Genomic DNA, 144179 nt, shown 5'->3' with positions numbered 1-144179 from the left:
CAACCTTGAAATCCACAAGGCTGCAGTGTTTTGGGATAGTTGGGGTGGAGGGCTGGCGTTGAAGCATCTAGGATATTTCAAAGCAAGGAAGCGCCAAGCAGATGTCAAACAAAGCCAGGCTGATGGATAGAGGATGGTGACCTTTGTATCCCTAGGACACTTTTCTGCCGTGCGCATGAATGGATGTGGGACAAATTCAGCGCCACATATTAGGTGTGGCCGCAGATTCTGAACGGCTAGACAGGAACAGAATTCTTTCCAAGGCTTCAGCTACTTTGCAAATCAATTAAGATAAACCGGAGCGGACTGATTCATCTTGCATGGCCTAGATTTTGCTTTGTTTTGCTAGACTCCTCGTGGACCGCCAATGTGTTTCCAATTTGCAAACCAAGAATGCGTATTCAGCATCTCTTGACGGTTGAGGCACATCTGATTGAAAACATGATGTGCCTCGTTGAATCTGACGGAGGCTCACCAAATCTAGCAGTCCTTGCAAAAGCACCAACAACCAACAGGTACTGGGGCAGGAGTCCTCCAGATGTTTCTGCACTACAGCTCTCATCATCCTTGAGCACTGGTCATACTGGTTGTGGCTAATGGGAATTGGAGTCCGGCAGCATCTGGAGGCATAAAGGTTGCCCACCTCTGTTCTAGGAGGTGGACCATTAACACAAGCCAATAATCCTCTATTGGCCCATGATCCAATTTCTGTCTGCTCATGAAATAATAATAATAATAATAATTTTTTATTTATACCGCGCCCTTCCCGGTTCAAAAACCGGGCTCAGGGTGGCTAACAACAAATTTAAAACACTTAATTATAAAAGCAGCATAAAATACAGTATAAAAACATGAATAACAGTAAAATTCAAAAATCAATTTAGGGGAAATAGGCATTAGATAATCCCCAGGGCTAGCTGGCTGAATAGGTCCTACTTGGGCCAGTGAGGAGGCCAGGGGAGAATTAGCTGTGGGGTCTCAGAGCGGGTAATCTTCATAAAAGGGGAGGGGGAGGGAAGAGAAGGGAAATAAAATATAAGGCTGAATTCAAATTAAAAGCCAGGCAGAATAGCTCTGTCTTACAGGCCCGACAGAAGGAGGTTAAATCCTGAAGGGCCCTAGTCTCATGGAACAGAGCATTCCACCAGGTCGGAGCCATCACTGAAAAGGCCCTGGCCCTGGTGGAGGATAGTCTGACTTCCTTAGGGCCTGGGACGTCTAAACTATGGTTATTCATGGACCTTAAGGTCCTCTGCAGGGCATACCAGGAGAGGTGGTTCCGTAGATACGAGGGCCCTAAGCCGCAAAGGTCAAGACCAGCACCTTGAACCTGACCCTATACTTCACCGGGAGCCAGTGCAGCTGGTAAAGCACTGGGGGAATATGCTCCCATGGCAGGGACCCCGTGAGGAGTCTCGCTGCAGCATTCTGCACCCGCTGGAGTTTGTGGGACAGTTTCAAGGGCAGCCCTGTGTAGAGCGAATTACAGTAGTCAAGCCTGGAGGTGACCATTGCATGGATCACTGTGGCCAGATCGGGGCGGGAAAGGTAAGGGACCAACTGCTTAATGCGGCGAAGATGGAAAAACGTCGTCTTAGCTGTTGATGCAACCTGCACCTCCATGGAAAGGGAGGCATCAAGGATTACACCCAAACTCTTAGCAGAAGGCACTGGCACTAATTGGGCCCCTGCAAGAGAAGGAAGAAGGAAGCTAGATAGTTCTTATTTAATAGAGCCAGATTGTACTGGTCCCGAGGGTTAACCGTGCGGTGAGGTCCATGTCCAGTCCGAGGTCAAGGAGGCTGTCCGTCAAAGCTGAAGCGGGGTCCGAGGCAGGGAGTCGGGTGAGGTCAGGAACTCTGGCAGAAGAGCAGGACAGGGTGCAGGCAGGAACAGGCCACCAACAATGTTGCTCCCGCAACCTGGGACTGGGGCTGGCCGGCTTTTATCTGCCCCGAGGCATAGGGCAGCCCTGGTCCACAGGTGACTCGCCTTTCCTGGCCTGGAGGCGAGCACTCCTCCTGCGGGAACTTAGTTCCCTCCGCCTCTCTGCCCTGAGCCTCTGCAGCCCAGGAGAGGCTGGAGGGTTACTGGACCCAGAGGCAACCTCAGCTTCCCCTGACAGGGCTGAGAGTGGAGCACCTGCAGGCAATGGGTCCTCCATCACCTCAGGAGCCAGAGCAGACTCAGCTGGTGCCTGCACCTGAGGATCCAGCACAGGTGAAGACCCTTCAGGCTCATGCCCCAGCCCCGGCTCAGCTGGTTCTGGAGGCAGGGAATCCTGTGCAGGCTGGGATTCCTCAGGTTCAGCATCGGACTCCGAATCCCAGGCCATCACACTGGAAGAGGCCCTAGAGAGGAGGGGAGGCACTGGCTGAGGAAGATGGGGGCAGGGGGAGCTCACTGCCCCCGGCAGTGCGATCCCGGTGGGGTGCCATCATGGCTGCCCCCCGCCATCGCTGGGCGCCACGCCCCTGCAGACATCACACCACACCCCCAGGACGCGCGCCACTCCCCTGTGGGCGGCACGCCATGCCCCCAGGATGTGACCACGCCCCCAGGACATGTGCCACACCCCCGGGATGCATGCTAGCCCCGCCCCACCTGATCTCCGCCCCCCGGTGCCGGAACATGAAGCTCCGCCACTGAGGAAAGGCAGGGACTTTCAGTCTTGGCAACTGATTCACGGGGCCAGACCTACTTAGGTCTGACTCTCAACCAAGTCTGTGAAGATCATGCTTTTGCTAATAAAGAGTTAACTCTGACCATGAATGGTGAGATGTACTTCTCGAATGCTAACAACTGCCATCTGTGGCAATGACTGCATGTGCAGCAGTGGCCCTGCCAGTCCAGAAAGCCCAACCAGTCAGTAGCTAGCTTTGGGTTGTTCCCTAAGGTCTTAGCACCAGGCCCAGACTGTTCTCTCTTACAACATAATGTGAAGGCTCTTAGTTTATTTATTTTATTAAACAAAACCCACATACCTGTCGGTTGGTAAAAATAAAGGAACCACCCTCTGAGCATTATAAAACCCCATAGAACAAGACATTAAATCGATTGATAAAAACACGGTTGAAAACAGGTATTGAGCATATCCAGCTGATGATTAAAAATAAGCACCAGCTAAGAACTACTGAAACACATGTAACTTCCACGTGGCATGATATGCTTGCCTAAACAAAACATGTTTTAACCAGGTGCAGAAAATAGCACGGCGTAGGAGCCTGCCTGTTGTCAATAAGCAAGGGGTTTCAAGGTGTAGGGGCTGCCACATTAAAAGACTGGATTCTTACAACTGCAGAACAAGCTGGGAGCCACAGTTTAAGAAGGATTTTTTTTCTATATTTTTTATTAAATTTTCTGTTTTACATTTTAGAATATTCATTTAAACAACCTTAAAAGATCAACGACTTCCCTTCTTCTCTTTCCGTGGTTCATTTTGCACAACATAAATCCCTGCATATTTTACATAAACAAAACCATTCCGTATTCCATTATTACATCCATCAAAACTTGTTTACACTGTTGAATTTATCTTAATGCTGCCAACTTTTCCAATTGCACACAACTTCCCCCATATAATCAATAAATATTTTCGAATTCCCTTTAAATGTATGTTCTTCTTGTTCTGCGCTTAGCACAGTTTCCAAATCAAGCACAAGGGAAGCCCCACTTGGAGTGCATTGCAGTAATCCAACCTTGAATAAATGCTTTTGCATTTAGTTTAGCTCTGATAAGTACCTGTGGGGTGGTTTTTGTGCAAGTGTCCAGCATATGGGACCAACAGCGGGGTGACCTCATGTCCTGTCTTTATCTATTTCCTATTCATCTATTTAAGCCAACACATGGACAGCAACATCTGAAAAGAGCTGTAAGCTAATAGCTTACATTTATTTATCTCTTGTGTTTATATCTCACCTTTTTTTCTAAGGTTGGCATCCATGGTTCTCCCTCACAACAGCCCTGTCAGGTAGGTTGGGCTGAGAGGCAGTGGCTGTCCCAAGTTCACCCAGGGAGCTTCTGGGCCAAGTAAGAATTTGAACCTCGGTCTCCACAGTCCTTGGATGCGGGTGGCGCTGTGGTCTAAACCTAGGGCTTGCCGATCAGAAGGTCGGCGGTTTGAATCCCCGCAACGGGGCGAGCTCCCATTGCTCGGTCCCTGCTCCTGCCAACCTAGCAGTTTGAAAGCACATCAAAGTGCTAGTAGATAAATAGGTACCCCTCCAGCGGGAAGGTAAACAGCGTTTCCATGCGCTGCTCTGGTTCGCCAGAAGCGGCTTAGTCATGCTGGCCACATGACCCGGAAGCTGTATGCCGGCTCCCTTGGCCAATAAAGCGAGATGAGCACCGCAACCCCAGAGTCGTCCACGACTGGACCTAATGGCCAGGGGTCCCTTTACCTTTACCTCCAAAGTCCTAGTCCAGCACTCTAACTATAACACCACACTGGCTCAACAATGGTTGCACGGACTTGCACTGCACCTCAAATATTGGCAAACATTAAAATGAAATCTGGATGTCAAATGCAGACATTCTGTAGATCTTGAGCATCAATATGGCCAATTCTGAAAAGTGCTCTATTTCCAAATAACACTCAACATACTCATTTGCCATAATGGGAAGCTGTTGACCTGGAAGGGGAAATTGGGCAAAAAGCGTGGGATTTTCATCCCCGTGAAAATATTTATGCTTTGGAGATCTGGGTGGTTGAAGGGCTCAGGAATAGGAAATGGAATCTTTCATCTCGGGAGTTATCTGAGGAACTGAGATGCCAGACCACTTGCAATCAAAGAAATTTGGTATTTCAGTATGTTTATAGAGGTTCATCTGCTGTACGTGTGAGAAAGGAAATCCTTTTGTTAACATCTTTCATGTCTGAAATATACCGTTGGCCAGCACTTATCTCTTGATGCTGCTGAACCGAGGGAGATTTCCCCCCTCTAAATCTTTGTCCTAAACTGACTTCCCTGCAGTCTTTGCTTCTTGCCTTGATGTTGGTGGATAACGCGAGCAAATGTTTCCCTTTCGTGTGAGCTTTGTGTGCTTCCAAAATCCGCTCTCATTCAACTTTCGGGGGTTTTAAATTCCAAATTATCCATTTTTATTTACTTGCTATATATTTGTGCGTATGGGGAATCTGCCCTGAGTCCCTTCCGATTCTTGGGGTCCTGTATCTGTGGGGGTAGTAAGTATGGGAGCATGCTTGCCAAACCAGTGCCTTTGTCTAGGCAATGGCTTTGTCTGGCTAGTTAAGAGCCACGATTATTGTAACCAAAGAAGTTACACTTCTTTTCTTCTATGTTTTGATGTTTTCCTTTCTCTTTCTCCCTATGTATTTTTTATTTAGATTAGTTTCTTTTATCTTATTGTATTATGAAAAAGCTTTAATAAAATCTTTTAAAAGAAAGAAAAAAAGAAAGAAAAAAAGAAAGAAAGAAAGAAAGAAAGAAAGAAAGAAAGAAAGAAAGAAAGTGCCTGCTGAAACTCTTCGGGGCCAGTAATACTAAAGGCTTCGTTCTTAGTTGTTGTTGAATGAGCCCGGTGTACAGTCTGTGTACATGATCATTGAGCTGAACGAATCAACAAGTGTACGCTGTTTCACACAAATGTTTGTACATGGGTGAAGGCAGCTGGTACAGTGGTACCTTGGGTTACATACGTTTCAGGTTACATATGCTTCAGGATACAGACTCTGCTAACCCAGAAATAATACCTCGTGTTAAGAACTTTGCTTCAGGATGAGAACAGAAATCGTGCTCCAGCGGCGCAGCAGCAGCAGGAGGCCCCATTAGCTAAAGTGGTGCTTCAGGTTAAGAACAGTTTCAGGTTAAGAACGGACCTCCGGAATGAATTAAGTTCTTAACCTGAGGTATGACTGTACGGACCTGCCGAAACCCAGAAATACCGGAACGGGTTACTTCCGGGTTTCGGGGGTCATGCATGCGCAGAAGCGCTGAATCGCAACCTGCACGTGCGCAAACATGCCGCTGCAGGTTGCAAACGTGCATCCCGCACAGATCACGTTCGCAACCCGAGCATCCACTGTATTCAGTTTAATGTGTGAACCAGCCTATAGTCACATCAAGGTTTGCAATGTAGTGTGTGCCAAGAGAGAGTGATACAAAGGAAACAGAAACACAGACAAACTCGGCCTGCTCCCATTCCAGAATGCATTTCAGAATTCATCCGAGGAATTCAGGAATTGTGGGATGCCGAGCAAAAGAGTAAACCAGAGGAACAGGGGATAGTAGATAACAAAGCAAGTCCCTCACCCCTACCTCTTTCTGATATAACATTACATATACAAGGGACGCGGGTGGCGCTGTGGGTTAAACCACAGAACCTCGGACTTGCCACTCAGAAGGTCGGCAGTTCAAATCCCCATAACAGGGTGAGCTCCCGTTGCTCGGTCCCTGCTCCTCCCAACCAAGCAGTTCAAAAGCATGTCAAAGTGCAAGTAGATAAATAGGTACCGCCCTGGCGGGAAGGTAAACGGTGTTTCCATGCGCTGCTCTGGTTCACCAGAAACGGCTTAGTCATGCTGGCCACATGACCTGGAAGCTGTACACCGGCTCCCTCGGCCAATAAAGCGAGATGAGCGCCGCAACCCCAGAGTCGGTCACGACTGGGCCTAATGGTCAGGGGTCCCTTTACATATACAAAGCCCATTCCTAACTGCAGAGCTCCACCAAAATTTATACCTCTTCCCTGGGCTTTTTCTTCCATTCCAGCATCTCTGAGATGGGTGCCATTGCCATTCTAAGAGAACGAGGGAGGTGTTCATGGTGAGTTCTGGCCCCTCTTTTTCTAGAGAAACAGCACCGCCTCTTCCTATCTGCCTTCTAGATCCTTCACAACCTCTCCAAGATTCATCCAGCCAATGGTAACGGAAAATCGGCTGGGAACTCTGAGTGTGCAGTTTATTTGCAGGCAGTTATTTCATTCTGCTTTTAGCAAAGAGTGGGAATTCTGAGTTCACCAAGTTTTATATATCTATATAATTCATGGTTAAGAATAGTTGAGGGGTTCATATTTGCCAAACGATACTGTAATGCCTTGACGGGTGACTAAAAAAGGAGGAACATTTTTTTTGCCCTGCTTGGTGACTCCCCAAGACAGAATCTGCTTGATCAGATCCTTCCGGGCTCTTCTTGGTGACAGAAACAGCCACCTATTGTTCAAATGACGAAGTATTCTGCCTCATTGAAACCAACAGCCACATTTTTATTTTTAACCAACAGGATTATCCGTTTTGACAGATTTCTCCCTAAATGCACCACGTTCCTTCTGATCGTTAATCAGAACCTTGCCCATTGAACGGGACCCAAAATACACACATTACATTTTCTCTGGAACTTCTCCAACCTTCCACTCTTTTATGATGAGGATTTGATTTCCTTCCTTAAGCACAGGACGCAAATGGTACATCTTGAGCCACACATGAACACACGTCTTGAGGGCCTCTATTTTTTGGGTGGGAGGAGGGAACACTTTCATCCATGAACATAACAATCTGTGCATCACTTGAGAATCTGATGGGAGGCAGTCATCCCTAGGTAATAGAGTGAGTGGGGAGGATTGCCCAGTTAATTCTGAAAAGCTGCCTTTGCTAGGGTAGCCCATGCAGTAGGGGGTCAGCAAGTTGCAACCAGCAGAACAAATGCAACCCAGTGGAGGACCCTCAGGTGATCGGCCAACATCCAACGAGGCAGAATATTGGAACTAGGACTGGGCAATATATCAATATATCGTCCAAAACTGGTTTGAAGTTCATGTTGTGATATTGGTGTCATAATTTTGACCTGGCAATCAGGGCCGGATTTAGGTTTGATGAGGCCCTAAGCTACTGAAGGTAATGGGGCCCTTTATATGTCCAGCTGTCCTTTGTCAACAACAAATTGTTGCTGTCAGAGTTGCTTCCAGATCCTAGCTCACAGAGGATCACGCTAGCCAGCGATCATTAAATAAAAGTCTTTATTGAGTTACAGTTTCCATTCTCAAGCTGCTGCGTGCAACCCTACGTCTAATGGTTAGATCGGCGAAGCCCCATCTGAGTCTCCGCCCCTTGTACACCAACTTAATATCCTAGCCTTGCTCCACCTTTTCCGCCTGACTGTTCTTCTCTGGGTCCCTCTGCCCCCCGGGGTCTCTTCCTTCCGGGATTCCTCTGACGCTGACGCTGACCCCCCTGACTCTTCTCCCTCCTTTCGGCGGGCTTTAGGACCTGGCTCCCTTTCCGGGCTGCCTACTGCGCCACCTTCCTGTGCATTTGAACTTGTCGCGCGCGCCCAACCTTCCACCTTCCGTCTGACCGTTTCTTCGCTCCCCGATGGAGGTGTGGCCACTCCTGACTCGTGCCCTCCCCCCTGTTGTGAGCTGCCAGCGCTTGATCCCTGGCGCCCTTCCTCTTCCCTGCTCTCTGGCGGTGACGCTGGTCCCGATTTCCAACTGCTCCCCTCTGAGTCCCCTCTGGCTCTATCTTCCTGGGGTGTCCCCCTAGGCTCCCCCCTTGCCCTGGCCACTGGTGCTCCTTTCTGTGAATCTTCTGATTCACTGGAAAGACTCGGAGATCTCGGGTCGTCGTCATCACTCATCTTTTCTTCTGCCTCCTCCCCCTCGCTCTCTGTTTCCTCCCTTGCCCTTGCCTCTGCTCCTGAACCCCTGACATCCATCCCCCCCTCGAAGCCCCCTCTTCCCCCCTCCCCTCCTTCCGGTGCGGGATCTGGGTGCTGCTGTGTCAGGGGGACGAATGTCGGATACAGTTCGCTTCCCGTGGCGGGCCGCCATCCGAAGTCTTCCGGTTCTTCCTCCCTGCTCTCGTTGACGACGGTCACTTCCGCTTCCATCTCTGTGCCGCCGTGCTCGAAACCCGGGTCGTCCCCGAAAACGTCCATGTCCGTCTCTCCCTCGTTGCCTTCTGGAGACGTTGCTCGTCCTGGACCCTCCAGCCACCTTCTGCGGAACTGCTCCTCTGGTCGATCATCCCACCAATACGAGGGTTCTGAAGCAGATCCCGAGGGTGACCCCTCCGGGGAACGGGCGTCTCGTGTCGGTTCCTCGTCCGAGTCGAACCCCCGGAACGTGCTGGCTGAAAGCGTGGGCGTGAAAAGCCAGTCGTCGAAAAAGTCTGCTGGCATTGGCCTGTGTGGGAAGAGGGCATGAAACTCTTCTTTGAGCAGAGGTTCGTCCAAAGCGTAGCCCGGCACCCAGCTGTTGGCACTGGCCGGGGTGCCCTCCTTGGCGAGAAGGTATTCTACCCCCTCTTCCCCCCATCTGGAGTCCAAAATCTCCGTGACTTCGTTGATGCGCTCCTCCTGTGCCACTCCCCCTTGCCCGGTTCTCTCTCGGAGCGGACCCGGTGCCGTTCCTGGTTCCTGAAACCTGTGAGGTGCCTTGTAGGGAGTGAGCACCGATCTGTGGAACACCGGATGCATTCTGGAACCCTCCGGAAGAGCCAGCCTGAAAGCCACCGGGTTGACCTGTTCTTCAACTTGGTAGGGCCCCAGTTGTTTATGCCCTAGTTTCTTCTTCGCCAACGACCTGGCCGGCACTGCGTGGGCTGCTAACCAGACCCAGTCTCCCACATGGATCTCTTCGCCAACCCTTCTGTGTTTGTCCGCTTGTACCTTGTATGCGTGTTTAGCCAGCTCCAGGTGCCGCCGCAGCTGATCGTGGACCTCCTGCAACTCCGACGCGAACGCATCTGCTGTCTGCGGCTCCCCCTCCCCCATTCTTTCCAGTCCAGGGAAGGTTCTGGGGTGCCTCCCGTTGTTGGCGAAGAACGGCGTGACCCCCGTGGACACGTGCTTCGTGTTGTTGTAGGCGAACTCGGCGAGAGGCAGGTAATCCACCCACGTCGCAGGCTGTTGATTCGCATAACATCTCAGGTACTGCTGCATGATGGCATTGACCCGCTCCGCTTGCCCGTTGGTCTGCGGGTGTCTAGCCGACGCCAGGTTGATCTTGACGTTCAGGAAGCCCATCAGCCTCTGCCAGAAGTTCGAGATGAACTGTCGCCCTCGGTCGGACAGAATAGACCGCGGCAGACCGTGAACCTTGAACACGTGGTCTATGAACAGTTTGGCGGTTTGTTCCGCCGTGGCCACCTTCGCACACGGAATGAAATGTGCCATCTTGGAGAACAAGTCCACCACCACCAGCACAGCCGTCTTGCCCCTCGAGCTGGGCAGATCCGTGACAAAGTCCAGGGCCACTCTCTCCCATGGTTCGAACGGAGTTTGCAGCGGTTCCAGCAGTCCGGCCGGCGGTCTGTGCACTGGTTTGGCCCTCTGGCAGGTGTCACACCTCGCCACGTAGTCCGCGACTTCCCCTCTCATTCCGGGCCACCAGAAGTCTCTGGCTACTAATTCCACCGTCTTCTCCTTGCCAAAGTGCCCGGCAGTGGGCGCGTCGTGCAGCTGCCGCAGTACCTTGGCGCGAAGTTCGTCTCCCGGCACGTAGATGGCCCCTTTACGGATGAGCAAACCATCTCGCAGCTGGAACTCGTCGGTCGCTGCCGTGCCCCTGTGCACCTCTGCCATCTTTGCTTGCGCGAAGGAGTCATCCTGCAACGCTCGTCGCACCGCATCCAGGTCAACTGTTGCCGCCGCGCACGCCCACACTGTCGGTGCGAAGATGTGCATGGCGGCCGCTGGCGTTGCCTCCTCCAGATACTGTGGCTTACGGGAGAGAGCATCCGCCATGATGTTGGTGTCCCCCGGGACATATTCTATTCGGAAGTCGAAATTCGCAAAGAACTCAGCCCAACGTATCTGCCTCTGGTTCAGGAACTGTGCCGTGCGCCAGTGCTCTAGATTCTTGTGGTCCGTGCAGACCTGCACCGTGTGCTTGGCGCCGATCAGGAAGTGCCTCCACGCTTTGAACGCTGCATGAATGGCCAGCAACTCCCTGTCCCAGATGGTGTAGTTCTGTTCGGACTTGCTGAGCTTCCTTGAGTAAAACGCTCCCGGCCTCCAAACCCCCTGCGGGTCTTTCTGCAGCAGGACTGCTCCCACGGCTCTGTCTGAAGCGTCTGTCTCCACCCTCATCGGCCTGCTGGGGTTGACATGAAGCAGCTGCTCTTCCGACGCGAAGAGACGCTTGAGTGCCTGAAAGGACTGCTCCGCCTGCTCTGTCCAGATGAACTTCTTTTTCTTGGAGCTGAGCGTGTCCGTGATGGCCGCTGTCTGCATCGCAAAGCCTTTGATAAACTTGCGATAGAAGTTCGCGAAGCCGACAAACCGTTGGACCTCCTTCCGGTTGCGTGGGCTTTTCCAATCCAACACTGCTCGGACCTTGGCGCTGTCCATGGCGAGCCCTTTATCAGACAACTTGTAGCCCAGGAAATCCACCTCCGTCACGTCGAATTGGCACTTCTCCAGCTTGGCGTAAAGCCTATGTTGCTGTAGCCTGCTCAGCACTTCCTTGACGTGTCTGTCATGCTCCTGCTGCGATTCCGAAAAGATCAGGATGTCATCCAAGAAACAGACGCACGTCTTGTAGAGGAGCCCCGCCAACACGTGATGCATGAAAGCTTGAAAAACGTGGGAGCCATTTTGCAATCCAAAAGGCATAACTCTATATTCGTAGGTGCCCAGGGGCGTGAACATGGCTGTCTTCCACTCATCTCCCTCCCGCATGCGAATGAGGTTGTATGCCCCTCGCAGGTCCAACTTGGTGAACACTCTGCCCTTCCGTACCTTTGCGAGGAGGTCGTCGATTCGGGGCATGGGGAAGTCCGATGGCTTGGTCACACTGTTCAAGATGCGAAAGTCCACTACAAGTCTTTTTTGGGGCGTGTCCCTCTTCTTAACAAAGAATACCGGACTGCCCCCCGCTGCCTTGGACTCTCGGATGAAACCGCGCTCCAAATTATGATCTATGAACTCTTTGAGTTCCTGCAGTTCGTCCTCAGACATGGAATACAGCTTCCCTTTGGGCAGCGCCGCCCCCGGCAGCAGGTCAATTTTGCAGTCATATGGTCTGTGGGGGGGTAGCCTGTCTGCCTCCTTCTCGCAGAAAACCTCCAAAAATTCTGCGTACTTGTGGGGAACCGCTTGCAGCGTGCCTAGCTGCAGCTGTGACTCCTCTTCCTCTCCTTCCTGCCTGGGCACGATGCAGTGTTCAGCGCAAAAGGAAGAGCCGAAGGTCAGCTGCCTCTGGTACCAAGCCAGCGTCGGGCTGTGCTTGTCCAGCCAACTCATGCCCAATACAATGGGCGTGTCCGATAGTTGAGTGACATTGAAGCTGATGATTTCCCTGTGATTCCCAAGTCGCATCACCATTGGTGGCGTCTGCTTCACCACTTGCCCCCCTAGCAGCTCCCTGCCATCCACCGTGACAACCTGCAGGGGCAGCGTGGCAGGCAGCAACTGTATAGCGTGCCGGTCGACAAAGTCCTGCCCTATAAAGTCCGCATTGCTTCCGGAGTCAATGGTGATTGGCACGTCCATGGTGATTCCATTGGGCAGCTGGAGCGACGCAGTGAGCCTCACTACCGGTTTGGGCGGGAGGGGGTCCATGGGCTGTAAAATCTCTGGGGACTGCTTCACTGACACGTCTGGCTGGGCCCCAGTGCCTCTTCCAACCAGACTCCGTCGTTTCCCTGCTGTGGTTGTCCTTGCTGCGTTGCTGCAGTTACCATTGCTGAGGCTGCAGTGTGCTTGTGGAGCCTCTGGGGACACTCTTTCGCCATATGCTGTGGATCATCGCAGATGTAACACTTCCTGTTCCCTCTAGGAGGCTTCGCTTTCACTGCTGCCGGTGCTAGGGCTCTGGCTGCTGACTGAGCCCTTGCACCTCCAACCTCCATAGGTTCCGCTCCTCCTCCTGGCGGAGGCGTGGATTGCGCACGCGCTGCTTCTCTGGGAAGGAAGGAGGAGCCCCTGGCTGGTTCGCGCCCTCCACGCCCTTCGCCACTGCTCCACGGACGTCCTTCCAGCCGCACCCCCACCGCCAGCGCCCTCTGAACGATCTCCTGCGTGGTCCGGGGTCTCTCCCCCCTCGCAATTTCATCTTTAACCGAGCCGTGCAATCCCTCCCAAAACAGGTCTCTTACAGGAGCCGAATCTCTGTCCCATTCCAGAGCACTGACCAAAGCGAAAAAGCGGGCATGGTACTGCCTTACGCTGGCCCTCCCTTGCTTCAGTCCATGTATCTGCTGCCGAGCAAGATCCACGTCAATGCTTGACAAAAAGCACCCATCCATCGCTTTAATAAAGGCATCCGCATTTTGGAGCGCTGGATCATTATCTCTCCACAAATTGCGCAGCCATGCTTTAGCATCTCCATGCAAATGGGACATGATGAATCCCACCTTCTCTTGCTCATCTCTAAAGTCTTTGTTCAGCAGTTGCAGTGCACACATTACATCTGCTCTAAAGTTGGGGTACTGTTGCAAATTCCCATCGAAGTGAGAGACCAGACCGCCTGTTCGTCTCCCCAACCCAATCCCCTCCGGTTTGGGTGTCAGTTGCCCTTGCTTCGTAAGCACTTCCAACCTGACCTGGAGATCCCTGTAGGCGGCAGCTGCGTCCTCCTCTCTCTTCCTGGATGCAAGAGCCTCGGCATTCAGGCGCGACACTGCTTCTCTGAGTTCTACTATCTGCTGTTCGGCCGTCATGTTGTCTGCCGTTCGTGAGCTCGCTAGTAGGCACCCGCTTTCTCTCCTCTCCGCGAGGCTGTAGATGCCCACAATTTAAGTGATGGGGCTTACTGTCAGAGTTGCTTCCAGATCCTAGCTCACAGAGGATCACGCTAGCCAGCGATCATTAAATAAAAGTCTTTATTGAGTTACAGTTTCCATTCTCAAGCTGCTGCGTGCAACCCTACGTCTAATGGTTAGATCGGCGAAGCCCCATCTGAGTCTCCGCCCCTTGTACACCAACTTAATATCCTAGCCTTGCTCCACCTTTTCCGCCTGACTGTTCTTCTCTGGGTCCCTCTGCCCCCCGGGGTCTCTTCCTTCCGGGATTCCTCTGACGCTGACGCTGACCCCCCTGACTCTTCTCCCTCCTTTCGGCGGGCTTTAGGACCTGGCTCCCTTTCCGGGCTGCCTACTGCGCCACCTTCCTGTGCATTTGAACTTGTCGCGCGCGCCCAACCTTCCACCTTCCGTCTGACCGTTTCTTCGCTCCCCGATGGAGGTGTGGCCACTCCTGACTCGTGCCCTCCCCCCTGTTGTGAGCTGCCAGCGCTTGATCCCTGGCGCCCTTCCTCTTCCCTGCTCTCTGGCGGTGACGCTGGTCCCGATTTCCAACTGCTCCCCTCTGAGTCCCCTCTGGCTCTATCTTCCTGGGGTGTCCCCCTAGGCTCCCCCCTTGCCCTGGCCACTGGTGCTCCTTTCTGTGAATCTTCTGATTCACTGGAAAGACTCGGAGATCTCGGGTCGTCGTCATCACTCATCTTTTCTTCTGCCTCCTCCCCCTCGCTCTCTGTTTCCTCCCTTGCCCTTGCCTCTGCTCCTGAACCCCTGACAGTTGCTGTTTTTTGTGTTGACTATATGCTATATGGTAATTTATGGACCTAATAGGTAGCTAAAGCCATTTGCACGTAACAGTCCATGCAGAATGTAGGCACCCTGCATATAGAAATGAGCAAACCAGTGATATTCTAGGAAGCAGGCTAGCAGGCAGGGCCCATTACTTACTCCATAGGAGCCTACACAACACAAAACACTGTTGCTGTATATAGCTTTTATTTTATTTGTTTTTTATCTTATTTTTGGAAATGTACATCCAGTGTTTTTTCCTTTAAATTATTTTGGGGGCCCCAAGAGAGTGGGGCCCTAAGCTATAGCTTGTTTAGCTTATACGTAAATCCGGTACTGCTGGCAATAGATTGCGAATCATGATGTGCGTGTATGGAAATTCTCAGGTGTCAAAAAAGGTTATTTATGTATGCCACTACTGTGGCCTGTGTTTTGTTAGCCAAAAAATGGAAAAACTATGAGGTCCCAACTAAAGAAGAATGGCAACGTAAGTTGATGGAATATGCACAGCTTGCGGAATTAACATATAGAATAATTGAACAAGAACATATGTTTAGAGAAGATGTTTATAGAATATACGGGGAAAATTGTGTACACTTGAAAATGTTGGCAGCATTAAGATAAATTCAACAGTGTAAATAAGTTTTGATGGATGTAATAATGGAATACTGAATGGTTTAGTTTGTGTAAAATATGCAGGGATTTATATGCAAAATGAACCATGGAAAGAGAAGAACGGAATATTTTAAGGATGTTTAAATGAATATTCTAAACTGTAAAACAGAAATACAAATTATATTTATATATATGACTTCCCTGTTTAGGGAAGCTTTTAATATTTGATGAATTATTGTATTTTAATATTTTGCTGGAAGCCACCAAGAGTGGCTGGGAAAACCCAGCCAGATGGGCGGTGTGTGTGTGTGTGTGTGTGTGTGTGTGTGTGTGTGTGTATATATATATATATCTTGCCTCCTTCCCCTTGATCATTCTGGTTGCTTTTTTCTGAACTTTCCCTAGCTCCACAATATGCTTTTTGAGGCATGCTGATGTCAGGGAAGGCTTAGAGGATTCACACCAATCGGGAAGATAGACAAGAACTTTAAAATTTAAACAAGAACAGGACAGATGTGGATAACTGCTAAATCCCCCGAAATACAACCAAGTGCATTGACACCTAGTGGCTGAAGTGTATACTGATGTTATCCACATGATACAGCAAGCTCACAATTTACATCGGAGTTATGTTCTGGGGATCGTGCCTGAAGCTAAAATCACATATAGTCAAAACACAAAGGGTGCAGTGGTGGTTGGGGTACTTATAATTATTACCTTCATCTATTCATATTTCCTAATACACTCTTACAACATATCGTACCAATTTTCCTTATTTCTTTGTTATTATTTTACACAGGGGTCACTCAAATGCAGCCACTGATGTCACACCACTGTTACATTTTTGTAAATATATTGTAAACATGACCCATTTTTGAATGATTGTTTTGTATTACCTCTCAACCAGTTAGTCAATTGTGCCATTTCTGCGTACAGTGGTGCCTCGGGTTAAGTACTTAATTCGTTCTGGAGGTCCGTTCTTAACCTGAAACTGTTCTTAACCTGAAGCACTATTTAGCTAATGGGGCCTCCTGCTGCCGCCGCGCCGCTGGAGCAATATTTCTGTTCTCATCCTGAAGCAAAGTTCTTAACCAGAGGTACTACTTCTGGGTTAGCGGTGTCTGTAACTTGAAGCGTATGTAACCTGAAGCGTATGTAACCCAAGGTACCACTGTATTCTAGTAATTTATTTTGCCATTCCAATCTTGTTGGAACCCTTTCCAATTACCCACAATATTCACATCTCTCTCAATTGTGCCACGCAGCTCCGGGAACTGTAGCTCTGAAAGGCGTAGGGGTCTCCTAAAAATTCTCTGCACGCTTGACAAACTACAGTTCCCAGGATTCTCCAGAGGAAGTCATGTAGACTAGGAGTGTTGCAGAAACTCTCCCTTTCCACGCCTGATTACTGATGGAAAGCATATGTGCTCCAAACACACTGGATAAACTGTTCAATAACATTTCCTCCTAGTGGAAAAAGAAAAACCCTCTGTGTTTCTGCCAAAGAGACAGGGAACTGAGGCAATTGGCTGGAGAAGTGCTGCCGATGCAAGTTTGACCAAGCTGTGGCTCCTACGGGTGCCTGCAATGATGATGATGATGATGATAATAATAATAATAATAATATAATAATAATATTTTATTGGTATCCTGCCCTCCCCAGCCGAAGCCGGGCTCAGGACGGCTAACAGCAATAAAATAATACAACATTCTAAGATGATGTAGAGGGAGCATGAATGGAACAGCAGAGATTAATGGAAATTATATCACCCTGAGCGTGAATGAGACGTCTTTAAATAGCTGTGGCTCACCACCCCAGGGGATCATGGAAAATGTAGTTTGAGAGTTGTTAGGCAGCCCCTGTTCCTCTCCCAGAGCCACAGTTCTCAGAGTTCACTGCCAAGAGGGATTGACTGTGAAATATCTCTGCAGGGCCTTCTTAGTTGTGGCCCCACTACCCGTTTTAAGGTTTGGCACCCCAGTTAATTGACTGGCCAGCTATTGCTGCTTGACTGTGCTCAAGTCGGACTGTGCTCAAATGTGGCCAAGCGTTCCAAGAGGAATATGAGCTAAAATCATGGAAAGCAACGAAAAGAAAGTTAATATTCCTAGAACCATAGAACTGTAAAATTGGAAGGGACCCCAAGGCACATCTAGTCCAACCCCCCGCAACGCATGATGGTAAGTGAATGCAGCAGACCCGAAATTTGGAGACGCCAAGGTACACCCACCATGACTCTCTGTTAAATCATTCTCCCTGAAGACTGCAGATGTTCTGGCCTGCAATCCTAGCCAGCACAAAACACCTGGGGGGCATCATCTTTGGGAGCGGTTTTGCTGGCCATTTCATATACCAGCATTTAATTTAAAAAGAAGCCCTTCCTGAGATAATATTCCCCTGGGGCGCTCAACCTCTCTCCAGCGCACGTCTCGTCCGTGGTCTCTGATGGAGTTAACGCAAGGCCCCTCAATCCTCTTAAGCGTGTTGCCTTTCAGAAGACAGTGAGATCATTTCATTGCAATTTCCCGCGGACAATCTTCCCATTATATGCAGAGGAACATCAATTATGGAGTTAGAGCGGATTGCTTTGTGTCTTCATAAAAGGCCATTTAACCTCGGGTTGTGTGTGCCTCTCAAGGCTCCGGATCTCAGGAACTGGCAAGACATCAAAGTAGGCTGGGCACACCAGTTAATTGACCACTCTGCTATTGACAATCGACTGCGTATTATTTGACTGTTGTCAGATATGATCAAGCATTCCAAGAAAGCCGCTGGGTAAATGGTACCGAACCTTTCTTCTTTTAACAAAATCATTTTGATGTCCCTTGTTAGCAAGGGAGCAAATCACCTGCCTCTGTCTTTCTCCTATGACAGGGATGTCAGAAAAGTCCAGCAAGGACTGGAGAAATTCTAACGAAAGAACAATGGCAAGAAAAACTGATGAACTATGCAGAGTTGGCAAAGCAGACAGACAGACTTCGGGAAAAGGACAATAGTGATTTTGAAAAAGAGTGGGAACCTTTTATATTATATTTGCAGAAACGAAGAAAGGATATTGACTCGATGGCAGGATTTAAATAAACATTCACAATTTTATGGCTAGGGAACAAATAACGTAACAAAGGGAAAATAGGATATATTGTAAAAACAGCAGAATACAATGGAGAGGATAACAAATCAGAAATGGAAGTTGAGGGAAGTCAAAAGAGAGGGAGGGGAATATGTTATTATATTTGTGATGGGGAAAAAAAGAAAATTAATTTTTTTTTTAAAAGTCCAGCAAGATTGGAAATGGGAGTTGAAATTGCCAATGTTCTGGCCTTGTCCAAAATATAAAATTGATTGCAGTGAATATTATTGGGACAATAGTGTCAACAAACCTAGCCATTTGGATATTCCAGAGGTCAGCCAGGGCTTCAACAGGGAAATAATTCATAATTGATTGGGCCCAACCCCAACAAATTTGCATCCTGTTTCTTTTGCACTGAAATGAATGTGGTAAAATAACAGAATGACTATGTAATTTGCACAATCAGTTACATACTTTACTCGAGTTACTTAAGTTTGCCACCATGTATGGTGAGACAAATGGCATAAGTTTTGGTGGAAGAAAAACTGCAGGGGACCAGCAACAGCGCTGCATGTGAATAATAATAATAATAATAATAATAATAATAATAATAATAATTTTATTTATATCCTGTCCTCCCCAGCCGAAGCCGGGCTCAGAGCGGCTAACAACAGTAAAATAATACAGCATTCTAAAATCAATTCATTATAAAATCAGTTCAAATCAAATTGATGGCAACCATTGGGCTAGAGTTCTGTGAAGAATTACCAAAGGAGGGGGTCAGGCTGTGCCTTGGCCAAAGGCCTGGTGTCAAGTCCCACAGGGCCCTAGTCTCTTGTGACAGAGCGTTCCACCAGATCAGAGACACAGCCGAAAAAGCCCTGGAAGTGACTGTCACGTGGATCACAGTGGCTAGGTCAGGGCGAGAGAGGTAAGGAGCCAACTGCTTAGCTTGGCAGAGATGAAAAAATGCCGCCTTTGTTATAGCTGCAATCTGCTCCTCCATGGAAAGGGAGGTGTCGAAGATTACACCCAAACTCTTAACGGACGGTGCTGGCACTAATTGCGCCCCCGCAAGAGATGGGAGTTGCCCCCCCCAATCCCAACCCAGCCAAAGGACCTCTGTCTTCGAAGGATTTAACTTCAACCGGCTCCCACGTAGCCATCCAGCCACAGCTTCCAAACATCAGATCATCTGAACATCTGATCTAATGCAAGGTTGTTCTTCAACCTTGGATGTTGTTGAATCACAGCTCCTATCATCACAGACCACTGGCTAAGAGTTTTAGTCTGACAACACATGGGGACCCAAGGTTGTAGGACCCTGGTCTAGATGTTTTTCAGCTCCAATTCCTATCAGCCCCAGTCAGTATGACCAACACTTAGGAATGATGGGAGTTGTAATCTAAAAATATCCGGTGAGTCAACATGGAAGATGGAACACTGCTGTGGAGCCCTCCCATTGGCCAATGTTGCTTTTTTTGGCAGGAGTCAGCTACTGTACCAGTCCCATATTTCATGGATTGGTGTTCTGGTTAGAGCCTTTGCTGGTGTCATCAGTTTCTCATTAGTGGAGACAGTGGAAACAATATTGCACAGCCTGTATCTATAACTCCAGGAATGCGTAACTGGATTACAGCAAAGAGGAATCCCAAGAGATGAAGGAGATTAAGGGAAGAAGAGAAAGGTCAGGTCAATGGAGATGGGGAGAAGATTGAAATGCGTAAGGAAGTCTCCACAGCTAATTGGGGTCACCTACACTAGTGGAAAAATGCATGCTGGTTCAGCTGTCAGTCAATGTAAAGCCATCAGGAGTGGCCTGTTCATCATGTCAATGTCTGCTTAAAAACAAGCTGCGCAAAGCAACCACATTACTTGAAAAAAACACCCCACACATGTCTCTGATGTTTTATCTTGGCACCATGTTCTCCCCCCCCCTCGCCTTCATTGTCCTTGCCTTCATTTGCCTACCCAGCCTTGAAATCCAATCAGCTGTGGTGATTTTCTTGGCAAGCATCCATGACATACATGCCCAAGTCCAAAGTAGAACTGTGGCCTTGGGGACCAAATTGCATGGATCAGCACTGCAGGATTGAAGGGCCATGCAAGCAAATGAAGGCCAGGGCAGTGAAGGCAAGGAAGTACAATGGTCTTCCAAGAGGAATAGCTTGCGGGATGTGTCAGTTACAAATGGGAAAAGGTGGAACCCTCTCGCCAAACAAGACATAGGCTTCTGGAAATGATGCTGATGATGAACTGACATCGAAGCATCTCATAGAATCGTAGAATTGGAAGGGACCCCAAAGGCCATCTAATTAAACTCCTTGCAACACAAGCACTTTACAAAGTTCAAGAGGACAGGTGTTTATCCCAAGGAATGTACAGACTAAGGTATGATACAAAATAAACACATGAGACGTAACCGGCTGTGTTCTTAGATAAATAAGATATACTATTCATAGTATCAAACTGTAAATTTCAACAGAAGTAACTCATAAAGTTCAACAAACAAACAAAGCAGAAGACCCGGTGGATCAGATCATTCTATAGTCAGGTCCATCCATGGAATGGTGTCTGTTCCACCTGTCTGTTCATAAAGTCCAAACCATCCACATGAAAGGTTGTTACACTTCCGCAAAATCCTTTCACAAAATCTAAGACAAGGATTTCCAGAATACAGTGGTACCTCGGGTTAAGAACTTAATTCGTTCTGGAGGTCCATTCTTAACCTGAAACTGTTCTTAACCTGAAGCACCACTTTAGCTAATGGGACCTCCTGCTGCCATGGCGCCGCCGCTGCACGATTTCTGTTCTCATCCTGGAGCAAAGTTCTTAACCCGAGGTAATATTTCTGGGTTAGCCAAGTCTGTAACCTGAAGCATATGCAACCTGAAGTGTATGTAACCTGAGGTACCACTGTATTGGCCTTGTTTCGTTGTCCTGGGCTTCATCAGTAGTTGAAGCTCATATGTAATATTACAGGACAGTGGATCTTATGGCATAGTAGTAGAACTGTAACAACCTTTGTTGAACTTTATGAGTTACTTCTGCTGAACTTTACAATTCGATACTATGAGTAGTATATCTTATTTAGCTAAGAACACAGCCTGTTACGTCTCATGTGTTTATTGAGTATGCTTTACGTGACCATAGGTTTGTTTGTTGTTGTTGTTAAGATATGATACAAGCAAGAATATGCATTTATCTGAGTTGCAGCAGTAAGATTTGACAGGATTCAACACTTTCAAAATGGCAGTCTTAGGTGACATTAGTTGACATTATTGCTCTTAGTGATTTTGCAGTAGTAAAGGTAAAAGGTAAAGGACCCCTGGACGGTTAAGTCCGGTCAAAGGCAACTATAGGGTTGTGGCGCTCATCTCACTTTCAGGTTGAAGGAGCTGGCATTTGTCCACAGACAGCTTTCCGGGTCATGTGGCCAGCAGGACTAAACCGCTTCTGGCGCAATGGAACACTGTGACGGAAACCAGAGCACATGGAAACGCTGTTTACCTTCCCGCCACAGTGGTACCTGTTTATCTACTTGCACTGTTGTGCTTTCGAACTGCTAGGCTGGCAGGAACAGGGACCAAGCAACGGGAGCTCACCCCGTTGCGGGGATTCGAACCGCCAACCTTCTGATCAGCAAGCCCAAGAGGTTCAGTGGTTTAGACCTCAGCACCACCCGCTCCCAGGTTTTTGCAGTAATAATTGCTTGTAAATGGACATTGTAAATGTTTTTTTTTTTTTTTAAAAAAGTTATAAAAAGGGGGCCTGACCCTTTTACCTCTGAAGATGACCAAGGACTTTGTGACTGACTTCAACACAAACAAACACCATTCCAAAACTAGCTGTAGGAAATCCAGCATTTGGAATGTGGTTGTGTGTGTGTGAACCGTCCCAAGTGAGACATATAGGAAAGAATTTTCAGGTTTCCGTTCGTGTCGCCTGAACAGCCTTGACTCCTTTTTAGGTCATTCTTAAAGCTGCAGGGCATCAGGAGCCAGGGATGGGCAAATATGCCAATGTTGGATCCTCCCTTTTCTAAGCCTAAATTTTTCTCTCCACATCACTTCGCTTCTTTAAAAGGTCCTCTCGAAAATCCATCAGCATGTTAGTGCAAACTTCTAATACACCTGTTTTATGCAATTTTGCCTAGCATACACCTTGTCACAGAGCATTTTTCATTGAAACCTTGTCAGATGCATTCATGTGTATGTTTAACCCCAATATGTGCAGTTTTGTGTACCTTATTTGATTCAATGACAGCGTTGACAAATTTGGGAAAGCGCCAGTTTTGAAGGTCGGCTGTCTTTCTGGTTCATGCATTGCTTCAGAAAGTGTAAAATCAGGTGGGTTCACCTTTAAATGTGAACTGCATCCAATTTCACTCCCATCCTGCTTAGGAATACAGATCTCTTTGCTCTGAAGGTGGAGAGGAGCTTGAGGAATTTGCAAGAGCAACAGAAATCACCAGAAAACCCATAGAGCATCCACTGCAATCTGAAATTACCAATAATGCAGTGATTTTCATTTTGGGTTAAACTCACTCTCAGTGTTGCCCATCTGAATTCAGGGAAATGCTGTTGTGGTGCGTTTGATTCCTGAGCTGCTACAAGCAGCTTGTGGAAGCCTATTATGGGGCGTGGGTTGTTTTGTTTTCTTAAGTTGTAAGAGCAGAAGAAGGACCCACAACAAAATATCCACTGTTCTTGTTGACCAGAAATGCCCTCATCCATTATTCCATTTCCCCTTTGCCCCATTTCCCTCCCTGTCCCAGCTCTGCAGTGACCAGAGGAGGAATGACTGCTGGGAGGAGCCCACAGAGAAGAAACGCCATGGTGTATCTGCAGCAACATAACTGGACGCCTTCCTCTGCCCCGGCTGCAACAAAACATGTCCCTCCCGTATCGGTCTCTACAGCCACAGCAGGTGCTGCAGCGTTCCAAAAGTTTGACTTCCTCCCCAAAGGCACACTCCTCTTTTTTGGCACCCTAACACCCATCCCAGTGGACGCGGGTGGTGCTGTGGTCTAAACCACAGAGCCTAGGGCTTGCCGATCAGAAGGTTGGTGGTTTGAATCCCCATGATGGGGTGAGCTCCCGTTGCTCGGTCCCTGCTCCTACCCACTTAGCAGTTCAAAAGCACGTCAAAATGCAAGTAGATAAATAGGTAACACTCTGGCGGAAGGTAAACGGCGTTTCCATGCACTGCTCTGGTTTGCCAGAAGCGGCTTAGTCATGCTGCCCACATGACCCGGAAGCTGTCTGTGGACAAATGCCGGCTCCCTCGGCCTATAGAGCAAGATGAGCACGCAACCACAGAGTCGTCCATGACTGGACCTAACGGTCAGGGGGTCCCTTTACCTTTAACACCCATCTCAGCTGCTTTCCATTCCTATTTGTCTTTTATGAAACTGGGACTGTTTAAAATCTTGTTCTCATAAATGCTAAGGACCTTTGCCTTAGCAGACAAAGTACCTGTTGCTTCTTTTAGTTCCTGCATAGTCCAAAGGCAGATTAACTCTGTGTTGAAGTCTCCCCCTGAACAACAACACCCCAGCCTTAAAAGTTTCTTCTGCTGAAGTGGAAAGTGGATCCAGCTGCATCTTATGTGCTTTTTTAAAAAGCAGACATTATGGAAGCTAAACAGGATATGCAACTATTATTTAAAAAACCCAAAGCCAGCTGAATTTGAATAGATTTTGTGTTCCAAGAGCTTGCTTTTGTTTCTGCCTTGATCCACTCTGTTGAGAAAGTAGATGTCAGCATTTCAAAAAGTAGGAAAGGAAAACCCTTTCGAAACGTTTTGCAAAAGTGTTCAAGCGACCCATGAAGAGCCGTGGCAGTCAAATTGCTTGGATCATAGTATGTCAAAAGGGAAACATTTTGCATGCTTTTTGGGGGCGGGTGGGTTGGGGTTGGTGGGGAGTTGTTCTTAAATGAAATCTCAGCTTTGGCATCCTAGGAAACTTATTTTGTAAATTGAGTCAAGTCAGCCCATTTCCCTGCCCAGCTCTCTACTTTTTGGCAATACTAGTCAGTTTGAACACCACTCCAGTCTCTGAGCGATGTGAAATTCCAGGGCTCCAGGCATATACCATGCTTCTTTTTACATATACGATATATGATATCTTTATTGTCATTGTCCCATACAGAACAATGAAATTGAAAATCTACATAAAACATTCAAAAACTCCTAAAAACTCTAAAACCCCATTTTAAAATACACTATACTATAGAGACCCCTTATGCTGCATTTAGAACCAGAATTGCATTTGTGTAGAAACTGTTTCTCAGGTGGCTAGTCCTGGTCTTTGTAACCCTGTACCTTCTTCCAGAAGGCAGAAGCTGAAAGAGATCATTTCCGGGGTGCGTACTATCATGTGCTATCTCTGCAGCTTTCTTATGGCACCTGACAGCATAGATTTGACCTAAGGTGGGAAGAGTGCACCCAATTATTCCCTCCGCAGTCTTTACAACCCTGGACAGCATTGTTTTTCCCCTGGCCGTGCAGCTCCCAAACCACACACAGAGACCATAAGTTAATACACTCGCAACAGTACAATGGTAAAATGCCATCAACAGGTCCTTTGAGAGATTGTTTTTCCAGAGGATTCTCAGAAAATATAACCTCTTCTGTGCTCTCTTCATCAGGTCTTTGCTGTTTTCTCCCCAGGTTAGGTCATCTCTCAACTCCATTCCCAGAAATCGAAACACCGAGACCTGGTCCACGCACTTCCCCTCAATAATAAGTGGCTGAATATTCAATTTACATTTCCTAAAGTCCACAATAATTTTGTTTTCTTTAAGTTAAGGAGTAAGGAAATGAGAGACAGTGGAGATTGTGATGTCCTTATGATACATGGTTTATTTACCCATATATAAAACCTGAGCCTACAGTGGAGGCACTGTTGTTGTTTAGTCGTTTAGTCGTGTCCGACTCTTCGTGACCCCATGGACCAGAGCACGGCCCAAAAGGTCTTGTTTTTCCCATAACTGCAACCTCAAATTCAAGCAGGAATCAAGCAAAAAAATCAAATATCTTTAATACGGTCAGTGACCAGGAAGCAATTTATAAAATATGACATTAAGAGTAGTATTGTGCTACAAGTAACAGTAAAAATATGGCCAATTCACAGAATTGGTGCTTATATTTATGACCAGGTTTCGAGTTTTAAGTTTTTAAAATTCAATTCAGGAGTCGCTACTGTTTATTATCGTTCCTTCGATGTTTACAGTTTGAACTCCTTTGTAGACATCATTGCTCGTCTTATTCTTGTTGCAATGAAACAGTACTTTGCCACGGACCTGTTGATTTCGGGCTCTTTGTCAGCTAAGAGGTGTCTGATATAGGTGTCGTCTGTACTACGAGGTATTTTCCTCAGAATCGGTTCGATCAGCTCTTTTCTTGAGTCTCGATATAATGGGCAGTATAAGATGACATGCCCAATGGTTTCGATTTCATTGCTGTTACAGGGACATAATCTTTGTTGCAGGAATCAAGCATTTTTTCTTCCAGGTCACATTTCAGCCCCAGAACCTTACCTCAGCCTCTGTCTTTTCCTTCCACAGCTGTGTGGTGGTTAGAAGCCAGATCTTTTTCTGAACCATGCCCAACACACTATATGTCCTGTAATCTCTTTCTCCTCCATTTAAAATGCTGACATTTCCTGCACACTGGGGGTTGGGGGTTGCGGTTGGGGTGTGCCGGCAAGGTCAGCTGACCAGCAGCAAGAGGGCAAGGCAAGTCACATGATCACAAGGCCATCAACACTCCAAAGGCCGTGGAAAGCAGCTGCTATGATTTACAAACAGGTGAACAACTTCTTGGGAGAAAAGCAATGACAAACCTAGACAGCATCTTAAAAAGCAGAGACATCACCTTGCCAACAAAGGTCCGTATAGTTAAAGCTATGGTTTTCCCAGTAGTGATGTATGGAAGTGAGAGCTGGACCATAAAGAAGGCTGATTGGCAAAGAATGAATGCTTTTGAATTCTGGTGCTGGAGGAGACTCCCATGGACTGCAAGAAGATCAAACCTCTCCATTCTGAAGGAAATCAGCCCTGAGTGCTCACTGGAGGGACAGATCGTGAAGCTGAGGCTCCAATACTTTGGCCACCTCATGAGAAGAGAAGACTCCCTGGAAAAGACCCTGATGTTGGGAAAGATGGAGGGCACAAGGAGAAGGGGACGACAGAGGACGAGATGGTTGGATAGTGTTCTTGAAGCTACCAGCATGAGTTTGACCAAACTGCGGGAGGCAGTGGAAGACAGGAGTGCCTGGTGTGCTCTGGTCCATAGGGTCACGAAGAGTCGGACACGTCTAAATGACTAAACAACAACAACAGAACAACTCCAGGTGCAAAGCATCCCAAAGGCCAGCCAAACTAGTTTTCTTTTGCACCAGAGGCAACTAGCTGCCTGATGGTAGATCATCCTACCATCTAATTGACATTTGCCCCTTGTGTATACAGTGGTACCTCGGGTTACAGATGCTTCAGGTTACAGACACTTCAGGTTACAGACTCCTCTAACCCAGAAATATTACCTCGGGTGAAGAACTTTGCTTCAGGATGAGAACAGAAATCGTGCTCCGGCGGTGCAGCGGCAGTGGGAGGCCCCATTAGCTAAAGTGGTACCTCAAATTAAGAACAGTTTCAGGTTAAGAAAGGACCTCTGGAACGAATTAAGTTCTTAAGCCGAGGTACCACTGTACATGCCATGGTACAATGTCTGTTGAATGAAATCCAATTTAGGCAGCCAGAAACATAGACTTAAGCAAAGGAGATGAAGCTGTGAGAGTTGATGTCAACATGCAGGGAATCTGGGGATCATTTCTCATGCTTCTCAGTATCCCTGGGCAACAGTGTACTTTGGGAACCACAGGAACTTCCTTTTTCCCGTGGCTCCCAGCATCTCTAGTCTCTGCTGTGTTCACAGGTGTGCTTATGGTCCACCAGAGATGCTGCCACAACGCGGGACCTTCAAGTTGCCACCGTGTCTCGTGAGCTAAAGGGGGATGGAGGAGTCCTTCCCTTGTGGGCCTCTAGGATAGCGGGGGATCGGTCCACTCCAGAACCAGACCCCCAATATTAAAGGGGAAGGCTTGAAAACGGGGGACCGCCGAAATCAGGATGGGAAAGGGTTACGGCGACGGGGTGTGGCAGGGACAGAGAAGAAAGAACAAGGAGTGGGGTGGCAGGGAACAATTTCTACGGAGGAAGGAGCTGGAGAGGAAGAAAAATGGGGAGAACAGCTGTTCTAAGGACTGACAGAGGAAACAGAAAGGTCACCAAATACAAAGAAGGGCTTTGTTTCATCGGGAAGAGGCTCCCTGAAAAACACAAACAGGAGGAGGGGAGAAAAAGCGGACAGGCCTGTGGAGCTGGCCTGCATCCTGAATTGGTGTGGTATAGCCTTTGCCGCTCCACACCGCTCAGGAGAAGGGGTCGTGGCTCAGCGGTACAGCCTCTATCTTGCACGCCAAAGGTTCCAGGTTTGATTCCCAACACCTCCTGGGAGAGGGCTGGGAGAGACTCCATGTCTGAAACTGTGGAGAGCCGCTGTCAGTCAGTGTAGACCAGGGGTTGGCAAGGCTTACTGGGCATGGGCCAGATCACTCCGGCGGAGATCCTCTGTGGGCCAGACCGGCGAAGCACAGTGCCAGAATTCACTTCTGTGCATGCACAGATGCTGAAAATTGTGCCTGCGCAGAAGCCATTTTCGGCATCTGGGCATGTGCAGACGTGATTCCCAGCACCGCCGACATAGGTAAAGGGACCCCTGACCATTAGGTCCAGTTGTGGCTGACTCTGGGGTTGCAGCGCTCATCTCGCTTTACTGGCCAAGGGAGCAGGCGCACAGCTTCCGGGTCATGTGGCCAGCATGACTAAGCCGCTTCTGGAGAACCAGAGCAGCACACAGAAACGCCGTTTACCCTCCCGCCGGAGCGGTACTTATTTATCTACTTGCAGTTTGACGTACTTTCGAACTGCTAGGTTGGCAGGAGAAGGGACCGAGCAACGGGAGCTTACCCTGTCGCGGGGATTCGAACCACCAACCTTCCAATTGGCAAGCCCAAGGCTCCGTGGTTTAACCCACAGCACCACCCGCATCCCTTGACTGCCGACATGTGCAGACACAATTTCCGGCATCTGGGCATGCGCAGAAGAGATTTCCGGAGCCGCAGAAAAGAGTCCCTGTGCCGCTCTGTGCTGGTTTAGCGCAGCATGCGGGGACTCGTTGAGTGGGCGGCTCAGTTCAGGAATGGCTCGTGGGCCGGTTAGACGGCCTCCATAGGCCACTTCCAGCGCATGGGCCTTAGGTTGCTGACCCCTAGTGGGCAGTTGGTCAGGCTCAACCTAAGGCTGTTTCCTATTGTTCACAAAGCCAATGCAATTCTGGGCTGCATCAATAGGAGTATAGCATCTAGATAAAGGGAAGTAATAGTGCCACTGTATTCTGCTCTGGTCAGACCTCACCTGGAGTACTGTGTCCAGTTCTGGGCACCACAGTTCAAGAAGGACATTGACAAACTGGAACGTGTCCAGAGGAGGGCAACCAAAATGGTCAAAGGCCTGGAAACGATGCCTTATGAGGCACGGCTAAGGGAGCTGGGCATGTTTAGCCTGGAGAAGAGGAGGTTAAGGGGTGATATGATAGCCATGTTCAAATATATAAAAGGATGTCACATAGAGGAGGGAGAAAGGTTGTTTTCTGCTGCTCCAGAGAAGCGGACACGGAGCAATGGATCCAAACTACAAGAAAGAAGATTCCACCTAAACATTAGGAAGAACTTCCTGACAGTAAGAGCTGTTTGACAGTGGAATTTGCTGCCAAGGAGTGTGGTGGAGTCTCCTTCTTTGGAGGTCTTTAAGCAGAGGCTTGACAACCATATGTCAGGAGTGCTCTGATTGTGTTTCCTGCATGGCAGGGGGTTGGACTCGATAGCCCTTGTGGTCTCTTCCAACTCTATGATTCTATGATTCTACAGGTGAAGACCCGAATGGAAAGCAGACTGGTTGGATTAAATCTCCATGGCCATTAAGAGTGACTCACTCCAAAGATGAAAGCAGCAATGCCTCCGAATGCCAGTTGATGAAAACCACGGAAGGAGAGAAGGCTCTTGTGCTCATGGTCTCCTTGCTGGTTTCCCACAGGGATCTGGCCGGCCCCTGTGAGAACAGGATGCTGGACCAGGTGGGCCATTGGTCTGACCCAGCAGCTTCTTCTTCTGTTCTTAGGTTCTTGCTCTATCTGGTGTTTTGTTGCCGTTTCTTTTCTTGTATAAGGAAGGACTTGATCCAAATAACTGTATGGCAATATATTCTGAACATCTTCACTGTCCCTGAAGGACCAGGTGTGCAGCCTGGGAGTCATTCTGGACTCACAGCTGTCCATGGAGGCGCAGGTCAATTCTGTGTCCGGGGCAGCTATCTACCAGCTCCATCTGGTACACACGCTGAGACCCTACCTGCCCGCAGACTGTCTTGCCAGAGTGGTGCATGTTCTGGTCATCTCCCGCTTGGACTACTGCAATGCGCTCTACGTGGGGCTACCTTTGAAGGTGACTCAGAAACTGCAATTCATCCAGAATGCGGCAGCTGGACTGGTGACTGGGAGCGGCCGCCGAGACCATATAACACCGGTCCTGAAAGACCTACATTAGGCCACCTAATAACTGCACCACCAGAATGCGGAAGCTAGACTGGTGACTGGGAGCGGTCTTGAAAGATCTTCATTGGCTCCCAGTACGTTTCTGAGCACAATTCAAAGTGTTGGTGCTGACCTTTAAAGCCCTAAACAGCCTCAGCCCAGTATACCTGAAGGATCGTCTCTTACCCCATCGTTCTGCCCGGACACTAAGGTCCAGCTCCGAGGGCCTCCTCAGTGCGAGAAGCCAAGTTACAGGGAACCAGGCAGAGGGCCTTCTCGGTAGTGGCGCCCGCCCTGTGGAACGCCCTCCCACCAGATGTCAAAGAAAAGAACAACTACCGGACTTTTAGAAGACATCTGAAGGCAGCCCTGTTTAGGGAAGCTTTTAATGTTTGATGCATTGCTGCATTTTAATATTTTGTTGGAAGCCGCCCAGAGTGGCTGGCGAAACCCAGCCAGATGGGCGGGGTATAAATAATAAATTGCTGTTGTTGTTGTTGTTGTTGTTGTTGTTGTTGTTGTTGTTGTTGTTGTCTAGTCCAGCATCCTGTTCTCACAGTGGCCAACTACATGCCTGTGGGAAACCAGCAATCAGGATTCGAGCACAAAAGCCCTCTGTCCTTCTGTGGTTTCCAGCAACTGCTTTTCAGAAGCATTTACTGCCTCCTACTGTTGGAGCGGGACGCAGGTGGCACTGTGCGTTAAACCACAGAGCCTAGGACTTGCTGATCAGAAGGTCGGCGGTTCTAATCCCTGTGACAGGGTGAGCTCCCATTGCTCGGTCCTTGCTCCTGCCAACCTAGCAGTTCAAAAGCACAAAATGCAAGTAGATAAATAGGTACCGCTCCGGTGGGAAGGTAAACGGCATTTCCGTGCACTGCTCTGGTTCGCCAGAAGCGGCTTAGTCATGCTGGCCACATGACCCGGAAGCTGTCTGCGGACAAACGCCGGCTCCCTCGGCCAATAAAGCAAGATGAGTGCCGCAACCCCAGAGTCAGTCACGACTGGACCTAATGGACCTTTACCTTTACCTTTACTGTTGTGGCAGAGTATAACCATCATGGCCAAGAGCCATAGATAGCCCTCTGTGATTTTGTCCAATCCTCTTTTAAAGCCCTCTAGGTTGGTGGCCATTGGTGTGTCCTGTGGAAGTGAGTTCCACAGTTCAACTATGTGCTGTGTAAAGAAGTACAGGAGCGTTGTGAGATCTTTCGATCTCAGTGAGGCACTTTTGGCTGGGATCATGCTAGTCCCAGGTTGGTTCCTGCTGTTTCAGATTTTGCTAAGATCTCATCATGCTGTTTCTTGGAGGTTTCCTCCTCACACAAGATGGAATGGGCTAGGGTTTTCCCTTTTTAAAATGCAGCTAGGTCTCTGTAAGGCAGCAGTTCTCAACCTGTGGGTCTCCAGATGTTGTTGGACTACAACTCCCATTATCCCTGGGCTCTGGCCTTCCTAGCTAGGGGTGATGGGAGTTGTAGTCCAACAACATCTGGGGAACCGCAGGTTGAGAAAGGCTGCAGTAAGGTAAAAGATAGAGGTAAAAGACCCTTGGACAGTTAAGTCCAGTCAAAGGCGACTATGGGTTTTTGGCGCTCATCTCACTTTCAGGCCAAGGGAGCCGGCATTTGTCCACAGACAACTTTCCGTGTCATGTGACCAGCAGGACTAAACCACTTCTGGCGCAACAGAACACCGTGACAGAAGCCAGAGCGCACGGAAATGCCGTTTACCTTCCCGCCATAGCGGTACCTATTTATTTACTTGCACTGAAGTGCTTTCGAACTGCTAGGTTGGCAGGAGCTGGGACAGAGCAACAGGAGCTCACTCCATCATGGGGATTTGAACTGCCGACCTTCTGATCAGCAAACCCGAGAGGCTCAGTGGTTTAGACCACAGCGCCACCCGCATCCCTAGGTCTCTGTGTGCATACTATTTAGCATGAGTGTCAAGGGAGATGTTTACATAGCACTTTGTTCATTCCGTTGAGCATGGCTGACCCAACTTCATTCCAGGCCACTTCTCTGGCCATGGTACCAGCTTGGTGAGACTGAGAAAAAGAGAGAAAGTCTTGAAGTGGTGCCAGTAAGTTGATGCTTCCTTATCACCTTGGTCTGAAGCATGCACCATACCTCCTGCCTTGAGTGATGCTGTTCAACATTCCATGTCTCTCTTTTTTCCAAATTCTCTGGAGCAGTTCATATATCATGGCACAGGTAAAGGCAGCCAATGTGTTGGCCCCAGGTTTGGGGATAAAAACATACAGTCGTACTTTGGAAGCTGAATGGAATCCATTCTGGAAGTCCGTTCAACTTCTGAAACGTTTGGAAACCAAAGCACAGCTTCTGATTGGCTTCAGGAAGCTCCCGCAGCCAATCAGAAGCCCCGTCAGACGTTTGGCTTCCAAAAGAATGTTCAAAAACCGGAACACGCACTTCTGGTTTTTGATCAATCGGCAGCCTATTTGTTTGGGAGCCAAGGCGTTCAGAATCCAAGGTACGACTGTATAATCATAGACTTGCAGAGTTGGATCGACTTGTTCAACCCCCTGCAATGCAGGAATCTCAAGGATCCATGACAGAGGACCACCCAACCTCTGCTGGAAAAGCTCCTATGAAAGAGACCCCACCATCTCCCGAGGGAGTCTTTTCCACTGACTGACAGCTCTCCGTGTCAGAAACTTCTTCTTGATCTTTAGCCGGAATCTCCTTTCTTGTAACTCTTTCAAAGCCGTCCAAGTTGCCTCCCCCAGCAGTGAGTTCCATAGTTTGACAAAACACCGCACGGATAAGTACCGTATTTTTTGCTCTATAAGACACACCAGACCATAAGACGCACCTAGTTTTTGGCAGAGGAAAACAAGAAAAAAAAAATATTCTGAATCCCAGAAGCCAGGACAGCCAGCGGGATCGCAGCGCAGCGATCCTGCTGGCTGTCCTGGCTTATGGGATAGCCATGAGCAGCCTCCCCGAGTAGGGGAGGCTGTGCGCGACTAAGCCTTCATCCCCTGCCTGGGAGAGGCTGCACACAGCAACGGCTCGCCCAAGAGCCGCGCTCCCTTTAAAGAGCACGTGGAGCGTGTGGGTGGCTCTTGGGGGCTTTTCCCTGAGGAGGGAGAAGGGCAGCTCTTCTCCCTCCTCGGGGAAAAGCCCCGAAGAGCCGCATATACGCTCCGTGCGCTCTTTAAAGGGAGCGCTGAGCAGAGCCTCCATAAGACGCACACACACTTCCCCTTACTTTTTAGCAGGGGGAAAGTGCGTCTTATAGAGCAAAAAATGTGGTACTTTTTTATTGGGCATCTTGTAGCCAGGGGCGGAGGAAGGGGGTGCGGGGTGTGTGGGCTGCCCTGGATGTTGCCAATGAGGGAGTGACAAACTGCCGGGCGGCACTCAACGCGGGGCCTGCACCACGCCCGAGCCACGCGTCTCTCCTGGGAGTGACGCAGTGGCTTGGGTGCCCTCAGGCTCCGCGCTGCCCCAAACGGTCCGCTCGCTGCCTCCCCCCAGCTGTAGGGTGGCTGAGGGGGAGGAGGCAGGCAGACTCCTCGGAGGCCCCATGGAGCATCCTGCCCCAACTTGCCCCAACCCCACGGGCAGCTGGCCCCGCCCCTGTGGATATCTGGCCCCGCCCCTGGGCGCAGGGCATGGGCTCCGCCCCAGGCGCCCGATCGACTTTCTCCGCCGCTTCTTGTATCAGGGGATCTCCTCCATCAGCTGGTGTTTAAACTGGGGGAAGTCTTCTCCATCTATGAAATAAATAAGCAACCCAATGTTCTCTCATCTCATCCAGCGCAACCTGGATGGTCACTGAACGCTGCCGAAGCTGAAATTTCAATGGAAGTTGGGAGGACACTTTCAGGGAAGAACTTTTAAGATTCACAGGGTGTGTGTGTGGATTCTATACATCTTTGCTAGTGAATGCCCAGAAAACCTCAATGCAGGCCTCTTAATCCTCCCATAAGCAATGGTTTCTTGAAGGTACATGGGGCATCAGTTTTGAGAAGTGGAGTTAGACATGGGTTTGGTAAGTGCCTGGGAGCCTGACGGTGCAAGGCCGTATGTGTCTACTGCAAAGCAAGCTTCATTGAGTTCACTGGGACTTGTTCCCAGGTAGGTATAGGATTGCAAGCCTAAGCCATTCTATAATTAGAAAGGTAAGGAGAAATAACAACAACAACAATTTATTTATTATACCCCGCCCATCTGGCTGGGTTTCCCCAGCCACTCTGGGCGGCTCCCAACAGAATACTAAAAACACGATAAAACATCAAGCATTAAAAACTTCCCTGAACAGGGCTGCCTTCAGATGTCTTCTAAATGTCAGGTAGTTGTTTATCTCTTTGACATCTGATGGGAGGGCGTTCCACAGGGCGGGCGCCACTACCGAGAAGGCCCTGTGCCTGGTTCCCTGTAGCTTTGCTTCTCGCAATGGGGGAACCGCAAGAAGGCCCTCGGCGCTAGACCTCAGCGTCTGGGCAGAACGATGGGGGTGGAGACGCTCCTTCAGGTATACTGGGCCGAGGCCGTTTAGGGCTTTAAAGGTCAGCACCAACACTTTGAATTGTGCTCAGAAACATTCATATACATGTACATATACAAGGTTAGAGTTGTCATCAACTTTTCTCCTTGAGATAATTTTTGAGATGTTCTCAAAGGGTTCTGCTCCAGCTATGTGAGGAATTTGAAGGAATGAGTTTGGCTAAAGCTAGCACAGCTTCATAGAAAGTTTCATACATAGTGAGGCATGAGGAAAAATACAATTCCGTTCTCATCCGAAGGCAATTCTATCCAATTTGTACATTCTAAAACAATGTGAGGAAGAACACCATCCATCGGAATTCATGCTTGACTGAATTTTGCAATGCAGTTCTCTCAGCAAAGAATGGTTGCCAAAAAATAAATAAAAAATTTGACACTTTGTGTATTCTCCAAGCCGTGTTTATTTTATTAAGGGAAAGTGTGCTTGAAAAGCAAACATATTTGGGACAACAATGTACCATAAAAGTCTGATATTAGAGGGAAATGCTGCCAAAAAAATCTGTGTCAATCATTACTGCATGCAAACATGTATGGATTAGGAGAAATGAACACAAGAAATGATGGTGAATTTTCATGAAGATTTTGAAATGTGTGTGTGTGTGTATCTGGGAGACCAGGACTCAACCATAAAACTCATTGGGTGACCTTCGGTCAGTCACTGCCCTTCAGTCTAACCTACCTTAAAGGGTCGTTGTGGGGATTAAATGAGGCAGGAGAGAACCACGAATGCCCCCTCAAGCTCCTTGGAAAAACTGGTGGGATATACATGCGACAAACAACAAGAGCAACAACATATCCAAACTTGGGGCAGAACTGAATTTAAGGCTGGGAAAATGAGAAATGGAGGGGACCAAAATTTGCAGATGCTTCCATCCCTAGTTAGGATCGGAAGCTAATCGTAACAACCTTTTTTGAATAAACGAAGCAGGCACTGCCAAGTCTGTTTGCAGCTCTTTAGCATAAGTAAAACCACTTACCTTGGAAATTGTGTAACCCAAATTTTAGAAAGACCTCAGTCCCCATAGAGTGCAATGGACTCCTATAACCCTTATGGTTGATAACAGGTGGGGGATGTGAAATTGATTTTTCCACTCCCTTTTATTGCAGCAATTAAACTTTTCTTCTTAGTATTCAATTTGCTATCCCTCCTTGTTCACCAAAGGGGAGAATAAATAGCCCCTGAGCATGTAAAGAGACCCAGTTAGTTCAGAGAGAAAGGCAGGGAAAGAGGGATGGAAGGGGAGAGAGATTCAGAAGCCTGGTAAGAGCTTTCGCTCAGGTCTGCCTCCCTCGCTATCTGGAGAGCGCAGCGAAGATCTTAGCAGCTCTGCAGACAAACCCTCCCCACGGCTCTTGCAGTGAGAATGCCTTTAAAAAGCACTTGGGAACAAGAGCGCAGCAGAGTTTGTGAAGGAAGGCAGAGAAGTTGCCTGGGCGGAGGAAGCTGGTGGAGGAAGGAGGGAGGGGGGAAGAAACAAATTGGCAGGCAACTCGTGGTGCCTTGCATCCGTACCAGAGGCAGCATCAATTGTCAGTGTTCCTTTCCTCCCTTTGTACAACACCCCTTTCCCTCCTACAGACCACCCAAAGCCCTATAAATAACCGGAGCGCTCTCTTCCTCCCTCAGACTCCTCTCTCTTCAGCAAGGAAGCCTGCGAGCTAGAAGGCAAGAGGGAACAGGGCAGAGATGGCCAGCGAATTCAAGAAGAAGAAGTTCTGGAGGGCGGTGGTGGCTGAGTTCTTCGCCATGAGCCTCTTCATCTTCATCAGCATCGGCGCGGCGCTGGGCATCAACTTCCCCATCCCCAGCGCCAACGACACCGTGCCGCGGGTCCAAGACAACGTGAAAGTCTCCCTGGCTTTCGGGATCTCTATCGCCACCATGGCCCAAAGCGTGGGGCACATCAGCGGCTGTCACCTGAACCCGGCCGTGACTCTGGGCCTCCTGCTCAGCTGCCAGATCAGCATCTTGAGGGCCGTCATGTACATTATCGCCCAGTGCTTGGGGGCAGTCGTGGCCACAGCCATCCTTTCTGGGATCACGTCCGGGCTGGCGGACAACTCATTGGGGCTCAATGCGGTAAGGCGACCCATCCCAGACTTCCTTCTCTGCTCCTCCTCTGTTCCTGTACCTGTCTGCGGGTTAAGGCTCCAGAAAACCACAAAAGGAGATTTGCTCTACTCAACTGCCTTGGGGGACAGGTTATAAAGACATAGCAGAAATTGATAACTGAACAGGTGATGTGTAGGGAGAAGGGATGGAGTTTTGAAATGAAAGTTGGAGATCTTATTGTACTTAGGAACAGCAAAGGAAGGAGGAAAAATAGAAGGATCAACCGGGGGGGGGGGGGAAGTCAGCTTTTAAAATTGCATAAAATTTGTACTAATTTGGTCACCGTTTGTTAAAAAACGATGAGAAATCAATTTTTAAAACTGGCAAAAAAAAAAACCCTCAAGAAAACCAATAGCCTCAAAAGGCCAGATGTTTGGCCACTGGTTTCCAGAGTCACTTGTTAAAAGGGTGTGGAGGTTGCTGGGTCTCTTTCCAGGGATGTTGGAGTCGTAAGATGGCAAAGGTAGCAGATGTTCCAGAAGGTGGCCAGCTTTTATTTTCATTGGTCCAGCAGGGCCCTTTCACTTCTACCCACTCTGCAACAGGACAGGGTTTGGCAGGTGCCATGAGTTCTGGCTAGATGCAAAGGGAGGCGAATGGGTTTTGCAGAACGAAGGCATCTGGGGAGAAGCAGCTGACAAATTCTCTCTTTTTTAGGAAGGTTCCAAGCTTGGCAGTTCTGCTGGCTGTCTCTGTGGCTGGTCACACTGGGTGGGAATTTCCACACATAGCTGTGAATGGCCAAAGAGCCCTGCCAGAAGAACGTTGACAATCCCATTAAGATTCTTTCTTTCTTTCTTTCTTTCTTTCTTTCTTTCTTTCTTTCTTTCTTTCTTTCTTTCTTTCTCTCTCTCTCTCTCTCTCTCTCTCTCTCTCTCTCTCTCTCTCACACACACACACACACACACACACACACACAAGCTATGGAGACAAATGTAATGGGAGTGTCAGATGGGATGGATGCAAAATGAGAGTTCCCCTTGAAGACCATATTACAGGTGTTCAGGATTTCCACGGTTTTTCTTGGAAATAGCTTCCTGGCAGGTAGAAATTTCAGCTGCTGGTGGTAACCAATTCCCCATCTCAGCATTTCATTCCAGGGTGAAAAAACCACACCTGTTGATTTTCTGCCTGGCAGCTGCTATTCTGAAAAGCACAGGAACTGGGAGACACCTGCTCTTTTCAGTCTGGCTAAAACCCCTTAGGCGTTGCTTCGCGTGGGCTTTGACCGAATGGATTTACTGGTGAAAAGCACTAACTCCTGGAGAGCTAAGGATTCAACCCTAACCTTTGCCGCCACATGCATATCTTGTAATCGTCAGCAACTGTGTATTTCTTATCCTTTTCTCTGGTTGCTTACTACGTTGGAGGTATTCAGTGTCACCAAAGCCATTGTAGGACTGTCCAGTGTTGAGTTCGAGTGGCACCGAAGGGAGAATTCTGCCAGAGGCACCCTTTTCCTTACCCAGAACAGTAACAGCAGTGGCTGGTTCCTCCGGTCCTATGCTGCCAAGTTTCCACAAGTGGGAGCTGCAACAGAAAGTTGCAGTATATCTTTAACCCCTAACAGGACTGCTCCTAACCAGAGTCCCTGTCATGCCTTTCCGTTGTTAGGGGCTAAAGCCAATTCACTCTACCTTCTTGGCTTCCCGTTGCTCTTTTCCAACTCAGCAGTTCTTGACTTTTGGTGATCCCTGAGCGTGTCAAATCTTCATTAGCCTTGCTTTTGTTGTGGGGGGAGAGTTGGCCTCTTTCCATGTTTTCGTTTTATTCTTTAAAAGATCACCTGCCCTTTTGCAAACCTTGAGGCTCCTCTGAGCGTGCTTCTCTCTGGTTTGGCTCCAGTTTTGCTGGCACTCAAAACAGGTGATCAACATTGGAGGAAGCAGTGGGTTTGGTCCTGGGGTACATGGGGTACATGCCTACATAATACCTGTACTCCACACCTGCAGAGGCATTTGAGCACTGAGCCCAGGTATATCCTGCTCTTTGCTGACTGAAGGAGAACCACAGGAATATTGGCATTCGTTGGAGGCAATCTGACTGGTCATGTGCTACCCCTTGCGCGTGGTAAGAAGGGATAACTGCTACAGTTGTCTCTTGAGAGCTGACCCATCTCTCAAAATAGATAGGGCTCGTCTCCTAGAACAGGGAAACTGATGCCCTCTAGATGTTGCCGGACTACAACTCCCATCATCCCTGACCGTTGACCATGTTGGCTGGGACTGCTGGCAGTTACAGTCCAACAATATCTGTAGGGTCACAGGTTCCTATACCCACCCTGGATTCGGGGACAGCCATCTCCAATTTGGCATCCTCTGCTGTTGTTGGAACCTCCCAGCCAACATGGTCAATGGACACACTCAAATCGATATTGGACCACAACTCCCATGGTCAATGGACAAGGACCATGGGAGTTGTAGTCCAATGTCGATCTGAGTGCACCAGGCTGGGGGAGAGACTGTTCTAGGACCGGAAACCCAGTTAAGAGCTGCTTCTTCCATTAATACTTGTGGGAGGTGTGGGGTGGAAGGCAACATTCAACCACCACGGGGGGGGGGCAGCTGAAAGAAGGAGGGGGTCCCACCCATGTCCCGAAGCTGCTTTTTCCAGAGGCCCAGAGTCATAGTAACTGGGACGCGGGTGGCGCTGTGGGTTAAACCACAGAGCGTAGAACTTGCCGATCAGAAGGTCGGCGGTTCGAATCCCCATGACGGGGTGAGCTCCCATTGCTTGGTCCCTGCTCCTGCCAATCTAGCAGTTTGAAAGCACAAAGTGCAAGTAGATAAATAGGTACCACTCCGGTGGGAAGGTAAACAGTATTTCTGTGCGCTGCTCTGGTTTGCCAGAAGCTGCTTAGTCATGCTGGCCACATGACCCGGAAGCTGTACGCCGGCTGCCTGGGCTAATAAAGCGAGATGAGCGCCGCAACCCCAGAGTCAGCCATGACTGGACCTATCAGTCAGCGGTCCCTTTACCTTTACCTTTAGAGTCATAGCATGTTGTCTGCATCTCCACCGTGGGCCAAAAAGCAGCTGGAGGAGGGGGGAACCTTAAGCTGAAAAAGGACAAGGGGGAGGGTTAAAGACCCTCTCCCTAGTCACTCAGCCACCTTTCACTAAGCTGCAACTTGCCTTGGAATGTTGTGCGTTAAGAGAGAGAGAGAGAGAGAGAGAGAGAGAGAGAGAGAGAGACCTACAGAGAGTATCGCCCAACTCCACTTAAACATGCCCTTTGGAGCCTTAGAGAGCTCTCCAGAAAATTGCAGCGTCTGGTCGCCCCAGCCGCCTCCCTCCCACCAGCTGGCTTCCATCCAGCGCACCAGCGGAGCAGTACTTCATTCAACTTGTTTTTATTATTGCTTGTTAGCTGCCCTGAGCCCAGCCTTGGCTGGGGAGGGCGGGGTATAAATAAAAAATATTATTATTATTATTATTACTGCTCCAGACCTTTTAAACATTTACTCTGCCTTAAACAAGCCCCCTCCTTCTCCGCGGCTGCTGCAGACGGGCTCATAGGTTTCGAGGGAGGGCTGTCAGAAATTGTGGTGGGGGCGCGAGGGTGTGTGGAAGGAGCCTGCCCCTCGTAGGAGGCGTACAGCAAGGCTAGGGGATGTCGATGGGCTACAACTAAGTATGGACACCCCCCTGAGGTCCTTAGAGAGAAAGGCAGGATATAAATGCAAATGATAACAATGAGAATCATAATATTAATTTCAATTCCATTCATTGTTCCTAGCCTTGAGTGTGGTTTACCACTTTTCTATATTGCTTTGTCCTTTGTTCAAAACAAAACCGAAGCGCTCATGGAAATTTGCCAGCGTTTTAGTGAGCGTTCCTCCTAATCTACACATTTTTGCACCCCCCCCCAAATTTAATGCATTTTTGTATGTGCTTTTCACCAAATACACGCATCGTCACGAACGTGTCTCTCCAATAAGTGCATTTTCTTGCACGTATTTTTGTTGTTGGGGGAAGTGCATTGCAAAATTCAGAGAAGGGAAAATTTCGGACAGCTGAGTCTCATTTTGGGCATTGCTATTGGAAAGTGCGAATTTAAATACCAAACTGAATTTCTTCCCCATCCTCGTCTACTTTTTTTAAAAAATAAAAAGGCACATTAATTGTTTCCACACAATTAATGTGAAGTGCAGTTTGACCCTGAGACCCTGGAAAACACCCACCTGTCAGTTAGAACAGGCAACACCTAGAATTTTTATCCATCTGCTGCTTTTATTCATTCTTTATTGTCAGTTTTCTAAAAGTAGTTTTCTCTTGCAAGCCAAGTTGGAAAAACAAAGGGCCGGCCAGCAAATTGTATAAGTAAATCAGCAAATAAATTAGCGGAACGACTGCCTGACTCAATAGAAGGTAACCACAAATGTCCATGATGAATCAGAAAGAGTTTCAGCCAACGCCCAGGAACATAGGAAGCTATGTTATAATGAGTCAGCTCAGTAGAGTCTACACTGGCTGGCAGGAGCTCTCTGGGATTTAAGATGGGGAGCCCCCACCCAGCCCTACCTTGAAATACCAGGAACTGAACCCAGAACCTTCTACTTGCAAACCACAGAGCCACAGCCTGCAGTGAGCCATACTGGTGAGATCAGAAAAGCTTCTGGTCTTATCAACAGTTGTTTTGCTTTCCTCAGAATCGCACAGGCTTTTATCCTAAGGAGGAAATTAATCTTCACTGATTCTTTTGCTTTGGGCGCAATGAGGGGTGAGCTCTAAGGCCTTATCAGCTGTGGCTGAGAGATCTTCTTCATCAGGCTCTTTGTGGCTTAGGGCCCTTGTACTTATGGGACCACCTCTTCTGGTATGCCCCGCAGAGAAGTCCATGAATAATCATAGTTTAGAGGTCCTGGGCCCTAAGGAAGTTAGATTATCCTCCAGCAGGGCCAGGGCCTTCTCAGGGATGGCTCCGACCTGGTGGAACGCTCTGTCCCATGAGACCAGGGCCCTGCAGCATTTAACTTCCTTCCCCAGGGCCTGTAAAACAGAGCTATTCCACCTGGCTTTCAATTTGAACCTGGCCTGATCTTTTATTCCCCTTCCTTCCCTCCCCCTCCCTTTTTTCAAAAGATTACCCGCTCTGGGATCCCACAGCTGGTTCTCCCCTGGTCTCCTCACTGGCCCAAGTGGGACTAATTTAGCCAGCTAGCCCTGGTGATCATCTAATGTTTATTGGATGGATTTCCCCCCTAAGTTGATTTTTGATTTTATTGTTATTTATGCTTTATACCGTATTTTATGCTGTTTTTTTTGGGGGGGGGTAGCATCAGTTAAGTGTTTTAAATTTGTTGTTAGCCACCCTGAGCCCGGTTTCCTGAACTGGGAAGGGTGGGGTATAAATAATAATAATAATAATAATTATTATTATTATTAGCCCTAAACTCTCAACAAGACCTCTGGTGCTGGTGAAAGACTTTACAGGGGTGTCAACTTGACTAAAATATGGGGGGGGCAGGTAAACCTCACCCCACATAATCGATCCCATGATGTGATGCACACACACTATTTGAATGGCAATGGCCATCTTTTGGGGGGCGGCGGTGAAGGGACCTCAGCCCCTAGGAGTTGGCTCCTACAAGTCTTTTCAACACCCAAACAACAGCTTGGGACCACAACATAGGTTAAAAAGTTGTAGCGTCATATCCCCGCTGGGCCCCAATCCAGTTTACATCTCACCTTGAGCCCCCTCCTTGCTGAATCCCCACAACACCTTGTGAGGTAGGCTAGGTCCTAGTCCAACGCTCTAACCACTACACTACACTGCTGCCCAAATATGAAAGCCTGCTTACTTTGAAGCAGACCCCGCTGAAATGACAGGCTGAGCTGCCGTGTAGGGCGGGGTGAATCTGTCAACTGGACTTCAACTCCCATCACCCTTGACCATTGACCATGCTGGCAGGGGCTGATGGGAACTGTAGTTAGGGACGGGCAAATCTTTGGTTTCTCCTTTCCCCTGTCTTCAGTTCTCCATAGCCCCACATCAATTTACAACATTCCGTTTTAAGTCCCTGTGAAAATTCACAAACATTTTAGTCCAGATCTTTCCTGATTATCTACTGCGTGCAATTCATTTTTTGCAAAGCAATTTCCCCTGACATTTCCCCTGTTCTGTGCATTTGTTATGCCTGCTCTCCCCCAGCACATTCACCTTTGTACATATTACTTGCCGGGGGTGGGGGTTGCATTGAAAAATTCGGTGAAGCCTGAATTGATTCCCTCCCCCTCTTTCTTTTTTTCCTTTCTCCTTCTGTGATGGAACTCCTATTTGGGGACTTCCCTGGCTTTTTCTAGTCCACGTAGGACCAGTCTGGTGAAGGCTTGACATTTTCATCCCCCAAGAAGTTTTTGATTTGAGTTTCTACTGAAATGAGGCTGCATTTTAATGTTGTATTTGTTTTTTTAAGTTGTATTTCAATCAATTGTTTTTATACCTGGTGTTAGCCGCCCTGAGCCCAGTCTTGGCTGGGAAGGGCGGGGTATAAATAAAATGATGATGATGATGATGATGATGATGATGATGATGATGATTTTATTAGTGAAGGATGGCTGTGTTTTGGCTTGTGTATTCCCCCCAAAAAAGTGACAATTTAGGTAGATTTGCCTTTAAATGTGATTCAAATCAATTTCCCTCCCCTCCCCTTCCCTCCTGCCACCCCCATTAACCTGAAACAGCTCAGAGTCAGTCTCTAAAACAGAGGCTTGCTCATTCTCTCCGAAACCACCGCTGTAGAACTGGCCCACGCAGCAAAAAAGAAGGTAAAGACCGTGCTGGTCGCGATGCCAAGGGATGCTGTGTCCTCCAGAAAACAGTTGGAGGAGCTGACAAGAGCTATTAAAGATGTGTGGTCTGGTTTCCAAGGGAGCACGGCTTCCCCAGAGTCATCATAAAAAAACCCTCTGGTGTTCTGGGATTCCTCAGCTTGGAGACAGCTTTTCCCTTTCAGAAGAATCTTTATTTGCACCAGCCACTAGCCACAGCAATAAAATAAAATACAACGTACTGAAGACAGAGGTGAAAACTTAGCAATACAAAATACATTCTAGAGCAGGCATAGGCAAACTCGGCCCTCCAGATGTTTTGAGACTACAATTCCCATCATTCCTAACCACTGGTCCTGTTAGCTAGGGATGATAGGAGTTGTAGTCCCAAAACATCTGGGGGGCCGAGTTTGCCTATGCCTGTTCTAGAGGTTTACATCAATAATCAAATAATAGATATTATTCTAATTGCACCTGCTAAAAAATTTGCAGTTTTTGCTGTCACCCGATTATCTTGATCTGCCAGAAGTAAGTAGCAATGGTTGAGTGACCAGATATGGGTATTAATGGAGGGGTAATAACTCCACTCCTCAAATCTTTATAAAGAATGCAAGCTAGAAGCCCATGAGCTACTGATTCAATACTGCTATCTCCACATGGTCATAACCGGGTTTTTTCCAGCAGGATTTTTTGAAATAGACCCTCAGGTACACCTAAGGGCAGTATATTTAATCTCGCATAAGTGAGAGCACGTCTGTATTTTGGAATGGTCAAATTTTGCAAATAGGGTGCCAACGTGTCAAAATGACTTTGTTGTTGTTTAGTCGTGTCCGACTCTTCGTGACCCCCTGGACCAGAGCACGCCAGGCACTTCTGTCTTCCACTGCCTCCCGCACTTTGGTCAAACTCAGGCTGGTAGCTTCAAGAACACTGTCCAACCACCTCGTCCTCTGTCGTCCCCTTCTCCTTGTGCCCTCCATCTTTCCCAACATCAGGGTCTTTTCCAGGGAGTCTTCTCTTCTCATGAGGTGGCCAAAGTATTGGAGCCTCAGCTTCAGGATCTGTCCTTCCAGTGAGCACTCAGGGCTGATTTCCTTCCGAATGGATAGGTCTGATCTTCTTGCAGTCCATGGGACTCTCAAGAGTCTCCTCCAGCACCATAACTCAAAAGCATCAATTCTTCGGCGATCAGCCTTGGACAAAATGTCCTTATCGTGGCCAAATTATTCTGTCACTCAGTATCATATAGGCGCTGTCTAATTAAATTATTTGCTTTACTGAAGGCCAGTGCTTAATAATGGTTGTGGTGATAAACCAGAAAAGTAAAGCTTTTGGTTGACAGTTTTAGTCCAAGCACTCTCAGGACAATCTTGTGATACTAAGGGTCATAGACCGGTGGGGTTTAAAATTTAGCCGACGCCAATAATTAAATGTCCTACACCAAATCTGTAATTCAACAGAGGGGACATCAGCCTCCAAGAGCAATGAAGAATTTGGAACATAGGATGGAACAGGAAAATCTTTTCCTTAGGAATTTGATTGAACAGCTTCTGTAGATCCAGCATGGAGAAAGCTCCGAAAACCAAGCGGTTGTGTGAAGAGGGTTCGTTTCTCCTGAATTTTCTGCTCCTTTATCATTTTGGTTTGATCTTCTTCTTGAGCGATGCAAACTGGGAGTCACGGCCGCCCATGGGAGACAGGGCTGAAGCCAACTCAGGGAGCGAGAAAGGAGCCAGAGTGAGGCAAATTCACACCAGGCACTTAAACCACTCATGGCTCCTGATGAATAATTCTGTGAGCTGTAGTTTGTTACGGGTGCTGGAGCTGTTAAGAGGCTGCTTATTCCCCTCAGAAAACTTCATTTCCCAGAGTTCCCCGTGAAGAGCGATTTATTGTTAGGTCGCTCTGGGAATTGTAGCCTTGTGAGGGGAATGGGAGGTCTCCTAACAGCAGCGGTGTAGCGTGGGTTGTCAGCACCCGGGGCAAGGCAAGTAATTTGCGCCCCCTAACCTGCCGCCGCTGCCAGCTTCTTCTTGCTGCTGCCTGGTCTGGTCTGGTGTGGTTCTCTCCCGCGCTCAGCGCTGCGCTGGGTGGCCGCTGCACTGTCCCTCCCCCAGATAGTCCCTCGCTCTCTCTCCGCACCGCACGCCTGGCACCCACCCCCTCCACAGTGGGCGGCGACCCAGCGGCTCGGCTCGGATTCGCACAGCCAGCACTGCAGTGAGAGAGAGTGAGTGAGCCAGGTAGGGGCAGAGAGCTGTGAGTGCGAGCGCCCCCCCCAGATGTTGCGCCCGGTGAGGCCGGCCCCCCCTGCACCCCCCACGCTACGCCACTGCCAAACAGTTCTCAGCACCCTTAAACCACAGCTATCAGAATTCTTTGGGGGAAGCCATGACTGTTTAAAGTGGGGTCATAGTGCTTTAAATGTAACATGTGAACATGGCCCATGTGGACGAGGCCGTCCCTGGATAACTTTGTCGAGACTCATCATTTCCCAGATGTTTTCCCTCCAAATGTCACATGAGGTGAAAACCTAGGGGGCTGTAGGATAAATCCCTCCCTTTCCAGGTCCCATCGGCACCAAATATTTAAGACAGTCTCACACCACGTTAAGCAGGTCTGGCTCCCCCACAAAGTCTTCTGGGAACTGTAGTTTATTAAGGGCGCTGAGATCTGTCAGGAGACCCCAAAGTCTCCTCAGGGAGCTACAGTTCCCAGAACGGTTCGAAAACCAACCGCTCTTCCCAGGGACCTTGGGGAATGGTAGCTATGGCTACGGCTTCAAATGGTTTAGAAAGAACATCATAAAAATTGCAAATGTGACATGTTAAAACGACTGTAGGAGCTGAAACTCTGCTGGGTCTCAACAAAAATTACCCTGCGCATTTGCATTAGGGGAAGGGCAAAGGAATCTCTCCAACTGCATTATCCCCGCATGAAGGGACGGACAGAAGTGCTAAAAGTGGTTCTCCGGGGAGAGAAAATACCTGCCCAATTATCTCGTGGCATCAAGCTGTCAGCTCCTTACCTGAATATGAAAGGTCCAGCTTCCCCCATCCCCCAGTCGCCCAGCTCAGTTCCCCTACTCCATCCTCTCCCTCCCTCCTAGGTCTCTACAGACCTCCGCCTGCAATCCTGCAACCCACTCTATATTTATACGGTTTCGAACTATATTATTAACTGTCCCCGGAGCCTTAAAGTTTCCACAGACTTGCAAGAACTTAAAAATATAAGAACTGCTGGAGTGGATCTGGCCAAAATGAGCCAGCCAGATGTCTCGAGAAAATTCAAGGCAGGGAAAGATGTGGATATTGCCAAGTTTGTAGAATCTGCAAACATTTGGGCACTGGAGTTACAGTGTCTCTGAAAATGGAATTCCTATGTTTTAGCTCTTTCAACTTTTTAAAAAATGTTATAGATTATGTAATATAATGTACTTTGAATTATACTTTTCTTTCCACCTCCTCCACCTCACAGAGGGATGCTTCTCTAAAAGCCTTAGCAACTAATGAACAGAAGCAATAAAGCCTTTGAATCTGTATAACCCGCTGCAACAAAATGTTGCAGCCTGAAGTGCTTCTGTTCAGGGTTCAAGCCACCCTATTCCATGCTTCCCTGGTTTTCTATTCTTTCAGCTCCACCCAACAGACACTCACCATTCTGTAGCCACTGAGCCACTCATATTTCATTGGCGTGTTTCTTTGTTTTTCCTGCAAAGCTTAGGATCCCTTAAACTTTCTGATCCCTTCCTCTTGTGCATGCAAGGCACCTCTTTTTGCTGCATAAGGATTCACACTCAGAGAACAGAGCTTAGTATTAGTATCTGTGGTGGCTGATCTAGGGCATCTTAAAACATAAATGCATCCATTCATCCATGAACTCACATCAACACTGGCTTGGAACAAATGAGTTTTGACATGCCTTTGAGAAACAGCTAAATGAGAGTTTCCGTCGATCATTCAAAGGAAGACATTTCAAAACCAAGGATGCCACCATCCAACAGATCCAACAGATCTTGCCTCATTGGGAGGCTGTATACAGGATAGGATCTTTCCTAGGGATCACCATCTTCGGTGGGGAGTGGTCTTCTGGGAGAAGCATAAAGGTAAAGGGACCCCTGACCATTAGGTCCAGTCGTGACTGACTCTGGGGTTGCGGCACTCATCTCACTTTATTGGCCGAGGGAACCGGCGTACAGCTTCCGGGTCATGTGGCCAGCATGACTAAGCCGCTTCTGGCGAATCAGAGCAGTGCACGGAAACGCCGTTTACCTTCCCGCCGGAGCGGTACCTATTTATCTACTTGCACTTTGACGTGCTTTCAAACTGCTAGGTGGGCAGGAGCAGGGACCGAGCAACGGGAGCTCACCCCGTCATGGGGATTCGAACCGCCAACCTTCTGATTGGCAAGTCCTAGGCTCTGTGGTTTAACCCACAGCGCCACCTGCATCCCTCTGAGATCTGTTAGAAGACCCCAAATTCTCCTCAGGGAGTTACAGTTCCCAAAGCGGTTCGAAAACCAACTGCTCTTCCCAGTGCAAATACTTTGATATGGGCAAGGTATATTATTATTATTATTATTATTATTATTATTATTATTATTATATTGTCTCCATTGCAGGCAATGAAGAAAACCTTATTAGGGAAAATGGGGTGCTGCCCTGCTAATCAGTGTGCTCTCAGCTAGCCTCCATCGGGCTCCCATCTTAGTTAGCGTTTTAGCAGCTGCAGGCCTTTACAGCATCCGATGCCAGTGAGTTCCATAAGTTAGGGTTGCCATATTTTGAAGAGGAAAAAAAGAGGACACATTTGCCAGTTCCTGCTTTTTAACTGTGGTGACTCTACCCGTGAAAAAAAGGACGTGTCCTGGAAAAGAGGACATATGGCAACCCAACGAGGTTCTTGGTGCATGGTAGGACGTGGGGGGCGCTGTGGTCTAAACCACTGAGTCTCTTGGGCTTGCCGATTGGAAGGTCGGCGGTTTGAATCCATGCAATGGTGTGAGCACCCGTTGCTCTGTCCCAGCTCCTGCCAACCTAGCAGTTTGAAAGCACATCAGCACAAGTAGATAAATAGGTACCACTGCGGAGGGAAGGTAAACGACGTTTCCGTGCGCTCTGGTTTCTGTCACGGTGTTCTGTTGTACCAGAAGCGGTTTAGTCCTGCTGGCCACATGACCCGGAAAGCTGTCTGTGGACAAACGCTGGCTCCCTTGACCTGAAAGTGAGATGAGCGCTGCAACCCCATAGTTGCCTTTGACTGGACTTAACTGTCCAGGAGCCCTTTAAAGGTAAAGCGACCTCTGATCATTAGGTCCAGTCGCGACCGACTCTGGGGTTGCGGCACTCATCTTGTTTTATTGGCCAAGGGAACCGGCATACAGCTTTCCGGGTCATGTGGCCAGCATGACTAAGCCGCTTCTGGCTAACCAGAGCAGCGCATGGAAACGCCGTTTACCTTCCCGCTGGAGCGGTACCTATTTATCTACTTGCACTTTTACGTGTTTTCGAACTGCTAGGTTGGCAGGAGCAGGGACCGAGCAACGGGAGCTCACCCCATCATGGGGATTCGAACCGCCAACCTTCTGATTGGCAAGCCCTAGGCTCTGTGGTTTAACCCACAGTGCCACCCGCATCCCACTCCAGGGGCCCTTTACCTTTACCTTTTTACCATGGTACATGCTCATTATGCACGGCTGAGCTGTTTGACGCAGCACTAAGTGGATGCAGCAGGTCTCAGATAAAATGAAGCCACTTTTTCTAGAATGGCAATATACCTCTATTCTCAGCAGCCAGGTTGGGAAAATAAATGCACTGTCTAATGAGCACACACAGAGAGATACTCCCTTTCCCTCTGACATATGCTTTGCATTAGAGGTGGGAAAATGGAAGGGGTCTCCATGGAAATGGGTAGGGCGGCAGCTGTTGTTTTTCAGCAAGAGCAAAAGGGGAGGAAGTTTATGAAGCCTAGAACTGGTGCTGTAGGAAAGGGAGGGATAGGAGGAAGCGAATGTCCGCATGGGAAAGAAATGCAACAATAGCAGAGTAGGCTGGAAGTAGATTTTCCGGAACTCTGCTTGAAGGCAGCACCAAGAGAGAAAGAGAAAGCCGCACACACACACACACACACACACACACGCAGAGAGAGAGAGAGAGAGAGAGAGAGAGAGAGAGAGAGAGAGAGAGAGAGAGAGAGAAGTAGAATGGGCATGTGATTTAAAAACCCAAAGCTGTCTCCTGTAGCCATTGCCTAAGCAGCTGCGATACTACGGAATCTTCACAAACATTCCAAGTGCTGAGGTTGGAGGGAGACGCAGGGAGTGTTGAGATCTAATGCTTATAATAGGTGAGGGAGCCTCACACAGGATCTAGGAACAGATCGAGCTTTGTGAAGTTCTGTGAGGTTGATGCCAAGTGTCAGGATCCTGTCAGTTCATTGGTAGGCATGTAATAGAAATCTTGGCCTTGCAGGGTGACTCAGTAAGAAAATATAATAATAATAATAATAATAATAATAATAATAATAATAATAATAATTTCATTATTTCTACCCCGCCCAGCAGTATGCCCTTACTGCAGAAGGAGAACCCTAGTTCATTTTCAGCAGGGTGGGCCGTAGTTCCCTTCTGCTCTAACCATTGCACCTTTAATTGATGCATGATGGGCAGGAACGCAATAATTGAAGTTTTTCCTGGCAGGGAGGTACAGTGATGGGAAACGCCTGCCATGCCCAATCTCTGCCAAAACTGCAAAGGAAGGTGGCATCCTGAGATCTCAGCAGCGGATTATGGCACTGTGGGATCTCTTTCCTATAAATCCTCACCCACCTTGGTCTGCGGTGCATGCCGATGCAAAACCCAGCAGTTTTCTCTCATCCTGCCTGGCACATGGGCCACTGAAATCTTCTCCGCTATGGTCTTCCATTGTCTTCCCACACATCTATGCAGGACTGTGCTGGCAAAATCTCCCTCATCCCCTCTCTTTGCATGCACCACGTGGGCCTTGACTTCCAATTCAGTCCTGGATCTACTATAGACTCCATTCTTATAGAATCATAGAATCACAGAATCATAGAGTTGGAAGAGACCACAAGGGCCATCGAGTCCAACCCCTTGTCAAGCAGGAAACACCATCAGAGCACTCCTGACATATGGTTGTCAAGCCTCTGCTTAAAGACCTCCAAAGAAGGAGACTCCACCACACTCCTTGCAGCAAATTCCACTGTCGAACAGCTCTTACTGTCAGGAAGTTCTTCCTAATGTTTAGGTGGAATCTTCTTTCTTGTAGTTTGGATCCATTGCTCCGTGTCTGCTTCTCTGGAGCAGCAGAAAACAACCTTTCTCCCTCCTCTATGTGACATCCTTTTATATATTTGAACATGGCTATCATATCACCCCTTAACCTCCTCTTCTCCAGGCTAAACATACCCAGCTCCCTTAGCCGTTCCTCATAAGGCATCGTTTCCAGGCCTTTGACCATTTTGGTTGCCCTCCTCTGGACCCGTTCCAGTTTGTCAGTGTCCTTCTTGAACTGTGGTGCCCAGAACTGGACACAGTACTCCAGGTGAGGTCTGACCAGAGCAGAATACAGTGGCACTATTACTTCCCTTGATCTAGATGCTATACTCCTATTGATGCAGCCCAGAATTGCATTGGCTTTTTTAGCTGCCGCGTCACACTGTTGGCTCATGTCAAGTTTGTGGTCAACCAAGACTCCTAGATCCTTTTCACATGTATTGCTCTCAAGCCAGGTGTCACCCATCTTGTATTTGTGCCTCTCATTTTTTTTGCCCAAGTGCAATACTTTACATTTCTCCCTGTTAAAATTCATCTTGTTTGTTTTGGCCCAGTTCTCTAATCTGTCAAGGTCGTTTTGAAGTGTGATCCTGTCCTCTGGGGTGTTAGCCACCCCTCCCAGTTTGGTGTCATCTGCAAATTTGATCAGGATGCCCTTGAGTCCATCATTCAAGTCGTTGATAAAGATGTTGAATAAGACCGGGCCCAAGCCAGAACCCTGTGGCTCCCCATTAGTCACTCTTCTCCAGGATGAAGAGGAACCATTGATGAGCACCCTTATTCTTACACCCAAGGCTTTTTATCTTGGCTCTCCTGCTTTGATATATCCCAGCTAGGGAAGGGCGATAAATCTGCTATGTTTGCATTTCAGTGCCAGCCTACTAATTCTGCCTTTCCGAAGCAGTATTTGACCGGCAAAGCAGTTTGCCTTGGGAATTTGCACTTCTCCAAATGTTGTGATCAGTTCCCCACCCAAATAACGTGTACCCAAAAAGTGGGGGCAAATTGTCCATAGATATGCATATCATAGCAAAAGCAACATAGAGAAATGCATTGCCGTATTTTTTGCTCTATAAGGCTCACTTTTTCCCTCCTAAAAAGTAAGGGGAAATGTGTGTGCATCTTATGGAGCGAATGCAGGCTGCACAGCTATCCCAGAAGCCAGAACAGCAAGAGGGATTGCTGCTTTCACTGCGCAGCGATCCCTCTTGCTGTTCTGGCTTCTGAAATTCAGAATATTTTTTTTCTTGTTTTCCTCCTCCAAAAACTAGGTGCGTCTTGTGGTCTGGTGCATCTTATAGAGCGAAAAATACGGTATATTAGGGGGAATTGGTTTGTAGAAGCGTGTACCTCAGGTGAAATTGCATAGAAAAAAGTGTGTCTATTAGGAAAGATTTGTTGGTGAATTCTGAAGACGACTTTCAAAAAGAACAATCACTATCTGATGTAGAAGTCTGGAGAACCAAAGGCTGGAAGAGTCTCAGTTCGGAGTATGGGAGGCACTGGTCATTTCACTCAGATTGGACTCAGCAAGGATCAAATCCCTCAAGCACCCGTACTTGTAACCAAGCCTAAGGGCATTTAGCTGAAATAACCACACATGAGAGGCAGTGGTGGTGTAGTGGTTAGAGAGTCGGACTAAGACCTGGGAGGCAAGGGTTCAAATCCCTACTTGGCCGTGATGCTTGGGCCAGTCACTGCCTCTCCGCCTGACCAACCTCACAGGGTTGTTGTGAGAATTAAAAATGAGGAGGAAGAACCATGTGTGCACCCTTGGAAGAAAAGGTGGAATGCAAATGCAAGAAAACAAACAAATATATAAATTCTCCCCCTCTGCAGCCCAGCCTCTGATTCTCTTCTCTTCACCTGTTCCTTCCTCTGCGCTAAATATTGATTGTAGGATCCTTGGGGCAGAGACTTTTCCCTCTTTTCCTCTGCAAAGGGCATGCATGTTGGTGGTGCTACATAAAGACAAGAATCACCACCTAAGGAGGTAACTTTTTCACTCCTCATTTGCTTGCGTCCTGGGACTCTACTTTCTCTCCATCTTCCGTTATGGGACACACTTTAAAATTCTTACCATGTATTTTATTCCCCCATCCCAATCTTATTCCATATACTATCTTAAAAAGGTAAAGGTAAAGGGACCCCTGACCATTAAGTCCAGTCGTAGACGACTTTGGGGTTGCGTGCTCATCTCGCTTTACTGGCCAAGGGAGCCAACATTTTCCGCAGACAGTTTTTCTGGGTCAAGTGGCCAGCATGACTAAGCTGCTTCTGGCGAACCAGAGCAGTGCACGGAAACGCCGTTTACCTTCCCTCCAGTATTTATCTACTTGCACTTTGACGTGCTTTCGAACTGCTAAGTTGGCAGAAGCAGGGACCAAGCAATGGGAGCTCACCCCGTCGTGGGGATTCGAACTGCCGACCTTCCGATCTGCAAGCCCTAGGCTCAGTGGTTTAGACCACAGTGCCACCCACTTCCCTATATACTATCTTATTCCTTCCTAAACCTGGGACTTTCTTTATGGCAAACATATATGCATAGCCTACTCAGCGCCTACTGAGTTATGATCACTTTTTGCCTGACAATTGCAAGTGAATGGGTTTTTATTATTATTACTTTTGGTTGTTGTTGTTTGCTTTTTATGCCCAATCACAGATGTAGCTACTGCTTTTGACCTTTTTTTTTATTATTGTGATTGATAGTATACAGTTATCAGTTTCTTGATGGTCTGGAGAAAGTTTTTGGTTTACTAAAAAGAAAGTGATGCAGTGCCCTTTTATTTGTGATGTTCAGGTGATGAGTGCTGTTGATTTAGGAACAGGAACAGAACCGCCCACATACAAATGACAGGCGCCAACAGGCTCAGCGGAACCCCAAGGTTTGCAAAAGCTAAAAAGAGAAAAGAAAGAAAGAATAGAAGAATAGAAAACATAAAAGAGAAAGGAAGGAAGAAACCCCCAACAGCCGAATGAGAAGTGATTGCTTAGTGGCTGTGGCAATGTTGATTGAAATTTGGAGTGCAAGGATGGGAAAGTGGGAGGAAAGGGGACAGAATAGAGCGGCCAGAATCCCCCAAAAGGATCATTCCACACTGCAACACTTTGTTGCGCGTCCCACCTGTATATTAAGTAAAACACAAAATTCAATTCAAGGTGATTGCTTCAGGGTTTCCTTGGAGTTAGCGATGAAGAGGGCTGGGCTTTAGGAAGGGAAACGGTCTTTAAGGTTGTAGAATCATGGAATTGTAGAAGAGTTGAAAGGAACCCAGTGGGTCTGTGCAGGAATCACAGCTAAAGGATCCCGGAGAGAGGGCAATGGCAGTCTTTGGGCTTTCAAATTCCAGCAACACCCTGTGCAAGGTCAAAATTTGGTGCCCCTACCTCCTACCTTCCATTCTGTTCAATTCACTATGTCATGGTGACAACACCCTGATAAAGGTAAAGGGACCCCTGACCATTAGGTCCAGTCGTGGCCGACTCTGGGGTTGCGGTGCTCATCTCGCTTTATTGGCTGAGGGAGCCGGAGTTCAGCTTCTCGGTCACGTGGCCAGCATGACTAAGCCGCTTCTGGAGAACCAGAGCAGCACACGGAAACACTGTTTACCTTCCTGCCAGAGCGGTACCTATTTATCTACTTGCACTTTGACATGCTTTAGAACTGCTAGGTTGGCAGGAGCAGGGACCAAGCAACGGGAGCTCACCCTGTTGCGGGGATTCGAACACCCTGATAGATAGATAATTTATTACCGTTGGAGACCAGCTTATAAAACATGCTTGGGCGTACAATCCCAAAAGGAAAACAAACATTTAAAACAATGTACAACAATAAATTTAAAATTTATAAATGTGATAAGCATATAGACACTTAAAACTTTAAGATAAGCTACTGCAGAGAGATGACCCAGAGTCAGCCATGGAACCGAGTTTGGGGATTTTCTTAACGAACTAGTTTAGGTTGGGGGATGGTCTGTGCCTACAGATCTGTACACAGAATGTGGCGACCATCCGGGTCGTCTTATGATCTTTGCCTAACAGGAGAAGGTCATTTTTTTGCTTTTCTGGGAGGTCAGTAAGCCTCACCAGCAGGGGATCAATGGTCTCACTACGTGCCTCTTCATAAAAGGGACATCTAAAGAACAAGTGCTCTGGGCTTCCTATATCCCCCAACGAACAGGCGCAAAGTCTCTGAGCATATGGGACTTTGGATCCTTCCAGGACCGGCGAGGGCAGAGCTGAGGTTCTGACAAGTGTAAAAGCCCTTCCTGCATTTTTGGATATGAACAACGCCCTGTCTTGGGGTCCAGTTGGCAGAACTGGTCCTAACTCTACCTCTGCAGATGGCCATCCAACCTCTATTTTAAAACCTCCAATAAAGGAGAATTAGGATGATCCTGTTCCGAAACAATTGTGGCAGTAACAAATACAAGAGTAACTCCTGCAAGAGCTGTTTGACCGTGGAATGGTATTCCTCGGGAGGTTGGGGACTGTCATGGGGATGCAGGTGGCTGCTTGCCTTGATGGTTGGGCTGGGCTTCCATGGACAGATGTAGCAATGCTTCTGAATACCACAGGCATCTGCTTGGCCACTATGAGAACAGGATGCTAGACTAGGTAGGACACGGGTGGCACTGTGATCTAAACCACTGAGCCTCTTGGGCTTGCTGATCAGAAGGTCGGTGGTTCAAATCCCTGCGGCGGAGTGAGCTCCAGTTGCTCAGTCCCAGCTCCTGCTAACCTAGCAGTTCGAAAGCACACTAGTGCAAGCAGATAAATGGGATCATCTTAATAGATGGTCCTGGTTGCGGGCCTCTTGGGCTTGCTGATCAGAAAGTCGGCAGTTTGAATCCCCACGACAGAGTGAGCTCCTGTTGCTCTGTCCCAGCTCCTGCCAACCTAGCAGTTTGAAAGCACGCTAGTGCAAGTAGATAAATAGGTACCGTTTCGGCGGGAAGGTAAATGGCATTTCCGTGCGCTCTGGTTTCCATCACGGTGTCCCATTGTGCCAGAAGTGGTTTAGTCATGCTGACCACATGACCAGGAAAGCTGTCTGTGGATGAACGCTGGCTCCCTTGACCTGAAGGCAAGATGAGCGCCACAACCCCATTGTCGCCTTTGAGTTTACTTAACCATCCAGGGGTCCTTTACCTTTTTTACCTTTAGGGGGGACTCTCATTCCTTGGAGGTCTTTAAGCAGAGGTTTGGTGGCCATCTGTCATGGATGCTTTAGCTGAGATTCCTGCATTGCAGGGGGCTGGACTAGATGACCGTAGGAGTCCCTTCCAAAGGTACAATTCTATAATTTTAAACAGATCAGGAGCACCTTTCTCCTACCAAACAGGTAACCGTGCACAGCTGGGATCCTGGCTAAAGATTTGTCAGGGATGGTGATGGAGGACTGGACAAGCTTCTTGAGACTCTTGCTTGCCAAACGAAACTTTGCCTTCCAGACTGAAACAGGAGAGGAAGCCTTTGAAAGTGCCAGCGGAAGGGTTTTAACTTAGCAATCTGGGCCAGGGATGATGGAGAGGCCAAGGGAAAGGTGAACAGATCCGTCCCTAAGTGTTTCCCTAAGTGTTTGATATCAAGGCAGGATTACTACTGGAATGACTGCATTTTAAAAAATGCCTTGATCCAGATCTCAACGAACTCAGTGGCAAAAGCGTCTGGTTCTCAGCCAGCAGCTAAAAGTCGGGGAATGTGTCAACACTTAAAAGGCTTGGCTCCTTGAGATGCCTAAGGTGTCAAACATAGTTAATGGAGTAAAGCTACTTGTTTCCTCTTCCAGCTAAGTCTCTCTTCCAGCTGGCCTCTTAGGGTTGGGTCTCCCACCCATCCACCCCACTTCAAATGCTTTTGTGAGAAAAGGTCGCAACGGGAGATGCCAAGAGGTAGGGAAAATTGCACAACCAACACTTAAAGCCCATTTAAAACACATGGGGGAGAAGCCTGGGAAGTGTAGTTTGCCAATCACAGCGTGACAATACCAGCACCCTTAAAATATCTACAGTTCCCAGGATTCTTTGTGGGAAGTCATGTGCTTTAAATGTATGGTGTGTATTTGCAGCCCTGAGGATGCCCTGAAAGAGAAAAGGCTTGGGAAACTCCTTCAACTGTCAGGAAATGCTAATAGTATGAGGGATTTTGTTGTTGTTTGGGGTGGGGTGGGGGGAAGCAGGCTAAGGCCTCATCCACAATTGGACCATGCCTAGAAAACACAGACCCTCCAAGTGTCTCTATTTTCCAGGGACAGCCCCAGATTTACAGAAGCTGTCCTAGTTTCTCACTTGATCCAGGAATGTCCGGCTTTTCCTTAAAGGTAAAGGTAAAGGGACCCCTAAGCATTAGGTCCAGTCGTGGCCGACTCTGGGGTTGCGGTGCTCATCTTGCTTTACAGGCTGAGGGAGCTGGCGTAAAGCTTCCGGGTCATGTGGCCAGCATGACAAAGCCACTTCTGGCGAACCAGAGCAGTGCATGGAAACGCCGTTTACCTTCCCGCTGGAGCGGTACCTATTTATTTACTTGCACTTTGATGTGCTTTCAAACTGCTAGGTTGGCAGGAGCAGGGACCGGGCAACAGGAGCTCACCCCGTCGTGGGGATTCGAACTGCCGACCTTCTGATCGGCAAGTCCTAGGCTCTGTGGTTTAACCCACAGCGCCATCCGCATCCCTGGCTTTTCCTTAGGACATCCCTATTTTCATCGGAGAAATATTGGCGTATATGGAGTTATGCAACCCATGAACCAAGGAGATAAGGAACTAGACAACCTTTAGAAGACATCTGAAGGCAGGCCTGTATAGGGAAGCTTTTGAATGTTTAATTATGTTTTTATACATGTCGGAAGCCGCCAAGCATGGTTGAGGCAACCCAGTCAGATGGATGGGGTATAAAGATTATCACAGTGGTACCTTGGGTTACATATGCTTCAGGTTACATATGCTTCAGGTTACAGACTCCGCTAACCCAGAAATAGTACCTCGGGTTAAGAACTTTGCTTCAGGATGAGAGTAGAAATCGTGCTCATGCGGCACAGCAGCAGCAGGAGGCCCCATTAGCTAAAGTGGTGCTTCAGGTTAAGAACAGTTTCAGGTTAAGAACAGACCTCTGGAATGAATTAAGTACTTAACCTGAGGTAGCACTGTATTATTATTATTATTATTATTATTATTATTATTATTATTATCAACATTATTATTATTGAATAGGACACCCCTATTTTCATTGGAGAAATGTTGGAGGGTATGAAAGCATGGGGCTGAGTGTTTTGCCTTTGCCTCACCACTTTTCCTCGGAGAACTCACTCTTTAGCGCTAAATTGGAACAAACAGCAATTCGCGGAAAACCTGATTGCTGTTTGTTCTGGTTCAGCACTGATCTGTGGGTTTTCCCAGGGGAAACAGCAGGGCAAACAGAAGAATGGACAAGCCCCCTGTTGATAAGCATGAGCCACTGATGTAGCGACTTGAATGCAGCACAGAGCCACAGGAAACCCCGGCAAGTGTTGCTATGTTAGGAGGATTGTTTATGCAGCAAGCTGAAATCCATCGTTCGGATGACACACACAGTTGTGGTCACTTAGGGTGCCATGGCAAATTTGGGACAAACAAGGGTGTTCAGCCTGATTGATGGGGCTTCTCCATCTGCAAGTTCCCTGGATACGTTCCCCTTCGTTTCTTCTCTTGCCACACCCGTGTCCTTGGTGATGACATTTATTCCTCTAACATTGGTTTGGTCGCAATCCATTGTGGTTCTGTTTAAAAAAAGGAAAAGTTGGGGGTGGAGAGCGGTTCATATTCCCCCTTTGCTGTTCTTAAATCGCTTTCTGAGTAAGTGCCTATTTTAGTAGTTGCATCTGTACCTATCTTGCTGAGATCAGCGGAGTTTTAATTTATTTCTCCCTGTGGCAAAACGCTTCGGCTTCCAGCTTCATCAGATGCTACTTTCCCCCTTTCCCCTCTTTCATAATAGTAAAACTTTGGGTCACCCAAACACACACACACACACTGGCAGGAGATTCAGCCTGGGCCAATAGAAATACTTACTGTATTTTTTGCTCTATAAGACTCATTTTTTCCCTCCTAAAAAGTAAGGGGAAATGTGTGTGCGTCTTATGGAGCGAATGCAGGCTGTGCAGCTATCTCAGAAGCCAGAACAGCAAGAGGGATTGCTGCTTTCACTGCACAGCAATATCTCTTGCTGTTCTGGCTTCTGAGATTCAGAATATTTTTTTCCTTGTTTTCCTGCTCCAAAAACTGGGGGGGGGGGGGGAATTGCCCCTGGTGAAATTTCTTCAAGGAAGCATTTTGCTCCACATGTCAGCCCCACACTGCCTTGCAAATCCAGCACCACATTCCCAGCCTCGCAAAGCAGCATGATCTGGACTGATTCCATCTGATCTGGATAGACTGAAAGGGCGAGTGCTTGCCCTGCTGCCCCCTCCTCATATCGCCCCCCGTGCCCCACACCACTGGCATGCTGGTGCATGAACACCCTGGGCGCCATGAGGACACACTCTGGCACTGGTAGAGCATCTCTGCCTTGCATGCATGAGATCCCAGTTTCATTCTCCAGCATCTCTCTAAAACCCTGGGGAGAAAGCTGTTGCTTGTCTGCATAGAGAATAGTGAAATAGATAGGCAAGGTAAAAGGACCCCTGGATGGTTAAGTCCAGTCAAATTTTACTATGGGGTGCGACGCTCATTTCTGCTTTCAGGTTGAGGGAGCCGGTGTTTGTCCACAGACAGCTAGGTCTCTGTAAGGCAGCGGTTCTCAACCTGTGGGTCCCCAGATGTTGTTGGACTACAAACCCCATCATCCCTGGGCTCTGGCCTTGCTAGCTAGGAGTCATGGGAGTTGTAGTCCAACAACATCTGGGGAACCACAGGTTGAGAAAGGCTGCTGTAAGGTAAAAGGTAAAGGTAAAGGACCCCTGGACGGTTAAGTCCAGTCAATTTTGACTATGGGGTGTGGCACTCATCTCTGCTTTCAGGCCAAGGGAGCCAGCATTTGTTCACAGACAGCTTTCCGGGTCATGTGGCCAGCATGACTAAACCGCTTCTGGCACAACGGGACACCGTGACAGAAACCAGAGCACACGGAAACGCCGTTTACCTTCCTGCCGTGGTGGTACCTGTTTATCTACTCGTGCTGGCGTGCTTTCAAACTGCTAAGTTGGCAGAAGCTGGGACAGAGCAACAGGAGCTCACCCCACCGTGGTGGGGATTTGAACTGCCGACCTTCTGATTGGCAAGCCCAAAAGACTCGGTGGTTTAGACCACAGCACCACCCATGTCCCTGAGCTAGATAGACAAATGGATTGACCCAGTTTAAGGCAGTTTTTTACAATCCTAAAGATGCTGGACTCAATCTCTTTTCAGCCCAATACAGCAAGACTCTTCTTGTGTTCCTTCCCTCCCTCCCTCCTCCTCTATTTCCCCAACATAGCGTTGCCCATGGCAACCATTTGTTTATTTGGGAGACGTCAATTGGATCCTTTTGGGGGGAGGGCTAAACTTGCTCATGACGATCTGAAGTCATTGCAAACGACTTCATTTGCATGACCCCCTCCAGGGTGGCTGCAAGTGATTCGAACATCCTCTCCAATAACAGCCACACAGGGCCCTGTTTCTTGACAGAAGCTTGTTCCATGATCCAGCTATTAATTCAGTTGAGGCAAAACCCCATGCAACACATTTGCTTTCCCCAACAGTGTCCTGGGATGATGCATCACCTCTTGGTACATATAAACCAGGGGTCAGCAAACTTTTTCAGCAGGGGGCCGGTCCACTGTCCCTCAGACCTTGTGGTGGGCTGGACTATATTACGGGGGAAAGAAATGAACAAATTCCTATGCCCCACAAATAACCCAGAGATGCATTTTAAATAAAAGGTTACATTCTACTCATGTAAAAACACGCTGATACCCAGACCGTCTGTGTGCTGGATTTAGATCCGGCCGGATCTGGCCCCCGGGCCTTAGTTTGCCTACCCGTGATATAAACAATGAGCCACTTGCGGTAAACTTTGCTGCTGTTTCCAAACTGCTTGTGTTTGTGCAGGGCGAGTTGTCAGTGTAACATCTGCCTTGCAGAGAAAACTTAAGGAGGATCGAGCGGGAACTGCTAGCCCACAAATTCACGGACCACTTTACGTTTCCTTCGTCTTACAGCTTCTCTTGAGAATCATACTCCTTGCATTGTTCTCCTGAGATGCAGTTCAGTTGATTTCTTGAACACTTTTCCTTTTGTGGTTGTGTTTTTCCACTGTAAACTTCTAAACTATGGTTTATTTATTGTAACCCATCCTATTGAAAACTGTCTTGCTAAACCTACTCGCTCACACCCTTTAGTTTGCCATGTCCAAAGCCTTTCTGATTTATTCCCATCTGTCTTTCACCTCCCTCCATGAAAAGCATTCCCACAGGGATGAGACAATGGCATCCTCTAAACACGACAACTCAGCAAACGGAATGGTTCTGCGCTGGCAACCATGAATGAGAGACCCAAAGAAATACAGATAGTTACTGTCTGTCTGCTAGGCTCATAATACTCTTCTTTTTATATACCTTGAAGCTAAAGGGGACCATAATTCTTCTCTTTACAGTCTGTTACCCCCACCTGCAACTAAGGCACAAAAAAATGATTCCTGGTTTCCTGCCATGCTCTAGAGTTATTGGGGATCTGCCAGTTTGTTGTTAGTTGAGGTTGGCTGAGGAATGAACCATGCTCTCTCTCTGACAAGGACTGGAGCACCTTAGTCTGAAAATGAGGGGCTGCTTGCTTGTCCCGCCTCTCTGAAGAAACCCCACCCCTGACATGGTAGTTGCTTAATAATAATAATAATAATAATAATAATAATAATAAATTTTATTTATACCCCACCCTCCCCGGCCAGAGCCGGGCTCAGGGCGACTAACACCAGTAAAATTACAGTAAAAACATAATAGGAAAAAACCCCCAATTTAAAATACAGGTTAAAATGCAATTTAAACTGCAGCCTCATTTTAATAGTAGCCCATAGATCAAAACCATAAGGGGAGGGAAACAGAAGGGTCAGACTGAGTCCAAACCAAAGGCCAGGCGGAACAGCTCTGTCTTGCAGGCCCTGCAGAAATATGTCAAGTCCCGCAGGGCCCTAGTCTCTTGTGACAGAGCGTTCCACCAAGTCGGGGCCAGTACTGAAAAGGCCCTGGCCCTAGTTGAGACCAATCTAACCACCTTGCGGCTCGGGACCTCCAAAGTGTTGTTATGTGTGGACCTTAAGGTGTTCTGTGGGGCATATGCAAAGAAGTCCCACCCGTTCCAGAAGTGGTGCAAACTTGGATAGAAAGCTCTACCTCCTGCTCTTGCTGATTGCATGAACTGGGCTCTACTGGGGAATCCAGTTAGGAACATCAGTTGATGAAATAGAGAAGTCCTTCCAAGCTTTTACAGAACCCCAATTAGAAACGTCACTAGTTCTGGGTTTGGAAGAATGTCAAAATGCGTCTCAAAATTTCCCTGGGGGCAAAACAAGGGGGCACCTGCTTGTGGGGTGGTCTCCAGTGGGGTGATACTCTTGTAGAATCGCAGAATTGGGAGGGACCCAAAGGGTCCCCCTGCAATTTGGGAATCACAGCTCAACTTCAGAAACAGAGCAATAGATTCCATGCGGACTGTCAACCAGCCTCACCCACCTGAAGCCTGGAGTGGTACAGTCCATGAAATGTTCAATTCCTTGATTCTACTGAAATTGGACCTCTAGATGTGGTGTGTGAGAAAAGTCCAACTGATGGTATGGAATTCATGGTGCCCAGATGACCCTGTTCCTCTTCTTCTTTCTCCTTCTTTCTCCTTCTTCTTTCTTTGGCGATCATTCATAGTCAAGTAAGATTGTCTTCCATAAACACAGTCTTAACAGTGAGTCCGTAATTCTGGATCCACACGTCCTTCCACAGTGGGGACATTGGTTTCCAGGTGGGAGTTGGTCACGGTGTGGATTTTCCAAGCGTGCCTTCCTCGTAGCACGTTTCTCCCTTGCGTCCTGAGTTCGAGTGTCTTCAAAGCCCATGACACCTTTGGTAAAGGCTGTTCTCCAATTGGAGCGCTCGCAGGCCAGTGTTTCCCAGTTGTCAGTGTTTATACTACTTTTTTTTTTTATTTGCCTTGAGACAGTCTTTAAACCTCTTTTGTTGATCACCAGCATTACACTTTCCATTTTTTAGTTCGGAATAGAGTAGTTGCTTTGGAAGACAATCATCAGGCATCCGCACAACATGACCAGTCCAACAAAGTTGATGTTGAAGAACCATTGCTTCAACACTGGTGATCTTTGCTTCTTTTAGTACACTGATATTAGTTCACCTGTCTTCCCAAGTGATGTGTAAATTTTTTTGGAGACACCGTTGATGGAAGCTTTTAGGAGTTGGAGATGGCGTTCATAAGTGGTCCATGTTTCACAAGCATACAGTAAGGTTGGTAGTACTGTCCTAGTGGGATGGTTTGACCTCTGATTTGCATGTGAGAATTGCAAATTCATAAGGCCAGAGCCATAAGGCAAGGTGAGGTGGCTGCTTCAGGCAACAGGATCCAATGGGATCCCGGTGTCAAACTTTCTTGTCTGCCCCATTCCTGATGTAGATCTTCCATGACCCCTTCTTCCCTGGTGGGGAAGGGTGGGGATGCCATTTTAGGGCCCAGCTCGGGCGCCAAAATGTCTTAGGCCAGCCTTGTCCCTCCTTAAATCCTTCCTGCACGTGCAACCCATCAAAGGAAGAAGAGGCTTCTCCATTGCGTGCTAGCTTTGCAAGCCGAGGGAGATTTTAACATCTGCTAGAGCTCAGTTTTATAGACGTTTAATAACCCTGTCCAAACATTTCCTTTTGCAACCTTTTGCATTCTGGTTTACTGAAGTTTTATGGGTACACTCAAAGTTTTTAACGCACCGTGGCCATATTTTGCATGCAATTGAAATTATTGCCGGGGTGGGCTTTCTGTTATAGATTCTTGATGCAGATTTTCATAGTGTTTTCTCCATCAGTTGTGTGCGTGTGATGAACCAGCCAATCCCAGTTTATAAAAAAATGAATTTAATCGCAGATATCCTGTTACCTAATGAAAGGCTGTTTTGATCGTAAGGGACCGTGCTTTGCACACTATGGTATCCTCTTGCATAACAAACAAATAGCATCATTTTTCCTGCCATGTTCAACAATCTTCCCCTCCCCATTTGCTACCCTTTGTAAAAATAACAATGATAATCTAACAGGGGCAGAGGATATCTAGCTGCTGGGAAAGAATGTAGGCTGGTTTACCTTGATCCAGTTCAATTTCCTGTTTCTTTCTTTTTATGTAAGTGAGATAGCAATGGATATGAAACATTCTCTCTTCATTACTCTCACGCTACCTTAAAACTCTGGAAGTGGGTCTCCTGTTATGGAAGCAACAATGCGCCAGAGCTTGTTTATGCAACCATAACACAAAGGTCAGGTTAGTTTCTGAGCAGGATTCAAACTCCTGGCTTTGACCTATAAAGCCTCAGGTGGCTAAGGAACCCAATACCTCCAGGACCACCTCACTCCACATGAATTGAACGGGACCCTGAGATGGTCAACTGAGGCTCTTCTCCACGTGCCCCTTCCATGGCAGGTCCTGAGAGTGGCAACATGAGAATGGGCCTTTTCTGTGGTGGCTCCCCACTTGTGGAATGCTCTGGCACCATCCTCAACAATTTTTCGGTGTCAGGTTAAAAGCTTTCCCTTTTATCCAGGCCTTTTGTCCTTAATTTGAAGGGCACCATGCTGCAGGATCTGTAGAACATGTATAAATTGGGTTTTATGTGTTTATTGATTTTGTCCCTTTTAATTGACTTTAATGTTTAGACTGTTTTTGTAAGTCGTTTTGGGAGACAGACAGACAGACAGACAGATAAAGGGTGCCATTTTGAAGTTTTCATTAGGAGATAATATCCTTGGTCCAGGACTTTATTACCTAGTTTTCTTTGACGTATTAAACCTGGGTCTGTTGTATACCATATTAGAGGCTGACATCTCGGGGTGCTTCTCCATATAAAAACAACCAAAAACTAGATGTCCAGGAGAGAGATTCTGCCTTAGTGTTTTCCCTGACAGGCTAGCTTTCTGTGAGCAGACTGCAAATGATGGCTTTTTCACCCCAAATGTGTTGGCTCCGCTAAGCGCGTGTATGGATATTGTTAGCGAGGCAGTGGGAGACGATGATGGCTCTAGATATGAGTGGATCCGAAAACATGAAAGAAACCAGCAAATGTTGAAAGGCAAAGCATTCTACCCAAAAGCCATGCATTAAAGTCTTCTCTGAAGCCACAGCAAATATTCATCTCCAGGAAATTGCACTTCAGTTTTTGGAGAACAGATTACTTTCAAGTTTTTCTGAGCACGATTTCCTGTGCTTTTCCTATCCCAGACTGGGCACAAGATGAGTTCAACATGTTGTTGTAATGTATGTCTTTGTAAAATAAAATCCTGGATGTAGCGATAGACCGTGCTATCAGCTTGTTTTAATAATATCTTGAACTGTTTCCCACTTCTTATTGTCTTATTGTGTAACTGGTGGTGGCCTTTGCTGTGCCGTGAAGATTTGGAAAAGAAAGAGGGGAACGAAATGGGTGGTTTAATTTTAATAATAACTTTACGGTGTTTCCTGCAAATCTCCTAGGAATCTCCTATACAGCTTCCCAGATTCACACAATGCCATTTTTCACACTGGGTGCATGAGAACAGGTCTGCTGCTGTTTTCAAGAATCTGCATGTGTAGAATTGCTTCGTAACACAGTGAACATCTGCTGTTCTCACTTCTCGAAGTGAAACGCACAAATTCACAGCTGTGCATTCCCAAGCTTTGCCACATCGCGTTTTCCAAAGTTGATTTGTTGTGTTTGAGATCATTCCCAAAGTAAATCAAGGAGTACCAGAAGCAAGGTGTTTATCCTCAGATGCGGGGAAAATTGACATTAACGTACTAACAATGTGGGGGCTCATTTATCTAGAAAAGTGCATTGAATATAAGTTTGCATAGTCTGAAAATTTCCAAGAAATAGCTTTAGTGTACGCAGAACATTGAAGGCATTCCCTCCCTTTGAAAAATGAAGGCTAGATGTTTGCTGCTGACTTTTATCCTCTTAGATACTGATGACCTTGTACATCAGAGAGCAGATGTCTAGTTCCAATTAACACATTCCCTAGGAAAAGGTACCACTTGGACAAGTTGGTGCAAGCCACAGCAGCAGCAATTCATATCTGGTTGGCTGGGTTCATGCTTCTATCTTGTATCACCCAATTCTGTTTTGATCAGGATGCTGTTCTCAACAGCTGGGACTGTGAACCTGTTACCGTTCCTCTTTTGACAGTGCAAACTGTAGGCTCATGCCAATCCACACCACTTGTTGCAAGCAGAGATGGGAAATTTGTTTTGGTTTTTATTTAAATGTGACCCTACCTAATTCACAGTTCTGGAAGCAACACCCAAAGTAAAACGCTTCTCTGAATTTTGCAATGCAGTCCTCCAGCCAAGTAAGGTTTACAAAAGTGCATACAGTGAGCTGAAGTGTGTACCTGTCTGTGAAAACAGCGTACATAAATTGGATTGCATTAGGGGGTGTTGTATTGCAAAAAAATATATGTGTATCTCACGCAAAAAAAAAAGTGCACGGTAGGAAAAATTCACCGTAAAATACAGTGGTGCCTCGCAAGACGAAATTAATTCGTTCCGCAAGTCTCTTCGTCTTGCGAGTTTTTCGTCTTGCGATGCATGGTTTCCCATAGGAATGCATTGAAAATCAATTAATGCGTTCCTAGGGAAACCGCCTTCAGACCAGGTCCGGGGACAGTCTGTCCCCGGACCTCTTCTGAAGGCTGGGGGGGGGGACAAGGGCTTTTCTTCCCACCCCCAGCATTTTAAAAAACCCCGGGACAGCGGAGGACTTCTCCGCTGTCCGGGCGATCTTAAAATGCTGGCGGGCGGCATTTTAAAATTGCCCCGGGACAGCGGAGGACTTCTCCGCTGTCCGGGGCGATTTAAAAGCCCCTGGGAAGGCAGGCAGGGGGGACAAAGACTTTCGTCCCCCGCCCGCCTTCAGAAGGTGTTCCCGCCCCCCGCCCCGCTTCGGAACAGCGTTCCGAAGTGGGGCGGCTGGGGCAGGTGTTCCCGCCCCCCCGCCCCGCTTCGGAGCACCGGGAGAAGCGATCTCCCCGCAGCCCCTTGCTTCAAAAGAGGTCCGGGGGTAGCGGGAAGCGCTTCCCGCTGTCCCCGGACCTGGGGCTGCGGGGAGAAGATCGCTTCTCCCCGCCGCCCCTTGCTTCAAAAGAGAAGACCCGCTGTCCCCGGGGCAAGCTTCGTTTTGCGAAGCAAGCCCATAGGGAAATTCGTCTTGCGAGGCAACTCCAAAACGAAAAAACCTTTCGTTTTGCGAGTTTTTCGTCTCGCGAGGCGTTCGTCTTGCGGGGTACCACTGTACTGATGAATTTTCGTGAGGGTTTTCTCTCTCTCTTTAAAGCAAACTAATGTGGAAAACTGAAATTAAGAGAGGGAAAACGAGAAACCAATAGAAGCCAAAACAGATTTTCCCATCCCTAATTGTTGATCTGGTCTACAGAGTGAGGGAGTGAGAAACCTAAGTAGGGAGTGAATGCTTTCTTGAGTTTCGAACTCAGACTGTCCTTCAGATCCTGTACTTCTTCAGATTTCTAAATGCAGTCATCAGTTCAGAAGCACGCTAACGTTTCTAGCGACTGCCATTAAAATAAGGGCACAATGATGTGCTGCGAGTTTTAAATTACATCGTTTTAATTTAGTCTGTCCACTGTTTATCTTCCCAGTTCTGTTTGCATATCTTTGTATTTCCTACACAAACAGCCATGGCTGGGTGGCTGATAGGTTTTTCAGTCAAGAACAGACAATTTGGAAAAGTTGGTAGCAGACTTATTTAATTATGTTGGCTTGGACAGCCTGCACAGAAACTTTGTTTGTTTGTTTCAGTTTCTCCTTGTTAGGTTCCAACCTATAATATCCATTGTCCGTAAGATTTATTGTATTTCTCCTAAACTTTGGACTGGCCCTGCTCACACAGAGGAGTTCTGGGTTCTGAGTCATCAAGTGGCAAAATGCTTATGTGAAGGAGACCCTAATACTGAACTGTTGCTTGTGTGAAATTCTCCATCTCAGATACAGGATTCGCAGGTAGAATATTGCCTCCTTCAGCATGTAAGAAATAACTTCTCCTTCTCTTGGCCTCTCACAGCTGGCAAATGGAATCAATCCAGGACAAGGCCTTGGCATTGAGATCATTGCTACCTTGCAGTTGGTGCTCTGTGTGCTTGCCACGACAGATAGGAGGAGGACCGACGTCACTGGATCGGCACCTTTGGCCATTGGCCTCTCAGTGGCCCTGGGGCATCTTCTTGCTGTGAGTATAAACTTGGATCAGGGAACGCTTTGCAGTCTCCGGGACTGCAAAGCACATTAGGGCATCCGCTTGTGAACTGCCGAGGATGAGCAAATGCATAACACACACACACAGGCAGAAGAAGCTGCCCATTTGCATAAAGCCTGCATATGCTAAGTTGTGCATATGCTAAGTTGTGAAATAAAATAGAAATGAACTGCATCTTGCTATAGGGGAAGTTGCCAGAGACTTCTGTGCCAGCTTAGTCTGCTGCCAGGTGCTTTGGATAGATGACTTCAGTTACTTCAAACAGAGCTGAAAACAAAACTAGGTCTCTCCACACACAGCCTGCATTCAAGCCTGTTTCCTCCTGAAGAGAGATATTTAGCACACCATCCTCTTTGGTGGCTTGAGAGAGAACCAAGACTAACTCACACAAAATGCAGATTTGTAACTGAATACCCCTCGTGTGTGATCTAAGTTAAACACCACGTGAGAGGGTAGCAGAGATACATCAACAGTTCATCATTTACCTGTTAGATTCTCCTTTGTTCAGCTACAGTGGAAGTTTCCATGCTGTTTATTTAGCAGCACAAAATACAGAGTTATACAGAGTTGTTTTCCACTTCAGTGTGCAGTTAAACAATTATACTTAACAAATGAGAGGTCCTCTGCAAAGCAGGACACAGGCTCATCTTGAGTTGTATTCAAAAAAGGATGCAGTAAAGAATATAGAACCACGATCAGCAGGGATGGAGGTGGTGATCCAAAGGTCTCTTTCCCTAGAATAGCCTTTTGCTCATGGGTGCTGCCACCTACACACAACTCCTCTGCTCTGGGTTTAGTTATAAAATGGCATAGAAGGTACCTCATACCCGGGTCAGACTATTGGATTGAAGAACACTGTGATGTCCACCTCTTCCTGATCCATATCCAAGTCCTGACAAACATAAACTCATAAGAGGAGCCCACTTAGACCACTATCCTCTTCTCACAACAGCTAGTCAGATGCCCATGGAAGTTGATAAGCAGGACTTGAGTACAACAGTGTTCTCCCCACCTGTGAGTCCTAGAATCGGGTGTAGAGAGGTATACTGCCTCCGCAATGGATGCTGTCAGGAACAGTGCTGAGGAGGGCTGCACTGAGGAAGAATGGTGGCAGCCACCCCTCTCCTTCTGATCCTGATCCTGAATTTTCCCAGGAGCAGGAGGACAGTATAGATTTGGAAAAGTGGTTTGCAGAGGGGCATAGTTCAGAAGGCAGAAGCTGGGAAATACTGGATGGGGAATAGCTAGGAGAAGAAACACTGGAAGAGAGAGAGAGTTAACAGATTCACTGTCTCTGGGTAGTATCCACCCCCCTTCCCCAAAGTCCCGGAGAGCTCAGAAAGTGTCAGAACAGAAGCACAGAGGCTACAAACTCAGATTACAAGATGTAGGAGTGACACAGATTAATAGGGATGGAGGGAGGAGTGACCTTAATTGGGAGCACCGCCATTCTGGTTAGATGCTTTCCTTTGTCCTTCGCTTTGTTTATTAAAGAAATTAACTGGTAAGAATTCCCTTTCATTTGATCTGCTCATTTACGGCCACAGGGGAGGAAGTTGATTCCCCGAAGCCTGACAGATGCTCTCTTCGAGGGATGCTTCCTGAGATCTTTTTCACTGGAAATGTGGAAAAGTAGTTTCAACGTGCAACTGGATATGAATTAGCTACCTATTTGCATTTGGGAGGTAGACAGGGTCCCTCAACAGACTGCTGATACCTGATAGAAAACCTGCCTCCTTGTGATTGTCGTTCTCTCCTCACTCACCTTAGATTGACTATACTGGTTGTGGAATCAACCCTGCAAGATCTTTCGGGTCCGCTTTGATCACCACTAACTTCACCAATCACTGGGTAAGTTTCAGGTCTTAACACTGAAATGGGTGCCCGTTTGCAGAGGTACCGTATATGCTACTTGTGGTATGTGCTGGAAGCAGAGGAGAGTTCTGTTGCGACTGTCGGTTGCCATTTCCGCCTGCTATTTGTGGGTTGCCCATACAGGAGATATGATAGCCATCTTCAAATATCTGAAGGGCTTTCACACTGAAGGTGGAGCAGACTTGCTCTCTGCTTCTCCAGAGGGTGAGACCAGAACCAGTGGATTCAAACTGCAAGGAGATTCTGGCTAAACATTAGGAAGAACGTTCTGGCTGTTAGACAGTAGAATGGACAGCCTTGGAAGGCTTCATTGAGGTTTAAAGGAGAGGTTAGAAGGCCATCTCTCAGGGATTATTTATCTGTGATTTCTGCATTTGAGGAGGGTTGGACTAGACACACCTGTTTGTTCGTTTGCAATATTACAACAACAACAACAACAACAACAACAACAACAACAACACAGAGACTGGATTAAAAAGGGAAGCAAATAACTTAGCAGGGTGCTGTTACCAAGCTATGGGCAAAACTAAAACTAATCAGATCTTCTTAGCTTCTTTACCCTGCTAGTGTCACCCAGAACTAATCACCTGTATACAACCAGTTCTAAATCACTTTAGTTCCTGCTCACATTACACCGCCTATTGACTACAGCACTATTCATCTTCTTCTCTAAAAATCTTCTCTTGGGTGGAGACAGTTTGAGGACCTCTCTTCACTGCCAGGAAATGATGAACTGGCAGGGGGTGGAAATAATAATAATAATAATAATAATAATAATAATAATAATAATAATAAATTTTATTTATACCCCGCCCTCCCCAGCCAAGACCGGGCTCAGGGCGGCTAACACCTGATATAAAACAATTGATCGAAATACAACTTAAAAAACAAGATTAAAATACAACATTAAAATGCAGCCTCCTTTCAGTGGAAACTCAAATCAAAAACTTTTTTGGGGATAAAACGTCATGTCTTCACCAAGGCTAACTATCCAGACTGGTCCTACGTGGGCCAGAAAAAAGCCAGGTAAGTCCCCAAATAGGAGTTCCATCACAGAGGGAGAAAGGAAAAAAGAAAGAGGGGGAGGGAATCAAATTGATTCCAAGCCAAAGGCCAGGCGGAACAACTCTGTCTTACAGGCCCTGCAGAAAGAAATCAGATCCCGCAGGGCCCTGGTCTCATGAGGCAGAGTGTTCCACCAGACCGGAGCCAGGGTTGAAAAGGCCCTGGCTCTGGTTGAGGCTAATTTAACTTAGGGCCCGGGACCTCTAGGGTGTTGCTTATGCCTCTGAAATAACTGGTTGCAAAATGGCAATGTTTCTCTGGGAACTGCTCTGTCAAATGTGTCTTCCATTGACCTTGCATTTCAGATTTTCTGGGTTGGCCCGCTGATTGGAGGGGCCAGCGCCGCCCTCATCTATGACTTCATCCTGGCTCCTAGGAGCAGCGACGTAACCGATCGCATGAAGGTCTGGACCAGTGGCCAGGTGGAAGAATATGATCTCGATGCCGATGACTCCAGGGTGGAGATGAAACCAAAATAGAGGCGAACCGAGACAGGAAGAAAAAGAAGACAAACAAAACCAATCTCTGAAGATTTTTATCAGTATTATAGACTCTTTGTAAAGCAACAAGCAATTCTTCCCAAAAATTTTATAAGTCATTAGAGTTTTCCTTCTCTTATTTTGTGCCTATTCTTTCCAGACTTTTAGATCTGTGGCTGCACAGTGAGACAAAACAAAATTGGTGGGGCGGGGGGGAGGAGATGTCTATATTTTGTACTATATATGTGTGAAAGAGCTAGGGAGAAGATTTGCAGTAATGATTCTGGAAGTCCAAGTTTAGATTTCTTAATCCAAAGGGACTGGCTTCTCCTGCAGTTTGATGGGCATATTGCAATGAAGCCCACATGTTCAACAGCCTACAGGCAGTCAGAAAGGGATACCTGAAGAGATTTCACCTGCCAAATTCTAGAAATGAAAAAAAGGGTAAATGGAAGTGCCTGGTGAGAAGATTTTGAACATGGAAGGCCAATTTTGATATGCTGCAGATTGTGCCGATCTCTAGAAAGTGTCTGAGACACCAGAAGTGGTTTGTTGTTTTTTAAAAATCACATGCAGACCCATTTAAGAACAGGTTCCAGAAAGAAGTTGGTGTTATTTAGTGCTATTTTTCCAGAAAAAGAGGTGCTGGAACTCACCATGAACACCTCCCTTGTTTTCTTATAATGGCACTGGCACCCACCTGAGTTCTGGTGAGTTCCAGCTGAAAAAAAAGCCCTGGTGTTACTTAGGCGCATACTCTTACTTACAAATCATATGTGTTTATATATTATATGCATGTCGCTGCATACAAAATCCAAAAGAGAGGCATAAGGCTAAAGTATGGAATATCTCTTATTTCTTACAACTTGAAAGGACTTCTCTTCCCCTTTGTAGACATCTGTTGGCAATTTATTTATTTTCAAAGCCACACCTGGATGAAAAGTTGGCAAGGGCCAGGTATAATTTTTGTCACCTGGCCCACCGATAGCCCTGGAGATCAAAGGCTAGCATACCAGCTACCAGGAAATTCCCAAGTCAAGCGTCAATGAAATTAGTGGGGGTTAACACAATTGGTTTTTCAAAGCTCCCCTATATACCCAATGAGGTTTGTACAGGATAATCGCCCAGTGGTTTGTGCCAGTAAACATTATTGTATGTAATTAACATCAGCCCAGGTTTATTCATGTCTGTTAACACGCATTCCTCTTCACGACGCACCATTAATTCTGCCGCATGTAAAAACGCTACCGACTCCCAATAAATGTTTACACCTTATAGTTTTGCATGTATGTAAACTGTATCTGTACATACCCATATTATAAATCAGCTCCCCGCCCCGCCCCCACCAACCTGCTTTGGGATGACATCAGTCATCAACTCCAATCAACATAGCAGCGGATGATGGGATCTGTAGTCCAAAACATCAGAATGGGGCCAGAGAATACACGTCTAAAGAATAAATCAAATATTTTCACAATTTTTCATAAATTTCAAATCAGGAAAAAGTTCCAAATTCTTTTATTGTTCAGAAGTTTGCTTTGAGGGATACTTAACGTAAAGTATCAAAATTTTGTGGATGGGTTTTATAGCAACGATGTTGTGCATTAGCTTGAACTCATTAGTTTTGCAAGTTTATTTAATAATAATAAAATTAATTTTTATTTGTACCCCATCCTCCCCGGCTGGAGCCGGGCTCAGAGCGACTAACATCATATAAATAATACAATATGCATAAAAACAAGCAGTTGATCGATTAAAATGCATCCCAAAATTAATTCAAATAAATTAAAATTAAAACTGGGCAAATGACAATCCTCAGGTTAAAATTGAAAGTGATTAATACTCAAAAGGACCAACTGTTTCTATTGATATTATAAGGACCTGTGAAACCTTTCTCCCCCATGATGACATCCCACCAGCAACGAAAAATGCAATCCTATCCCAGATTAGGAATATCGGAGGAAAAAATAGATGGGGATAATCTGAACTGGATTTCTACAAATGAATTTAAATTAGAAGAATGTACTGGAGATTCTTCCTACTGGAAAAAAACCACTTCAGTCCTAAATCCTCAATAAACAGCAGTAACCAGGAAAAAGATACGATGATAATTTTTCCTTTATCTCTCTTTCAAGAGCAACATCCATTTCCCAAGGCATTCTGGAGTAGTTCAGTTCTCACAACAGCCCCGTTAGGTAGGCGAGATGGAGCGATAGGGACTGTTCCGAGGTCACCCATTGAGCTGAGCTATATGGCAAAGTGGGAATTTGATTCAAACTCTGTGCAGTTTAACTCTGGCACTATTTACTTGACCTTTCTGGCTCAGTTTAGCAAACACTCAAATCTTCATAACCGTCACAACACCCATATAGGGAAGTCACTCCCTAGGAGGAAAAATGGCGGCCTTGGGGATTTTTTTTTAGTTCAGAGAAAAGGTAACTAAGAGATGGGATAGTAGAAGACAACACATATATATTGGCTCCCAGTACGTTTCCGAGCACAATTCAAAGTGTTGGTGCTGACCTTTCAAGCCCTAAACGGCCTCGGTCCAGTATACCTGAAGGAGCATCTCCACCCCCATCATTCAGCCCGGACACTGAGGTCCAGCTCCGAGGGCCTTCTGGCGGTTCCCTCCCTGTGAGAAATGAGGTTACAGGGAACCAGGCAGAGGGCCTTCTCAGTGGTGGCACCCGCCCTGTGGAACGCCCTCCCAGCAGATGTCAAGGCAATAAACAACTATTTTACTTTTAAAAGACACCTGAAGGCGGCCCTGTTTAGGGAAGTTTTTAATGTCTGAAGCTGTATTGTTTTTGAGATTTGGTTGGAAGCTGCCCAGAGTGGCTGGGGAGACCCAGTCAGATGGGCGGGGTATAAATAATAAATTATTATTATTATTAACTCTCCAACATGCTAACTCTCCAATGGCTTGACTTCATCTAAGAAGCCCCACACTTCCACTGTCTCCCAAGACAGATGGATTGCCAACCATGGTAGAATTTAATAAAATTACGCATGGAGAAAATGGATAGATATATTTCTCTGTCTCTCTTGCAACACTAGAACTCTCAGACATGCAATGAAACTGAATGTTGGTAGATTCAGGACAGATAAATGGAAGTACGTCTTCATGCAGAATATAATTAAACTTTGGAACTCGCTGCCACTTGATGCCGTACTGGCCATCTTTGAAAGAGACTTGAAAAGAGGATTCAACAAATGTATGGAGGACAAGGCTGTCAATCTCTCTCTCTCTCTCTCTCTCTCTCTCTCTCTCTCTCTCTCTCTTATATATATATATATATATTACCTCCACTGTCAGAGACAATATGCCTCTAAGTATCAGTTTCTGGGAATCGCAGGTGGTCAGAGCATCCTTGCATTCGTGTCCAGTTTCTTAGTTTCCACAGGCATCTGGTTGGCAACGTTGAGAACAATATGCTGGACCAGATGCTGAACTGCGTTGTTGCGATGTACGGAAGCCCTCAGGAATCAAACTGTATTTTAAGTAGAGCTCCATTCCAGTTGCTGTCTTGCATCACCATAAAGCAGTCTTCTTAACATCCAGGAATCAGCACACACAGGCAGGATTGCATACAAAGCGGGGACGTCTACCTAGAAGAGATAGGGGGAAGCAGGTTCTGGCACCTGCCAGCCTTGCCCATAAGTTTCTCTGTTTGTATTCTGTTTCCTTGAATAAAGAATCAACTTTACGGATCGTCTCTCAGTCTCCGTGCAAACCTGCAGCTGAACCAGACCCGTCCCAGAGCAACTTATAAAATACAAAGCCTATTTTTAACAAAAATCAGAAAGTACAGTACAAGACCTAGGACCCACGTACCTACGGGACCGCCTCTCCTGGTATGCCCCGCGGAGGACCTTAAGGTCCACAAATAACAACACTTTGGAGGTCCCGAGCCTCAAGGAGGTTAGATTGGTTTCAACTAGGGCCAGGGCCTTTTCATCACTGGCCCCAACGTGGTGGAATGCTCTGTCACAAGAGACCAGGGCCCTGTGGGACTTGACATCTTTCTGCAGGGCCTGCAAGACAGAGCCGTTCCGCCTGGCCTTTGGTTTGGACTCAGTCTGACCCTTATGTTTCCCTCCCCTTATGGCCTTGATTTATCGGCTACTTTAAAATGAGGCTGCATTTTAAATTGAATTTTAACCTGTATTTTAAATTGCCCCCCTTCCCCCCATTATGTTTTTACTTTAATTTTATTGGTGTTAGCCACCCTGAGCCCAGCTCTGGCTGGGGAGGGCGGGGTATAAATAAAATTCATTATTATTATTATTATTATTATTATTATTATTATTCCTAAAAAGTTCAATGCCACAATAAGACAGGCAACAGCTAGTTCTAACCCAACCCCACCAAAAGAATTGGGTACCTTAACTACCAAAGGCCTTAGTGTACTAAGATGTCTCAACGTTGTCATGGGGGGGCACATTTCCCTAGGGACAGCATTCCACACACGGGGGGGGGGGGCACCATTGAAAAGTCCAAGTAAAGTTTGTTGCGCAGCTACAACTTTTCAAAGAGGTTTTTTTAATATAAAAAAGACAGCTTACTCAGAGGAGTGGGGGAAATGGCTCTATGATGTCACAGAGGCTAGCCAATCAGAGCTGTGCACAGGTGGCTTTTGCTGGAAACGCAGCAGAATTGAGCTCGATTTTGTAGGTAAGATGGCGCAGGTCTCCCCCCAACAGCTTCATGGTGGCTTGACAGAGCTAATAATAGCCTTGCGTGCCCTGAAAACAACAATGTTAATGAATCCCACTAGGCAGGAAGTTCCCATTGTCTTCCTGATACGCAACAGCTGCCCACCGGTTCTTTTGTTAAAATGAAACATCATCTTTCATAACACTGCCGTCTGGGGGAAAGGGGCTTATGTTTCTCTTTGTCCTCTGGCAGCCTTGCGTGTTGGACTCAGATAAAACCAGGAAGTGAGGAAACAAAGACAATTGTGACACTGAAAAGAGACGGAGGGGGGAGAGAATGGTTTTTGGTTTGGTTCTCCAAGATTTGCATATAAATTCCAGCGTGGGTCTCATCAGAACAGAACCAAATTAAGAATTCATTAAACACATGAAGAATCGAAGTAGGAGGTTTAGGGAGGAACTCATGGAAGATAGAGCAAGCTTATTGTCTTGTGCTCTGGAGGGTAGGACTCGAACCAACGGATTCAAGTTACAAAAAAGGAGATTCTGACTAAATATCAAGAAGAACTTTCTGATGGTAAGAGCTGTTGGATTGGATTCCCTTGGGATGTTGTAGACCTCCTTGGAGGTTTTGAAGTAGAGGTTGGGTGGCCGTCTGTCATGGATGCTTTAACTGAGATTCCTGCAGTTCTACGATTCTATGGGGTACATTGGCAGGACACATGATACACATGTAGAAGGTCCCAGTTTTCAGTCCCTGATAACTCCAGCTAAAACGATCAGTTGGCAAATATGACAAGTCCTCTTCCAGATACCTTGGAGATCCACTTCCAGTCAGAGTAGACAATGTGGACTATCATCAGCATCAGCATCATCAAACCTTTTATTGGCATCACATACATACATCCAAAACAAATCAACACAGAATTACCACTTCCCCAGTGGCACAAAACATTTGCTAAAAGAAAGGAGGCAGAGCAGTCTATTGTCACATCTCTAGGTCTCCAGGGAGATCAGACGTCTGCAGTGCATTTCGATGACAAAAAACCAAATAGAGATATTTTGCCACTAACTTGGTGAGCTCCTGATCATTCCCCAGTAATAGAAAATGTATGACCTCCGACTCTGGTTTCCATTTGGGGATACAAAGTTGATCTAGAAATTGCTGATGGAGACCAGCATATAGTTTACAATTGAGAACCATATGTGTAAGGGTTTCCACCAGGTGGTCTTCACATGACCAAGTTCATCATCATCATCATCATCATCATCATCATCATCCAATCCTTCATCCAAAGATCCCAGGGCAGTTCACAGGATAAAGTTACAAAATTTTGTTGTTTAGTCGTCTTAGTCGTGTTCAACTCTCCGTGACCCCATGAACAAGAGCATGCCTTGGAAACTCTCACTTTTCTTCTCAAAGCTTCTCCTTTTTTTATGTCCATGGAGTTTTCTTGGCAAAATGCTGGAGTGGTTTGCCAGTTCCTTCTCCAGGTGGATCACATTTAGTCTAAACTCTCGGCTATGACCTGCCCGTCTTGGGTGGCCCTGGACGGCATAGCTCAGAGCTTCTCTGACTTATTCAAGCCCCTTCGCCACGACAAGGCAGTGATCCATGAAGGGAAAAATTACAAAATAAGAACACGCAAAAAATTCACGAAAACATTTTCGTCCTAAGGTAGGGGAAAGCATTCTGCAAATGGGGAGACCCTTACGAAAAAAAATGCACCAACAGATGTGGAAAGGTGAAAAACTGAATTTAAGATGAGGATAAAGGTGCAGTGGAGGGAAACCAAAATGGACAGATCCCTATTCATGACCCACCAAGACAAATGCAATCTGTGGGTAATGTATTGCTCCCAGGTGGAGCTGGAAAAAAATATGTTTTTCCCCCAGCTTGCTTGATGCTGCAAAAAGGAATGGCTGGATCTGGCTTATATTGAAGGCCTTTGGGACAGCGCCTCTGGCTGGCTAAGACCTTGGAGAGTTCCTGCTTATGCAGCTGGAGAAGCTAGTAGCTAGTCTGAGAATATATAAAGCAGTTCCTTATATTCTTGGGAAGATTGTCTTGCAAATTTCGTACTGGTTTGACCTGCTATCATTCTTGTTTCTGATATCATTTCCAGCTAAGGACAAAACAAAGCCGTGCTTTCCGCGATTGCAACGAATAAACCGGGTTGCCAGCCAGAATAGATGAAAAGCAGGAAATGGTGTCTGAAAAATGTATTTCTGATAAATTTCCAGTCTATAAACATGGGAAGGGAAAGGCCAGCACAGTTCCAATTTCAGCTCGCTCTTCTGAAATCTTGGGCCATGCAATGATCTCCAAATTGGCCCTCCATGGGGAACACACATAGACACATCTCTGGCAAGCTACAGAGGATATTGTGGAACTCGAAGGAACTGATGGATTTTGTGACAGGCCAGAGCGCCACAATACGTGCCGATGTTAGCGCAGAATTTGGGAGAAAGGATCACAGCTGATTTGGGCTTCAACCATCACAGTGCTTCCAGTTTACAGGGCAATTGGGAACCAACAATGGCAAAGGGCAAGGTGACCTCTATAGCCAGCAAGTGTCCTGGGAAAACCGGGACAGCTCGTTTTTATCATGCGAAAGCATGGTGGCCATTGTGGGCACTGTGATCTCATGGAATTTCACAGTGAGATCTCACCTTGAAAAAGCTCTTTCTTCGAGGCTGTGATCTCACGAGGTGCCCCAAAATGTGTGTTTTGGGGCACCATGCTCGCCCTGAAAAAAAAGAGTGTCTTTGGGACTCCATGATCTCGCACACGTCACGTGACTGGTGTGGCAGCACAACTGGGAAGACACAGGTCACTGGTTGGGCCCTGGTTCAGGCTGAATCACTCTAGGCCCAGCCCAACCTGTGCCCTGAACTGAGTCAGAGGCCATGGATTGCCCTAGGATAGATCAGCAACTGTGATGGCCTGGGACTCAGGCTTGGACTCTGAACAAGAGGAGACTCAGTCTGCACCGGATCCTTTGCCTCAGGCATCATCTGAACCAAGTCTGGGGCCTGATCCTGAAGAGTCCCAGTCTGCACAGGTTCCCCTGCAACAAACACCAGCTGGGCCGAGTCAGGGGCTTGAGCCTGCCTGGCTCCAGATGCAGGGATGACCTCGTTGCCACCAGCTGGGCCATCACTTACAGCTGCTCCACTACCGGTTGGGTCAGGGGAGGCTGAGGTGGCCCCTGGGTCTAGTAACCCACGACGTCTCCTGAGCTGGAAGACTAAGGTCTGAGAGAAGGAGAGACCTGAGTACTCGCAGGAGGAGTGCTCACCTTCGGGCGAGACAGGGAGATGAGTTGCCGGGGGATCAGGACCAGCTGCTACCCCGACAAAGATAAAAGGCTGTCGGACCCCGCCCCAGGTTGCGGGAGCAACATTGCTGTATGCTAGATCCTGTACCTGTCCTTGCCTGGTTTCCTGCCTCGTATCCTGCCTTGGCCCTGTCTGACTGACTCCCAGCAGATCCTTCAGATTCTGGACCAGTCCTGGACTGCGTTTCATGGGTTACCCCCAGGACCAGCACAGCAACGAATAGGGAGAAGGAGATTATGCAGGCAGGACTTTGTTTACTTAGGGCTACAGTGGTACCTTGGTTTTCAAATGTAATCCATTCCGGAAGTCCGTTCGAATTCCAAAATGTTTGAAAACCAAAAACTGAAAGCGGAAGCCTCAAAATTGAAGCCTCAATATGGAAAACTCAAAACAGAAGTTGCGTTTCCTTTTCAATTTCCAGGGCCTGTTCGAAAACCAAGGCGTTTACTTCCTGGTTTTTGGTGTTCGAGTTCCGAAACGTTCAACTAAAGAGGCTCTCGAAAACCGAGGTACTACTGTACTTTAAAATGAAGCCATTTTAAAGACAGGATCTTAAAAACCTTAAAAAACAAGTTCTCAGCAGGGAATAGAGGGATCTGTCTGTTTTTGTTCTCCTCTGTTCCCCACATGTCCTTGTCATCGATTCATTCTCTCCCATTTCCTTTCTTTCCCCTTTTATTTTTCTAACCTTTTGGCAATTATTAACTATAAACAACAAAACTCTGCCCCTCCCCCCCAAAAAACCCCTTCAAATCATAATATTTTGCATCCTGCCCCATGTTTCAGAGATGGAGGGTGGGTTGGTATAACACCCACTAGAGGTCAGGCACAATCCAAACCATCAATAGTTTTGAATTCACATATATGCTTCATGCAGCATGAATTAGGCAAGTTCACATTAGCACGTGGACCAAAGAGAATTCTTGCTCCATTCCTGTTTGTTGACAACTTGAAATATATATATATACACACACATAGGCTTTTTAATACTTGCTGACCAGCTTCTATAATGCATGCAGATGGAACAAGGAGGGATTTATTCATTCACTTTGCCATTTGGAAGACAAAAAGCTCCCTCATGGCACAGGGAAAATGGAGGAAAACATGCTTGGCAGAGATGTGGAGTTTTTCAAGGCTATTTCTGGGAAGTGTTTGCAACTCTCTGCTTAGAACTGACTGCTGCAGAACACTGACTGCTGTCTGCCGAAAATGCATCTTTTGGCCACGTACAATTGGGAAGGGTGTAGAATGAAGGACTGAGGCGGTAGTGAAAATTTGGCTCAAATGCACTATCAGAGGAAGTTCAGGGTTTGTTTCTTTTAAAACTTCCCTCCCAGGCTGACTGATGATGTTTTCGGGTGCATTCAAATGTGAGGAATACTGCATTAGTTTTCCTAATCAAACCTTGATGCTAGATTACTGTAATGCACTATTTGTGGGGCTGCCCTTGGGTCTAGTTTGCAAAGTCCAACGGGCACAGAATTCTGCAGCCAGACTGCTTCAGGTTGAGAACGTGGGACCCCTTTGTTAAAACAGCTGAACTGGCTGCCCATTTACTATTGAGCCAGGCTCAAGGTATTAATTGTATTAATTAACAAACCAAACAACTTAGGTCCAGGGTGCCTCAGGGACCACCTGAACGCTTACACCTCAGCTCAAGTGTCTGAGATCATCTGCAGGAGTGTCTTTGGTCATTCCCCAGGTTGGGGAGGCTTGCTAGACAACAATGAGAAATGGCGCCTTTAGCGTCATTGGCCCAGTCCTGTGGAACTCTCTGCCACTAGAGATTCAATGGGTGCCTTCTGTGCCAACTTTTAAATGCCTGCTGAAAACTTTTCCATTCTGCCAGCTCTATGAATGCATCCCCCAACATGGCTTATTGATGTTTACCTTAAAATATCTTTTTGCAGAACTGTCAAAACTGACATACAAGCTATGGGACAAGGATAACTGTGACTTTAACGATGAATGGGAACCCCTTTACAAAGTATTTGAAGACGCAACAAAGCGAACTGGACTCCTTGGCTGGTTTTGAATAAACATTCGCAAACTTTTTATTGATAATTATCAGCTAAATAGTTTGAGGATCTATACAACTGTGTAACATGCAGAAAACAGCATTTTTAGAGAAATCAAAGACTGGAACTGAGGGAAGTCGGGGGGTGGGGGTGGGTGGGTTCTGTGGGGGGAGGGGGGAGGGAGGAAAAATGGGGTAAAATAAGGACAATATGTTTCTGGGTAATATGTTTTGTTTTAATTTTGAATAAAAAAGTAATTAAAAAAATATCTTTTTGCTTTTAACTTGTTTTTAACTTTGTATGATATCATTGCTTGGCTTTACATTTTTATATTGTTGTAAACCACTGTGATATATATATATATATATATATGTGTGTGTGTGTGTGTGTGTGTGTGTGTATATTTACGATACAGGGGTATATCAATATTTTCATAATCAACAAACAAATTATAGTGCTTCTGTCCTGTTTTTTGTTCTTCCTTTCACAGCGCGGTACCATAGCTGTCAAGTGTCCCTTATTTGAAGGGACAGTCCCTTATTCCAGCGCCATGTCCCACTGCTGTCCCTTATTGATGGATGTCCCTTAAATGTCCCTTAAATGATGTCCCTTAAATTTCAAAGGAAGCAGCTCCTCTCCCTCCCTCCCTGCCGGCCAGGGAGGAGGGAGGCTCCAAGTGTGTTGCTTGGCTGTGTTGCTCACCCAATAAGAAGTCTAAGAACAACTGGGGGGTGGAGCTTGTATGCCTTGTGTGTGGCTAGTTAATGCAAGCTGAGGGGGTTTTTGAATGCTGGAGGCCATTTTGTTGCACGTGCTGCTGTAACTTTGAAGTGCAAAGCCAGGCCGGGGAGCCATCTTAAGTTGAGGCTGCATACGCCTTGTGGTGCATGTGATTCAGATTACAAAGTTGGTTGGACAGTGTTCTCGAAGCTACCCAGCATGAGTTTGACCAGACTGCAGGAGGACAGGAAGACTGGAGTGCCTGGAACAGGTGAGGCTGCAGACCCCTTATTTTGGCTGCTGGTCCCTTATTTTCAAGGCTGCTGGTCCCTTATTTTCAAGGCTGCTGGTCCCTTATTTTCAAATCTGTAAGTTGACAGCTATGCGCGGTACCTGTTGCATTACAAACTGTAGCAATCTGACCGACATGCCAGCTTGTTATTCTAAAGTTAATGCACACAAACTTTAACCAGGTACAAGGTAATAGGAAGCCCCAGCAACCAAATATTTGCCTCACTTACTGAACCCTGGAGAACCGATGGCAGAGTGTGCCAAGCCATGGGCAGTCTGCCAGACTGTGGCCTAATTTCTCTGGGACTTACCCAAACTGAAATCAGTACAGTTACTTTGTGGAAGAGAAATTCTTTGGGAAAGAAACTTCTCTAAAAAAGCAAACAAAAAAACCCCAAAACCGCACAAAAGGTCCCTTTTGAGGCCTAAGAGTGTGAATAACCAAGCAGCCTTGACTTTCCTCTGGAGTAGAAAAAGCTCAATGCTTCCTAGGGGGATCTTGGTGCCTTCGGAACAAAACAAGACAAAAACAATCCCTTTGGCTCCCTTTTCTCTTCCAATCCCTGCCATTTCTGAAATCTTTCTTTGGCGTCTGCTTCGAGAGACGGTCTGTGGGGTTGGTTCCTAATCTGTACAGAAAACTTATTTTCCTTCTTTGTAGGGGGAAAAAATCACCTCAGACACAAGAAGGGAAAGCCAAATGGATGAGGAATTTGACTCGGTCACTTGACATTACAAAGACTCAACAGAACAGAAGTTCAAGAGTGTCCATATTATGCCCACACACCTTTCTAGATGCCAATATCCAAAGAGAGGGGGGGGGTTGTTGTTGCTGTTCTGAGATTCTTCCCTGCTCTCTCGGAAACGTTGGGTGGTGTCTCAACTAAGTTTCATTCAAAGTAGACGCCTTGTAATGGAGATCCTAGCCCAATGGTTCTACTCCGAGCAAAAGCTAGTTGGAGGCCATCCATAGCTTTCAAAGCATTTAAATAGAAAGACCAACCGTGCAAAATCTTTGCGCTATTTAAGATTAGCCAAATGAGAACCTGAAATTTGTTCGTAAGGATCCTCTTTTCGTGAAAAATGTCTTGCGCTTGGATGATTCCTGCCCCCGCACTGGAAAACTTTGCAGTATTTGGCTCATTGAAGGAGGAAGATGCCATTGTAAGGTAGAGGCTAACGCTGATAAATAATATTTTGCCTTCATCCATCAGGCCATGTCTCACATGGGAAAACACCTCCTCAGAGCTGGCATGCTTCTGTTACCAGAAATGGAGCTAACCGTGTTTCTCTCGGCCGTCCAAGTCTATCTTCTTCCTCTGCATTCTTCAGCAAGTGAACAAGCAGGCGGGAGAGAACTTATCTGCAAATTGCTTTTCAGACTCTTCCCGGAGCTGTGAAACACCTCCTCCTTGCGCCTTGTAACAATTGCAGCAATTCTACTCTACCTTTGGACCATGAGTGGGAAACCTCTGGCCCACGATCGCATTGTGGTCCTCCACATCTCTGTATCTGGCCCTCAGAACCCTCCTCTCACTGGCAAGGTGCCCTTGAACTCTGATAACGTCCCTTGCTTATCAGGACAGAGAGATGGCTATGTGATTGTGGGCAGAAGCTGGCCTTCTGTTCAAAGGTCAGAGACCTTGCTCCGAGGTCGATTCAATAACTTAGGCAGTCCACGTAATGAGCACTCACACTTTGCACTGTGGGTGCCCTTTGTAGGGTTGCATGTGGCGCTCCAGACCCCAGGGAACTTACTGGTTGAATGGGCTGATCTGCCTCTCAGTGTTATTCTTTGGAGGTTCACGCCCAGCCTCAGTTAGTCAATTTACACTGCCGGGAGGTGAAGCCAGTTGCATAAATAGGGGGTGGAGCCAACAATAGCCAGGCACAGAAGCTTCTAGGTTGTTACCCAGGAGCCTCCCATTTTCAAATGCACCTCCTTAATTTGAGCTGCACCAATGATCCCCCTTATCCATCACTTTTAGGCCTGAAAATTGGTTGCCCCTCTTTCCCCAGCGCCTCCATTTGGGCTCCATGTGCCCCAGAAAGGCACTGCCAGTAATTGTAGACAAAATTGAGTTGGAAGGACCAGTGGGTTCTGATTCAGTATAAGGAGGCTCTCTGTGGAAGAATGGAAGAAAAAGGCAGGAGATTTTTTTTCTGGCACGGTGCTGACACCAGTTGTTAATATAAGAGCACCCAGGAAGGGACGGAATCAATGAATCGCTGGTGTCAATAAGAGAAGTCTGAGCAATGGCTTTACAAGGCAGCAGGGAGAAATCAGAGTAGACGTGAGAGAGAGAGAGAGAGAGAGAGAGAGAGAGAGAGAGAGAGAGGCCCATCATAATTCTTCAAGAACTGAGCACATTAAGCAATGGATCCAGCCTGCCAGGAAAGGAAATGAATCAGTCCCAAGGCAAAAATATGCAAGGCTAGACGGGCATCTGTTACGGAATAATCAGATCAGCTCCAGCTGCAGTGAAAGTAGAGAGAGGCAAAAACGAACCAGTTGTTTTGTCTAAGCCAAACAATGCTGCTTGAGAGATTACCGGGGCCGTGGCTAGGCCTGCAGAAATGGCGTCTGACGCATTCAGCAGCGCAGCCCGCAAGGTGCTTGGGTAAGAACCCCAGTTTTTCTGGGGAAACAACACCTGGCAAGGAACCAATCCATGCAATAGAAATGAGTGCAGCAGAATGAGCAGGGTTGCAGCTGGGCTACAGAGAGAAGAAATAGGCCAGACCTTTGCATGCAGCTGGGTGAGGGACAATGCACACACCCAAATGGTAGGGCTTCTTAGAAAGGTGCGGAAATGCAGTTCTGAAAGCTCCCCCTAGACGATGCCTCCTGCCTCTGGTGTAGCATAAAGGAGTGCAGCAATTCCTTGAGAGCCACAATCGAATCTTTGTTGCTGAGGAACTAGATTTCTTCTTGCAGAGGATTTCTATGTGGCAGCGGCGGGTGAGGGCAGCATTTGAAAGTGGCATACCATTTTTAAGCCTTCCATGGTTGGAATAGAGGCACTGTCAGCACTAACTGGCAGAGGTGCTCTACGATCTCAGGCAGGGAAGATCACCAGTCCTTCCCGGGGATTGAACCTGGAAACTTCTCCATGCAAGAGGCTCTACCCCTGAGCTACAGCTCTCCTGCAAGGGGATCCTCCCTGGCAAAGTGCCCCCTCCAAAGTGCTAATGGCAGCGTTGGTGGCAGTGGCAGGGGACACGAGACAGGCAGCTGTGAGTCACCGGGTCATTACAATTTCTCACCCACAGCTTCTCTTTCTTCTCCGTTTTTGCACCTAAACCAACTCACCACTTGGGATTGTTCTCCGAGACATGGAAGGGAGGAAAAAGGAAAACATTCCAGAATCAAATCAGAAACCAGGATGGCTTCTATAATTCCGGAACTGTCCCTGGAAAATAGGGACACTTGGAGGGTATGAATCCAGGGGAATCCAGGGCTGGCACCAGCCCTCTAAGAATTAGAATAAATAAAACTGGCTTTTATTTACTCCACAACCTTGTTTTGCTCCAGCTTTGAGGGGGAGAGTAGGCAGTGTCTCTTGACTTGGGGCTTTTCAGTCCCCAACCAGAAATGCCTGGACCACTGATATTGTTGTTAATCTCCCAAGCTGAAAACAAGATCGGTACATTTCCGCTTAGCGCCAAGTCATCACTCCCAAGTATCATTAGGAATAACGAAATGATTCGAGCCATATTAGGATTTCCTGGAGGTAGCGTTAGCCTTTTGTTTTTCTCCTTCCTCTCTCCCCCATTTTTCTTTTCTTTTGAAAAACAGAAATGGAACTCGATGGTCAGCTGGAGATTTCATGCACCGAGTTTCCAACGTAGTTCGAGTCTGGTTAATTAAGACTTAATAAAATAAATTGCCTGGCCACAGGCTTCTATTTTCTAGGAAGAGCAATATTCATGCTTCTCCAGTTAGGGACAAATTAGCCAGAACACCAAGGTGTACTTTCATAGCACGAACCGACAAGGAGGATATGAATGGAGTCAGCGTTCCAGAAGCTTTCAAAACCTTGTCTTGCAGAGTTCATAAAGGTAAAGGTAAAGGGACCCCTGACCATTAGGTCCAGTCGTGGATGACTCTGGGGTTGCGGTGCTCATCTCGCTTTATTGGCCGAGGGAGCCGGCGTACAGCTTCCGGTTCATGTGGCCAGCATGAGTAAGCCGCTTCTGGTGAACCAAAGCAGCACACGGAAACACCGTTTACCTTCCCACCAGAGCAGTACCTATTTATCTACTTGCAGTTTGACGTGCTTTCGAACTGCTAGGTTGGCAGAAGCAGGGACCGAACAACGGGAGCTCACCCGTCGCAGGGATTCAAACCACCGACCTTCTGATCGGCAAGCCCTGGGCTCTATGGTTTAACCCACAGCGCCACCCACATCCCACACAGAGTTCATATCCGAATGCAAAAGCAGGCTTCTCTCAGTGGTACAGGTCTGTGGCATGTCCCTCTGACAACTTATTTACACTTGTAATTTATTGAGCAATTCTTGAACTGTACGATTAGTAGGCAATACTGTCAAGAGCTCAGCCTACACTCGAATAGGACCCTGGCAGAGACACATGCCCGACTGGCATGTTCTCTCCCTCCTGGTCGATCGTTCAGGAGCTTCAAAAGCTTTCTTCAGCCCGAACATCACAGCGACCGATGCCAACCAACACTGGCACACTTAGGGATCCGCAGAGTTTGTGCATCATGCGTAACAGACCTCAGCAACTCAGCATTTTGGCTAATCTACTTTATTTACATATAAACACACATGGAGCACTGCAACATGGCTCCCTCTCTCTCTAGCCTCAGAAAGCAAAGAGAAAAAGAACAAAGGACAATAGTCCCACTTCACGGAACACAGTAACACAAACATCCTGTCTCCGTCACTTCCCACTCTGTGGAGTCAAAACATACACCGTCATGTGATAGACAACAATCCCATGACTGCAATCATGGAGTGGGAATTCTAAGAAATACATGCATTCGCATTTGTGTATAAAGTGGTACCTTGTAAGTCGAACAGAATCTGTTCCAGAAATCCATTTGACTTCCAAAATGTTCGGAAACCAAGGCACAACTTCCAATTGGCTGCAGGAAACTCCTGCAGCCAATCGGAAGCCGCGGAAGCTGCGTCGGGACGTTTGGGTTCCAAAGAACATTTGCGAACTGGAACACTCACCTCTGGGTTTGCGGCGTTTGGGAGCCAAAACGTTTGACTCGCAAGGTGTTCGGGATCCAAGGTACGACTGTATTTGTATATATATATTATTTACTGCATCTACATCACACCTTTTTGCTCCAAGGAGCTTTTTCTCTGTGTGCAGAAGGTCCCAGGCTCCATCTTTGGCATCTCCTAAGCATAGCTGTCAACCTTCCCCTTTTTTTGTGGGAAATTCCCTTATTCCAGTGCCGTTTCCCGCTGCTTCCCGCTGCTATCCCGGATTGTTAGATATCCCATAGACTGTCCCCGGGACAGGTGAGGCTGCTGATCCCTTATTTTTGAGGCTGCTGATCCCTTATTTTCAAATCTGAAAGTTGACAGCTATGCTCCTAAGTAGGACTGAAAATCATCCCCTTCCTTATACTCTGCCGGTCAGTGCCAGCAATAATGAGCTAGCTAGATTAATGGCCTAACTCAGTGTAAAAAGACAGCAGCCTACATCCCTTGGGCCCATGAGCTAGCAGATGTTGACCCCCACTGAAAAGCACAAAAGATGAGACTCCTGAAAGTCACGGCTAGTAGACAAGATGAGCTAAACTCTGGGGATGTGTGCTTTTGACAGAAGAAGAACCCTCTAATCATGTCAGCCAGACAAACAAATATCTGGATCAATCTGTGCCCTGCAAGCTCACGCTCCATCCGTTCCCAGAATTGATCTACTGATTCCAGCTTTACGCATCTGACAAAGTAGGTTGTGGCCTACAAAAGTCTCTGTGCTGAGAGTAATGGACATTAGTCTCTCAAATGAGCAACCAGAAACATCATAGCCAGACACTGGAGAAACCTGTCAGGAGTAGGCATGGGCCAATGGTACCAAATAGTATGGGAAACAGCCTTATTAGAAAAAAAATAACCAATAAACTGAAACTGACACGGGGACAAATAGAAGACGCCTTCACCCCGGTATGGCTCCCGTTTATCACATACACAGCCCAACAAGACAACAACAAGAATCCACTAACAGCATACAAATCAATATGGTTAACCTTTCCAAGTACAATTCAAAGTGTTGGTGCTGACCTTTAAAGCCCTAAACGGCCTCGGTCCAGTATATCTGAAGGAGCGTCTCCCCCCCCCCCATCATACAACCTGAACACTGAAGTCCAGCTGTGAGGGCCTTTGGGCGGTTCCTTCCCCGTGAGAAGCCAAGTTACAGGGAACCAGGCAGAGGGCCTTCTCAGTAGTGGCACCCACCCTGTGGAACGCCCTCCCACCAGATGTCAAAGAGAATGACAACTACCAGACTTTTAGAAGACATCTGAAGGCAGCCCTGTTTAGGGAAGCTTTTAATGTTTGATGCATTACTGTATTTTAATATTTTGTTGGAAGCCACCCAGAGTGGCTGGGGAAGCCCAGCCAGATGGGCGGGGTATAAATTATTATTATTATTATTATTATTATTATTATTATTATTATTATTATTACCTGATTCAAAACACCCACCAGGATGTGGATTCTCCTTCTTTGGAGATTTTTAAACAGAGGTTGGATGGCCATCTGTCATGGATGCTTTAGCTGAGACTCCTGCATTGCAGAAGGTTGGATTCAACTCTCAAGGTCCCTTCCAACTCTACAATTCCGTGATTCTATGATGGTATGTAGAAACGTATCTATTTCCCACCCCCCAAACTCCTGGAAACACAGGACATGGGATGAAGAAGAATTCTCTCTGTCTCTCTCTGTCTCTGTCTCAATAACAGTCTCTCTCATCTCGAGTGCTTTCCTTATCATACTTCTTTATTCCATCCCTCCCACCCCCTTGTTAATGCTCCAAACACATGAATGTACACCAATTCACAATAGTGAACGTAGCTAGGAAAAGCCAAGCAGGGAGCAATGTAATCACTGCACCCATTACGCAGACGCTTTTGCCTGGGAACCTGCTTTCTCAAAGATCCAGGAGGAATAATAATAATAATAATAATAATAATAATAATAATAATAATAATAGAATTAGTATTATTATTATTACAATCATACCTCGGGTTACAGACACTTCAGGATGCGTTTTTCCAAGTTATGGACGCTCCGAAACCCAGAAGTACTGGAATGGGTTACTTCCGGGTTTCAGCAGTTGCGCATGCACAGAAGCGCCAAAACGCAACCCACGCGTGCACAGATGCAGGCTGCAAACACTGCGGGTTGCGATCGTGCATCCCCCATGGATCATGTTCACAACTCGAGTGTCCACTGTATTATTATTATTATTATTATTTATATCCCGCTCATCTGGCTGGGTTTTCCCAGCCACTCTGGGCAGCTCCCAACAGAGGACTAAAAACAGAATAAAGCTTCAAACTTTTAAAACTTCCCTAAACCTTCCCTAAATAGCCTTCAGATGTCTTCAAAAAGTCAGATAGTTGTTTATTTCCTTGACATCTGATGGGAGGGTGTTGTACAAGGTGGGAGCCACTACCAAGAAGGCCATCTGCCTGGTTCCCTGTGACCTCACTTCTCGCAGGGAGGAAACCGCCAGAAGGCCCTCGGAGCTGGACCTGAATGTCTGGGCTGAACGATGGGTGTGGAAATGCTCCTTTGGGTATACTGAGCCAGGGACGTTTGGAGCTTTCAAGGTCAGCACCAACATTTTGAATTGTGCTCAGAAATGTAACTGGGAGCCAATGTAGGTCTTTCAGGACTGGTGTTATGTGGTCTTGGAGGCCGCTCCCAGTCACCAGTCTGGCTGCTGCATTCTAGGTGGTTATCATGGTGTTTCTGCCACTTGAGGAGGCTGCCTATAGTGTCTGTGAAGGGAAACAAGGCTGAAGATCACAGGTCTGTTGAGTTGTTGTTGTTTAGTCATTTAGTCATGTCTGACGCTTTGTGACCCCATGGACCAGAGCACGCCAGGCACTCCTGTCTTCCACTGCCTCCCGCAGTTTCGTTAAACTCATGCTGGTAGCTTCGAGAACACTGTCCAACCATCTCATCCTCTGTCGTCCCCTTCTCCTTGTGCCCTCAATCTTTCCCAGCATTAGGGCCTTTTTCCAGGGAGTCTTCTCTTCTCATGAGGTGGCCAAAGTCTTGGAGCCTCAGCTTCAGGATCTGTCCTTCCAGTGAGCACTCAGGGCTGATTTCCTTCAGAATGGAGAGGTTTGATCTTCTTGCAGTCCACGGGACTCTCAAGAGTCTCCTCCAGCACCAGAATTCAAAAGCATCAATTCTTTGGCGATCAGCATTCTTTATGGTCCAGCTCTCACTTCCATACATCACTACTGGGAAAGTTTAGGAACTTATAAAACTGTTTGGTCACATCTGTATTGTGTATGATGGCATTTACTAAGTCAAACAATCTCTACTATTTACTAAGTCAAACAATCTCCAGCTCTCACTTCCATACATCACTACTGGGAAAACCATAGCTTTAACTATACGGACCTTTGTTGGCAAGGTGATGTCTCTGCTTCTTAAGATGCTGTCTAGGTGCCTGTTGAGTTAAGCTGGTCTTGTGAATCATAGAATTGTGGACTTTGAAGGGAACCCAAGGATCATCCAGCCCCCTGCGATGCACATCTATCTGCCCAAGGTTCCTTGCAAATATGTCTTGGTACACACACATCCACGTGCCCACATGGGCAGCAAATGCACACAAGCACCTCTTCCCCAAAACTCATGAGCTTTGGTTTAATTGGATGGCAGATGAGAAAGCTCAGCCTTCGCTTTCGGAAAGCTGTCGGAGCTTTTGATTGAAGTTTGCTCGTTGCAATGAATCTTAAGGAACTGTTTTGTATGCAGCAACAGAACTTGGGACGGATTTCGTCCCTGGCAGCCATGGAAATGTTTCAAATTACCTGGTTAGCTGCTATTTCCTTTTCTCCTTTTCTTTTTTTAAGTCCCTTCATTCACAAACAGATTAATCTATGTACTTTGCTGGCTACACTGAGGTGCGTTGATTACGTTTGTTTTTGATATGTCTGAAGGCCAGAGGCTAAGTTGCTACAATGGGAGTGAGCTCTTCTGGTTACTGGTTTCTATGCAAAAATGTTCCTCCTGCGTGGAAGATATAAATAGGCCAGTTTAGTGTCAGTGCTGTTAATTTCCATATTGATGGGATCCATGAGCTACAGCTCCTGTAAACAATCCCATTTTCAGAGTCCATGTTCTATGCAAGCTATGCAGCTTAGTGTCAAAATCAGTTTCTTAAAAGTTTTCTTCCTCTGGGAGAGAGGCTTCAATTTTTCTGCCTAATTCTCGGGGCACTTGCAGAAATCATTTGGAACTTCAGCCAGTGAAGTGTTTCAAGCGTACCTTGTCATGGTGAAATAAGTGTTCATATTTTATTTTTTTGGTATTTATTGCATTTATATCACACCTTTTCCTCCAAGGAGCTCAAGATGGTGGTTTACCCCCTCCTCATTTAATCCCCACAACAACCCCTGTGAGGTAGACAGTGAGGCAGTGACTGTTAGAATTCCTGCTCCATGATTGCAGTCATGGGATTGTTGTCTTTCACATGATGGTATACGTTTTGACTCCACAGAGTGGGAAGTGACGGAGACAGGATGTTTGTGTTACTGTGTTCCGTGAAGTGGGACTATTGTCCTTTGTCTTTTTTCTCTTTGCTGTCTGATGCTAGAGAGAGAGGGAGCCATGTTGCAGTGCTCCGTTTGTGTTTATATGTAAATAAAGTAAAGGTAAAGGTAAAGGGACCGCTGACCATTAGGTCCAGTTGCGGACGACTCTGGGGTTGCGGCGCTCATCTCGCTTTATTGGCCGAGGGAGCCGGCATACAGCCAGCATGACTAAGACGCTTCTGGCGAACCAGAGCAGCGCACAGAAACGTCATTTACCTTCCTGCCGGAGCGGTACCTATTTATCTACTTGCACTTTGATGTGCTTTTGAACTGCTTGGGTTGGCAGGAGCAGGGACCGAGCAACAGGAGCTCACCCCGTCGCGGGGATTCAAACCGCCGACCTTCTGATCGGCAAGTCCTAGGCTCTATGGTTTAACCCACAGTGCCACCTGCATCCCATTCTTAAATAAAGTAGATTAGCCAAAATGCTGAGTTGTTGAGGTCTGTCACGTGAACTGCGCAGACTCTGGGGATCCCTAAGTGTGCCGATGTCTATTAGCATCAGTCGCTGTGATGTTCGGGCAGAAGAAAGCTTTTGAAGCTCCCGAACGGTCGACCAGGAGGGAGAGAACATGCCAGTCGGGCATGTGTCTCTACCAGGGTCCTACTCAAGTGTAGGATGAGCTCCTAACAGTGACTGGCCCAAGGTCATCCAGCAAGCTTTATGGCCGAATGGGGGATTCGGAGCCGGGTCTTCAAGATCCTGCTTTGACACCCCAACCATCACACCCTGGCTCTCAAAAATATGTTCTTGCCCAGAAATGGAGTAGTGTGCAAAAGAAGACCCTCTGTTTTTTATTGTTGTAGTTTCTTTGGAAGGAAAATTCCCACTTGGCTGTTAAATTCAAGAAGTGTTTGCCCTAGACTATGGAAAGCCAGTGCTGGCTACTGAGAATTCAGTCAAGACAAAGTCTCCCAGGGCAAGGCGGCAGAGTCCAGAGATGTGAGAGAGAGGAAGCAGGAAGCCGACTGGCAGCTGGAGGCATAGAGACTTACTTGCTCTGGGCTGAATGAATGAAGAAAGATCCTTTGGGTGTGTCGAAGCTGCGAGCTCCTCCATCTTATGCTCAGGTTGTATCTATGTGTAAATAACACCATACCGTATTGGCCTGAATATAAGCCACACTTCCACACACCCCCCCCCCAAATTCCAACCGTGAAAAGTCAAAGTGGGGCTTAAATTCACGACCTTACAAAAATGGGCTTTTTGTAATATCGCTGCTGAAACAGACATTATTGATCTCCCTCTCCATTCAATTCAGATGCATAGATTGGGGCGCGGGAAGAGGGGAAAGGATGCAGTTAGGAAAATCCCCAAGGATGGAGCCCAGTTCTCCCCATAAAATACAGTGGTACCTCTGGTTAAGTACTTAATTCATTCCGGAGGTCCGTTCTTAACCTGAAACTGTTCTTAACCTGAAGCACCACTTTAGCTAAGGGGGCCTCCTGCTGCCACTGCGCCGCCGGAGCCCGATTTCTGTTATTATCCTGAAGCAAACTTCTTAACCTGAAGCATTATTTCTGGGTTAGCGGAGACTGTAAGCTGAAGCGTATGTAACCTGAGGTACCACTGTAACATGGGGGGCAGGAGGAGAGAAAACATTTCTAACTAGGGCAGAAAACTAGCTCCTGTTAGCTCTATATCTTACTCACTCACCTGAATGCAGCTACCTCCTACTTAGTGCGATTTAAAGCTTCCTATTCAACATTTCCTCGAATCAACTCCACTACTCATCAAAACCCACCTGTCCATTTTATGCGTAATTAAAATTAATTCATTGCCTCCAATTACTCTTCCTGCACACTCAGAGGTGGGCGGGCGCTCCCCTCTCCCCATTGCAATCTGACTGTGCTTTGTGACCCAGAGAATCCATCATTGTAGGGTATTGTCATTGCACTAAGGGCTATTGCACTTCCTAGTGTGCAGCTGCAGGCAGTGAATTGATCTTTTTCTGGCCATTTCAGCCACAATAAGCCTGGTCTTTCAGCTGACAGGTGAGTGATGAACTATGGCTTCTCCCTGCCATAAAGATTCAGATGACTATATGAAACTGCCTTCATCCCTAAGCAGCATGGCCAAAAATTAGGACTGATGTGATCTGCAGTCAGTCCAGCAACAGAACCTGTTGAATTACAGAAGTTGTTGGACTCCAACTTCCATCAGCCCCAGCCAGCATGGCCAATGGTCAAGGATAATAATAATAATAATAATAATAATAATAATAACCTGCCCATCCTGCTGGGTTTCCCCAGCTGCTCAGAGTAGCTTCCAGCACATATAAAAACATAATAAAACACCAGACATTAATAACTTCCTGATACAGAGCTGCTTTCAGATGTCTTCTTAAAGTTGCATTGTTATTTTGACATCAACTGATAGGAAGTGCCTACAGAGGGTGGTATTGGGACATGGGTGGCACTGTGGGTTAAACCACAGAGCCCAGGACTTGCCAATCAGAAGGTTGGTGGTTTGAATCCCCGTGACGGGGTTAGTTCCCGTTGCTCGGTCCCTGCTCCTACCAACCTAGCAGTTCGAAAGCACGTCAAAGTGAAAGTAGATAAATAGGTACCACTCCGGCGGGAAGGTAAATGCCATTTTCCGTGCGCTGCTCTGGTTCGCCAGGAGCGGCTTAGTCATGCTGGCCACATGACCCAGAAGCTGTACGCTGGCTCCCTCGGCCAATAAAGCGAGATGAGCGCTGCAACCCCAGAGTCGGTCATGAATGGACCTAATGGTAATGGGTCCCTTTACAGAGGGTGGTGAATACAGCACAAGATATTATGGGCTGTCCCATGAATCTGCTGGATGAAATAGCGGAAGAACATTGCCTCAGGAGAGTGAGGAAAATTCTCAGGGATGATTCACACCATGGCCGGCAATTTCTTGATCTCCTGCCCTCGGGCAGAAGATATAGAAGCATGATTAGTCGCGCCAACAGGGTAAAGAACAGCTTCTATCTATGGGCTGTTAGGCTGCTGAATGAAAAGATAACAACAGGGCAACTGACTTTTGGGTTTGGTGGGTGTGCGTCAGTAAACGAGGGGAATTAAGACGAAGAGAGCCGAGTGGTGAGTGCGCGTGTAATCTCACTGTATACAAGTTGTACAAGTGACAATAAAGTATTTCAATTTATTTATCTCCTTGACACCTGATGGGAGGGTGTTCCCCCAGGGGAAGGTGCCACCATCGAGAAGGCCTTCTGCCTGGTTCCTTGTAACCTCACTTCTCACAATGAGGGACCCACCTGAAGGCCCTCAGAGCTGGACCTCAGTGTCCAGGCTGAATGATGAGTGCGGAGACACTCCTTCAGGATGACAGGAGTTGTAGTCCTCAACCTCAATGATGACAGGAGGGCACCCAGGTTGGGAAGAGCCATGGCTCAATGACAGAACACCAGCTTCACCTGCAGAAGGTCCCAGGTTCAAATCACAGCATCTTCAGGTAGCCCTGGGAATATCCAATATCTGAAACCCTGGAGTGCTGCTCTTAGTCAGTGCAGACACTACTGGGCTAGATGGACCACTGTTGGCTTCCTTTGTTCCAGTGCCCAGGGATGGGAGACACAACCTGATGCTCTCCCAATGTTAGAATCATAGAATCATAGAGTTGGAAGAGACCACAAGGGCCATCGAGCCCAACCCCCTGCCAAGCAGGAAACACCATCAGAGCACTCCTGACATATGGTTGTCAAGCCTCTGCTTAAAGACCTCCAAAGAAGGAGACTCCACCACACTCCTTGGCAGCAAATTCCACTGTCAAACAGCTCTTACTGTCAGGAAGTTCTTCCTAATGTTTAGGTGGAATCTTCTTTCTTGTAGTTTGGATCCATTGCTCCGTGTCCACTTCTCTGGAGCAGCAGAAAACAACTTTTCTCCCTCCTCTATGTGACATCCTTTTATATATTTGAACATGGCTATCATATCACCCCTTAACCTCCTCTTCTCCAGGCTAAACATGCCCAGCTCCCTTAGCCGTTCCTCATAAGGCATCGTTTCCAGGCCTTTGACCATTTTGGTTGCCCTCCTCTGGACACGTTCCAGTTTGTCAGTGTCCTTGAACTGTGGTGCCCAGAACTGGACACAGTACTCCAGGTGAGGTCTGACCAGCGCAGAATACAGTGGCACTGTTACTTCCCTTGATCTAGATGCTATACTCCTATTGATGCAGCCCAGAATTGCATTGGCTTTTTTAGCTGCCGCGTCACACTGTTGGCTCATGTCAAGTTTGTGGTCAACCAAGACTCCTAGTTGGACTCCAACTTCCATCAGGCCCATCCAACATAGCCGTCGGTCATGGATGATGAGAGTTGTAGTCCAAAGCAGCAGCCCACAGTATCAGGTTGGGGAAATTTGCTTTCCTTCTTCCTTCACCCATAGCTCCAAACAATTCAGTTCCTTGCTTGGAACACCCACCTTCCCAATTAATATGTTTCCTGCATGTGCAAGTTGCATTGATTTGCATGAAAGCAGTCAACTTGAGCAGGTCTGTGCACATCTTTTGTGTTGTCGCTGTTTGCGTTGCATTTTTGAGGGACCTGCTAGCTCCCGTTGCCAGTAATTGGCAGAGTTCTCCGAATGCACACAGGTGGAAGGCAAATCAATCGCAGCCAGGAGAGTTGCTAATAATATTGAGTCTCTCTCTCTCTCTCTCTCTCTCCACCACTCCCCCTCCTCACTTCCACTACACATATTCACCGGTTCTGTTGGTCATTCGTGTGCTTCTGATCAGCAACAGGCAGTAGGGAGGAGAGAGGAGAGAGGGATGCTCGGAAGTGGGGGTGCCTCTCTAACTCCTGCAACATGAACTCGGGAAATATATGGATCTTCTTCCTGCTGACTCTGCCATCTCTTGTAAGTAAAAAGTCCAAAAGTCTTGTTGTCGTTGTTCCCGTGCATCTCTCCACTTCTGCTCGGATCAGATCCCTGTTTGATATCGCATCAATCTTTCTTCCTTTTGGCGTTGACTTGGCAGAAGGTGCTCAGAGAAGGGCAGAGAAAGGTGCGCTAATGGGATTTCTTTTGAATGTCAAATTGCATTGCTTACCTGCGAATGTTTCCTGTGAACGCAAACTCTGACTTAGAGAGCTCCAGTTCTGTTTCTCAGAAGCACTAAGGATAAGAGGAATAAATGAGGAAATTTAAGGGCTTGTTCTGATACAATGATGGGACAGAGCTTGGGAAACATTGCGTGGGGACGTAGTGGCAACTTTGTGTGATCTGTTGGTTTGTCACCTTGAGTATTGCTTAAAATGTCTTGCTGTGTGGTCCTGGCGTCTACGGATAGGCATGGAGATGCCTCAAACCCTCAAGGGCTGCTACCAGTCAGTGTACACAATTCAGAACTGGGTGGACTGATGGTTTGACTATGTACCAGGCTGCCCTTCCAACTACCTCACCCCTTCCGGTATTCTGCTAAAGGTCACTTGTACATTATTTGAAATATAAATCAAGTAATCGGGGAAATTGCCAATCTTGTCTGCAAAATCCACCTACGCTTTCCACTCCACCATCACCGTTTCCATCTGTGGCGAAGCAAATCTGGGAGAAAGAAATTCTCCAGTCAGTTAGCTTGCAAAAACTCCAGATGCAGGTTCTCCTAATTTCAAAGTGTTCCCAAGATTTGCAGCTGTGGATAAATTGAGGATTGAAGGGGAGGGTGTGTGTGATGGTTGTGAAAATATTCACAGTGGCAAGTTGCCATTTAAAACCCACTGCCAAAGCTTGAGGTCTGACTTCAAGAGTGAGCCTCAGAGCTTTGTTTCGGAAGCAAAATCTGAAAGATGCCCAAGAGAGTCCCAAAGTTTCAGTTCAGCATATAAACTAAATGCTTAATTCGTGCGATGTTTTTCTCAAGTGCTGGGACGATCCATGCTTCCAAAAAAATTGGCTCCCAGTTTGAATCCAGTGATTTTGCCTGAAGCTAGCCTGAAGTGAGTCCTGATAACCCATCGCCTCCAAGCCCATCTGAAGTTGTCCCACCAACCCCACTGATGAGCAAATCCATTAAAGGGGGTGTTAGCCATTGTTATCGAACACCTCCAAATCCAGGGAGGATTTTTTGAGGGTTTAAGCTCCCCACCCCACCCCCAGTTAGTCATAGTGTTGGAAACCTCTGCTCTGGCTATACAATGGTACCTTGGTTTAAGAACAGCTTAGTTTATGAACAACTTGGATTAAGAACGCTGCAAACCCAGAAGTCAGTGTTTTGGTTTGTGAACTTTGCCTTGGAAGCAGAACATGTTCTGCTTCCAAGGCCGAGTGTGTTCCATTTGTAAATTGAGTCCCCCACTGCTATGGGAAAGCACACCTTGGTTTAAGAATGCTTTGGTTTAAGAACGGACTTCCAGAACGGATTAAGTTCGTAAACCAAGGTAAAGATAAAAGTACCCCTGACTTTTGGATCCAGTCGTGGATGACTCTGGGGTTGCGGTGCTCATCTCACTCTATAGGCCAAGGGAGCCGGCGTTTGTCCACAGACGGCTTCTGGGTCACGACTAAGCCACTTCTGGCAAACCAGAGCAGCGCACAGAAACTCCGTTTACCTTCCCACTGGAGTGGTACCCTTTCCCCTCTCACGGAACTACAGTTCCCAGAGTTCCCTGGAAAAAGGGATTGGTTGTGAAATTCTCCCCATCCCTAATCTAGAGGCACCCAAAAGGTTTAGTGTAGCACAGGCTCCCCTCTTGGGACAGTGTGTGGAGAGGGGGAGAAGCAGGCTCTTTTTACTTTCTTACAGAAATGAAAGGAGTGTGGCAAATAGAAGACTTGCAGTGGGTGAAGTATTTGCCATCTCCAGCCATGTTTTGGGCTGGAGGCCTCTTCATTAATGAAGAAGGCTGTGAATATGAATAGCGCATGCATTAGAGAATCATTGCCTTGTGCACTCTATGTGACCCGAAAAAAATATATGATCCAGAGATCTGGAAACCTTGCTGAATATTTATCCCGCTGGTGTGGAAATGAGCTGAGCAGCATCAGCTAGGCCACCTGTCAAGTAGGTCGATTTCACCGTGTTTTGATTGTTCTGGGTCTCATTCTCTCCCGCCCCTTAACAAGAACAAATCAATGGGTTGTAGCATTGAGCCATGACTAGTCAAAAGAATCAGGAGCAGAGGCCAAAAGGAAAGTTTGTAGCCATGTGCTGAATCCCAGAATGCAAGGGGGGAATAATAATAATAATAATAATAATAATAATAATAATAATAATAATAATAATTTATTATTTATACCTCGCCCATCTGGCTGGGTTTCCCCAGCCACTCTGGGTGGCTTCCAACAAAATATTAAAAATACAATAAAACATCAAACATTACCAACTTCCCTAAACAGGGCTGCCTTCAGATGTCTTCTAAAAGTCAGGTAGTTGTTTATTTCCTTGACATCTGACAGGAGGGTGTTCCACAGGGTGGTGCCACTACTGAGAAGGCCCTCTGCCTAGTTCCCTGTAACCTCATTTCTCACAGGGAGGGAACTGCCAGAAGGCCCTCGGAGCTGGACCTCAGTGTCTGGGCTGAATGATGGGGGTGGAGATGCTCCTTCAGGTATACTGGGCCGAGGCTGTTTAGGACTTTAAAGTTCAGCACCAACACTTTGAATTGTGCTCAGAAATGTGCTGGGAGCCAATGTAGGTCTTTCAGGACCGGTGTTATACAGTGGTACCTTGGGTTAAGAACTTAATTCGTTCTGGAGGTCCTTTCTTAACCTGAAACTGTTCTTAACCTGAAGTACCACTTTAGCTAATGGGGCCTCCCGCTGCCGCTGTGCGATTTCTGTTCTCATCCTGAAGCAAGGTTCTTAACCTGAGGTACTATTTCTGGGTTAACGGAGTCTGTAACCTGAAGCATATGTAACCTGAAGCGTCTGTAACCCGAGGTACCACTGTATTGTCATCTGTAGATGGCTCGGTACATTTGGAGGAACATCTCTTTGCCCTTTTAAAAAGCAAAATAATATATAACATCCTCTGTATATGCCCGTCTAGGTTTTAAATTGGCTGTGAGTCACAGAAAATTGGGTGGTCCAAAAGTGGGATTAGCAGAGAGCCCCTGGTGGTGCTAATTTACTTGTTCACTAAGGGATGGAAGGCCAGTCTTACAAAGCTTTCCCATACTTGCAGGGGTAAAAATGGCAAAAGTTGCATCAGGCTGACAATTGAGGAAAAGTCATAGCTTAGTGGCAGAGCATCTAAGGACCTGGGTTCAATCTCTTGCAATGCCAGGCAAAGCTGGGGAGCCTCTGTCAGTCACTGTAGATGTGCTGGGCCTGGGGGTAACCCGTGAAACGTGGTCCAGGACCAGTCCAGAATCCGAAGGTTCTGCTGGGAGTCAGTCTGACAGGGCCAAGGCAGGAAACCAGGCAAGGACAAGGGCAGGTTCTCACAAACAGCAATGTTGCTCCCGCAACCTGGGGTGGGGTCTGACAGCCTTTTATCTTTGTCGGGTTAGCGGCCAGTCCTGATCCCCCAGCAATTCACCTCCCTGTTTTGCCCAAAGACGAGCACTCCTCCTGCGAGTACTCAGGCCTCTCCTTCTCTCAGACCTTAGTTTCCGCAGCTCAGGAGACGTCGGTGGGTTACTAGACCCAGGGGCCGCCTCAGCCTCCCCTGACCCAACCGGCAGTGGAGCAGCTGTAAGTGATGGCCCAGCTGAAGGCAACGAGGTCATCCCCGCATCTGGAGCCAGGGCAGGCTCAGCTGGTGTTTGTTTCAGGGGAACCAGTGCAGACTGGGACTCTTCAGGATCAGGCCCCAGACTTGGTTTGGATGCCGCCTGAGGCAAAGGATCCGGTGCAGACACAGTCTCCTCTGGTTCCAAGTCTGAGCCCGAGTCCCAGGCCATCACAGTAGACAATGCTGGGCTTGATGGAGTACTGTTTTGATTCTGCATAAGGCAGCATCCTTTGTGTTCCTAAAAGGTGGTCTCTAGGAAGGAGAGGTTGCATAGCTCAGTTGGTTAGAGCCTGGGGCTGATAACACCAAGGTTGCAGGTTCGATCCCCGTACGGGACAGCTGCACTGTAGGCAGTTGGAAGGGCTGTCTTTAGCATATGTGGCGCTGGGGTGCAAAAAACTGCCCAGCGCCCCCAATTGGGGGGGGGAGGCCAAAGTTTCTGAGCTTTGTTTAGGGGGCAGCTCAGAGTTGTTCAGCTTTTTTGGGGGGCGTGCAACTCTCTCCCATGCTGCTGTGGGTGGAGGGAGGAGAGCAATCCCCACAGAGGCTTGGGACAGAAGCTGCGCGCCTCATGTGAGCAGTGTGTGTGTGCCTCTCAACAGCCCACCAATCCCAGGAGCGCAGGAGGGCGGAGCCGGCCTGCCGCCTCAGCTCCCGCAACAGAAAACCCTGTGGTGCTCCAACGAGCTCTGCTCCGCTCAGCAGTGGCTGTCGGCTGGCCTGGCTCTTCAATCCCCAGACTCCAAATCTCTGCCCCGGACTCTCGGCCTGGCGCCCTGAGAGCCCGGCGCCCGGGTGCCCCACACCCCTAGCGCCTATGGGTAAGCCGGCCCTGGCAGTTGGACTAGATGAGCCTCAGATTCCCTTCCAACTATACAATTCTATGATTTTTCCGAGCACCAGGTATACCCAATGTTGAGTCATTTATTCAGTAATAACTATTACATGTCTCACCGTTTTCAACAACTGAATGATGATTGACGTAGTGAACTGATGTAGGATGTGCAAGGAAGAAGAGGGGAGGAATACACCACTCAAATGTTAATAGCATCACAAACAACAAAGGCTGCAATCCTCACCCTACTTCCCTGAGAGTAAGTCCCATTGTATTCCGTAGGAGGGGCATTTGAGTAGACATGGGCACTATACATGTAAAGCACTATCCTACCACTTTAAACAGCCATAGGTCCTGTTATGTAGTGTAGTTTCACCCTGGGCCAACAGGGGGATACTGTATATAGTTTTCACTCAGGTCTGTAGATAGTTTTCACTCAGGTCCGCGTCTGTTATTTTAGGCGGGAACTCTGGGCTGTTGTGGTTACAATGTTGACAGCCGGCTGCCTATAAATACAGGCCGGCTGAGCTGTTCGCAGTCAGTTCTATTCCAGCTTACCATAATAAAGAGCTACTTGAAGAAATCGCTGTGCCGGCTGCTATGTCAACCCACGACCTAACACTGGCGACGAGGGTGGGATGGATGGACATCAGAGCACAGCCAGATGCGGCCAGCCTCTGAACTGAGCTGAATCACTGAGCTGAATCACAGAGCGAAATCACTGAGCGAAATCACTGGGCAGAACCAATTCAGAGCTGACTGTTCTGGCTAGAGCACTGTGTTCCATCCATCGCCCTTCACGCCGGCATCGGGATCATGGCTTCACTTGTGCCTCTACCGCTTTTTGCGCCAGCCTCTGAATCATGGGACTCCTACCTTGCTCGGTTCGACTGCTACCTCCAAGCCAACGAGCTGACAGAAGTATCACAGGAGCGGAAGCGGGGCCTATTCCTCAGCCTCTGTGGGCCTGAGGTGTTTGAGACGGCCCGAGCGTTGGTTGCGCCTGAAGCAGTCCAGGCAACACCATGGGACACGATCCAAGAGAAGCTCCGCAACCACTACGCACCAAAGCCGTCCAAGATTGCTGCCCACCATGTGTTCTACCACCGGAACCAGGCAGAGGGGGAGTCAATCAACAACTACACCACCGCCCTGCGACAGGCTGCCATGCACTGTGAGTTCCGAGACTTAGACGATGCCCTGATGGATCGAATCGTCTGCGGGGTCCGGGACATCCATCTGCAACGGCGCCTCCTAGCCAAGCCAGACCTCACGCTACAGAAAGCCATTGAGGAGGCTGTGGCCTCAGAAGCTGCTGAACGCTCCGCCCAGGAGATCCGCAAGTCCAGCAGCCCGCGTCTTGCTAGGGAGCCAGTTCCGGTGCATCATGAAGAGGCCAGCAGTGAGGAGGCATCCTCCAGTGAAGACGATGACGTGCACCAGACAAAGCGGGAGCGCAGGAAGTTCCAACAGAAGTCCAAGGGCCAACCGGAATGTGCTGGCTGCGGAGGCAACCATTCCCGTGCCAAGTGTCGATTCAGAGACGCCATCTGTAGGAAGTGTTCCAGAAGGGGCCACATCGCTAAGGTCTGCCGATCGGCTCCGTCTGACACCCCCCCTTCATCGACTCGCAAGTCCAAGTCTTCACTCCAGTCTGCCAAGGAAAGTTGTTTCGCTCTCACCAACTGCCGCTGCCCGTCTGGAACCACGATTGGCCAAACCGACTCGCCTACGCGACGCAAGCTGAACGTCACGGTGCTCATTGAAGGAGCTCCATGTGACATGGAGATCGACACCGGGTCTGCCCTGTCCATCGTGTCATGGAGCACCATCAAAAGACTGGTACCCAGAGTGTCCAAAAGGCAACTCGACTCTCACCGCGTACACCTGAGAGACTACCAGGGAAACGACATTCCCGTGGTAGGCGTTGGCCGGTTCCGGATCGCCTTCAAGGATTTTTCGGGCCTGCTCCGGTTGGTGGTGGTCGAAGGTCAGCGGCCAAGCCTCCTAGGGCTAGACTGGTTTGATGCCCTCGGCCTGGAAGTCACCGGCATCAACTGCATCTCTAACGCAGAGACTGAGGGTCTGGTCAAAGACTTTGCCGAGGTTTTTGACGGCACCTTGGGCCAATATACAGGTACGCCCATCTCCTTTAGCCTTGATCCACAAGTCGCCCCCATCAAGCTAAAGCCACGCCGGGTTCCCTTTGCTCTCAAGGCTAAGGTGGACGAACAACTGGACAAACTGATCGCCCAAGGAGTTTTGGAGCCGGTTGACCACGCAAAGTGGGAAACCCCCATCGTCACGCCTGTCAAGCCAGATGGGTCGGTGAGAATCTGCGCTGACTACAAGTGCACGATCAACAAGGCACTTCAGCAGCACGCTTACCCGGTTCCTGTTGTCCAACACCTGCTGCATTCCCTGGGTGAGGGTAAGGTCTTCGCTAAGCTGGACCTTGCCCAAGCCTATCAACAACTGCCAGTCGATGATGCCACTGCTGAAGCCCAGACGATCGTCACCCACCGGGGGGCTTTCCGTTGCCGCCGGTTGCAGTTCGGGGTGAGTGTGGCTCCTGGCATCTTCCAAAGCCTTATGGAGCGTCTCCTGCAAGGGCTTCCGGGCGTGGTACCATATTTTGATGACGTCTTGGTGTCTGCAGACTCACACCAGCAGCTGTTCGAGCGCCTCCGTGCCGTGCTGACCAGGTTCCAGGAGGCCGGGCTCAAGGTAAAGAGGGACAAGTGCCAGATCGCCGTTCCACAGGTAGAGTTCCTGGGCTATCTTATCGATGCCTCCGGTCTTCATCCAACCACATCCAAGATCCGCGCTATCCAGCAGGCCCCCACCCCAAAGAACAAAACGGAGTTGCAGGCATTCCTGGGGCTGCTGAACTTTTATAACATGTTCCTGCCCCACAAAGCCACAGTGGCTGAGCATCTTCACCGACTCCTTAGCACTAAGACGCCTTGGGCCTGGGGTCATCGGGAGACGGCGGCCTTCAACGCGGTCAAGGCTCTCCTTTCTTCAGACAGTGTGCTGGTACAGTACAGTGAATCCAGGCCGCTGGTCCTTGCCTGCGACGCCTCACCTTTTGGCATCGGTGCTGTCCTTAGTCACCGTTTTCCAGATGGAAGAGAAGCACCGCTCGCCTACTTTTCCAGGACACTATCTCCGACGGAACGGAATTACAGCCAGCTCGACAAGGAGGCATTAGCACTTGTGGCTGGAGTGAAGAGGTTCCATGAATACCTCTATGGCAGGACTTTTGACCTCATCACTGACCACAAGCCACTCCTGGGCCTCCTCGCCGGTGATCGTCCAACTCCACCGGTCCTCTCACCACGCATGCTGCGATGGACTGTTTTCCTGGCTGCCTACCACTACCGGCTCATCCACCGCCCGGGGAAATCGATGGGCCATGCCGACGCCCTCAGCCGTTGCCCTCTTCCAGCATTTGTGGAAGACCCGGCTCCAGCTTCATCGCTCCTTCTGATTGAGGATCTTCCGGCAGCGCCTGTATCGGCTGCCACTGTGGCCTCCGCATCTGCCCAGGATTGCACCATCAGCCGGGTGCTCAACTGGGTGTGGAGGGGGTGGCCACAAGGGCCTGTTGCATCGGAGTTCCAGCCCTTCGCAACCAGACAACATGAACTCTCAGCTCATCGCGGCTGCCTGCTGTGGCTGGCCACCCGGGAATTGTCAAAATGAAGGCGTTGGCTCGGTGTTACGTCTGGTGGCCTAATATGGATGATGCCATCACTGCCTGGGTGTCCGCCTGTCAAGCGTGCCAGGAGTCGAGGCCTGCACCACCGGCAGCTAAGGGACACACCTGGGAGACGCCAAAGACACCCTGGTCGAGGGTGCACATCGATCTGGCTGGCCCCTTTCACGGCCGGACCTTTATGGTAGTGGTGGACGCCTATTCCAAATGGCTGGAGGTCGCCCTGATGCCCTCCACCACTACCGAAGCTGTCATCCGGGTGCTGCGAGGCCTGTTTGCAACGCATGGGTGTCCTGATGTCCTTGTCTCTGACAACGGACCGCAGTTCACGTCAGGCACGTTTGAGCGGTATCTTTTGGGACTGGGCATCCGCCATGCCCTAACGGCACCCTTTCATCCATCCAGCAACGGGCAAGCGGAAAGAATGGTGCGCTCGTCAAAAGAGGCACTGGCGCGCCTGGACCGGGGAGACTGGCATGAGCGGGTCGCCGAATACTTGTTCGTGCAACACATCACCCCTCATGCGGCCACAGGGAGGAGTCCTGCTGAACTGCTTATGGGCCGCCGCCTCAGGTCACCGCTCGACCGGCTACACCCAGACTTTGCCGTGGCTGAACCCCCAGGCTGTGCCAACGCACCACGGTCATTTGTCCCAGGAAACCAGGTCTTTGCCCGGAACTATGTGGGGGACATCCCTTGGGTGCCAGCCACAGTAGTGGGAGTCACTGGACCTCGCTCGTACCAGGTGGCACTCGAAGACGGACGCTTGTGGCGACGGCACATAGACCAGCTTAGGCGCAGGGTTGGGGACTTGGACACTACCGAGGTGCCCCCAACTGCGCTTGCGGCTCCAGAAGAGACACGTACAGATGGCGAGGCCCCACCTACACCTCCCTCGCAAGCTGCCAGCGTGGAGCCGAACCAAGCCGTTTCAGAACAGACTCAGACCACTCCACTTGCGGAGGCTCCACCCACAGCAGCGGATCCAGGGGAGTTGGTTCCAACGCCACCTAGGGTCGCACCACAGCCTCAGCGAGAACTGTGTGGCCCTCCGGACTTGGCTACCAGTCCCCGGCGGTCTGGCAGAGTTTCCAAGCGCCCAACTTATTTAAAGGACTATGTTGTTGGACAGGTATCACTGTTGGTCTAAGTATGGGAAATGTAACCGATATGCTTTTGTGCTTAATTGAACCATTACGCGTAGTGCTGTATATAAGGAAACCATTACGATTGTAACTAACGCCTTATCTCGGTGGGGAGGGGTGTTATGTAGTGTAGTTTCACCCTGGGCCAACAGGGGGATACTGTATATAGTTTTCACTCAGGTCTGTAGATAGTTTTCACTCAGGTCCGCGTCTGTTATTTTAGGCGGGAACTCTGGGCTGTTGTGGTTACAATGTTGACAGCCGGCTGCCTATAAATACAGGCCGGCTGAGCTGTTCGCAGTCAGTTCTATTCCAGCTTACCATAATAAAGAGCTACTTGAAGAAATCGCTGTGCCGGCTGCTATGTCAACCCACGACCTAACAGGTCCCCTCCCAAAGAATCATGGGAACTGTAGTTTCCTAAGGATGCTGAGAGTTGTCAGGGGACTGTTATTTGCCTCACAGGGCTACAATGTCCAGAGTTACCAGGGAAGAGGGATTGACTGATAGAACACTTCGGGAATTATAGGTTTAGGAGGCGAATACGATCTCCTAACAATTCTCACTGTTGTCTTTAACAAACTACAGTTCCCAGGTTTCTTTGCCGGCGGCAGCCATGATTGTTTAAAGTGGTATCATACTACTTTGGATGTATGGTGCAGATGGGACCGTGGTTAGGATTGTACTACAAGGAGGGTTTTTTGTGGGGGTGCAGAGAGGGAAAGAAGGTGAGGTTGTATCAATGTGCCTCTTATTTCTCCCCTGTTTCCAGGGTCTTGGAATGTCTCAAGCAGAATGTGAAGCTTTAACAGAATGGAAGAAAAATGAGAGTGAATGCCTCAAGGAGATTCGGCAGCACATGAATGAAACAGCAGGTACCTTAGAAGAAGTGGTGTTTGGGTCTCTGGAGAGGCATTGGATATCTCAAGATTGGGAAATTTCATGCCTTGGGACCCCAGACCTCCATTCTAGCTCTTGACGCTCGCCCCTCACCACTTCTGCTTCACACCTTCCTTAAGTGTCCTTTGTTTGGCTGAAACAACAAGTCCTCAAACTCTGATCATGCCTTTCACTTGCAGGGATAGAGGGCAGAGAGGGGTGTGCAAGTAGCCCGCATGTATCTATTTTAGAGAGACACGGGTGATGCTGTGGGTTAAACCACAGAGCCTAGGGCTTGCCGATCAGAAGGTCGGCGGTTCGAATCCCCGTGACGGCGTGAGCTCCCGTTGCTCGGTCCCTGCTCCTGCCAACCTAGCAGTTCGAAAGCACAGAGTGCAAGTAGACAAATAGGTACCGCTCTGGCGGGAAGGTAAACGGCGTTTCCGTGCACTGCTCTGGTTCGCCAGAAGTGGCTTAGTCTTGTTGGCCACATGACCTGGAAGCTGGACGTCGGCTCCCTCAGCCAATAAAGCGAGATGAGCGCCACAACCCCAGAGTCGTCCGTGACTGGACCTAATGGTCAGGGGTCCCTTTACCTAGTCAGCGTTAAGGTGTTGGGCCACAGTTGTGTAGCCTGTGTTTTGCTTAGGTCCTGGAGCCTGGTGTTACCTTCATTCACTTTGCAGTTTGATTACTAACTTTCACTCGGTGCGGGAAAACCCTTTAATATAGTTTGGGTGTTTCAAGGGGTGCAGAATGAGGCTGCCTGGTTACTGGTTGGGGTGAACTTCAGTAAGTACATTACATCAGTCACACAAAACGTAAAGGTAGAGCCGGGATTTCATAAGGAAAATCCCAATGTCCATATTAGAGCAAACCCTTGATTGTAGGCCAACCAAAATGCCACAAATTAGTGCACAAGCTTCCTAGTTCTGCAGAGTTCTCCATCAAGCTAGGTATTTAAAAACCCAAACATAAGAAAAAAGGGGAAAAAGAGGAGGCCAGTATCCTGTTCTCACAGTGTGGCCAAACAGATGCTTGCTGGACTTGAGCACTCTCTCCTTACGTGGTTTCCAGCAGTATTCCAGTTGGTATTCAGAAGCAGAGATGCCTCCAACCATGGAGACAATCACAGCCATCCTGGCTAGTAGACATTGATAAGCTTACCCTCTGTGAGTTTGTCTCAACATCTTCAAAAGCCATCCAGCTTGGTGGCCATCACTGCCTCCTGAAAGAGCACGTTCCATAGTTTTACTATTTCTATAGTTTAACTTAAAAAGGGGAAATGGAAGAAAAGGCAGCTGGAGTCACTCCATCCAATGACGTCTGCATTTGATAAGTTCTAAGAAGGAATGAGGGAGCATCTAGCAGACATTCAAACAGAGCATTTCATGTGCTTACAGGTTTCACCAAACCTCCCTGGGAAGAATTTCCCTAAACCTAAAGCATCTGAAAGTGTCTCATTTGAATGGCTCTTAGCTCCTCCCATATTCCCTCTTAAAGTCATACCTCGTGTTGCGTTTGCTTCAGGTTGAGCATTTTCAGGTTGCGTCCCGTGGCAAGCTGGATGTACCGGAAAGGGTTACTTCTGGGCTTCGTTGCTCGCGCATGCACAGAGGCTCAAAATGACGTCATGCACATGCGCAGAAGTGGTGAATTGTGACCCGTGCATGTGCAGACGTGGGTTACGTTCTGCTCAGATTGTGAATGGGGCTCTGGAACAGATCCCGTTCGCAACCAGAGGTACCACTGTATATGGATGGCTTAACTAATACCAAGAGCTTTTTCTCCCCCCCCCCCTTTGTGGTCCTGTCCCCATCGCCAACGTCTAGCCTGATAATAACTTCTGGGTCCTTGAAAGCATGCTGTTTTGTGACATTTTGGTTGAGATGCCCTCCAATGGATTTAGGAATATTATAGCCACGATATTGAAGGAGCTCCAGAGGTTACAAATCAGCCGCTGGACTCAGTTCAGGGCACTGGGATAATCCTATTAGCTTTTGCATTCCCATTTCCAAGAATGGTGAAAAGATGTGAGATTTCAAAGTGTCTTTTCCCCTCCCTTTGCAAGGTTGCAAGAGAATATGGGACCAACTCCTGTGCTGGCCGGATACAAATGCTGGACAAACGCTCACCTTTACCTGCCCGGGCATCCTTCTCCACTTCACAAAGCATCCAGGTGAGGGTGCCATGACCCTCGTTGTGTTCATTTGTTTCTAGGCATTGTTTACAACTGTGCTTAACCCTTTGCATATTGCTACCTGAGGTATCTTTTTCAGTAATTCCCTCCAATGTTTCCAAGGACACAGTTTCCAGTAAAACTTCTGATTTTTCGTAGAAGTGACATACCGTATTTTTCACTCCATAAGACGCACGTTTTTCCTCCTAAAAAGTAAGGGGAAATGTCTGTGCATCTTATGGAGCGAATGTGTGGTTGATCACTGGCTCCCTTTCTGGCCCCGCCGCCTTGCCCAGGCCTCCATTGTTGAATGTTCTGTAGATGGAGGCTGTTTGTTCCCCCAGCTACATGTGACTGGCTGATTAGATTATCTGTCTGGAAAGTGTAGAAACGGCTTACTTTCCTTTCCTAAAGAAGCTGCGGAACTGTGAGTTGAACCCCATAAAAACAGGATTTTTTCCCTTTGCAAAGTAAGCTCAACAACTTTGAGCTGATCCTCAAAAGGGGGGCTTTTCCTCTTTGCAAAAGAATCTGCACAACTTTGAGCTGATCCCCCCCAAAACAGGGCTTTCCCCCTTTCCTCCTCTAAAAACTAGGTGTGTCTTATGGTCAGGTGCATCTTATGGAGCAAAAAATACGGTAAATGGTAGGGGTTCCTCAAGTGTTGTAATGATCAGCAGAGACCCACAGTTTGCAAGAGAACAGGACTCAGAAGAGGCAGTTTAGAACTGAGAGAATCCCATCTTACATTTTTCCCTCTCGGGTTGGCTCCCGTAACCCTGCTGGATTCCTACCAATTCAAATGGAAAGCTACACTGTACAAAAAGCTAAGAGGCTTGGGGTTTTCCCCACAGGCCCTGATAGCGGTCGGTTATGAGGAAAGCTAGAGCAATATTCCGCCAACAAATTTGGGATGTGGAACTGCAATGTCACATGAGTGAGATGAACAAACACCCAGCAATAAAAGTTGTGTGGCGAGTCCCCCCCCCTCCCAGGAGAAATAAAGACACAGGACACCAAGTATTAGGTTAATGGGCGAATTAGGCCACAACTTTATTGATTCCAGGAATGAGCGGTATTGGCTTAGGCATTGGTCCTATCGACTAACCGGCTTCAGCCCGATTGCATGAAGACCAGCAAGGGTTAACACTAGTAGAGGGAGTCAGCTGGCGTGGTGAAAAGAGGGCGGGCCCTGGTCGTGCCGACCCTAAATAGGGCAGGCCATGCCTCCCCAGCCACCCGATTGGCTGGCTGGGTAGATGACGTGGCCGGGATTCCCCCGGTCTCATGGGGGCGGGGCGTGACGCCCGCACCCCCACCTCCTCAGCAATAAATTTGTCAAAATTACAAATACCTAAATACAGACGGTTGTTTACCCTCTCTGGATTCCTTGTGCTGCCATCTGCCATATTGCAGGGCTGATTTGAGGGTAAACCATACGCGGAACGAGTCTGCCCCTGTGGCTTGATGGAGGAAGAAACTGTCTCTCATGCCTTGTTATGCTGTCATTTCTATGGGGATAAACGCTTGCCACTTATCATCCCTGCTATACAAAAATCTCCAAATGGGTCTGAACTTCAATGCCTAAAATCTCTTGTAGAGGACAAGGATCCAGAGATCACACTAAGGATGGCCAAATTCTGTGTGACTGCCATAAAACTTAGGGAACAAGCTGTGCTACCATAATGACTAAGGCCTCAAATGACAATCTTAGGTTATATTTTAGTGATTAAGATTTAACTTATATATTTTTAACTGCTGCTATATCTGTCTTGTCCCTGTTATACCCAATTGCAAATTCAGATGTATCCCTATTGTGTTTTATGACTTCCTTGATATTGTGTGTGAGCTGGAGCTGGTCTGTGACCGAAATAATAAATTCATCTTACATTTCTGACTTCTTTCCTTCTTGTTGTTCACAGGCTCGGTGAAAAGAAGCTGTACGGCTCAAGGCTGGTCTGACCCATTTCCTCCCTATTCCACAGCATGTCCAGTGGAAGATGAGGTTACTCTTTATGAGGTGGGTAGATCTGAATAAGTACCTCAGAATGATACTCCCTGGTATTTGGGAGGCAGGGGGAAGGCGAGGTGGAAGGGGGCAACTTCTTCAGGAGATCAATGCTTCCTGCGATTAGGCAGAGCATGATGGATGGCAAGGAATGGTGCCTCAAAAAGTTGGCATTGAATTAACTCTGCAGTTCGAGTTTCTTTGCTGATAGGGGAATCTCTGTGCTGGCCCTGGAGGTAACCCATGAAACGCGGTCCAGGACCGGACCAGAATCCAGAGGTTTCACTAGGAGTCAGTCAGACAGGACCAAGGCAGGTCACGAGGCAGGAAACAGGTACAGGATCTCAGGCAGGATCTAGCATACAACAATGTTGCTCCCGCAACCTGGGACGGGGTCCGACAGCCTTTTATCTTTGTCGGGGTAGCGGCCGGTCCTGATCCCCCGGCGACTCACCTCCCTGTTTCACCCGAAGGCGAGCACTCCTCCTGCGAGTACTCAGGTCTCTCCTTCTCTCAGAGCTTAGTCTCTGCAGCTCGGGAGACGTCGGTGGGTTACTAGACCCGGGGGCCGCCTCAGCCTCTCCTGACCCAACTGGTAGTGGAGCAGCTGTAAGTGATGGCCCAGCTGGAGGTAATCCCTGCATCTGGAGCCAGGGCAGGCTCAGGCCCCTGACTTGGCCCAGCTGGTGTTTGTCGCAGGGGAACCTGTGCAGACTGGGACTCTTCAGGATCAGGCCCCAGACTTGGTTCAGATAATGCCTGAGGCAAAGGATCCAGTGCAGACTGAGACTCCTCTGGTTCCGAGTCCGAACCCAAGTCCCAGGCCATCACAATCTCTTCGACTGGCACACCTTTCAAGTCAGGGAAGGACTCTTCCTCCTACTATTTGGGTACCACACTTAACGTATTTCTTTGTTGTTGTTTAGTCATCTTAGTCGTGTTCGACTCTCCGTGACAACATGAACCACAGCTTGCCTTGGAAACTCCCACTTTCTTCTCAAAGCTTCTTTTTTATGTCCATGGAGTTTTCTTGGCAAAATACTGGAGTGGTTTGCCAGTTCCTTCTGCAGGTGGATCACATTTAGTCTAAACTCTTGGCTATGACCTGCCCGTCTTGGGTGGCCCTGGACGACATAGCTCATAGCGTCTTGGAGTTATCCAAGCCCCTTCACCATGACAAGGCAGTGATCCATGAAAGCGTCTTACATCCCCCCATTTCTTCCAAGAAATTCAGAATAGGGTTCGATACCTCGGGTTACATATGCTTCAGGTTACATACGCTTCAGGTTACAGATTCCGCTAACCCAGAAATAGTGCTTCAGGTTAAGAACTTTGCTTCAGGATGAGAACAGAAATCATGCTCCGGCGGCGCAGTGGCAGCAGCGGCAGGAGGCCCCATTAGCTAAAGTGGTGCTTCAGGTTAAGAACAGTTTCAGGTTAAGAACAGACCTCCAGAATGAATTAAGTACTTAACCCGAGGTACCACTGTACATGGTTTGACAGAGAGGGAGAGAGGAGAGAGAGAGAGAGAGAGAGAGAGAGAGAGAGAGAGAGAGAAATTGGCTTAGGTTCATAGTTGAGTGTGACTTTGAAGCTCTCCCAATGCTGTTGGACTCCCATCATCCCTGACTACTGGGCATGCCAGCTAGGCCTGTTGAGAGCCGAAGTCCAAGTACATATGGAGGTCCATAAGTCCCCTTCTTCTGATCTAGCCACTACACTGCTTTGGCATTAGATTGCTACCATTCAAAAGGAATGCTTAGTTTGGCTTCTGACTCAAGAGTCTAGAATGGCACCATCCTGCCTTCTCCCTAACCCAGGCCTCTGGTCTAAGTGCCCAACATATTCTGAGTAGCCCTACAAGGGCTACTACTCAGCTTCAGCACCACTGGTGTCAGGGAACCGGCGGACAGCTCCCTGTTCTGCTCTGTTGTAAACATCAAAGGCCTTGCTGGTGTGAACCATTCCCAGCTCTACCAGCCTCAAGTCTGTGGGAATGTTGTGGATAGTAGGAGAGCATATACTGATTAAATATTATCCTTCCTCACTCATGCTAGTGAGCTAGTAGCAGAGCACATTCACTGTACATTGCAGGAAGCTAGTTGGTAGATTTGTTAGAATCTCTTGAGTTAAGCAATCCAGAGTCTGGCTTGTCCAGATTGGATTTGTTCCTTGTAATTTCCCCTTTAAGGTAAAGGGACCCCTGACCATTAGGTCCAGTCGCGGACGACTCTGGGGTTGTGGTGCTCATCTCTCTTTATTGGCTGAGAGAGCCAGCATACAGCTTCCAGGTCATGTGGCCAGCATGACTGAGCCGCTTCTGGCGAACCAGAGCAGCGCACGGAAACGCCGTTTACCTTCTCACCAGAGCGGTACCTATTTATCTCCTTCCACTTGATGTGCTTTTGAACTGCTAGGTTGGCAGGAGCAGGGACTGAGCAACGGGAGCTCACCCCGTCGCGGGGATTCGAACCGCCAACCTTCTGATCGGCAAGCCCTAGGCTATGTGGTTTAACCCACTGCACCACCCACATCCCTTTAACTATCCCTTTAACTTTAACTCCCTCTTTAAAACAATAATCACACAACAGTCTTCTTTTAAAAGTAATAAGAAGTTTACTTACATTCAGTTCACAGCAAGACCCCTGAAGGCAGGCTTTAGCTTGTAGTTACAGAAGAGAGTGGGGGTTCATCCCATGTGGTGAATGATCCCATGTCTGCTGGCTGAGGGCCAGCAGACAGCATAAGAGCACCAGGAAGAGTCAAGACAGAGAAGGGAGAAGGGAAGATGGCTGTCTGACTGGCCCTTTTGTGGGGTCTGCCAGGGTCACACCCACCTACCCAGTCACATGAAGGGGGAGGATGCTCCAGACCAGGTGAGACAGGAGGTCCTCCTGGCTGGAATCATAGAATCATAGAATTGGAAGAGACCACAAGGGCCATCGAGTCCAACCCCCTGCCAAGCAGGAAACACCATCAGAGCACTCCTGACATATGGTTGTCAAGCCTCTGCTTAAAGACCTCCAAAGAAGGAGACTCCACCACACTCCTTGGCAGCAAATTCCACTGTCGAACAGCTCTTACTGTCAGGAAGTTCTTCCTAATGTTTAGGTGGAATCTTCTTTCTTGTAGTTTGGATCCATTGCTCCGTGTCCGCTTCTCTGGAGCAGCAGAAAACAACCTTTCTCCCTCCTCTATGTGGCATCCTTTTATATATTTGAACATGGCTATCATATCACCCCTTAACCTCCTCTTCTCCAGGCTAAACATGCCCAGCTCCCTTAGCCGTTCCTCATAAGGCATCATTTCCAGGCCTTTGACCATTTTGGTTGCCCTCCTCTGGACACGTTCCAGTTTGTCAGTGTCCTTCTTGAACTGTGGTGCCCAGAACTGGACACAGTACTCCAGATGAGGTCTGACCAGAGCAGAATACAGTGGCACTATTACTGCTATACTCCTATTGATGCAGCCCAGAATTGCATTGGCTTTTTTAGCTGCCACGTCACACTGTTGGCTCATGTCAAGTTTGTGGTCAACCAAGACTCCTAGATCCTTTTCACATGTACTGCTCTCAAGCCAGGTGGAGCAACACTCCCCTGTGTGTCCACTCTGGCCAAACAGGAAATGTTGTATTTGACTGCTCCAGTGATGTTACATCCCACAAAGTCTGGGCCACTTCCTTGGTTTTGTACCAGGGTTGGGAAGCTGTTGCCAATCAAAAGTTGCAGGTTTTCTCATCCTTGACCATCATCCACATGAGCTGGGGTTATTGTGACACCGGGAGGGCCACAGGTTTCGCCAGCCATGTTTTATATTTTTGTTGAACAAAGCACCATACGTTTCCTGTCCTGTGGAAGACTGGTCTTCATGCTTCTTTTATATCTTTCATCTGCCAATCTCCTGCTTCTCTTCAGAGGTTTGGCCCACTGCTACACATTTGCTCCAAACTAATAGTGGCAGAGCTCTGTTTGGGAAGGAAAGCCCTGTTGCTTAGCAACCCTCTTGGGGACCCCCTGGCGCTTGCTGATGCTGAGAGGGTTGGCTCCAAGGCTTCTAGGTTATGAGCTCAGTGGTGTTCCTGCCTCCTCTGAGGTTTCAAAGACTAAAAAACTATCTCTAATAATTGCTGTTTTCGAAGCAGGCTGCAGGGAGGGATGCTGAGGTTCAAAACCGTTTGGTTGTTCACTGTAGAGCACACAATATTTCTGAAGATTTGTTGGAATCTATACCTGAAGAATTTCAGGAGCTTATGCTTGCTTGTCCCAGATTGTTCATTTATTTATAGCATGAGAATTGTGGGTTCTAGCCCCACGTTGGGCAAAAGATTCCTGCATTGCAGGGAGTTTGATTCAATGACCCTCATGGTCCCTTCCAACTCTACAATTCTGTGATTCTATGGTATTTGTTTTTACCGTTCCACTATTTTATAATTATATGCTCTGTTCATGTGGGTTGTTGTTTTTGCTTTTTTTTTAACCTAGTAGTTTCAATATTTAATTGTTTGCTGGAAGCCCTCCGGGGCCAAAGAGTGGGATGGCGGCAGTAAACAAACAAACAACCACAAAGGAAAGATTATCCACAGTGGTCTGAAAGGCACACTGTGTTCCCTGTTCAAAAGTGCACATCTTTTTCCAAGCAGTAGAATGGAAATCTGAATTACTGTTGTGGCTCACACGTGTTATTGTTGTCTGCCATTTGCTTATAATTGACCATTAAGCGTCAAACCTGCTTTCTATTTGCAATATTTCAATTCAGCGGGAAGCAGATAGTGTTTTGGAACAGTAGCTAAAGCCCACAGAGAATTGTTAGTTATTTAAAAGCATTTATTTTATTTCTTAAAAAGAAAATACTTACAAAGTTAGCAAAAAGAAAGAGAAGGGGAAAGAAATGTGTGTGTGTGTGTGTGTGTGAGAGAGAGAGAGAGAGAGAGAGAGAGAGAGAGAGAGAAATAATTTACAGATAGTACTAATAATAACTGTTTAAGAATTGGTGCCTGGGTTTTCATTCGCCACCACTCCCATTCCCCTTTCCCCTTGTGTTATCATGTTTCTTTGGTAATTCAATTTTTATTAAAGTTTTCCATAATACAATAAAATAGCGGTTACAAAAATTCAAACAAAGTAAGTGCAATATGGAGTCGTCTCTTCAAAGTAATTCTTACTTTGCTCCTCCCAGCTCTCACCTGGTATTTTTCCTTTCTCCTCCCAGCCTCTTACCCTGGGAAACCAGTGTGTCATGTTTCTTCTGATTGTAAGCCTGTGGGCAGGGACAATCCTGCTTTAATTGGATGTATGTAAGTCACTGTGGGAACCTTCCTGGCTTAAGAGTTGAATAGAAATGCATTAAACAAATAAGAAATAACAAAACCCCACCATCAGTGGGCACAGAAGCCACCAATACTTGTAAGTAAAGGTAAAGGACCCCTGGACGATTAAGTCCAGTCAAAGGCAACTATGGGGTGTGGCGGTCATCTCACTTTTCAGGCCGAGGGAGCTGGTGTTTGTCCACAGACACCTTTCCAGGTCATGTGGCCAGCATGACTAAACCGCTTCTGGCACAACGGGACACCGTGACGCAAACCAGAGCACACGGAAATGCCGTTTACCTTCCCACCACAGCGGTATCTATTTATCTACTTGCACTGCTGTGCTTTCGAACTGCTAGGGTGGCAGGAGCTGAGACAGAGCAACGGGAGCTCAGCCCGTCACAGGGATTTGAACCGCCAACCTTCCAATTAGCAAACCCAAGAGGCTCAGTGGTTTAAACCACAGGGCCACCCGCTCCCTACCAATACATATACCTTAAGTCAAACATATAAGTCAACTTACAGCCTCCAGATGTCCAAACAGATATCCACATGAAACTGACGTTCAAATGCAGCCAGGCCAGTGAGGTTCTCAGACCATTGCATAACAGACCACAGGGCATTTATCCTCCCAGATCATAACTGATGGTGCCCCTCTTTGCAAGAATCTCTTTGTTTGTACATTCGTTGCTCTATTGTAGGACATGAATTCAATCAACTTTACAATATCTCAGATTCTTTCAAACCATTCTGAGACTGGGGCTGCTGCTGGTGGCTCTCTCCCCCCCCCCCACATGATTTAGCCATTTTTATTTTGCAGGAGATAGTTCAACGTTACCGCCAAATCCTCCTCTAGTACAGCATCTTTCAAATGGTTCAATATTTTGGGTTCGTCTGGTAACGGCTATCCAATACTTTTCTGTAATAAGATTCATCCTGTCGATTCATCCTTGTTCTCCTTCCATTTCAGCACGCCTACCTGACAACCGTCAAAACCATCTACACTGTGGGCTACAGCATCTCCACCACCTCCCTTGCTATGGCCATCATGGTCCTCATCGCATTCAGGTATGTTCATGGGAACCTGACAGGTAGCATGCTGTGCTGAGGGAGGGGTGAATCACGAGAGGTATATGACTTTAGGAGAATCCCTTCCTCCAAAGGGATTCCATTTCTGCCTGAACACTGAACTATCTTTTATCACATCAGCTAGACTGGTGACAGCAAGTGGCTGTCAGAACCATATAACACCAGTCCTAAAGGATCTACATTGGTTCCCAGTATGCTTCCGAGCAAAGTGTTGATGCTGACCTTTAAAACCCTGAATGGTCTCTGTCCCAGTATACTTGAAGGACCGTCCCCACCCCCTGAGGTCCAGCTCTGAGGGCCTTCTGGCAGTTCCCTCACTGTGAGTAGTGAAGTTACAGGGAACCAGGCAGACGGCCTTCTCGGTGGTGGTGCCCGCCCTGTGGAACACCCTCTCATCAGATGTCAAGGAGCTACACACATTTTAGAAGAGATCTGAAGGCAGCCCTGTATCAGGAAGTTTTTTAATGTTTGGTGTTTTTATATGCATTGGAAGCCGGCCAGAATGTCTGGGTATAAATAATAAAATTTTGATGATGACGACTATTACTACTACTTAAGTTTACTAGGTAGACAAGCATAGGATTGACACTGATGGTCTCTTAGCTTCTGCTCTCAGCCTCTTATGGTTCCATGTTCTGCTCCTGCAGGAGGCTCCGTTGCCCCAGAAACTACATCCATGTCCATCTCTTTTTCACCTTCATCCTGAAGACCATTGCCGTCTTCGTCAAGGATGAGGTTCTTTTCAAAACAGAAGATGTTGATTATTGTAGCTTTTCCACGGTAAGGTGTTAAAAAGTGTGACTTGCTTGTGTCTCTGGTTTTCATCTGTGTGTGTCATGGCCACAAGGGTACCAGGGCTGTTTTCTTCTGCTTGCTCCTTCTCCTAAAGCACAAACTATAGCCTGGGAACCTTCTGAAGAACCTAAAGGGAGGGGGGGGGACACCAACTGCCTGGTTCTAGCAGAACAAAGCTTCATGTAATCTGGCATTCTGCTTTCAGCTGGAGACAGGGTCTGTCACAAAGTGAGCCAGCAGTAAATCACACCATTCAAAGTCGGAGTTAACTTTTTATTAACAAGAATACAATCTTCACAGCCTTGGCTGGGTGTCAGGCCTTAGGAACACAGCAGCTCAATTTCATGAATTGGTTACCGAGTCTGAATGTCCCTGACTAACCACCACTTCTCTGGGTATAACAAGTCCCTGAGAGGGATGGGAGGAAAAGAGCAACTCAACACTCATTTAATGCTGAATCTATCAAATCAGAATTTTCCAAAACATTTTGTTTTTAGCTGTTTTCATTTTTTAATCTGTAAACTAACTTGAGGGAAAAGGTTGGAGTATAAATTTAATAATAACGATAATGATGATAAAATGCAAACCGAAACACAGCTAGTTTTCAAAATTCACACTTATCTGAATTTTGTGATGAAGTTCTCCAAACATAAGAACATAAGAGCCTGCAGGATTAGGCCAGTGGTCCATCTTGTCCAGCATCCTGTGTTCCCCAGATGCCTGTGGAAACCCACAAACAGCCATCACCTCTTTTGGTTTCCAGCAAATTTGGAAGCTTTCTTGCCTCCAACTGCAAACACCGTTTACAAAAATGCACATATCAGGGGAAGTAAGGCTTTTTTTTCAGCTGGAACTCACCAGAACTCTGTTCCAGCACCTCTCAGGTTGGGCACCATTGCCGTTCTAAGAGACCAAGGAAGGCGTTCATGGTGAGTTCTGGCACTTCTTTATCTAGAAAAATAGCACTGGGAGGAAGCAAACATAAAAAAGGAACTTATTCGTAAAAATAACATACAAAATGCATTATATTAGGGGAAACTGCTTGTGGAAACGTGTGCATTGGTAAAAGAAAATTGCACTCTTCTTCTTCTTCTTTGGTGATCCCTCGTAGCCGAGTAAGATTGTCTTTCATAAACATGGTTTTAACAATGAGTCCGTAAGTGACTGTGGAGGCCAATTCTGGATCCACACGTCCTTCCACAGTGGGGACATTGGTTTCCTGGTGGGAGTTGATCACGGTGTAGATTTGCCAATCGTGCCTTCCTCTTAGCAAGTTTCTCCCTTTTGTCCTGAGTTCGAGTGTCTTCAAAGCATGTGACACCTTTGGTAAAGGCTGTTCTCCAATTGGAGCATTCACAGGCAAGTGTTTCCTAGTTGTCGGTGTTTATACTACATTTTTAAAGATTTGTCTTGATAGAGTCTCTAAACCTCTTTTGTTGACCACCAGCATTACACTTTCCTTTAAAAAAAAAATTATTACTTTCCAACAATTTAGACATTACATAGAAAAAGAAAATAAACAATACAATACAATACAAAAACAATACCTAACACTGAACTAACAAAAACAATTTAAGCTAAGAAAAGAAAACAAAAACAATTTAAAACACATCAAATAGTTTCAATCTTTCATTCACTTATTTCCATGACCTCCTCACACCTCCCTTTTTGTATTCCACTTCTATTAGTTGTTTCAGCAATTCCTTTCCATCTTCCTCTGCTTTCTATCCTATAATTATCTTAACACATTTTAACCTTATTTTTCCCTTTAATTCTCTATTAATCTATTTATACTTAATTCCTTATAACATTTCTGCTGAAGCCATATAACTTCATTCCAACATTTTTCTAACATTCATTGATTTTACAATATTTCTGTAAATAGTCTTTAAACTTTTTCCAATCTTCTTCCACCGACTCTTCTCCCTGGTCTCGGATTCTACCAGTCATTTCCGCCAATTCCATATAGTCCATCAACTTCATCTGCCATTCTTCCAGAGTGGGTAGGTCTTGTGTCTTCCAATACTTTGCAATGAGTATTCTTGCTGCTGTTGTGGCATACATAAAGAAAGTTCTATCCTTCTTTGGCACCAACTGGCCGACTATGCCCAGGAGAAAGGCCTCTGGTTTCTTCAGAAAGGTATATTTGAATACCTTTTTCATTTCATTATAAATCATCTCCCAGAATGTCTTAATCCTTGGGCATGTCCACCAAAGGTGAAAGAATGTACCTTCAGTCTCATTACATTTCCAACATTTATTTTTGGGCAAATGGTAAATTTTTGCAAGCTTGACTGGTGTCATGTACCATACGCTTTCCATTTTTAAGTTCGAAATAGAGCAGTTGCTTTGGAAGACGATCATCAGGCATCTGCACAACATGACCAGTCCAACGAAGTTGATGTTGAAGAATCGTTGCTTCAACACTGGTGATCTTTGCTTCTTCCAGTACACTGGCATTAGTTTGTCTGTCTTCCCAAGTGATGTGTATTTTTTTTTGGAGACACCGTTGATGGAATCTTTTGAGGAGTTGGAGATGGCGTTTATAAGTGGTCCATGTTTCACAAGCATACAGTAAGGTTAGGCTGACAAATCTTTTAAAAATAAAATTCACAAATTGCTGCAAAATGTGGAGAATTTGAAAAATGAGAAACGGATATACCCCAAATCTACAAATCCTACACATGGATGCTGTTAGAACTGGGGTGAGGAACCTGTGTCCAAATGTTGTACTCCAACTGCCATCAGCCCCAGCAAGCACAGACAATGGCCATGGATTATGGGAGTTGTAGTCCATAATACCTGGAGGTTTTTTTCCTTTGCTTTCAGATTTGAATGAATGTTTCTACCCTCTCCATAATTTCCTTCTGAAGCTCCCCTGAAACTCAGGGGTAGTTTGTGCAATATGTCAGGGCACCTATAGAAGGGTTATGGGTTTGGTTTGTTCTTGTTCATATTATGTCTTTTGAGTTTCTGTTTTGTATTTCTATGCTGTGAACTGCCATGAGATCTTTGATGAGGGGCAGTGTGATGGGACGATGAGCTGCTTGTGTGTAAAATCCAAGTCCCTCAGAGTTTGGTCAAGTTTGCAAACCTCTGTCTGTAACGGAGCCCCTTAAACATGGCTCCGTCAGTCGCTGGCAGATTCCGACAGTGGTTGCTTTCGGAATCGCTTCCAACATAAAAGCTCCTTAACGGAAACACGTCTTCTGGACTCTCTGCGTGACAGTTTCCGGCGAGGAGTGGGTGTCCCTACAGGAGGTCCTGAAACCTCCCCACTGTTTTCGCTGGAAGTGTCTCTGAGCCATCCCTCCAGCTCACTTTCCCTCAGCTCACCTCCTCTCCCCCTACTGGTTCCCTCTTCAGCTGCTGAGTCTCTCCCAACCTGTGTGAGCCCTTTCACCTCCCTTCCTTCCGATGGCAGTTCCCTGACAGGCAGTATACAAATTGAAGAAATAATAGTAAGAATAACAACAGACACACACACAACCAAAAAAAACCAAAGCAATGCCCTACAAATGAAGGTGTTCATTGAAGTTTCACTTTCTGTGTTCTTTAGACCGAATGCAAGATCTCGGTGGTTTTCTGTCAATATTTCACAATGGCTAACTTCATGTGGCTGCTGGTGGAAGCTCTCTACCTCAACTGCCTGCTGCTGTCGTCCTTTCCCCATGGAAGAAAATATTACTGGTGGCTCATGCTGTTTGGCTGGGGTAAGTGAGGAGGACTTGCAGCAGTGGTGGACCTCAGGCTGGCAAGCCAAATGCTGCTCTCCAAGCCACCCCAAGTCTGGCCCCTAGACGTTTCTCCAGACCACTCCCCTCACTAACTCTGCTTCACCCCCAAGTGCTTTTGCCTGGCTGGAATTTGCCCTTGAACTCTGATCCTGTGCACACTGCACATTACCTCATAAATCCCCAGAATGCTGCAGCAGCCAACAGCAGTCCTACTCCAGTGTCAAGCCTCAGATCTGGGCCCATAACCTCAATGTCAGAATCGGGTTGGCTCGGTCCCGGCTGGAGCGTCGCCCCTCAGCCCTACCGCTGCGGAGATCCATCAACCTCTGCTCCAACATGCAGAGCTTGCAGACTTGAGCACACTTTACTCAGCAGTGTAAACTGCACAACAGAAGAGGCTTGAGGCTGTAGACACATACTAAACTACGCATTTATTATACATAAATCAGGGCAAAGAAAACATGGCATCTCTCCTTGCCGTCTTCTTGGAAAGAGACAGAAAACAAAAGCCATACAGAGCGGAAGTTCCTCTCATGCCAGCAATCTGTGCTGGAATGTAAACAGACATGTGACATGTAGCAATCCCATGTCTGCAGCAAAGGGTGGAATGGAATCCCAACACCAGGCACCCGAGCGGCTATCCCGTGCCTGGGAGGGCACCCTCCGCACCACACTCCCCGTCAGGAGCATGTCATGCCCCCCTTGGGAGTGCGCCCAACCTGGGCAGCACGGGCATATGCACCACCGCTGTCTGGATGTTGCTAGACTACAACTCCCATCAGCCCCCAACAAGCATGGCCAGGGATGATGGGAGTTGTAGTACAGCAACATTTGGAGAGCCAAAGGTTCATCACACCTGCTCTAGAGACACAGATCAAGGATCTGTCCCCTTAACAAGTAGGTGGTTGGTTTTGGAAAATTATGTGGGTTGATTGCATCCATAAAAATCACCATGTCCTCTGTTTTCAATCCTACAGGTGTTCCAACGTTTTTTACCATACTGTGGATATTAGTCAAGGTGCATTTTGAAGACATTTCGTGAGTCATGTCCTGTGTTCAGATTCATAAAAATGAGGGCGGGGGGAAGGCACAGGAAACAAGAAAGTAATCCAGGCTTCCAGAAATACTGGCCCACCAAGCAATGGATCTCTGAGCCATGCATGGTTACTCACCTTGGAGGTGCTCATCTGCTTTTTGGTGGTCAACCTGCTATTGCAAACGTTGCAAGTGGTGGCTGTTGACCTGTGTTTGGATTGTAGTGTGTGTGTATCACAAGATGTGCAGGCTTAAAGTGGTCAAATTAGTGTTGGGCTGATGCTTAACACACACAAAAATCCAAAAAAATTGGATCATTATTGCTCAGGTAAAGAAGAAGAAGAAGAGTTTGGAATTGATATCCCGCTTTATCACTACCCGAAGGAGTCTCAAAGCGGCTAACATTCTCCTTTCCCTTCCTCCCCCACAACAAACACTCTGTGAGGCTGTGGGGCTGAGAGACTTCAGAGAAGTGTGTCTAGCCCAAGGTCACCCAGCAGCTGCAAGTGGAGGAGCAGAGAAGCGAACCCAGTTCACCAGATTACGAGTCTACCGCTCCTAACCACTACACCACACCGGAAGACCCTTATGGCATTTCTCATCTCAGACCCTCCAAGTGTCCCTGTTTTCCAGGAACATCCCTGATTTGGGCAAAGCATTGTGTAAAAATACACAGTAAAATGCTGGCAAATTTTGGAGAAGGACTTTTTAAACAAAAGAGATTGTAAAGTGATGCAAAAATGAGACAAAGCAAATTTAAGACTGCCTTGATTAGAGGGTGCCACAAATCGGCTGTGTTGCACATACAAGCACTGTCTTCCCACATTTGACTGCTGCCTTCTCTGTCACCTGAGGCAGTTGTCTCTGTAAAATAGTAGGGCCGGCCCTGTTAAGAACGGACCACCCTCCACTCCACCAATACCAATGGAGAGGGAGACACAAGAGGAAGGATAAATAATTCAGTCATACAATATTCAGAAAAGATCACACGTTCATTTGCATTAACCATTGCATGTTCTTTCCAGTTGCTGGGATGCAAACCAAGGTTCTCCTTACTGGTGGCTAATCAAAGGACCCATTATATTTTCTGTTGGGGTATGTATACTATTTGCCTTTTTGTACATTTGAATGGTGGGAAGTTCTGGCTTTCATAACTGTGTGTGTGTGTGTGTGTGTGTGTGTGTGTGTTAAGGAGAGAGAGAGAGAGAGAAGTTCAAAGACTGCTAACGCTTCATCCCAGTCTCTGTTGATCAAGGCCTTTTTAAATCTTGCCTACAGCTTAGTTTTATCTGGTGGTTCTAGTGGTTATTTAGTTGTTGTTGTTAATGTCATGGTTTATTGCAGAGTAAGCCAAACCTTCTCGGAAGAGGGTTTTCTGAGAATTTTCTTTCTTTTTAACTCCCATAGAAAAAGAGAGTGCTTGTATTGGGTATGAACTATTGTATATCTTTGGGCAAGTATCAATACAGTCATACCTTGGGATGAATACACTTCAGGTTGAACATTTTCAGGTTGTGCTCCGCGGCGACCTGGAAGTAACGGAACACGGTACTTCCGGGTTTTGCCACTCGCGCATGCGCAGATGCTCAAAATGATGCAAGGAAGTGGCCAAACACGACCTGCACAGGTGCAGATGCGCAATCGCATCTTACATTCCTTTCAGGATGCGAACGGGGCTCTGGAATGAATCCCGTTCGCATCCAGCGGTACCACTGTAAATATATCTGAAAAGAAAAGAAAGAAAACAAGTGTGTTTTCCAGAATATGATTTGAATATTCTCCCCCATTCCCCCAAAGCAGAACCTCAGTGCTCAAGATCATTTCTCCATCCAGAACATTTTTGAGGCTATATTTTAAATCTGGTGAAGGGCGGCCAATCAATCCATCAATCAATAAATTTTTTTATTGTGTTAACATTAACTGTGCTCTTTTCTTCCCTCTTCCCCTCTCTCCTCCCTACATCTGGGACAGGTCAACTTCATTCTTTTTATCAACATCATCAGAATCCTGCTGAAAAAACTGGACCCGGGACAAATCAGTTTCAACAACTCATCTCAGTACAGGTGAATTGAGTGGAACCAGCCAGCAGGAAGAAGTGCTGGCAGGCTGCATAGTGTGAACATATTTTTGAGCAGAGGACTTAGAGAAAGATCTGAGGTTCCTATGAATTTGGAATGGGGTGAAGGTAGTGGAATGCTTCTCTTTCATTCCTTAATTCTAGAACATCTGGGGTGGGGTGTGACACGATGGGAATGATTGTTTATGTACTATTTTATTTATTTCAGGCATTAAAAAAACCAAACCCCTACTCTTTGGCTAAAAAGGCTCCCGGAATGGCTTGTACATTTCAATAATGAGGCAGTGTCTGCTCCCAGGCTTGCAATCTAAGAGGCACAGCACAAAAGGAAAAAAGGGAGGAGGAGGGAGGAGGAAAAACAAGCAAACCCAGGCATTTAGTTCTTAGTTATAAAACTGGAGCATAAGCAGTTCGAGGAGAGGAGAAGTCAAATGTTTCTAGTCTCTCGGCCAGTAGTGTGGTCCTGCTCCAGACCTCTCCCTCTGCCTGAGTGGTAGAAAGCTTAGGATGGACGGGAGTTCCTTTAGCAAATGTACAGGATTCATGGCCACAGAGTATGAGGAAATGGGGCACTGATCCACCAATCTCAGCCAGTCCCCACTGTGGCACACAAGGTCCCTGGATGTTTCACCGTCTATTGATCCCTGTGCCACCACTTTATTTCTCGCTGCCACCACCCAGGCCCTACCTGGTACAATACTGAGTCCAGTCAGGGTTAAACTGGAACATAAACTTCTGTTTATTTATTGCAGTTTAACAAGCGTGTGGTTTCATAAACGGCATCGGTTAATTACAATCATGGGGTGCCTATCCAGACCTATAACTTCCGCTACCCGCTCTCACTCACTAAACCACCTCTCAGATATTTACTTGTCTTCCTAGCTCCTAACTGTTCCTGACTCAGCTTATTTTGCTACACTAACTCAACCTACCCACAGACTCTATCCCAATTCACTCCCACTCCAACCAACGACCCAATTCCCAATGAACTCTCCCCTTTGCCCCTCCCAGAGCCGGTTTTATAGTCCCTCTGACTCCACCCCCTGGGTCCTGATTGGGTAACCTGTTTAACTATTTCACCTCCAGCACTCTCATATGTTAACGTCACACCCACCTGCCTCTTTACTTACAACCAGCGCAGGAGGTGCCAAGGGCTGCACCTCCTTGTTAGCTGTTATGTGCTGAGTTGAATAGGATCCAAAAGTCGGCAGTCTGATTGGTCCTAGAACAATAGGATTCAGAATGCAGCAGTCTGATTGGTCCACAGGAGCCACCCAATCCAGTTCCAGGTGGAAGTGAATCCGCAACCTGATTGGCCTACAGGAGAATCCTGGAATTAGTCAATCACGTTGGGCCCATTGTGTAAATAATGTATATAAAGCAGACATTCTGGGGGAACTTCCATTCCTCCTCACCACTATGAGCTGAATAAAGAGCATGAAATCCACTTTCGACTCCGAGTATATTTCATTAGCGTTGCCTCCCATCAACAGATAGGCAGTGAGGACAAAGCTAGGATCATTTTGCTCTCTTTTCCATTGGCTCAAATTCCACCATTTGGTGGCTCCCCTCATTTCCTGCCTTGCCAGTTCCAACGGCCCGAACGTCACTTTAGATCAATTGAGATGCTGGGAGCGCCATCTTGTGCCCGTTTTCTGTAAGCCAAGGAGTCATGACCGTGTTTTCCTCCCGATTTCTCCTCCCAAACCCAGGCGTCTCTGTAAGTCGACTCTGCTCCTCATCCCTCTGTTTGGGACACATTACATCATCTTCAATTTTCTTCCCGATTACGCCAACGTGGGGGTCCGGCTCTCCCTGGAACTCTGCATTGGATCATTCCAGGTGAAGTATGGACTTAAGGGATTTTACAAGTGTGCTTTGCCACTGTTGAGTTGTTTTTATTATTATTTATTTATTCACTTTTTTCCAGTCAGTACAAACACCAAACTAAAAAGACACGTACAAGAAAAAACCATAATAACAATAATAACACAAACTGACAGCGCAAATTTAGATACAGTAATACCCCTATGCCTTGTTGTTGTTGTTGTTGTTGTTGTTGTTGTTGTTGTTTAGTTGTGTCCGACTCTTCATGACCCCATGGATCTGAGAACGCCAGGCACTCCTGTCCTCCACTGCCTCCCACAGTTTGGTCAAACTCATGCTGGTAGCTTTGAGAACACTGTCCAACCATCTCGTCCTCTGTCGTCCCCTTCTCCTTGTGCCCTCCATCTTTCCCAACATCAGGGTCTTTTCCAGGGAGTCTTCTCTTCTCATGAGGTGGCCAAAATATTGGAGTCTCAGCTTCAGGATCTGTCCTTCCAGTGAGCACTCAGGGCTGATTTCCTTCAGAATGGATAGGTTTGATCTTCTTGCAGTCCATGGGACTCTCAAGAGTCTCCTCCAGCACCATAATTCAAAAGCATCAATTCTTCTGTGATCAGCCTTCTTTATGGTCCAGCTCTCACTTCCATACATCGCTACTGGGAAAACCATAGCTTGAACTATACGGACCTTTGCTGGCAAGGTGATGTCTCTATGCCTACTCCTTGTTTATCACCATTCTCTCCCCCCTCTATTTCCCACTGTTATCTGCCTTGTCACTTAGATATTTGTTCCAAATTTCTTTGTATTTATCTATTCTTATTTTGCGTCAACAAGCAATTCTTTCATATGTAGCTAATCTGTCCATATTATCAATCCATATGCTCAGTGGAATCTTTTTGCAACTTCCAATTCATCAAAACAAGTTGTTGTTGTTTTTTGCTTCTAATATACAACCACCTTTTTTGGCCCCTCAAGAACTTCCAAGTTTCTGGAATATAATTTAGAATTAAATTCAGTTCCCCTAAATAACAGTTTCTTTTTATTACTTTTGCTTTAAATATCCTCACCTTGCTCCAGAATGGTCTGATCATTGGGTGGTTAATCAACATATGTATTAAGTTCGCGTTTTTACTCCCACATCTCCAGCAATTATCTGCACTTGTTATTTTCTTCTGATAGAATCTTGCTGGAGTCCAGTGGACTCTAAATACTATTTTCTGTTGAATAAGTCTAAGCCTTAAATCCATAGAGGCTTTTTCTATTGATTTTATACTTGTCGCCCGTATATCAGTTGTTATCTATACTCCTAGCTCTTTACTCCATCTTTGTCTTTCATATTCTAATGTAGTAAAATCGTATTTCTTCCTGTTAAGTAAAGATTTATATAGTGCTAGTGTAGGATTTTTTGTTTTTGTTGCAGAGATTAAATCTTGTAACAGCATGGGTGTTTCTGATGCTGCTATAGCGTCAGGGCCTCCTAATCTTAGAGTTAGGAGTCTCATCTTGGTTTATAATCACAAGTTGGCTCACTGCTGCTGCTCTCAGACTGAATTGCTCACACAATTCAGGGTATCATCTAAATCAGGGTTGAGGTACCTTTGTCTCTTCAACTGCCATCAGCCCCAGCCATATTTTCTGGTAGAAGAAGAAGAAGAGTTTGGATTTGATATCCCGCTTTATCACTACCTGAAGGAATCTCAAAGCGGCTAACATTCTCCTTTCCCTTCCGCTCCCACAACAAACACTCTGTGAGGTGAGTGGGGCTGAAAGACTTCAGAGAAGTGTGACTAGCCCAAGGTCACCCAGCAGCTGCAGGTGGAGGAGCAGGGAAGCAAACCCGGTTCACCAAATTACGAGTCTATCACTCTTAACCACTACACCACACTGGCTCTCAATCATACCTCATGTTATATTTCCTTCATGTTACTTTTTTTTCAGATTGTGTCCCGGAAGTACTGGAAAGGGTTACTTCCGGGTTTCGCCACTCGCGCATGCGCACAAGCACCAAAGCGTGCCGCACACCTGTGCAGATACAGCGCTTCAGGTTGCACACTTTTCATGTTACGAACGGGCCTCCGGAACGGATCCTGTTCGCAACCAGAGGTACCACTGTATAGTCTAGCAGTGACAAGACAAAAGTTCTGATCATGGATGAAGTTGCCTTCATAAGAGTTGGACCATTGCTGAGTAGCCTGCTTCAGCCTGGGGGGGGGGGTCACATTCCCTAGTGATTCAAACATCCAGGGATCACATACCTCTGTTGGTAAGTGTCCCTGGCCCAGCCGTCCAAAACTCAGGGTGATGAGCGAAAGGGGTGACTTCCCGCTTCCTTCTCAAAGCCTAGTAAGCTATTGCTTCAGGAAGGAGGTGTGAGGGCTCTGACAGGGACCTAGAGTCCTTCTTCTCAAAGCCTAGTTAGCACTATATAACACCGGTCCTGAAAGACCTTCATTGGCTCCCAGGATGTTTCTGAGCAAAATTCAAAGTGTTGGTGCTGACCTTTAAAGCTCTAAATGGCCTCTGCTCAGTATACCCGAAGGAACATCTCCACCCCCATCGTTCAGCCCGGACACTGAGGTCCAGCTCTGAGGGCCTTCTGGCAGTTCCCTCACTGCGAGAAGCGAAGTTACAGGGAACCAGGCAGATGGCTTTCTCGGTAGTGGCGCCCGCCCTGTGGAACGCCCTCCCATCAGATGTCAAGGAAATAGACAACTATCTGACTTGTCTGAAGGCAGCCCTGTATAGGGATGTTTTAATGTTTGTTGTTTTATTGTGTTTTTAATACAGTGGTACCTCGGGTTAAGAACTTAATTTGTTCTGGAGGTCTGTTCTTAACCTGAAACTGTTCTTAACCTGAGGTACAGCTTTAGTTAATGGGGCCTCCCGCCGCCGCGCAATTTCTGTTCTCATCCTGAAGCAAAGTTCTTAACCCGAGGTACTATTTCTGTGTGAGCGGAGTCTGTAACCTGAAGCGTCTGTAACCTGAAGCGACTGTAACTCGAGGTACCACTGTCTTCTGTTGGGAGCCACTCAGAGTGGCTGGGGAAACCCAGCCAGGTGGGGGAGGGGTATAAAGAATAAATTATTATTATTATTACTACTACTACTACTTGCCCAGCTTTGGGAAGGAGACAGGAGGACTCAAGGACCCTGCCAGATCGTTGCAGCTCCTTTTCCAAGCTCAGCACCTCGCCTCCCTGACTTTTGGAGGGCGATATGAGGGCTGGGAGCTGATGGGGGGGGGGAGCCTCAAATTTGGTCCTCACCAAGGACACCATATTACTAAGGTCCATTCCTGTCAGGGGCATATTACATCTTAAGGGAGGGGGACCGGAGGAGGGTGTGGGAGAGGGACTGTGGTGTGGTTTTGGGGAGGAGGCATGGCCAATGGAGAATCCCAGGGACCAGGTAGAGAGGTCTAGAGGAATCCAATTGGCCCACAAACCTGAGTTTCCCCAGCTGCTGGTTTAGTAATTTAATTTCTGTGTTTTTTCCTCCTTGTTATACAGGGCTTCATTGTTGCTGTTCTGTACTGCTTCCTAAATCAAGAGGTAAGAAGAGCTGGGGCTGCGGACTTTGCAATATTTTGCCTTGGCTGCGTTTTCAGGGAAGTAAAGGCTTGCGATTCCCATGACCACAGCAGAAAACAAAATTGAGCGATTCAAAATCCGGCCAGGAAATCCTAAGCGCAACAAGACACAGAAGCAGAGAGTATAAACCAGGCTTCCTCAAACTCAGCCCTCCAGATGTTTTTGGCCTACAACTCCCATGATCCCTAGCTAGCAGGACCAGTGGTCAGGGATGGTGGGAATTGTAGTCTCAAAACATCTGAAGGGCCGAGGTTGAGGAAGCCTGGTATAAACCCTTCCCTGTTCTCATCTTTGTGAGGATGTGGCCCTCTCGTGGTTACACAAATTATTGCTTCCCCCAGCCTCCAACATCAGCATGGCCATAGAATGATGGAATTGTAGAGTTGAAAGGGACCCCTGGGGTCATCTAGTCCAACCCCCTGCAATGCAGAAATCTTATCTAAAGCATCCCTGACAGATGGCCACCCAACCTCTGCTTAAAAACCTCCAAGGAAGGAGAGTCCACCACCTTCTGAAGGAGTCCCTTCCACTGTTGAATTCTTTACTGTCAGAAAGTTCCTCCTAATGTTTAGTCGGAATCTCCTTCCTTGTAACTTGAAGCCATTGGTTTGGGTCCTGCCCTCCAGAGCAGGAGAAAACAGGATTGCTCCATCTTCCAAGTGACGGCCCTTCCAACTCTGTGATTTTGTGATTCAATCAATCAATCAATCAATCAATCAATCAATAAAAATGACCTGATGCTATGGAAGCTTCTGCTTATTTCCTTCTATATATTTATATGCTGCTTAATATCACAACAGTCTCTAAGGTAAAGGTAAAGGGACCCCGGACCATTAGGTCCGGTCATGACTGACTCTGGGGTTGCAGCGCTCATCTCGCTTTATTGGCCGAGGGAGCAGGCATACAGCTTCCGGGTCATGTGGCCAGCATGACTAAGCCGCTTCTGGCGAACCAGAGCAGCGCATGGAAATGCTGTTTACCTTCCCACCGGAGCGGTACCTATTTATCTACTTGCACATGATGTGCTTTTGAACTGATAGGTTGGCAGAAGCTGGGACAGAGCAACGGGAGCTCACATTGTTGCGGGGATTCGAACCGCCGACCTTCTGATCGGCAAGTCCTAGGCTCTGTGGTTTAACCCACAGCGCCACCTATGTCCCTCAGTCTCTAAGGTAGGTAGATGTTAAACAGTGAAACTAAGCAAATAATAATGATGCAACACTAGAAAAATGATAAAGTCCCCCCAAAGTGCCCACTGTGTTTTCTGACGCCAACAGTTGACACCTCAACTTTTGCATTTGTTGGCACTGACAAATTTCAGACGAAGTGTAAAATAGCTAAGAATAATCCAAAGGTTTTAGGTTTATTCCTTCTGTGCTTGACATATAACAAATGTCACCGACAGAGCTTTGCACTTTTACTCTGGCTGTGTCTGAGAACTGAAATGGCAGCTTTCTGGTAATGGCAGCTCTTTTATTTTTAAAGGTACAGGCGGAAATTTGTCGGAAATGGCGTGGCAACAGCTATGGATTTATGCCGATTTGGAGGAAGAGGACAAGGTGGACTGTGCCATCGAGTTCTGGCATCAAGATGACAACCTCGGTGTGTTAGGGGTGACTGATAAGGCGAAAGGAAACAGGAAGGACCAGAAGAAAGGAATGTGGAGTTTGGGAAGATGTTGTCACCCAGATTCATCACTAAGCTGAGAGTTAGTTCTCCAAATCAAGCACCTCCATCGCTTAAAGATTGTGGCTTCAGCATAGAACATTATGACCTTCTCATTTCTCAGATTTTGGATCTCTTGCACCTGCCTCTGAAGTGGAAATGATTGTTAAGAAATCTCCATTGTTTCCCCCCCCCCTCCTCAAATTGTGGTATACAGAGTGCTGCATCCAGCTTATTTCAGCTCCTTTGTTTCGCTTTGTGGAATAGACTATGGCTCAAGCCCCTGCTTTGCAAGCAAAATTCAACCATTGGCGAGATCAGGGAGCAGATTATTGACTTGGATTTGATTTAATATTTGTATTCTGCTTGAAAACCTTGAAAGCACACAAACGTCCCAAACACTGCTATAATATCAAGCACAGGTATAGGTGAAGGTAAAGGTACCCCTGACCATTACCGTATTTTTCGCTCTATAGCACGCACCCGACCATAACACGCACGTAGTTTTTAGAGGAGGAAAATCCGTAGGCATGCCACCCGTAGGCATTCCCTCCATAACATGCACAGACATTTCCCCTTACTTTTTAGGAGGAAAAAAGTGAGTGTTATGGTGCAAAAAATACGGTAAGTCCAGTCACAACAGCTCTGGGGTTAAGTGCTCATTTCACTCTATTGGCCAAGGGAGCTGGCGTTTGTCTGCAGACAGCTTCCGGGTCATGTGGCCAGCATGACTAAGCCGCTTCTGGCAAAACCAGAGCAGTGCATGGAAATGCTGTTTACCTTCCCGCCGGAGTGGTACCTATTTATCTACAACACCACCAGATTCATCCAAACAATTAATACAATTTGATAAAGCCATAGTAAGTCATGGTGTTGCCAGGATACTTCCTAATCACAATATGGAAACTTACTCCAGAACAAAAAATAAAATAAAAATATATTAGCTGTGCCCTACTGTGATGTGAAAGGGGTAGTCAAGATGGACCTCTAGAGATGAACTACAACTCCCATCACCCCCAACTATTGACCCTGCTGTTTGTGGCTGATGGGAGTTGGAGTGCGCCAATTGGACGCCATGTTGACTATTCCCCAACCCTCAAATGTATGTCTTGATTCTCCTTGATATAGGGGAAGAGGTTGCTCATCTTGTTACATGGTCACGCCAGTCCATTTGTGGACTGGTAGAGTCACCGCCAGCCAGGACTCTAACACAGGGATGAGGGACATGGGACCCGCTAGGCCAGCGTTTCCCAAACTTGGGTCTGCAGTTGCTTTTGGACTACAATTCTCATTATCCCTGACCACTCGTCTTGCTCAGAGGCAAAGCAACCTGCTCTGGTACCTGGAGCGGCGCTCGTCCCAGGGGGCGTGGTGCACGTCCCAGTGGTGTGCAGTGAGTGGTGCACACCCTGGGGGGTGCCGCCAATTGGGGGTCGGCATTTTGTCACACCCCCCTTTGGAATGGTACCTGGAGTGGTCCGCCCCCACCCCCTAGAATGCCTCTGGTCTTGCAAGCTAGTGATGATGGGAGTTGTAGTCCAAAAACAGCTGGAGACATAAGTTTGGGAAGCCAGTTGCTAGATGTTGAGGGACTACAAAACCCCTCACCCCTGACCATTGGGGATGCTGCCTGGGGCTGATGGGAATTGGAGTTTGAGAACATCTAATGTCCTGTCCTGTGGACATTCCGGCAACTGGAATTCAGAGTCATTCTGCCTCCCAGCCACTAGGGTTGGTGGCCCTTGCTGATTTGCACCTCCACAAATTTGTTTCATTTTATCACCCACAAATGGTGCATTGAATTCTGGAAGGCCATTTTGGCTCTGCGTGGATTTTCGGCTCATCCCTACGAATGCTTTACTATCAGAATTGCAACAAGATTCCAGAAGCCAAATTGTGGAAATGACTTTATGGCAACAGGCCACCGCATACAGTTCAGAGGGGACATTTCAAGGACATTTCTCAGCTTTCCATTTACCCAGTTTCTCAGCTTTCCATTTACCCAGTTTCAGCCTGGGTCAACATTGGCTGTTTTGCCCTCTGTGAAGTGCGGAATAAGCCTTAATCTTCAGGAGAGGACTGCTTCATGGAATGGACTCCATGGGAATGGACTCGATGTTGCCATAGCAACACCACCCCTTACAGTTCCCTCCAGACATCTGGAGGAGGGAACATGATCGTTAATCATAATTAGGAGGGCGTTTCAGGTTAATATGCGCAGGGAAGGTTGAGGGTTTTCAGCCGAGAGCACCTGGGGGGAAAATATACCGCACATATAAGTGGCGGGGAGCATTAGATTCATCATGTAAATGTAAATGTCTCCAGAGGAGGGAGTTCCCCCTAGCTGAGGGCCTTATGTAATGTGCGATCTGTAAGGAACAGAATTAATTCAGAGGGCTTGTCATATGAAAACCCCCAGGCAATTAATTGAGTTTTTAAACCCAGACAACAGAAATTATCCAGCTTCAATATGATTACTTCTCTCCCCATGATGCGATAAGGCTAACAGCCTGACATTGTCTGCATTGTTTAAAACAATCCACATTTGGAAATGTGTCGCTGAGGCTCCCGGAACACAAATTTGATGTGAATATTTGAATCGCCGCAGATATATCATCGCGGACAATTTCTGCTTCTGTTTCACCCCGCTAAATTCGTTTTGACTTCAGTGTGGTCTGGCCTCTGCGTAAGCTAGCATATGATTCAGCAGCCATGGAACCCAATCCTCTGGGTGCTATTTACCCATGAGTAAGCCCACCTCTGCTCAATGGAGCCTACTCCTGAATAAATGTGTTTAGGATTGTAGTCTAGGGTCTGTCGAACTCAAGGGGTCCTGTGAGTAAACGTGGACAGGGGTGGATAAGTTTGCATCAAGAATTGATTGGAAATTGTGAGAAAGTACTCGCCCTTACTTGTTAAAATAGATGTCTGCCATGAAACTAAAGAACCATACCAAATGAATTTGCTTTCACAATTTCGTGTGTGTTTGTTGTTACAAGGTGCATGTCTGAACCTGCGTACGTGTTCACCACTGGTATAGACCTGGCGTTCGCTCTTGAGAGGAATGCAACATTTTGACATGTGCCCATTTAAAAAATGTGTGTATACCTTTAAAACTTGTGCCTAATAAAGAACGTGTCACACCAGGAAGTAGAAAAGAAGTTGCTTTATTACTCAGGAATGAAAGAGCCAGAGCATTTAGGCACTGCTTTAGTCACTGGCATCGCAAATCATGGGCAGAAAATAATCATTCGAGACATCCAACTACAGTGGTACCTCGGGTTACATACGCTTCTGGTTACAGATGCTTCAGGTTACAGACTCTGCTAACCCAGAAATAGTACCTCGGATTAAGAACCTTGCTTCAGGATGAGAACAGAAATCGTGCTCTGGCAGCGCGGCGGCAGCAGGAGGCCCCATTAGCTAAAGTGGTGCTTCAGGTTAAGAACAGTTTCAGGTTAAGAACGGACCTCTGTACCACTGTACCAGACTACCAAAAACAACTACCAGACTTTTAGAAGACATCTGAAGGCAGCCCTACACAGTGGTACCTCGGGTTAAGAACTGAATTCGTTCTGGAGGTCGGTCCATTCTTAACCTGAAACTGTTCTTAACCTGAAGCACCACTTTAGCTAATGAGGCCTCCTGCTGCTGCTGCGCCACCGGAGCACGATTTCTGTTCTCATCCTGAAGCAAAGTTCTTAACACGAGGTACTATTTCTAGGTTAGCGGAGTCTGTAACCTGAAGCGTCTGTAACCCGAGGTACCACTGTATCAGTAGCTTTATATATGTTGATGTTTCATTGTATTTTTGTACATGTTGAAAGCTGCCCAGAGCAGCTGGGGCAATCCAGTCAGATGGGCGGGGTACAAATAATAAAAATATTATTATTCTTCACCCCAGGCTGACAACAGTTTGAGCTCATGATTTGGGACAGTAGTGACCCTGCTTAGGGGAGCTTTTAATGTTTAATAGACTATTATATTTTAATAGTCTGTTGGAAGCCGCCCAAAGTGGCTGGGGAAATCCAGCCAGATGGGCGGGGTATAAATTATTATTATTATTATTATTATTATTATTATTATTATTATTCACACACCTAGAGGAAGTAGTGTAGGGATGTGCCTCAACACTCACGCTAAGGGGAAAAACAGGGGAAAGGTATAGCCGACATGGAATTTTGTCTCGTTTGTTTGTCACTGTGGCCAAAGTGAGAACATACCACAGAACTGGTAAAACTGCAAAAGCGCATTTCAGTAGTCCAAGCAGGAAATAACCAGAACGTGTGCCATTCTATTGAGACCGTGTGCAGGCAGGTAGGGTCTCAGCCGGCATACCAGTTGGAGCTAGCAGACAGCTGCCCTGGACACAAAATTAACCTGCATTTCCATGGATAGCTGTGAGTCCAAAATAACTCCCAGGCTGCGCACCTGGTCCTTTAGGGGCACAGTTACCCCATTCAGGACCAGGGAGTCCCCTGCCTGTTTGGTTAAGAACCCCAGAGGAGCCTTCTTAGGTAAAGGTAAAGGGACCCCTGACCAATAGATCCAGTCGTGACTGACTCTGGGGTTGCGGCACTCATCTCGCTTTATTGGCTGAGGGAGCCAGCGTACAACTTCTGGGTCAAGTAGCCAGCATGACTAAGCCGCTTCTGGCAAACCAGAGCAGCACACGGAAATGCTGTTTACCTTCCCACCGGAGCGGTACCTATTTACCTACTTGCACTTTGACGTGCTTTCGAACTGCTAGGTTGGCAGGAGGAGGGACCGAGCAATGGGAGCTCACTCCATCGCAGGGATTCGAACCGCCGACCTTCTGATCGGCAAGTCCTAGGCTCTGTGGTTTAACCCACAGTGCCACCCGCATCAGGCCAATGCTCCATTTAGTCCAACATCATATTCCCACGGTGACCAACAAGATGCTTATTGGAAGCCCATAACCAGGAGCCGGAGTAAAAGAGCACTGTATCCTTCTGCGATTCCCAGTGACTCATTGACAGAAGCATGTTGCTTGTGACAGGATAGGTACACCGTAGCCTTTGAGGCTACATAAAACCTAAGCTGACACTCCCAAATTATTTTAAAATGATAATAATTTAATATTTGTTGAAAAATATTTCCAGCCCATTTTTCATTACAAAAAGAACCGCAAACTGGGCCCCAAGCACAAAAAGTTCAAATCTTTATCCACAAACTGTAGATTAAGACAAACCTTAAATCAATAGTGATGTGGAAGTTAGATACAGCTGCCAGCAATTACATCAGTGAACATACAACAAATTAAGCTGAACTAAACACCGGCCACAGTCGGGAAAGGCGAAACTGCAGAATCTGCCGACATGTTCTGCTGAGTTAAGAGAATTCAAGGCAGGAAGCAAAAATGTTTCCTATGGATGTTTGCATGTCATTGGATAATCTGATCTATAGTTGCAATAAAGAAAAACAAACAGTAATTGCGGCATTTCAGCGGAGGGAAATAATTGCATTTATATATGAATGTATTTTTAGGCTGCCTTTCAAGGTGGCTTATAATAGATAAAATACAAAAACAACCATGCAAGAAATAAGCAAAATGAAAGCACGACAACTATTTAAAACCCAGCAAATTGACAGGAGATGAGACATTATCATTATAGCTTATTATGCCATTATAGCGAAAAGATTCAGGATGATGGCATCACCAGCCAGTAGCAGAGTGGCGCTGCTCTCCCAATACAAGATTCCTGTGCTGGCTTGTGTAAGAGGCTCACTTCACAGCATTCCTTTGTGGCACAAATTCTGGAGACGTGTGAAGATGAAGTGTGGAGATGGAGAGAAGCTGGAGAATCGGAAGACCACTGGAGAACTTGACTTGGAAATCTGTGTGCTGCAAAACTTTGGCAAGTGGACTTTATACTTGCTTTGTGAGCTTTGCCTAAGCAATGGCTTTGAAAGTGAAAGCCCTCTCTGGGCTCAGAGAGAGAGAGAAGAATTCCTCAAGCAACTGTTTGTATATAATGTGTTTTGTGTTTGTTGTTGTTTAGTCGTGTCCTACTCTTCGTGACCCCATGGACCAGAGCATGCCAGGCACTCCTGTCTTCCACTGCCTCCAGCAGTTTGGTCAAACTCATGCTGGTAGCTTCAAGGACACTGTCCAACCATCTCGTCCTCTGTCGTCCCCTTCTCCTTGTGCCCTCCATCTTTCCCAACATCAGGTTCTTTTCCAGGGAGTCTTCTCTTCTCATGAGGTGGCCAAAGTATTGGAGCCCCAGCTTCAGGATCTGTCCTTCCAGTGAGCACTCAGGGCTGATTTCCTTCAGAATGGATAGGTTTGATCTTCTTGCAGTCCATGGGACTCTCAAGAGTCTCCTCCAGCACCATAATTCAAAAGCATCCATTCTTCGACGATCAGCCTTCTTTATGGTCCAGCTCTCACTTCCATACATCACCACTGGGAAAGTTTAGGAACTTAGAAAACTGTTTGGTCACATCTATATTGTGCATGATAGCATTTACTAAGTCAAACAATCTCTACTACACTTTCTTTTGCTGTGAATCCCATACCCAGCAGGGACCACTCTGGACAACTCTTTGCTCCCACTGGTCCACACACATGGCTCTGTCCGTGGCCTGCTGGAGATCATCGACCTGCACAACCAAGGTGATTTCAGCCCCATAATGGGGCCTGAATCCCAATTGGAAGGGATCCAAATGGTCTGCATTCTCCAGGAGTGCCTGGAGTTGTTCAGAGACCACCTGCTCAATCACCTTGCCCAGGAATGGAAGATTTGAGACTGGGTGATGATTAGCCATAACGGCCGGATCCAAAGATGGTGGTTTTTTTAAAAAACAAATATTTAAAGCAGCTTAATAACAGCTTCTTCAAGCGGGTCTGGTAAGACTCCCTCACAGAGGGAAGCATTCACCAGCCCATGGAGCCCATTGCCTAACCCTGCCTGGCTCACTTTTATGAGCGATGGGCAAGAATCAAGGAGATAGGTGGTCATTTTCACTGGTCCAAGCAGTCTGTCCACATCCTCAGAGCCTACGGGTTGAAACTGATCCCATACAACTTGACTAGACAGAGCTCTGCCACTCTCCCGCCCTGGCCCTACTACCACAGTGTAATCTACATTATCTGCAAAATTTATTTGTCTAAATTTATACATAAAAGTGGAGGAAAGATGCAGCTGTATAATTCTATATTTGCGCAGTGTGTGGGTGAATCTTGACCGCACTAAGAAAAAGACATTTGTTAAGTGTTGTCATTTAAGGCTACATTCACACCATATGTTTAAAATATTATACTGTCATAGAATCATAGAACTGTAGAGTTGGAAAAGATCCTAGGTATCATCTGGTCCAATCCCCTGCAATGCATAATGCTAATTTATACAGTCATAGCCTCCTCAGAAGAAATCTGGGAGCTGTGGTTTGTTATGGATGCTGAGAGCGGTTAGGCAATAATCATAATCATAATTTATTATTTATACCCCGCCCATCTGGCTGGGTTTCCCCAGCTATCCTGGGCGGCTCCCAATCGAATATTAAAAACACAATACATGATTAAACATTAAAAACTTCCCTAAGCAGGGCTGCCTTCAGATGTCTTCTAAAAGTCAGATAGTTGTCTATTTCCTTGACATCTGATGGGAGGGCGTTCCACAGGGCAGGCGCCACTACCAAGAAGGCCCTCTGCCTGGTTCCATGTAACCTCACTTCTCGCAGTGAGGGAACCTTTCCCCTTCCCAGAGCTACAATTCCCAGAGTTCCCTGGAAAGAGGGACTGATTGTTAAGCCACTCTGGGAATTGTAGCTCAAGGAAGGAAATAGAGTTCTCCTAACAACACTCAGCACCATTAACAAATTACAACTTCCAGAATTCTGGATGGGTCATGATCCAGCAGATTTACCTTACATTCTTAATCTGGTGCCCTTCAGATGTTTCAGACTACAACTCCCATCATCCCTAGATAGCAGGACCAGTGGTCAGGGATGATGGGAGTTGTAGCCCAACAACAGCTGAGGACCCAAGTTTGGGAAACACTGGTCTAGACCAGGCATCCCCAAACTCGGCCTTCCAGCTGTTTTGGGACTACAATTCCCATCATCCCTGACTACTGGTCCTGTTAGCTAGGGATGATGGGAGCTGTAGTCCCAAAACAGGTCTAGGGCATGGCCAGGAATCAGTTGTTGCAATTCCATCAGCAAACCCCAGCATTTCCTCGAGTCTAAGAAGTTAGGCAAACATTGTGCATGCTATATTCAACCTACCCTGGAGGGGAAAAGAACGGAATGCAAATGTAATAAAATTAAGAAATATATGACCCCAAGGATCATAAGCCCCTCTGGCCTTCCCGAGAAATAGTGTTTAATGAACTTTGCTTTGACACGGAATAGAAATCTCTACCCTACTGCCACTTCTTCTCTGGCAAAGTATCTGTAATTGGTCTCAGACCTTTAAATTATGTGACAATTTTCATCAAATAGCCCATCTTCTCCCCCCACAAACGACTCCAGATCAAGCTTTCAAGGGCTGTGTGATTTGGATTGGAGAATAGCTCTTGATTAAATGTGTTATGCTCCCCGGAATAATTGGATGGTAATTTCATTCTTGAGTGCCTCATAATAGGAACCTCGGGCACGTGAGCGCTGGACTTGGGACATGCCCTCCACCCAACGATGTAATTGTACCTCTTCAATCAAGTGGAACGGTGGACTTCAGATGACATCCAGCTTGCAGTTCTTGGAAATGTCTTCAGTCGGTGGGAGGCAAATTCTTCCCAGGCAATGTTCCTTGTTGACTGTTGCATCATGTAGTTGCCGTGGTAGAGCAGGCAGAAAGTCACAGGTCCGATACCCAGTATTTTCAGATGAATGTAGGGAAAACTCCCAGGCTGAAAGGCTGGAGATCTGCTCCCAGTCAGATAGACAATATTGAGGTAGGTGGACCAATGGTCAGATGGTGTGAGGCAGTTTCCTGTGCTTCCCATCTCCCCTGGACCCAGATACCTCCTTCTCGACCTATGCTTGTGAGGTCAGAGCCAGTGTGATATAGTGGAATAGGACATGGAAGACCAGGCTTATATAATAATAATATAACAATTTATTATTTATTCCCCACCCACCTGGCTGGGTTTCCCCAGCCACTCTGGGCAGCTTCCAACTAAATATTAAAAACAATGCAGTATCAAACATTAAAAACTTCGCTAAACAGAGCCGCCTTCAGTTGTCTTTTAAAAGTAAAATAGTTGCTTATTGCCTTCACATCTGCTGGGAGGGGGTTCCACAGGGCAAGCGCCACCACCGAGAAGGCCCTCTGTCTGGTTCCCTGTAACCTCACTTCTCGCAGCAAGGGAACCACCAGAAGGTCCTCAGGGCTGGACCTCAGTGTCCGGGCTGAACAATGGGGGTGGAGATGCTCCTTCAGGTATACAGGACCAAGGCTGTTTAGGGCTTGAAAGGTCAGCACCAACACTTTGAATTGTGCTCGGAAACGTACTGGGAGCCAGTGTAGGTCTTTCAAGACCGGCGTTATGTGGTTTCGGCAGCTGCACCCAGTCACCAGTCTAGCTGCCGCATTCTGGATTAGTTGTATTTTCTGGGTCACCTTCAAAGGTAGCCCCACATAGTGCGCATTGCAGTAATCCAAGCAAGAGATAACCAGAGCATGCACCCCTCTGAAGAGACAGTCTGTGGGCAGGGAAGGTCTCAGCCTGCGTACCAGGTGGAGCAGGTAGACAGCTGCCCTGGACACAGAATTGACCTGCACCTCCATGGACAGCTGTGAGTCCAAAATGACTCCCAGGCTGCGCACCTGGTCCTTCAAATCCCCCCTCAGCCATGAAGCTCACTGGGTGATCCTGGGCCAGTCCCTCGCTCTCAGCCTACCTCACATGGTTGTTGTTTTTGAGGAAAAAATGGGGAGGAGAAGTATGCATGCCACCTTGAGCTCCTTGGAGGAAAGGCGGGATATAAATGTCGCTGGCATCTGTCTTCCCGGAGCGCATTCTCATTCTTCCATAGTCTTTCCCATTCCTCCATCTGAATATTGTGTCCCAACAGGGCAGTCATGCCTTAAACCCGTTAATAGATCAGTCTATAGCTATGGTTTTCCCAGTAGTGATGTATGGAAGTGTGAGCTGGACCATAAAGAAGGCTGATCACCGAAGAATGGATGCTTTTGAATTATGGTGCTGGAGGAGACTCTTGAGAGTCCCATGGACTGCAAGAAGATCAAACCTATCCATTCTGAAGGAAATCAGCCCTGAGTGCTCACTGGAAGGACAGATCGTGAAGTTGAGGCTCCAATCCTTTGGCCACCTCATGAGAAGAGAAGACTCCCTGGAAAAGACCCTGATGTTGGGAAAGATGGAGGGCACAAGGAGAAGGGGACGACGGAGGACAAGATGGTTGGACAGTGTTCTCGAAGCTACCAGCATGAGTTTGACCAAACTGCGGGAGGCAGTGGAAGACAGGAGTGCCTGGCGTGCTCTGGTCCATAGGAGTCACAAAGAGTCGGACACGACTAAACGACTAAACAAAAACAACATATTCCTGTTTACCTGCGCGCACAAACTAACAATACTGAACTCATATTCGTTGAATTGAATCCTGTCTTGAACATGGATTGAACAAGCGAACAACAGCAAACTCTATTCCTCTTTCTGCTTTTGTCAGAATTCTCCAGCATTCCTTGTTGCCTTGTGAACATCCATTACCACACCAGCGTGCAGCAGGCGAGCTTAGGGGAAGCTGCTGGAAATGTGGCACACCACCTACGATGCTCTCCAACACCTCACCCCGCTGCCTGCACCCTCCTCTCCAGCATCTGCCACCTGAGGCAGCTTTTCCACATAGCCTAACAGAAGGGCCGGCCCTGCTGGAGATTTCGTGCTACTGAATCTGGTTCAACTGAAAACGTTCTTCCTTCAGAAGCCATTTGTTGGTTTGGAAACAAAACCATTTGAGAGCAGAGCAGCTATCCAGTCTCTCAGCCACAAGGTGGCAGGCAGTCTCTGGAAGCCAGACTGCTGGGTTTTTTCCGCTGAGATGTTTTGACTGCCTCTGCGGCTCAGTCTCCCAGCGTGAGGGCAGCTGGCTGCTGAATAGCTTCTGTGGGGAGAAATTTAAAAAGAAAACGGCAGGAGTCAGACTCATCATTTGCTGCACGGATGGATCGAACAATAGTCCATTGGGAATCCCAGGGATGTATGAATATCAAGCTTGGGGTGTAATCTTCTTTCTGCATCTCCTCCCTTTATCTCTTTTTTGAAATTGAAAAAGCCTCAAATGCTATAGTGCTGGCAGTATACCATCTCCTGTATTGTTTAAAGTCCTATTTGGCCATCCAGATGTTACTGAACTACAACTCCCATGATTC

The 144179-nt window shown here is 47.3% G+C and overlaps 2 protein-coding genes across 2 annotated transcripts; both read left to right on the top strand.

Moving 5' to 3' along the window:
• Positions 1-35878: 35878 nt before the first annotated feature.
• Positions 35879-72690, top strand: AQP1 (aquaporin 1 (Colton blood group)). The gene is made up of 5 exons (XM_080974275.1): positions 35879-35897; positions 35995-36447; positions 67805-67969; positions 69767-69847; positions 71242-72690. The coding sequence occupies exons 2-5, from the start codon at positions 36055-36057 to the stop codon at positions 71413-71415; spliced, it is 813 nt and encodes a 270-aa protein (XP_080830401.1). The 5' UTR covers positions 35879-35897; positions 35995-36054; the 3' UTR covers positions 71416-72690.
• Positions 72691-96850: 24160 nt separating this feature from the next.
• Positions 96851-133554, top strand: GHRHR (growth hormone releasing hormone receptor). The gene is made up of 13 exons (XM_080974211.1): positions 96851-97113; positions 107404-107506; positions 109582-109689; positions 111612-111709; positions 117973-118070; positions 118739-118871; positions 122446-122599; positions 123601-123661; positions 124684-124753; positions 125630-125721; positions 127448-127577; positions 131072-131113; positions 132638-133554. The coding sequence occupies exons 1-13, from the start codon at positions 97063-97065 to the stop codon at positions 132761-132763; spliced, it is 1266 nt and encodes a 421-aa protein (XP_080830337.1). The 5' UTR covers positions 96851-97062; the 3' UTR covers positions 132764-133554.
• The last annotated feature ends 10625 nt before the right edge of the window (positions 133555-144179 follow it).

The sequence above is a fragment of the Podarcis pityusensis genome (assembly GCF_964106645.2).
Source record: "Podarcis pityusensis genome assembly, chromosome: 12".
NCBI classification, from domain to species: domain Eukaryota; kingdom Metazoa; phylum Chordata; class Lepidosauria; order Squamata; family Lacertidae; genus Podarcis; species Podarcis pityusensis.
Note: the sequence above shows the minus strand (reverse complement) of the source record. Positions and strands in the feature narration are given on the sequence as shown.

Bases quoted from the DNA above. Each gene is read 5' to 3' on its own strand.
- GHRHR (XM_080974211.1), top strand. From the start codon at position 97,063: ATGAACTCGGGAAATATATGGATCTTCTTCCTGCTGACTCTGCCATCT. The intron at 107,507-109,581 runs GTACCTTAGAAG...TCCCTTTGCAAG, and splicing joins GCACATGAATGAAACAGCAG to GTTGCAAGAGAATATGGGAC. The intron at 123,662-124,683 runs GTGAGTCATGTC...TGTTCTTTCCAG, and splicing joins GTGCATTTTGAAGACATTTC to TTGCTGGGATGCAAACCAAG.
- AQP1 (XM_080974275.1), top strand. From the start codon at position 36,055: ATGGCCAGCGAATTCAAGAAGAAGAAGTTCTGGAGGGCGGTGGTGGCT. The intron at 36,448-67,804 runs GTAAGGCGACCC...GGCCTCTCACAG, and splicing joins ACTCATTGGGGCTCAATGCG to CTGGCAAATGGAATCAATCC. The intron at 69,848-71,241 runs GTAAGTTTCAGG...CTTGCATTTCAG, and splicing joins CTAACTTCACCAATCACTGG to ATTTTCTGGGTTGGCCCGCT.